The 144179-nt window shown below is 47.8% G+C and overlaps 1 pseudogene; it reads right to left on the bottom strand.

Annotated features, from left to right (window-relative positions):
- Positions 1-4648: 4648 nt before the first annotated feature.
- Positions 4649-66102, bottom strand: LOC138514705 (zinc finger and BTB domain-containing protein 26-like; annotated as a pseudogene).
- Between the last annotated feature and the right edge of the window lie 78077 nt (positions 66103-144179).

Raw genomic sequence — 144179 nt, forward strand, 5'->3', positions numbered from 1 at the left:
TTATTTGTTTTTTGTAAACCCAAAATGAATGTTACCTTCTTGTTGCCCTGCCCCACTAGGAGTTCAAATGGATTTCAGGTCTGTAGGATATTGAGTGGGTGGGATGTCGGAAGTTCTCAAACTTCTCTACGGCACACGTGACTGTTAGGAGAAGTGCTGAAGAGAGATAGGGAAAAAGAAGACCAACAGCGTTTCAGCCTGATCTTTGTTAATGCAGATGTTGACTAGAATTAGTCTGCACCCACGTGGGTGACATAGTCTGGCTCCTACGCTTGAAGAAGCATGTGAGTATCCGCCTGGTATGGGGGGAAGAGAGAGAGCATTACCTTACAAATGCATGTCTGTAACTCACTCTGCTTGTCAGCATTTCCCGAAGTGTGCATCTCTAAAGTTCCATGGTTAGAGCATGCGTCCGAGAATAGTGTAACCTGAACAGCCCATGCGCAAGTGTTTTATTAAGACTTATTGATACTCGTTTTCATGCCAACCTGTTCTGCATTATATGGTTGGGTAGGGGAATAACTTCTTTGAATAACTTCAGACATCCAGGAAAGATGAGATGTTGTAAACACAAAGTGGCAGGACACCTCCCTGTTTCATATATTTAGAGCCCTTAGTCCTCCCACTAGTGTGGTAGTCCCTCCTGTTACATGTTTGTCTAGTTACAGCTAGTGCTGTATTAGGGACTCACAGATTGGCCAGCACTGTGTTTACCACTAAGGGCACTCCTTAGCTAATCATTCCATCTGTTTCTTATAGCACTTTCTGACCTTTGTGTTCAGGAACAGGTGCCAGCCAATCTGGATCTGATTCACCAGCCCTACATCAATTAGAAACATATGCCTTTTTTAAGAATTCGAACACTGAACCTATTCCCTTACATTGATTCCCTTTCTCCATCGTTCCACCATTCAGGAAGGAACAAACACTAAGTTTCACAAAATTAATAAAATCATCCAAGGCCCCACTCTCTTTAACATGCAGGGGGGCAACCAACATATATAGCTTCCACAACATCTGGAGATGAACTCCTGATATTAAAGAAGAAATGCTTCAAGTCCATGGACACTTCTTACATGAGTACCTGAGAGTAAGTCTAGGCCTCACAGTTCCTAATGAACCTGCTCTATTCCTCGAAGATCAGGAGTACATAACGGGCTTCAGCCAAATCACTAATAAATTAAGTAGAGACCTGATGGTCCTCACCAAAACAACAGCAGAACGGATTCACACCAGAATCAAAGAACTTGCGTGAGAAGAGAAGTTTTTGACCAACACCAGTCTAGAGAATGCACAGGAAAAACTGAAGGAAATCAATTCAGCAATGGACCAATTTAAATCTGACACTCTAGAAAAAAAGCATAAAAAACTTGCACAGGACATAAAGAATTTTAAATTGGAAAATATTTACCCTTACCTATAACCGGAATATAAAGAGAACAAGGAGAAGTAGATGACACATAACACTGTGGGAACACCAAGGCAAAGAAGAAAATGGGTGACCTTCTCAGACACATCCAGTTCTGAATGCAGTCCTGATGACCAATACAGCAACTACAGTGGACACCCTTACCGAAGACCATATCCCACTCACTGCTGCCTCCTTTTTTAAGAAGAGGGGCCCCAGAGGCAATTTCTGGTGTCTCCCTCCAATTCAGCAATTCCACTACCCCAGCTGGAGATAGCCACGAGGGAGGAGACACAATCAGTGGAGATAAAATACTACAGAGACTTCCCTATTTTTAATCTTTTGGGTCTCAATCATACTGAAGAAGAATGATCAGTCCTTTCCAAAGGTCTGTCCTATGTGCCAATGAACCTGACAAACTGGTTTAACTTAGACAAGGAGCTACATGGTTTCTTTAGAACAATACGCCTAAAAGCACATTTCAGAGACACGCAATACACCGAATCCTATGAAGACACAGGTCTATGGACAAAATCATCTTCTTGTCCGAATGAGAACGAAACCCCTGCGGCAATAATAAGCTTTGAGAAGTGTATCAAACAAGAAATAATTAAATTACAGAATGGGTCCAACACCCTTCGGCACAATCTCACTAACAAGGACCGTCAAGCTATTAAACATCTAGCAGACCTAGGGATAAAAAATGTCAGACAAGGGAGGGGGACTGTGATTCAAAACACAATCCAATATAAGAAGATGGTAGAGGATCTCTTGGAAGATGAGATGAACTGCAAAAACGCAAAAAGGACCCCACTCCCGAGATCAAGACCAAGATACAGAAAATCACCAGGTGCACCTAGGAACACGATGGATCACAGAAAAGGAGGAAGCATTCCTGAAAACATCTCAGGGCACGATCCCAGCATTTTATGCACTCCTGAAGATCCACAAATATATGGAAAAAAACCCTGGGAGACCAATAGTCTCTGGCTGTGGCTCAATTTTGGAGCCCCTCTGTAAGTTCATTGAATTCTTCTTGAAACCACTGAGCCATCAAACACCGATTTATCGCAAGGACACCATGTCGACCATTTCCACTTATGAGAATACACGCTTCGAAAAGTTCAAACAAATTCTGGTGACAATGGACATAAAAGCCCTGTATACCATTATCCCAAAGGAAGCAGCATTTGAGTGCATGAAGGGCCACCTCATCCATCGCCTGACTCAGAGGAGAGTCCCAGTGAACTTTATAATAAAACTTCTAGAAAAGACCCTCACAAAGAATGATTTCACATTTGATGAAACATTCTTCCTCTAGACCTGCGGCACAGCCATGGGGGTGACCTTCGCTTCCAGCTTGGCAGTAATTTTATGGCGGAGTACGAAAGCACCTATGTTCTCTCGGCCAGTAATTCCTTTGCCAACAACCTTGTCAATTGGCATCATTACATTGAGGACAGTATCTTCATTTGGCAGGGCAACACCTTGTCACTAACTGAATACTACATCTGGATCAATGCTCAAACACCAGAGATTAAATGTACTATTAATAGTAGTTCAGATTCCATCAATTTCTTAGATCTGACAATAAAGGCCCAAGATGAAAAACTGGTATGCACTCTGTACAAAAAGGAGACAGATCGCAAAACCCTGCTGCACTACAGAAGCAGCCATCCCAAAAACCTCAGAGAAAATCTGCCATTTGGAGAATTCTTGAGAATGAGGAGGAACTGCACAGAAGTACATCAGTATAGACAACATGCAGCTGAGTTGGATGCAAGACTAAAAGCACAAGGGTATCCAAACAAACTGGTGAAAAACACCTGGAAAACAGCATTATGCACCCCAAGGGAAGCACTTCTGACACCAAAAATGAGGCCTACAGAACAGGACAGGATTACCTGTATAACCACATTCAGTCCAGAAACTACTAAGATCCAACATCTGACCAAACAATATTGACCCCTTATGATATGACATGGCATTTATAATGATATGATATGGCATTTATAATGCGCCTATGCACAAGTGCTTGAAGGCGTGACGAGGCAAGGGAGGGGAACAAAGGGAGGACAGACAATGATCCTACTAGGCCAGGTGTCATTCAGATCACGCAAGTGCATCAGAAGGGGGGGGTGAACAGTGCAATAAAAGAAGATAACAATAATAAGTAGCAGCAAGCAAGTGGCAAGTGCAAGGGTAAGTGCGGACATCAGGTGTCAGGGGCTGGTAGGGGGACTGTAGGGATACAGAAACAGTCACCAAGTGCAGGGGTTGCCAGGGGGGGCAGTGCAGGTAGGAGACACTGGCAGGGGAGTGACCTGGGCCCAAGATCAGAGGGTGTCCAGGTAGCCAGTGTAGTTCAGGTTTCAGCCAGAAGGTCAGCCGAGGAGAGGAGGAGAAAAGGCAGAAGCAAAGAGAAAGGTTTTGAGGTGCTTCCGGAACCGGAGATGGTACTCCTCAGTTTAAGGGTGGAGGGAGGCTGTTCCAGAGGGAGGAACCAGCCGAAGAAAGAGATCTACAGATTGTACAGATGAGCCTCCCAGATGAACCCAGCCCCAGGATGGCTCTTAAGCACTCAAAGAATCTGAAAGACTATCTGACACATGCCAGACTCAAGGAAGCTCCCAGAACAGGCTTGTGGAATCAAAGGGAACTTACGCGACACTACCCATGTGGAAGGTGCACAGTCTGCAAATTTAGCAGAAAAAACAAGACCTTCAAGGCGGATGGCAGAGACTGTACCCTGAGACACTTTACAAGCTGTAAAACCACCAATGTGATCTACATGTTGGAATGCCCATGCAGTCTAAGATATGTGGGCTAGACACAAAGATCAGTCAACAAATGAATTGGAGAACACCAATGCCGAATTCACTGCAAAACACAGAATGCTCCCCCTGGTTTTGCACTTTCTGGAATATCAACACAGCCCAGATGATATTTTTTTATATTTTAATGTTAAATTATTGGGGGTTTCTGAAAGATTACTACTGGGCAACGTGCATTAGAAACTTGTTTTCATTACTTTTTTTTTTAAGCCCATAATATACAATATTATAGCACATTTTTGAAGGTCTTCAAAACTACACACCATACTATAGTTTCAATAGGTGCATTACACATTTTGGTGTACATCCGGTGAAAACATCCATAAAAAAAAAAGAATAACTGCATTCAAAGAAACAAATGTCTCCAACAGCAGGCATTATTCCTAGCCGTAGGGCACATGCAGGACTAAGAGTCCAGATCCACATTAATATCTTGAACACCTCTTTCATTTGCATTTTCAAAGCTGTTTTTACCATGTAGCTGCTTGAGGTGTTTCCTCAAGACCGGTTTGGGTGCAAACACCATATCAAAGTAATTACATTTATGGGGTTTATCGCGACTATGAAAATTTAGATGATCTTGCAGTGAACTTTTTTGAGAAAATGTTTTCCTGCAGATCTTGCACTGAAAAAGCTTTGTTCCAGCATGCACTCCCATGTGCCTGTGCAGATTGCCTTTAGAGTTAATGTTTTCCCACAGAGAAACACATGAACAGTTTGTGCAGTTTTAAATGATTGTCATAGCTTTCTAAATGACGCAATACTCTTGTGCACTTTGGAAACTGGTGATGCCACTGAAGGCCTTTCTGCATCATCCTGTTCATGGGTCCAAATGTTTCTTTAGATGAAAACCCAATGTCTCTACCAGCATCCGAGAGATCATAGTTAAGAAGGTTGTTGTCTTCTATTTCATCGACTTTATTTTCTACAGTTAAATTTATTAGGGAGTGTTGGGGATCTGATACATGCAAAGAGGACTATTCCGCAGAAATAATCTGTTTCCGATTTTTCTTAACAGCTGCATCTCCAATTGATTCCATTTTAACAATCTGAATATCACTATCATCAATCTCACCACTATCCTCAGAGTGTGGACTACAAGGAGAACTTGGCAGCATTGGGTCCTCTGCCTCAGCATTCTCATCATCCTCATCTCTCTTTAACTCAGAGAAATTACTTTCCTCTTCACATTTTTCCACACTATCCAAAGTGTCTTTTGGCTTTATGAACTTCCAGAGTGCCTGTATACACTGTTACACAACATGGCTCATTTGGAGAAAGCTGGCAGCAGTAAGGTAATTTACAAGCTCAATTTACGGGAATTGCAGCATACCACTATAGCAGGTGGTAGTTGCCTTCCCGCTTCAGAACTTTGCAAGATTGAGATTTCCACCTCTTGTTCATGTAAGGGAGAAAGGGTCATTTTGACCCTCCCTACTTCCCGTATGAAGTGGAAGTTATGCTCATTCAATTGCTGGAGACATCCCTGGGTCTGAACTACTGGCGACAGAGCTTGGAAGCCATTGCATGACACATAACAAACTCAATTTTATGCGTCCCCAAACTCCATTTTGTATTATTCCCGACACCATCTTGTACTAGGCTGCACTGGGATTTCTAATAAGCTCTCTCTCTGCCTTCTCCCAGCACCGCGCACAGCTCACCCCCACCTCCTCCCATGTCTGTGCCGGGGCTGTCCTGTTCTCACAGAAGCTTGGGCGCGAATTGTTGCAAACTGACAATGTATTTCTTCTCTTCCTCTGAGATCATTGCCCTGTGTGTGACCGGGCTGAAGCCCGGCTTGTGAAAACCATCCGTCTCCACAAACCTCCCCCAGCTCCTCCAAACCCCCCACCTTTAGGAATTATTGCCTGTATAACCCTTGCTTCCCAGTGTTTCTTTCATGTAGCAGATGGCGAGACCCATCCCCGTGGGCCACCCATATAACCAATCCAGTGTGATCATCTATTCTCCCTGTACTAACACCTATCAATCCATTCATTTGAACAATGAGGCACCATGCCGATGAATCTCAGGAGGGCACCCTCAGATAAGGCACCTGGACCATTGCACCCCTGTCCCTACTGAGGCCCAGGTCAAGAATGTGTGCCTTTTACTACAATTTATAGACGACCCTGCATATTTATATGAAGCTTTATGTCTTATATTAATCACTACATGCCAATAAGTACTGTATAGCTTAGATTAGTTAGAGGACTGATGGTGTGGACTCAGCCTTACCTTCACCCCTCCTAGATGAGCCCAGCCGACCCACATACCACACGATGCAACAAGTTCAGCACCAGCCAATCGAGTAGCACCATCACCTTATAGGGTATAATGTATTAGACTAAACAAGCCAATGAAGTGGCACCATGTAACACTTATAGAAATCGTCATCAATGACGAGGAGTGTGGTTAAAATGTCATGTTTCTGTATTGTTGGGCGAGTCCTCTCAGAGTAGCAGAGTCCTCTGCATGCCTCATTTCATTATTATATAAAGCATGTTTGACTCGCAATTTGTTTCCTGGTCTCATTCCCTACTGGGGTGCATCCATTTATTCTGGGTTCTGGTTTTGTATTTTGGAGAATGACCACTTTCATTTGGTGACCCCAACATGATGATATGGGAAAGCCCCCGAGCATGGCAGCGAGATCCGGGACACCCCCAACAAGACTGCCTCCCCCTACGGCTGACTGTTACCTTAAATCATGTACGCTCCTGAACAGATTTCGCGTGTCCCGAATTTGCAAATGCCCAACCTACTGCTCGCTGGAGCCGGGTTCGGCTCTTGATTGGGGGCGGCACCCGGATTGTGGATAGACCACGCACGGAGGCTCTCAGATCAACACAGACACGTGAGTATTGATTGCAAGAAAAACTAAAGGAGGGATTAGGGTAGTGGTAATAGAGACAGATTAAGTAATTGGGGAACAACTAGTGGGTTTAGAGCAATTTGTTCCTTTCTTTCTGCATATGGCCATTGGGACTTTGTATAAGGTGAAAAAATAAGAGGAGATACGGGAACCTAGCTCTGAAAGGTGGTGGAAGGTGGCGCCGCGTAGAACTGTCTTAACCAGTACAGGATTATAGAGGATGAAAAATAAATAAGTGGGAGTCTTGTATATGGAGAAGACTCAGAAAATATTAGTTACTTTCCTTCTTTACTCTTGGTAAAGTTGATTAGAGGTCGGCCCAAAAGGGGCCAGGAGGGGTGACCGTGAAGAGTGAATGACGGGGAAAAGACTCTGGGTCCATAGCAGGGGGTAATAATTAATAAGGGAAGCACGGGTACATGTTTCATGTTCTTTGTCATGAGTCGGGTTCGTCAGTGTGTCACGTCAATGTGTTAAGTCTTTGATGTTCTTTGATTATTTGTCATCATTATGAAATGTTCAAAATTTGACTGAAAGAGTAATCACAATGTTTTAGTGTATAGAATAAGGGTTGTTTTGAAAAAGAAATGTATCCAGATAAAGAATTGATAGTTGATAGTAGCGATTGAGGCATCTATACATATATACGTACTTAACCAGTAAATACAAACAACAGGTGCAGACACGCCCCTCTTGCACATATGTCAACACCTCCCATTATACAGTGAGAAGATAAAAAAGTATCATGAGCAATAGTTAACGGAAATCAAGGGGGATGGGTCATCCATGATATGGCCAAAAGGAGGGTCTTTTGATAAGACAGTACTGGACCTTGCGGCAACATACCTATCGATTAAATACAAGGGAAAGCAGTTCCAAAAGAGAAGAGAAGTTTTAGACCTTTGGCACATGTTTGAGTAGGTTCCACATGCTAAAAACAAAGATAGAGAGTCACAGCCTGCAGTGGCAGCAACTCAGGAAGAGGGAGGGGAAGGAAAAGGTAAGAGGGAAGAACCTAAAAAGCTTTACCCATTGATGACCAAACCCACTGAAGTATAGTGTATCCTACTAGTCCATATGGTCCAAAAAGCACACCCCCAAATGACATAGGACAAATAACCTGAAATATAGAAGACCACAGGAAGTTGATCAGGTATGTGCAGGGCAAGGGAGTGTGATATCCAAGAGGGAAGAGGAATGTTGGAGCGCTATTGAGGAGTACGAGGAAGGAGCAATAGCAGGAGGCCTGAAGGTACAGTACATGACACCACAGGTGGCTGGGGAAGAAGAGAGGTGGGAGGGAAGGTTGAGAAACAGGATGTGAAGGATGGTATTAGCAAAATTGAAAGGGACAAAGGCAGGTAAAGGAAAAGAAAGGACACATTTACAGATGCCTCTCATTCACAAGGGGGTTGGGAGGCCTCACTATGTGCCTTCAGCACTAATGGATAAAGCCAATTTGTTCAAGACGCTGTCCCCGATTTCTGGGGGTGCATGTAAGTGGATATATGCTTTTGAGAAAAACACTACCGGGGTTGCACAAGCAATAGGAGATGTCAAGAGTTTATTAGTGTCCGCAGTGGGTTATCAAGCAAACAGAGTGTGGGTGAATGAAGGGTTCCCGGGAGTAATAATAGATTGTAACCGCCACAATGGAGCTTCATTTAATAATGTGAGGGAACAGGTATGGGATGCATTACGAAAGAACCTTCCCCGATACTCCACATTTGAACTCAGTGATGCAGTGTACAATCGGGAGGATGAAGACTCTGCAACTTACATACTTCGGGTGCAGGATATGTGGAGGGCGGAGACGGGCACCGTTTGGGACCAGTCTACCTCCCTCTTTTATTTCATTATCATACAAGGCCACTCGAAGGAAGTGCCGAAGGCCTTGGTCAAAATTGCGGGGATAGAAGCCAAGGGTTGGCCTGAAATACAAATCATTATAGCGCATCACAGTAGGAGGATCAAGGAAAGGAGAGGAAATTGCACAACATAGATTATCAGATGAAGCAACGCCTGTACAAAATAAATTGGTGAAGGTTGCAGCCGTAGCAGCCGCCCTCCCCATAGACAGACTGAGAGCTGGAGAGGAGGGGAGGGAAGCATTACAAGCGACAATTGCTGCAACTTGGACAGCAAACAGGCAGGAACAATGGTCTGGAGAGGAGCAGTACAGGGGGCCCCAATGGTAAGGAAGGCCTGGACGAGGAAGGGGTGGGTACCGAAGCCAGAGAGGAGGCCATGGGGGACAGGGACCCAAAGGAGGGACAAGGAGTATGTTGGTCATGTGGGAGGTGGGGCCACTTTGTGAGGGAATGTTTCACCCGTCCCTTGGCATACTATCCATATGCACCAGGGATGACCAATAAACAGCAGTATGGTCATTCCCACCCAGGCAGCCCCTAGGGATGACCCATGGGTGGATACAGACAAGAGGATCAGGTCGACACCCGCCATATACAATAGTGGAGAGCACCGCCCCAAGGGACACAGCAACGATTAACACGGCAGACCCAAATGGTGAACACACACAGTAACCCTTTTGTCACTACTGCTAATGGTAGGGGAACATTTTCTTTCTCAGGGACAAAAACACATCCAGAAAGCACTTGCGTGTCCAATCTTATCAACTACCGTAGGTCCAGATGAGGAACCACTGGTGGGGGCAGAGATAGGTAATAGACAGTTCATGTTCATGGTGGACTCAGGGGCAGAAAAATCGTACCTATTGGAAGGCTGTTTTTCGTTGTCAGGCCGAAAGTTGGAAACACAGGTTTTATTTCGGGCTGTGGTCACGGTTCCATACACTAAAGATTTAGACATCACAGTAGGTGAAAAGACAGTGCAAGCACCCCTATTGTACCACAAAGACTCACCGATAAATTAGCTGGGGAGGGACCTCCTCAGAAAGCTCAATATGACTATCTCCTTTACTGAAAGAGGCAGAGTGTGTTTAACCGCGAGAATATTCCCCCTCCAAGCGATACAATTGCAAATGACATAACTGTCCGGGGAGTGCCTGTTGACACAGACATGTTTGTGTAAGGAATACAGGTCTTGGCAAAAGTGGTGCCTGAGATAACACGACAAGAATGGAGAATACCTCTGACTTTGTTTTCCACCCCATAGCTGCCCCTGAGGTGGTGCCTGGGATTAAATTATCCCTAGATTTGCAGGGTGTACAAGTGTCAGCGACATGTATCGCAGTGATAGGTTTGGACACATATGGAAGCGAGTGGCAAACAGTCCTATTATAGACCGCAACATAGCACTGCGTGATCTAACAGATGAAGATCTATTCACTGACAATGACAATGATGGAGAGATCATAATGGAAATTTGCATGCCCTTTGACATAATGATTCAGCACAGACAAGTGACAAATCCCCTCATGGCCATTGTCAGTGCATCCCCAACATTTTTCAATGAAGACAGGCAACAGGTGCCCACCAAACTATGGACGACTAATCCCCCATGATGTAGGGCTCTTACAGAATGTGATACCAATTAAGATAAAACTCAAACCTGGGGTAGTACTGCCCCATGTGAAACAATACCCCCTGTCAAGGGAATCAGAAGAAGGAGTAAAAGAGACAATACATGCATTACTACAATAAGGCATTATAGTGCCATCAAATTCACCATGTAACACAGCAATGTATCCAATTAAAAAGGCAAAGGGAGCGGCTTGGAGGATGATAGAGGACTTAAGACCACTTAATTACATCATACAGAAGGAGTTTCCCTTGTCCCCAACCCCACATCAATTTTGTGCAGCATTTCAAAATCTACCACGTGTTTCACAGTGGTAGACTTGAAAAATGCTTTTTTCTCGGGTCCACTGGACCCAGATTCACAATACTTGACAGCATTCACCCTAGGGGGGAAAGGTATGAACATTGCAGGTTACCCCAAGGTTACTCTGAAAGCCTGAGCATTTTTAACAGGATACTGCATGAAGATCTAGGAAATATCGATGTCAAAAGTACAGTAATACAATACGTTGATGACCTGTTGGTATGTGGCGGAGATAATAATAATAATTTAGCAATTATATAGTGCTACGAACCCTCAGGTATCTGAGTGCTGCTTATTATTAACCACAGTGTGTGGTATTCATTTATCAACCTCGAAGGATGAAAGGCTGAGTTTGGCCCTGCCAGGATTTGAATCTGCGTCAGTATGCTCTGCATAGATGTCAAAGTGAGTGTTCTACTCGCTGTGCTATCGGACCAGACTAGAATATGAAGAACAGTGTAAGGCAGACTCCATCACATTGCTAATTTATTGGCACAGAAGGGGTACAAGGTAGACAAGCACATACTTCCCAATAGAGCAGCAGCTGTGCGCGCAACAATCCGACCCAAAACATTTAAAGACATGCAGAAATTTCTTGCCATATGTAACTACTGACAAGCATGGATTTTAGACTATGCAGCATACACAAGGCCCTTGTTACAGGCACTAAAAGAAGCACAGCGAGAAAACACAGCACTTACATGGACACAAGAAATGAACACTGACTTTAATGCATTGAAAGAGCTCACCGATTTCTTAGGTAGGGGGATTCAGCAGCAAATACAATTTTATGTCTTTTGATTTCAACATCTTCAATGTGCACAGTCACGTCACAAGATTTCTTTTCTGTCCTCAGTTTATTCATGGTCTGCAACATCGAATCACCATAATTACCAAATTTGAACTATTGGTGATCCGATCACTCACACATTGTTGCAGATCTGATACTGCCTAGAAACCAAAAAGGTTCACTTCATAAAGGGAGGCCTTGTGTTGCTTTTATTATCAATTGAAACTTTTAAGGTCCATATGAAAGCGGATTGCATTGTGTTTGTTTAAATGTTTGCCGACACTTTCTGAGATGATATTAAATGGTGGATGATCAACAAGGTGACTAATGACACAAACATCAGCAACAACTTTAATCAAAAGGAAGCGTGGTGGATATTCAAATTAATAACCATAACCACTGGGCTCAACAAGGCTACACAGTCTTTCCCAGAATTGAACTCGGTCTCCTCCCTGCACCTAGCTCTCTTCTACAGTACATCACCCCTTCAGATCTTCAGGCCCCACTACTAGGAATGAGCAATGCACTTGCTGGCCCTGGTTCATGTATTCCTCTATGCCTCTGACCTAAACTCTGCCAGCAACATAACTCTGTACAGGAGCTGGAGTACCCCTGAGAGGTGTACCATGGAAGGGGCACCTGAGTCTTTAACAACAAGTGGCACCGGCCCCTTTACCACGAGATATGAGATTGCATGGCAGTCCCCTGAAGAGGAGACAGCTCCCTCCATTAGACCACAGTGTACTCAGCACTCTCCCTTCAACAAGCCTGCGGCTTCCCACATGCTTATCTCCCCTTTGTTTTGCACTATAAAATTACAATTTACTTGTGGCTTCAGCAAAGTTAAGAAAACTATAAGCAAATGTATACCATATAATGCACAACAGATTGGCATGACAAAGAGTGTCAATAAGTCTTAATAAACACCCATGCATGGCCTGTTCAGGTTACACTATTCTCGGATGCATGCACGACAGAGCTCTAAGTAACAGCTCCAACCATGGAGCTTTAAAGATGCACACCGCGGGAGACGCTGACAAGCTGAGCGAGTTACAGACACGCATTTGCAAGTTAACGCTCTCTGACTTCCCTCCATTCCAGGCCCATCCTCACATGCTTCTTCAAGCATAGGAAATGGACTATGTAACCCACTTAGAGGGCACAGACTAATGCTAATCATTGTCCGCATTAACTTAGATCAGGCTGAAAAGCTGTTGTTCTTCTTTTTCCTTTTCTCTACAGCACACATCCTAACAGTCATGTGTGCCACAGAGAAGTTTAAGACCTTCCTACCTCACTAACACTCAATATCCTACAGACCTGGAATCCATTTGAACCACTAGTGGGGTACGGGCAACAGGAAAGTAACATTCATTTTGGGTTTACAAAAAACAAATAAGCCCGTTCACGTTAAGGGGCAGTAGTGCACAATTATGTCATCCATATCGGAACCTAACACACCCCTTAAAACACTCTATCCACAGTATGCCTGTCTAAGGCTGAGGGCCATTTGGATCCAATAAGAACAGTGACCCAAGCCACACATTACTCGCAGATACGGAGTGGCCCTTTAGAAGGCGGGCGTGGAAACCAGTCCATGCTCCATCCGCCACCCCAAGGTTTCGAGAACACACCCAAGGTCAGTGCTTTTCCTCACATGAGGACTAGAGACCACCAACATAGTCTCTCTCCTTCTTTATTGCACCCCTTTTCTAGGAATCTATTAACCTAGGTTTTTAATTTCAATAAATCTAAAACAGTACATATATATATGTGTCCCTCTCCCCCCACAGAGAGACACAATCCAAGGCCTGGAAGAAGGCACACTCACCAAGAGCCAAAACGCAACTTGGGCCAAGCACATTTGATGGTGAGTAGTCCACTAGACACAGAGGGCACACCACCCTGGTGTAGAGCTATGGATTGGTCACCTCTCTCACTCTTTTTTTAACCTATGTTAGCTTTTAAACAAAGACACATGTATAGACCCTGTGTCACAGAATCACACTATTAGAACAAGATTAATTATGTTTGGTGTATTTTGTTTGCAAATATGAATAAAGCATAAACTAGACCATCTCTGAGTAAAATTGATGGTACACACACCAACATTGGTATAGTCTGGTTTTCCCTGTACATGTGTATGTATATATGTGTCTTTTTGAAATAAGAACACATTAGTTTGTATATTCAATGTACTATGCTTTTGTGGCATTTTAAATAAAAAACGAAAAAGTAAAAAAGTAGAAAGTTAAACCAGCCAATTAAAGAAAGCTGGTCAGAAACGATCAAGGTGTTGTTGTGTTTTGCAGCGTTGCAGACTGATCCTGCAAACATAAACCAGACTTGTGACTGGATGCTAAGAGCAAAATATTTAAAGCTAATGTACTCTTTGATTGACTTCGGACATCCTTGAATGATGAGATGTTTTAAACACAAAGTGGCAGGACACCTCCCTGTTTCATATATTTAGAACCCTTAGTCCTCCCACTAGTAGCACCGTCCCTCCTGTTACATTTTTGTCTTCAGAAATGAGCCAGGAATAATACAAGAGGTTTTCAACTACATCTGTACACCCCCAGGGAAAGTTGTCCATTTAAAACCATATATAAAACATGAGATCAGAAAAGGAAGAAGTGGAGAACTGGACTATTCTAGTTCAAAGTATGACCTTTTGGACTCCACAGTGCAATGGACACATTTCAAAGGTTGATGGACCATGTTCTTCCGCCTTACTCTTCTTTCTGAAGCGCTTAAATTGATGAAAAAATTATTCATAGTAGGACATGGAAAGAACACATACACCATCTTTATGTAGTTGTTAGAGCCTTAAGGAAGACCAGCCTTGCGGCAAACCCATACAACTTCCACTTGGCCCAGTCAGCAGTTACATTTCTCAGGTGTTTTGTGGGAAATGGGCCTGTCCAACCTCAAAGTGAAAAGGTGAAATCTGTCCAAGAAATCCCAGTTCCCATAAACAAAAAAGATCTGAGGGCCTTTTCAGGGTTAGTGGGGTATTATAGATGCGTCATCCCCAATTATTCTACTATCACCTCTTGCCTCAGTGACAACCTTAGAAATGCAGAACCCCAAAATGTAAATTGGAGCACTGAAGACCAAAGTTGCTTTGATAAACGCAAATATATTTTATGCAGTGAACCAGTGTTAAAAGTTGCTGATTTTAACAAAGATATTTTTCTTGCAGACATATGCTTCACATGTCGGGTTGGGGATGTTCTTTCCCAAGATTACAATGGCTTTGAATATCTGATTCTTGATATCAGATGGAAGCTATACCCCAGGGAAAGTAACTATGCCACAGTTGAACTTGAGGCTCCAGCCATAATGTAGGCAGTCACATATCTCAAATATTACCTTACTCGCAGAAAATGTAAGCTGGTCAATGATCATTCTCCATTAACATGGATGAGTCTCTGTAAAAACACCAATGCAAGAGTCATGTGCCGGTTCCTAGATATTCAGCCCTATTGTTTCACAGTAGAACACTGCAAAGGGAGAGACCAGGTAAATGTCGACGTCCTTTCCCATTTCCCAATAGATGTTGAAAGAACCAGCAGCATTGAAGGAAGGGTATGTGATGAATCTGATGATGTCATTACCCCTTTCCCAGAGGTATCCTTCACCTCATGTGGCCAGGGGACGGCAGATGCTACCTGATCCTGACCCTAGGGTGGCTATTTGAGGGAGGATCACATGGGGGGAGGCAACCCTCTGGGAAGGGACAGTCATCATTGGGATGAGACATGGTATCCATGTTCCCTTTTAGGGATACCCCCTCAATACCTCAAGCCCTCATGGCATATTGTGACAGTGATACACAATATTCTCTAAAACATAGCCACAACATTTCTAAACATCATCTAGTTATATGGAACATGCAAGTTAGCGAGTGAGGGTCTAAACTGTCTGCTTTTGCCCACGCAAAAATCTTGAGAACGGACCAAGCTGCAATGCACAGTTCACAGAATAGGTGTACCCGTTATCACCTAATAATTAGAACAGCTGTTTGAGGTTGTGACATGCTTTGCGCTCATACCTTTGTTCCATTGTCTATTATCAATAACTAGATTTGCTAGTAACTCAATTAAGATTCTTTATTATGATGCAGCGTCAGCCGACACGTGTTTCGACTAAGCGTCGTTTTCAAGGCTGACATCATACAAATAAATATAGACGTGTCCAAGATCACAAACATAAAGTTAAAGGGGTCGATTCATGGAAATAATGTGCGCCGAAAATTCCCGCACAGAGGTGCCAAATGTGCGAAAATCGCAGTGCAAGTGCGAAAATCGCAGGGAAACCAGCGCACAGCGATTCATGGAAGTCCGTGCGCGAGAAAAACATTGGATGTGTGCTAAAAATGTGCGCCGCGCACGCCGGCACAAAGGTGATCCAACAGCGTGCGCCTCGGCCACTGCAAAATGTCACATAGCGCGGCGCACATCACAAAAGTAGGCGGAACACGGGGCGTAACACTCGGAATGGGGAACAACGCGTGAAAATATGGGCATCACGGGGGAAGTACAGGAGGCAAGTGCGCGGAACGCCCACACGCTCGCCTACAACCCGTATTCATGGAATCGAATAGGGCAAACCAGCACACGGTCAAAGACGCGCACAGGGCCAAACAAGTACGCCACAAGAAAGCAGGCGGTAGCGCCCCTGCGACTGAAAAAAATGTGCACCAAAATGTGCGCTAAAAAAAAGCACCCATATACAGCCATGATGAATGGGCCATACAGTGGCCCTCTAGGACAAATGAGGTGCAACGGGGTACCGACAAACACGGACACCCGCTGTGTGAAAAATAGCGTGTGCGTGTGTTCCTGGGTCCGCGGGAAGTTCCACACGCGATTGTCCTGAGTATGTGTACTTCGGGGTGCACGGGAAGTTCCACACGCGATTAGCCTGGGTACGTGTACTACGGGGTGCGCGGGAAGTTACTCACACGATTGTCCTGGGTACGTGTACTTCGGGGTGCGCGGGAAGTTCCACACGCGTTTAGCCTGGGTACGTGTACTACGGGGTGTGCGGGAAGTTCAACACGCGATTAGCCTGGGTAAGTGTACTACGGGGTGCGCGGGAAGTTCCACACGCGATTGGCCTGGGTACGTGTACTTCAGGGTGCGCGGGAAGTTCCACACACGATTGGCCTGGGTATGTGTACTTCGGGGTGCGTGAGAAGTTCCACACGCTATTGGCCTGGGTACGTGTATTCCGAGGTGCGCGGGAAGATTCGCACGCAATTTCAGCAGGGTACGTGCATTTCGGTGGTGCCAGGGAATGCTACATGTGATTTGGCCATGTGGGTCCTCCCAGGTGTTCCCTCTACACCCTCCACGTCCCCTGCAGGCAGCCCACATGACAGGGGACTACCCTGCACCCCTGCTCATGTCCCACAGGCAACTCATCCACCATGGCCATGCCCACCAGCCAACCCACATGTCACCTTGCACTACTGATCACCAACACATGTCTCCCATCACCCCCACCCCCCAGCAGTGCAGGGGCAGCCTCCACCAGGCCCCCACTCATGTCTCCCACCACCCCCAACCCCCCAGCAGTGCAAGGGCAGCCTCCACCAGGACCCCACTCATGTCTCCCACCTCCCCCACCCCCCAGCCACCAGGGGCAGCCTCCACCAGGCCCCCACTCATGTCCCCTATCACCCCCCCTGCCACCAGGGGCAGCCTCCACCATGCCCCCACTCATGTCCCCTATCACCCCCACCACCCAGCCACCAGGGGCAGCCTCCACCAGGCCCCCACTCATGTCCCCTATCACCCCCACCCCCCAGCAGTGCAGGGGCAGCCTCCACCAGGCCCCCACTCATGTCTCCTTGCACCCCCACCCCCCAGCCACCAGGGGCAGCCTCCACCAGGCCCCCACCCATGTCTACCACCACCCACACCCCCCAGCCACAAGGGGCAGCCTCCACCAGGCCCCCACTCATGACCCCTATCACCCCCACCCCCCAGCAGTGCAGGGGCAGCCTCCACCAGGCCCCCACTCATGTCCCCTATCACCCCCACCCCCCAGCAGTGCAGGGGTAGCCTCCACCAGGCCCCCACTCATGTCTCCCACTACCCTCACTCCCCAGCAGTGCAGGGGCACCCTCCGCCAGGCCCCCACTAATGTTTCACTGCACCCCCACCCCCCAGCCACCAGGGGCAGCCTCCACCAGGCCCCCACCCATGTCTACCACCACCCCCACCCCCCAGCAGTACAGGGGCAGCCCCCACCAGGCCCCCATTCATGTCTCCCACCACCCCACCCCCCAGCAGTGCAGGGGCAGCCTCCACCAGGCCCCCACTCATGTCTCCCTGCACCCCCACACCCCAGCCACCAGGGGCAGCCTCCACCAGGCCCCCACCCATGTCTACCACCACCCCCACCCCCCAGCCACCAGGGGCAGCCTCCACCAGGCCCCCACTCATGTCCCCTATCACCCCCACCCCCCAGCAGTGCCGGGGCAGCCTCCACCAGGCCCCCACTCATGTCTCCCACCACCCCCAGCCACCAGGGCAGCCTCCACCAGGCCCCAACTCTTGTCCCCTATCACCCCCACCCCCCAGCCACCAGGGGCAGACTCCACCAGGCCCCCACTCATGTCCCCTATCACCCCCAACCCCCAGCAGTGCAGGGGCAGCCTCCACCAGGCCCCCACTCATGTCTCCCACCACCCCCACCCCCCACCCACCAGGGCCAGTCTCCACCAGGCCCCCACTCATGTCCCCTATCACCCCCACCCCCCAGCAGTACAGGGGCAGCCTCCACCAGGCCCCCACTCATGTCTCTCACCACCCCCACCCCCCAGCAGTGCAGGGGCAGCCTCCACCAGGCCCTCACTCATGTCTCCCTGCACCCACACCCCCCAGCCACCAGAGTCAGCCTCCACTAGGCCCCCACCCATGTCTACCACCACCCCCACCCCCCAGGCACCAGGGGCAGCCTCCACCAGGCCCCACTCATGTCCCCTATAACCCCCGCCCCCCAGCAGTGCAGGGGCAGCCTCCACCAGGCCCCCACTCATGTCTCCCTGCACCCCCATCCCCAGCCACCAGGGGCAGCCTCCACCAGGCCCCCACTCATGTCCCCTATCACCCCCACCCCCCAGCCACCAGGGGCAGCGTCCACCAGGCCCCCACTCATGTCCCCTATCACCCCCACCCCCCAGCAGTGCAGGGGCAGCCTCCACCAGGCCCCCACTCATGACTCCCACCACCCCCACCCCCACCCACCAGGGGCAGCCTCCACCAGGCCCCCACTCATGTCCCCTATCACCCCCACCCCCCAGCAGTGCAGGGGCAGCCTCCAAAAGGCCCCCACTCATGTCTCCCACCACCCCCACCCCCCAGCAGTGCAGGGGCAGCCTCCACCAGGCCCCCACTCATGTCTCCCTGCACCCTCACCCCCCAGCCACCAGGGGCAGCCTCCATCAGGCCCCCACCCATGTCTACCACCACCGCCACCCCCCAGCAGTGCAGGGGCAGCCCCCACCAGGCCCCCACTCATGTATACCCCCCCCACCCCGAGGAATGCAGGGGCAGCCTCCACCAGGCCCCCACTCATGTCTCCCTGCACCCCCACCCCCCAGCCACCAGGGGCAGCCTCCACCAGGCCCCCACCCATGTCTACCACCACCCCTACGCCCCAGCCACCAGGGGCAGCCTCCACCAGGCCCCCACTCATGTCCCCTATCACCCCCACCCCCAGCAGTGCAGGGGCAGCCTCCACCAGGCCCTCACTCATGTCTCCCACCATCCCCACGCCCCAGCCACCAGGGGCAGCCTCCAACAGGCCCCCACTCATGTCCCCTATCACCCCCCACCCCCCAGCAGTGCAGGGGCAGCCTCCACCAGGCCCCCAATCATGTCTCCCACCACCCCCACCCCCCACCCACCCGGGCCAGCCTCCACCAGGCCCTCACTCATGTCCCCTATCACCCCCACACCTCAGCAGTGCAGGGGCAGCCTCCACCAGGCCCCCACCCATGTCTACCACCACCCCCACCCCCCAGCCACCAGGGGCAGCCTCCACCAGGCCCCCACTCATGTCCCCTATCACCTCCATCCCCCAGCAGTGCAGGGGCAGCCTCCACCAGGCCTCCACTCATGTCTCCCACCACCCCCACCCCCCAGCAGTGCAGGGGCAGCCTCCACCAGGCCCCCACTCATGTCTCCCTGCACCCCCACCCCCCAGCCACCAGGGGCAGCCTCCACCAGGCCCCCACCCATGTCTACCACCACCCCCACCCGCCAGCAGTGCAGGGGCAGCCTCCACCAGGCCCCCACTCATGCCCCCTATCACCCCCACCCCCCAGCAGTGCAGGGGCAGCCTCCACCAGGCCCCCACTCATGTCTCCCTGCATCCCCACCCTCCAGCCACCAGGGGCAGCCTCCACCAGGCCCCCACCCATGTCTACCACCACCCCCAACCCCCAGCCACCAGGTGCAGCCTCCACCAGGCCCCCACTCATGTCCTCTATCAATCCCACCCCCCAGCAGTGCAGGGGCAGCCTCCACCAGGCCCCCACTCATGTCTCCCACCGCCCCCCAGCCACCAGGGGCAGCCTCCACCAGGCCCCCACTCATGTCTCCCACCACCCCCACCCCCCAGCAGTGCAGGGGCAGCCTCCACCAAGCCCCCACTCATGTCTCCCACCACCCCCACCCACCAGGGGCAGCCTCCACCAGGCCCCCACTCATGTCCCCTATCACCCCCACCCCCAGCAGTGCAGGGGCAGCCTCCACCAGGCCCCCACTCATGTCTTCCACCACCCCCACCTCCCAGCAGTGCAGGGGCAGCCTCCACCAGGCCCCCACTCATGTCTCCCTGCACCCCCACCCCCCAGCCACCTGGGGCAGCCTCCACCAGGCCCCCACCCATGTCTACCACCACCCCCACCCCCCAGCAGTGCAGGGGCAGCCCCCACCAGGCCGCCACTCATGTCTCCCACCACCCCCACCCCCCATCAGTGCAGGGGCAGCCTCCACCAAGCCCCCACTCATGTCTCCCTGCACCCCCACCCCCCAACCACCAGGGGCAGCCTCCACCAGGCCCCCACCCATGTCTACCACCACCACCACCTCCCAGCCACCAGGGGCAGCCTCCACGAGGCCCTCACTCATGTCCCCTATCACCCCCACCCCCCAGCAGTGCAGGGGCAGCCTCCACCAGGCCCCCACTCTTGTCTACCACCACCCCCACCCCCCAGCCACCAGGGGCAGCCTCCACCAGGCCCCCACTCATGTCCCCTATCACCCCCACCCCCAGCCACCAGGGGCAGCCTCCACCAGGCCCCCACTCATGACCCCTATCACCCCCACCCCCCAGCAGTGCAGGGGCAGCCTCCACCAGGCCCCCACTCATGCCTCCCTGCACCCCCACCCCCCAGCCAGCAGGGGCAGCCTCCACCAGGCCCCCACCCATGTCTACCACCACCCCCACCCCCCAGCCACCAGGGGCAGCCTCCACCAGGCCCCCACTCATGTCCCCTATCGCCCCCACCCCCCAGCAGTGCAGGGGCAGCCTCCACCAGGCCCCCACTCATGTCTCCCACCACCCCCACCCCCCAGCCACCAGGGGCAGCCTCCACCAGGCCCCCACTCATGTCCCCTATCACCCCACCCCCCAGCCACCAGGGGCAGCCTCCACCAGGCCCCCACTCATGTCCCCTATCACCCCCACCCCCCCAGCAGTGCAGGGGTAGCCTCCAGCAGGCCCCCACTCATGTCTCCCACCACCCCCACCCCCCAGCCACCAGGGGCAGCCTCCACCAGGCCCCCACTCATGTCCCCTATCACCCCCACCCCCCAGCCACCAGGGGCAGCCTCCACCAGGCCCCCACTCATGTCCCCTATCACCCCCACCCCCAGCAGTGCAGGGGCAGCCTCCACCAGGCCCCCACCCATGTCTACCACCACCCCCACCCCCCAGCCACCAGGGGCAGCCTCCACCAGGCCCCCACTCATGTCCCCTATCTCCCCCACCCCCAGCAGTGCAGGGGCAGCCTCCACCAGGCCCCCACTCATGTCCCATATCACCCCCACCCCCCAGCAGTGCAGGGGCAGCCTCCACCAGGCCCCCACTCATGTCTCCCACCACTCCCACCCGCCACCCACCAGGGGAAGCCTCCACCAGGCCCCCACTCATGTCCCCTATGACCCCCACCCCCCAGCCACCAGGGGCAGTCTCCACCAGGCCCCCACTCATGTCCCCTATCACCCCAACCCCCCAGCCGTGCGATTGGCCTGGGTACGTGTACTACGGGGTGCGCGGGAAGTTCCACACGCGATTGGCCTGGGTACGTGTACTTCGGTGTGCGCGGGAAGTTCCACACAAGATTGGCCTGGGTACGTGTACTACGGGGTGCGTGGGAAGTTCCACACGCGATTGGCCTGGGTATGTGTACTACGGGGTGCGCGGGAAGTTCCACACGCGATTGGCCTGGGTACGTGTACTTCGGGGTGCGTGGGAAGTTCCACACGCGACTGGGCCTGTGAGAGTGGGGTACGTGTATTCCAGGGGTGGGCGGGAATATTTACTCGCGACTGGGCCTGGGAGAGCATGCTACGTGTATTCCTGGGGTGGCCGGGAAGATTCACACATTCAACTACAATGCGCTGAAAAATAAATGGTCCAATCCTGAAACACGTACGCCAGCATGAAGCAGGCGTACGTCGACCCGAGCAACATAAAAGTGCACGCAAACAACAAACAAGCTCAGATGCCAGGATGAATATACCGTTCCTAGCAGCAGTGGCCGTGGGTTACCATAGGAGGAGGAGGAGGATAGTGAGGGCCAGAATTTTCACTCCCATTACCAGCCTTTTTGGGATGCCTGATGACCAGGTGTATGGGAGGTATAGGTTTCCACCACACATAATACTGGACCTGGTCAGTGAGTGGGAGTATGACCTCACCTCACCCACCCTGTGCTTCCAAGCACTCAGCCCCCTGGAGAAGGTCCTCAATGTTCTGCACTTCTTTGCCACAGGATCATTTCAGCGGACAAGTGCCATAGTGGGTGGGGTGTCACAGGCCAGGCAGTCACACTACCTACACCAGGTCTTGAACATCATCACTGCACGCCCATCAGTCCGTAGGCACATATACCTGCCCAGGACACCTGCAGAAATGCAGGCTGCCACCCTCGATTTCTACGGTGTGGCACAATTCCCAAAAGTGCTAGGTGCCATTGACTGCACCCATGTGGCACTACTTCCCCCCAGGGCATCTGAGCACATTTATAGGAACCGCAAGCACTGGCATTCCATCAACGTGCAGGTAGTATGTAATGCCAAGGGAATCATCACCTCAGTATATGCCAACTATCCAGGGTCCACCCACGACAGCTTCATTTACAAAATGTCTACCCTAAGCCGGGACCTAGAAGCTGGACGGCATGGCGATACATGGCTGCTTGGTGAGTATGAATGCCACTGCACATGCATGCATGTCAGATGCAGAGTTATGTCACTACCCCACTAATGATACCCATCACCTCCTCACCAGGGGACAGTGCCCACCCTCTGAGCACCCACATGATGACGCCAATTCGGAACCCCATCACGCCTCCAGAGGTAAGATACAACACAGCCCATATTGCAACCCGGGGCATAGTGGAGCGCATATTCGGAGTGCTCAAGTCACGCTTTCGCTCCGTTGACCGTTCTGGCGGGCAGCTGTTATATGCGCCCCCAGTAGTGTGCAGGATCATAGTGGCAGCATGTGTCCTACACAATGTTGCAACACGCCGGGGCCTGGCTGTGGACATGGTGGTGCCCCCACATCCCCAACCACATGCACGCCCGCTGCGCATGGGAGGGGAGAGGGCATGGGGTGAGGCAGCCCATACGCAGTCGGTGGCTAATTACTTCACATAGAAATCACACCCCAGTGGAGTGCACACAGCCCTGGCACATACCATCTGATAAGCAATGATGACTCGACCTGACAATTAAGATGAACAAAGGGACAGTCAACTGTCAGAACCATAGCAGCCTGAGATTGTTCATGTGGAAGTGTCACAATGTGTGCATCCCTACCTACACAAACACCACCAATGCAGTGTCATCAAAAGACACTTCCATGCTGCAGAAATGAATACCCACTCGCAAAATACTACATGAAAACAGTGCCATGTCACCCAACCCCTCCCCGGCACGGCCACACAACACACCATGGCTTGTCATGCAATGTGAGAGGAAACAAATTAATCCCCACAACATGCCCCAAGTGTCACCAGCTACAGTGTCCCTAATGGAAACATGTCCACACATGCAATGCTCACAGTAATGCAGGACCTACAACACACATTACCAAATACTTACCAAGAATACCAATCACCTACACAACCTCCAACCTACCTTAAACGTGACATTACAGACTTAAAAATTTGCTAGCCTCACTACCTGAAGATGCCAGCCCTCCGAACACTTCCAAGTATACAGTGTTAGCACCATGCAAGAGTGTAGGTGCACTGCTTACAACATGGACTCCAGTTCCAAGGTAGCCCGCATTGTGAAGACATGAGGAATGGACCTGCAAATTAGGAGGATGAGATGGATGCAGCACATATCAATACACCATGCAGTGTACAATACAACAACAATATGCACTATGAATGTATACACAGTATTGACTACAGACTGCCCACACAGCTCATGGGAGTCCAATGTCACCATGTACGTCAATGTCACTTGGGCACACCCTTTGCAAGCCCATGGAAACAGGAAGCTGGAGGGGTGTGTGTCACAAAAACCCAAGCATCTGAACCAAATTCATGACAAGCCTGCATGTGCCCAGCCACAATGCAGCGTATGCCCACGGGAGCCACACAAGGCAACACACTGTCCCAAAAAAAAAAAAAAATCAATAATGCCCATTAATGGGCCCGGGGGTGGGGGAGGCCACCCAGGAGGTCCGAGGACAGGGTGCACACCAAAACCCACCTGTGTGGATCTTGCGAAAAAAAAAACACCTCCATGGGCTCATGGCCTACACGGCTACCCTATTGTGGGAGTATCACTGCTGTCGCTCTCCTCACCCTCTGCAGCTGCATCAGGAGGTGGTGGCACTATGGGAGGCAGCCCACGCAAAGCCCTAGTCTCTTCCTCCATGGCTGCAAGCATGCGGGTGTGGTAGGTCTCGTTCTGGAGGATAAGTGTGCGGAGGTCCCCATGCAACAACTCACGGGATGCCCGGCCTCCGCCCTAGTTGCCTGCATCTCAGCTGAGAGCGTACGTGTGAGACTCTCCAGCTGCTGTTCTGTCCTTCTGTTTGTTGAAGCCTCAAGCTCAACAAGAGTCGTCCTGAGGTGAAGGAGTTCCACCCTCAGGGCTTCCCTGTGGCCCTGGGACTCTATGGAAATGGCTTCCTGCAGAGTCGCCAGTGCCGCACGCCTGTCCCTGTCGGACCCCAACTTGTCCTCCCTGTGTGACTGGCAGATGGAGTCGGTTGCCTGCTGTAGTCGCTCCATCAGCCTTTCGGGGGGGACAATGGATGTGGCCACCCTATCCATGGCCTGAGCCATCATCTCTGATGATGCTGCCTGTTGGGTTGCCATACCGTATATGGATTGCTCCCATGCGGTATTGCCAGGTGGCTGACGGCCACCACGTCGGCGGGCACCACACCTGTCTGGGGCAAGGCGAACTGCGCCTTGCTGTGCCGGCACTGCCTGAGGCTGCAGGACTGCATTCCCCCTCTGATCCGCTGGCCCAGGAACAGGATCAGATGTCGTGGAGTGTGACCCTGCATCCGTAACCACCAAAGGTGTACCTGCCAACACTGACATCCCCATTGAGGGTTCTAACCCTGGTGCAGGTGGGTCGGACAGAACACTCACCTGCGACGGCACATAGGTCTCATCATCCGAATTGACACCGGAATACAGCTCGGGGGAGGTGCAGCCTCAACATCCCTTGAGAGCAGGACCTGCAGCAGTTGTGGGTTCTCACCCACCACCACACCACGTCCCTCACTGGTGGTCGGTCGGCCCTCAGACCCCTCCTGGGTCTGCACCATCTCCACAACCCCAGCAGTATCAAGTGCGTCATCCCCTGCAAAGACATAAAAGAAAACAAATGGAAACAGGCATTAGCACTATGGCACACAATTAGGGCTGAGAGGCTACAGAAACAGTACTTGATTGACACATGTCCCACATGACTAAAGCCCTCCCATGCATGCACCGTCACTGCGTGTGAAGGGGAGGCAGATGGCACACATTGATGACACCAAGATGGAAGATGAACACATTTGCTGCATGCTGCCTAGCAGTGGCATCACACATTGGCCAGTGATTGGAAGGTCAAATACACATGCCATCACACAGATGGCATGTACCCTAGCCATGAAGTGAAGAGGGAGAGGAGGACACCAATTGTTCATTCAGTCCAGTTTGCTAATGTAATTGATTTCTTCATTGAAATGGTTCAAATGTTTAACCTGCAGCTGCCAGTCCAAAATGGTCCTATAGCACAGGGACATGTCTAAACAAATCATGTCCAGGAAACGAAGCCAGTCCACTGTACCATAGCCACGTCAGACATGTGACAATAGGACTGAGAAATCCAGAGTAAAAGTCGTGGTATGCAAACAATCTGCCTGAATAAACAGAGGTAAATAAGCAACAATGTTGTGGCAAGATGACACTCCAAGGGCAACTGGCGTGGTGTTGGGCTGGATGTCTAATGTTGGCAGAGGGATGCTGCTATACCCAAATGCTGGTGCGCAGAATGTATAGGAAGAGGCACATGGGTGACCCAAACCACTCAGGCACACACACCCTCACCTGGCACCCAAACAGTAGCCCTCCCACCCCCACCATGCACATGGATGACACACACATGCATGTGCACTCACCGGACAATGCCTCGTAATCTGCCAGTTCTCCCACGCCTTGGATCTGTTCCTCCGTGACGTAGGTCCCAGCAACCTGCTCATGTGGAGTGAGTTCTATGTCGTCTGCTGGAGACCCACCTCTAGTCACTAGAGTTGCGGCATGACTTGAGGCCAGTTTATTCTTTGCCCTGCGCTTCAGGTTGTTAGGGAGAATTCTCTGTTTAGGCTGAATTTCCTAACCTAGTGAGTCCCCCAGCAGATTTGCTGGATTTCTGGAGTTTGTTTTTTTCCATCCTGCCAAGAGTGAGACTCTTTTCTCCCACTCTTGGACATGTATGTGTGTAATTCCTTTGAAATGTCAATATGTTCGATGGGCTATGGGGTCTTTTACTCCATAGGGTCTCATGTGTTTTTCTATGTGTGTTACAACGCACCCTACGTGCCGTAACACGGGGGCGCCCTTGCGGATCCCCCACCATAGACTCCATACCCGGGGACTGACTACTGTCTCCCCTGGCATGTAAAGTCACCATTGGCTTTACTAGACCTAAATTTACTAACAGAACTAGTACAAACCATCTTATTGTGGATGTACTAGTAGGGGTAATTCGATTACTCCTGGATCTGTTACTCGAGGGGGCACTGTCCCGTCCCCCCTCGGCGAGTTTTGGCTGGTGGCAGTGGAAACTACTTGTTATGTTCGACCCCGAGCATAACCCTATGGGATTCGTCCCATTGTTGGAGATTGATACTTTTTCTCATTAATCTCTAACGTACCACCGATCTACTTATCTTAAATAGGTTTATCGAGTGGTATTTTCTGCCAGAACTCGGTTTGTAAAATGGCGTCTGTGTTCGTCTCTGTGACTCCTAAACCAAAGGTCGAGCCCTTTGTTCCACTTTTGGCGGGCTCTGTACAGAGACCCTCCAAAGTGGTGCCATTCTGTCTGGGTTACCACAGGGGTGTGAGGGGGTTTTGGCACCCTGGACCGAGTTGCCTTGACAACTCCGGTCGCACTCTGGAGTGATTGGCCCAGGTGGTGAGCCTTCCCGCTCACCACTTAGCATGTGTTGATTGACAGCTAGGCTGAATGAATGGAGGTTTTCTGCATAAAAGCAGGGGTTTTGGGACTGGATCTTCAGAAGTCGCCACAGGACCTAAAAATCCGACGAGGGTAACGCTGAGCCGACCTGCACGACGACACCTCCGGTGGAGCCCTGCGGAACCGACTCACCACTTCCCGACAACAGAGGAGATCTCCCTGCCGGAGAGTCTCCTCCCCTGACTGGTGGGAAAAACCAGTCCCCTTTGCTTTTTATTCACCTCAGGACGCGGTGGTCGAATTGCCCGTGCAACCTCGGCAAACGGATAGCCACTACCCCTGAACCGCGACCAAAAGGTGGTGCCTTGTGACGGAGCACTCTGCGGCTGGTCTCTTCCCTGGTGGTGCACCGGACTTCATTTTCTTCGACGACGAGATCATCTCTACTCTTGGCAAAGAACCAACGTGCATCCACCACCAGGAACAACTGCCCCCGCCAGAGCTGCCCTCCACAACAAGGTACTGTGTCCGCCTGGCTTCCCTTTTGATCGGTTCAAGTGAGGTGTCTTAATCCTCTCCGTTCCGTTGGGTCGCCTCCAAGCTTTTCTCATTCATTGTTCTGAACTGGTTCTATCCACTGATAACAATTTGCAATACAGGCTTGAATGCATCTCCACTAGAGACTTTTTTGGGACATCGCGCCTTGCCTCTCTCCGAGTGGGCCTGGCCTCTGAACTTTAACGATCTATTGTGATTCTTGCCTTCATGCCTTGCATTTTATCCGCTTGGATCGAACTGTGTTGATTTCGTAACCTGCCTATCTTTTTCTCTCCCGTCCTAACTAATATTCGAGTGTCATCTGGGTTGAGGTATACACCTCTGTCTGAAAATAAGTGGTACCAGTAGAACCTTGAGTTGTCGATATTGCTAGGGGGATTGATCGTCTACTTCGTAGAGTAATTGTGTTTGATTTGTTTGCCGTGATTTGCCTTAGTGTTTTTCATAAACATTTTGTTATAAATAAATACCTTAATATCTTTACACTAAGCCTCGTTGCGTGTTTGCTTGTCTTGCTGTGAAGAATTGTCCTATTTTGTATACTCCACATACTGCTCAACTTTTCTTGAGAGAAGTCTGACTGCTCAGCCACAGCTACCACGTGAATCTGTGTGGTGCAGACTGCTACCAAGTGGGTTCACCGCCAACACCTGTGGTCCTAAATCTTTTGCAGTGGTCCCAGAGGGAACTGCAAAGGTTTCCGCCTAACACAGGTCATTCCAGTGCTTGTAGCATTCAGTAGCTGTGCGCCTCACGATTCCAAGGGCACTTATGATGTCCACAATGGTCTGCCAGTGTGCCTGACGTTGTGCAGGTGTGGTCTTGGATCCTGCAACAATCACCATTTCGCGGCCATGTGCGTACACATACTCTACAAGTGCATTCAGTTCGGCCTCATTGAAGCTGGGCTTCCTTGACGGGCCGGACTGTGTAGCCGTGTCTGGGGCATCAGCCTCTACTGGACGAGCACTCTTCCTCTTCCGCTTGGAAGGTGGTGGGGATCTGGAGTGTCCTACGCCACTCTGGACACTAAGGGCAGGAGCCCCGGTGTACTCTGTACTAGGAGTATGGGATTGCACACTCAGCATGGGAGTTGCAGGCATTAGCTCAAGTGTGATGGTGTCAGGGGGAATGTCAGCATGATGGACTTGGACCGACACTGTCCTGGCTGGGTGTGTGAGAGGTGGGGTGGATGGAGCCGCAGCTGCCCCAGCAGCCTCCCCAGCCTGCCTACGCGGGGCAGCACATGACCTAGCAGCCCCTGATCCACGTGGCCTGATGACACCAACGTTCACCGGCGCATGTGGCCTAGACCTGCTGACCTGGAAGTCAGCCATGGAGTCACCCTGTGCCAGGTCGGGTTCCACAGTGGGCTGGTCCAACAAGGGCTGAGCATGGATGGTGTCAGCCTGTTAACCTCAACCAGGGGGGGGGGCATGGGTGTCCCTGAGTGCTCCTCCACACATGGGGGGCTAGGGGCATCCTGCAAGTCACGGCCACGTCCCCTACCGGATCCACCATGGCCACCACTTGGGGCTCGGCCACCTTTGTCACCCTTACGGCTTGTTCGCCTCCCAGCCATGGCACTGATGTTATTGTGCGTATGGGAGTCGATGTGAACTATTGTCCTCGGCAATTGGGGGTCAAAGGGGTTGGGTACCAGATGGTAATTGTACCCTAGTGCTCTAGCAAGGCTGTATGTCACCCCTGGGGAAAGATGACGGGTCACGCAAGGCACAGTCACCCCAAAAAAGGGAAGTAAGGTGCACGCAACCCCTCCTAGACCACGTGCGTGGAAAAATAAACCTGCACTACGCTGTGGCACCCAGAGACACAAGAATGAACGTATGCGTGTCACACGCAGCCTAGAATGACCTCTGAAAGGGTACGCGACACACGGGGCAAGCACAGATGTTAAATACGTGCGCGACTCACCGTCTGCCAGGAACAAAAGCGTGAAAAATATGTGCGTGTGCGCGTTGGCAACACCTCCACCAAATGAAGAATTGTACGCTGTCTGAGGAGACAGGACAACAGTAGAAGGGAACGCTGTTTGAGGAAACAGGCCCAGGAAAAAGAGGAAAAGAGAAAATGCTGTCAGAGGTAACAGGGAGTACGAACTGGAAACGCAGTGAAGTAAATCGCGTGTGAACCGACATGAAGTACAGATTTCACCCACTCGCTCTCCACGAAAAGCATGTACAAGGAAATGGCGTTCTACACGTACCTTTTATACACACGTCACAGATGCGCATACGCGATGAGGCAATTTCCACCAATTACGCGCTTTGACACTCGGACGTGTATCTCTTTTTTTTTACACGCGCCATTCTATATGGCCATGCGCGTGACGTCACAGCTGCGCATGGTGGGCTTTGGGCCAAGGAAATCGCATATGCGAGCACACGTGGTAAAACTGCACGTCTGAGTGTCATCGCGTGTAATCGGAGGGAAGTGAGCGTACACGCGATTGGCCTGGGTACATGTATTTCTGGGGTGCGCAGGAAGTTTCACACGCGATTGGTGGAAATCCACGTGTGCTCTGTCATCACTTGTAATGAGGGTAACACCCACGCGTGTCACGTCACAGATGCGCTTACGCGCTAAGGGCCTTTGGTCCAATGAAATCGCACATGCATGCTGACGTGCATACGCGCTAAGGGCCTTTCCTCGATTTACACGCAGACGTGCAGGATTTTCACGTGCAAAATCACTCTGTATCAAGCTGGCTTCGCGTAAGCACACGGAAGACCACGCTCCTGCCCACAAGGCTGAATTACTGCCCCCCAGAACCCTGAGCACGCTCCCACCTGCCATCTGCTGCTGCCTGACTGCCTGCTGCGCACGTGCCCTGCCATTTGCTGCCTGCACATCAGCCAGGGGTGCTGTTGCTGTGACCACCCCTGCTGGAACCGAAGACTCCCTACTGGGATTCCATCGCTCCACAGCCCAGCCCCAGGACCAAGTTGCCCACCCACTCCTGCCTCTGGGGTTGTCATGTCGGGCACTGCAACATCTGGCACCACTGACAATCCCCGGCCAGAGAGGCAGAGGGGCACCAGCTTCAGTGCCAGGGAAGTTGGTGTCCTGGTGGAGCAAGTCCTGGGGCAGTATGATGCCCTCTACGGAAGTGTGCGCGCCGACAAGGAAGGACGGACTCGGATCTGGACGGACATCGTGACTGCCATCAACGTGGAGGGGGTGGCAGTCCGCGACTTCCAACATGTCAAGAAGCGCTGGGAGGACATTAGGTCCAGGACCCTGAACAAGGCCCAGCGCCTCTTGAAGGCAGCGGATGCTAAGGGGCGCCGGGGCCACTTGTCGGAAGATCAGATGAGGGTCCTGGAACGCATATCCCCAGTGCTCCACGTCCAGGTCCTTGAGAGGCAGACCCGTCTGGAGTTGAGTGGTAAGTGTACATGCATCATGATTGTAAGCTGTGCGTGTGGTGTTGTGCCAGTAGTGTGCCGGTTGCACATATGTTTGTATGGGGCCGAGTATGGGTGGGGGTGTACAGGGCCGTGCGGCTAACACATGCGAGGGCTGTCATGTGTGAGACATGGATGGTGCTTGTGTGTGTAGGCTTGCATGCCAAATGCAGTTGTGTGGGCACACATGTTTGGATGAATGTGTATGTAAGTGGGCATGGTCGTGATGTCACGCATGTATGTTGTTTTCAGCAGCATGTATCAGCACTGTGTACATGTGCATGTGTGTGTATTTGACAAGGGTGCAACAGTGATGCAACATGGATGCATGTGACAGCGGGATGTGGAAGCCAGATTGGCAGATGTGACATGGATAACCATCGGAACACTGCGACAGTTGGTTGAGGTGTACACAGGCATGCAAATGTGGTGGTGTGCGTGCATGTGTAGTGCACTCCCTGTGTTGCATGTGATGTCTGGCTCACCTTTGCCTGCTCATGCTGTTGTATGTGTATGGATGGTGCTGGCAGTTGCGATGTGGCTGTGGTATGGCTCATGTGTGCAAGTTGCAATGACATGTGTGTTGCCAATTGTGATGCATTGTATGAGGTTTGCCAATGCCACTCATGTGCAACTGTCATGTGTGTATGTGTCCATTGTACAGTGCCCTGATGCCTGTGTTTCATTTCTCCCTGTCTGCAGCGTCAAATGATGAAGAGGGCGGAGAAGGTGCTGTGGAGCACAGCGGCGGGGATCGCACCGCCAGCCGGAGACGCAAGGCCCGGTTCCCCTTCCAGGTTGTGATCTCGTCGGGGAGTGAGGAGTCCGGTGCCGCGTCCCAGCCCGCTGCTGCCGGGGGGAGGTCCAAGAGGCGGAGGTCGTAGTTGGACTCCTCGGCAGCAGAAGGGGCAGCTGGGACCCCACAGGGCCCAAAGGGGGAAGATGGCACAGAGTCATCCAGGTTGGTGGGGGGTTTGGTTGAGGAGGAGGCCGTGCAAGCAACAGAGACTGGGTCTGGAGGTGGGGATTCCACTGGTGCTAGTGGTGCAGTGCAGGACCATGGACAGGAGGCAGCACAGGTCACCGCGGAGGTGCCTGTGTGCAATCCTGTCCCTGATCCTGTCACTGCATCATCTTGCACCAGCAGAGATGCCTACGTCCAGACCCGTTTTCCGGCAGGGGATGAGCTCACGACAACTGGCCTTCCTCTGCCTGCGGACATGGCTATCCGGGACCGGGTTGAGCCTGTCCTGACTGGTCTGGTGTTGCGTCAACGGGCCATGCAAGGTGACCTGCAGTCTTTTCATGAGGAGACTGCACGTCATCTCGAATGGCTCGTTGAGCGCGTCAGCCTACTGGGACAGGTCACCCAGGCAGGATTCCTCCGTATGATGGGGCTTGCTCAGACCCCCTCCTCAACTGAACCCCCTATGCGCCAGTTGTCCTCCGTGCCATCTTCCTACCCATCAGTCACCTGGGTGCCCTGTGGAGCTGCCTCTGACGGTGCGGCCAGGCTGGTGGAGGAGGCATCCCTGCCACAGTCGGGAGTCGGACGTCCAGCAGGGGTGGACACATCAATGACTGCACCCCAGCCAGCGGAGGATGTGCAGGCAGCAGGAGGCAGTGCACGGGCACAGGCGCAGCAGCAGCAGCAACGTGGTGGGAGCCATGATGGCTCGGGGCCTTCGACATCAGAGGGGCATGCATTGGCCGGAGAGCAGGAGGACCCAGGACGAGAAGTGTCTTCCGTGTGGCAGTGGTTGGGCCACGCCATAGATGCGGAGCGGCAGCGGGCGGAAGAGGCACGGCTCACGGTGGTCAGGGCAGAGAACTCCATGCGGAGGGCCCTGAGGCGTGCCGAGTGCCTCGAGGCAATCCGCAGGGAGTTTGGGGGGAACATGTGGACGGCCCTGCGGACCCTCTGGGCCATGGAGGAGGAGCGCCTCCGGGACATTGAGCCGGAGTTCGATGATGCCCTGGCCCGGAACATCCCGAAGTGAGCCGTCGGACTAGCCCGCTGCCCTTGTAAATAGTTCTGTAGTTAGTGTTAGGCTTCCTTTGGTTTAGCATTTTTTTTGACCTTTTGGACAATGGCCCACATTTTTGTATATAGTTTATTTTTTTAGGTAGTGTTATTAGATAGGTTTCATTTCTTCGTTTGGGATAATGGACCCTGGATTGTTTATCTGTATATAGTTGACTTTTGGATTTTCATTTTGTTTATGATTTACCCATGGAGCAATGGTTTTCGATTTTAATTTTCCATTGGATTAACTTTTGTGGACTGTGACTTTGAACACCTTTCGTTTGCATTATGATTTGTGGTTTTGCATTATTTCACGTACCTGCTGGTTTATTTTTAAAAAAATCAATTATTGTTTCTTTATTTTTGATTCAATTTATGTTGCGTTTAATACATATTTTTCTTCAAACTTCAATGTGTAGTATCATCTCATTGGTTTCATTCATATCATGATATGGGTTTTGACATTCACTGACACCCATTGGGTGTATATGAGGGTCATGTGTTCATTTGCAAACTTGCCCCTTGTGGTTCTATCATGTTTTTGCCATTTCTAAGTGGGTGGATGCAATACTTGGGTGGGTGTTTGGCATTTGGAGGTTGACCATAAGGGCCAGGGATCTAGATTGTGGTGGCCTGGTGGAGGCTGCCCCTGCACTGCTGGGGGGTGGGGGTGATAGGAGACATGAGTGGGGGCCTGGTGGAGGCTGCCCCTCCACTGCTGGGGGGTAGGGGTGGTGGGAGACATGAGTGGGGGCCTGGTGGAGGCTACCCCTGCACTGCTGGGGGGTGGGGGTGATAGGGGACATGAGTGGGGGCCTGGTGGAGGCTACCCCTGGTGGCTGGGGGGGTGGGGGTGGTGGGAGACATGATTGGGGGCCTGATGGAGGCTGCCCTTGCACTGCTGGGGGTGGGGGTGATAGGGGACATGAGTGGGGGCCTGGTGGAGGCTGCCCCTGCACTGCTGGGGGGTGGGGGTGGTGGGAGACATGAGTGGGGGCCTGGTGGAGGCTGCCCCTGGTGGCTTGGAGGGTGGGGGTGGTGGGAGACATGAGTGGGGGCCTGATGGAGGCTGCCCCTGCACTGCTGGGGGTTGGGGGTGGTGGGAGACATGAGTGGGGGCCTGATGGAGGCTGCCCCTGCACTGCTGGGGGCTGGGGGTGATAGGGGACATGAGTGGGGGCCTGGTGGAGGCTGCCCCTGGTGGCTGGGGGGTGGGGGTGATAGGGGACATGAGTGGGGGCCTGGTGGAGGCTGCCCCTGCACTGCTGGGGGGTGGGGGCGGTGGGAGACATGAGTGGGGGCCTGGTGGAGGCTGCCCCTGCACTGCTGGGGGGTGGGGGTGGTGGGAGACATGAGTGGGGGCCTGGTGGAGGCTGCCCCTGCACTGCTGGGGGGTGGGGGTGATAGGGGACATGCGTGGGGGCCTGGTGGAGGCTGCCCCTGGTGGGTGGGGGGTGGGGGTGGTGGGAGACATGAGTGGGGGCCTGATGGAGGCTGCCCCTGCACTGCGGGGGGGGGGTGGGGGTGATAAGGGACATGAGTGGGGGCCTGGTGGAGGCTGCCCCTGCACTGCTGGGGGGTGGGGGTGGTGGGAGACATGAGTGGGGGCCTGGTGGAGGCTGCCCCTGCACTGCTGGGGGGTGGGGGTGGTAGGGGACATGAGTGGGGGCCTGGTGGAGGCTGCCTCCGGTGGCTGGGGGTGGTGGGAGACATGAGTGGGGGCCTGGTGGAGGCTGCCCCTGGTGGCTGGGGGGTGGGGGTGGTAGGGGACATGAGTGGGGGCCTGGTGGAGGCTGCCCCTGGTGGTTGGGGGGTGGGGGTGATAGGGGACATGAGTGGGGGCATGGTGGAGGCTGCCCTTGCACTGCTGGGGGTGTGGATGGTGGGAGACATGAGTGGGGGCCTGGTGGAGGCTGCCCCTGCACTGCTGGGGGTGGGGGTGATAGGGGACATGAGTGGGGGCCTGGTGGAGGCTGCCCCTGGTGAGTGGGGGGTGGGGGTGGTGGGAGACATGAGTGAGGGCCTGGTGAAGGCTGCCCCTGCACTGCTGGGGGTTGGGGTGATACGGGACATGAGTGGGAGCCTGGTGGAGGCTGCCCCTGCACTGCTGGGGGGTGGGGGTGATTGGGGACATGAGTGGAGGCCTGGTGGAGGCTGCCCCTGGTGGCTGGGGGGTGGGGGTGATGGGAGACATGAGTGGGGGCCTGGTGGAGGCTGCCCCTGCACTGCCGGGGGGTGGGGGTGGTGGGAGACATGAGTGGGGACCTGGTGGAGGCTGCCCTGCACTGCTGGGACGTGGGGGTGATAGGGGACATGAGTGGGGTCCTGGTGGAGGCTGCCCCTGGTGGCTGGGGGTGGGGGTAGTGGGAGACATGAGTGGGGGCCTGGTGGAGTCTGCCCCTGCACTGCTGTGGGGGGTGATAGGGGACATGAGTGGGGGCCTGGTGGAGGCTTCCCCTGGTGGGTGGGGGGTGGGGGTGGTGGGAGACATGAGTGGGGGCCTGATGGAGGCTACCCCTGCACTGCTGGAGGGTGGGGTTGATAGGGAACACGAGTGGGGGCCTGGTGGAGGCTGCCCCTGCACTGCTGGGGGGTGGGGGTGGTGGGAGACATGAGTGGGGGCCTGATGGAGGCTACCCCTGCACTGCTGGGGGGTGGGGGTGGTGGGAGACATGAGTGGGGGCCTGGTGGAGGCTGCCCCTTCACTGCTGGGGGGTGGGGGCGATAGGGGACATGAGTGGTGGCCTGGTGGAGGCTGCCCCTGTACTGCTGGGGGTGGGGGTGGTGGGAGACATGAGTGGGGGGCTGGTGGAGGCTGCCCCTGCACTGCTGGGGGGTGGGGGTGATAGGGGACATGAGTGGGGGCCTGGTGGAGGCTGCCCCTGGTGGCTGGGGGGTGGGGGTGGTGGGAGGCATGAGTGGGGGCCTGGTGGAGGCTGGGGGGTGGGGGTAATAGGGGACATGAGTGGGGTCCTGGTGGAGGCTGCCCCTGCACTGCTGGGGGGTGGGGGTGGTGGGAGACATGAGTGGGGGCCTGATGGAGGCTGGGGAGTGGGGGTGATAGGGGACATGAGTGGGGGCCTGGTGGAGGCTGCCCCTGCACTGCTGGGGGGTGGGGGTGGTGGGAGACATGAGTGGGGGCCTGATGGAGGCTGTCCCTGGTGGCTGGGGGGTGGGGGTGAGGGGAGACATGGGTGGGGGCCTGGTGGAGGCTGCCCCTGCACTGCTGGGGGGTGGGGGTGGTGGGAGACATGAGTGGGGGCCTGATGGAGGCTGCCCCTGCACTGCTGGGGGGTAGGGGTGATAGGGGACATGAGTGGGGGCCTGGTGGAGGCTGCCCCTGGTGGCTGGGGGGTGGGGGTGGTGGGAGACATGAGTGGGGGCCTGGTGGAGGCTGCCCCTGCACTGCTGGGGCGTGGGGGTGATAGGGGACATGAGTGGGGGCCTGGTGGAGGCTGCCCCTGGTGGCTGGGGGGTGGGGGCGATAGGGGACATGAGTGGGGGCCTGGTGGAGGCTGCCCCTGCACTGCTGGGGGGTGGGGGTGGTGGGAGACATGAGTGGGGGCCTGGTGGGGGCTGCCCCTGCACTGCTGGGGGGTGGGGGTGATAGGGGACATGAGTGGGGGCCTGGTGGAGGCTGCCCCTGGTGGCTGGGGGTGGTGGGAGACATGAGTGGGGGCCTGGTGGAGGCTGCCCCTGGTGGGTGGGGGGTGGGGGTGGTGGGAGACATGAGTGGGGGCCTGGTGGAGGCTGCCCCTGCACTGCTGGGGGGTGGGGGTGATAGGGGACATGAGTGGGGGCCTGGTGGAGGCTACCTCTGCACTGCTGACGGGTGGGGGTGATGGGAGACATGAGTGGGGGCCTGGTGGAGGCTGCCCCTGGTGGTGGGGGGTGGGGGTGATGGGAGACATGGGTGGGGGCCTGGTGGAGGCTGCCCCTGCACTGCTGGGGGGTGGGGGTGATAGAGGACATGAATGGGGGCCTGGTGGAGGCTGCCCCTGGTGGCTGGGGGGTGGGGGTGATAGGGGACATGAGTGGGGGCCTGGTGGAGGCTGCTCCTGGTGGCTGGGGGGTGGGGGTGATGGGAGACATGAGTGGGGGCCTGGTGGAGGCTGCCCCTGGTGGCTGGGGGGTGCGGGTGAGGGAAGCATGGGTGGGGGCCTGGTGGAGGCTGCCCCTGGTTGCTGGGGGTGCAGGGGGACATGCGTTGGTGGGCAGTAGTGCAAGGTGACATGTGGGTTGGCTGGGGGGCATGGCCATGGTGGATGGGGTGCCTGCAGGACATGTGCAGGGTAGGCCCCTGTGGTGTGGGCCATCTGCAGGGGCCGTGGAGGGTGTAGAGGGAACACCTGGGAGCACCCACACGTGCAATTCACGTGTGTTGCTCCCCGCGCACCCCTGTAATACACGTACCCTGATAGAATCGCGTGTGATACTTCCCGCGCACCCCTGAAATACACGTACCCTGCTGATTTTGCGTGTGATACTTCCCGTGCACCCCTGAAATACACGTACCCTGCTGCTTTTGCGTGTGATACTTCCCGTGCACCCCTGGAATACACGCACCCTGCTGTTTTTGCGTGTGATACTTCCCGCGCACCCCTGGAATACACGTACCCTGATGGAATCGCGTGTGATACTTCCTGCGCACCCCTGAGATACACGTACCCTGCTGCTTTTGTGTGTGATTCTTCCCGCGCACCCCTGAAATACACGTACCCTGCTGCTTTTGCATGTGTTACTTCCCACGCACCCCTGATGCACACGTACACAGGACAATCGCGTGTGGAACTTCCCGTGAACCACTGGAATACACGTTCCCCGCTTGGCGTTTGCTGTTTGCCAGCCCTGTGAACTGGTCCAGGGTTAGGGCAGCCCTTTGCGATTATTTGGGGATTTTGAAGGCTTTTCCTTGGGCAAGGGCGTTCTTGGGGGCGTAACTGGCACTGCTGCAGGGTCGCTGCACCACGCTGCGCCACGGCTGGTTTTGGATGCGAAAATTCATGAATACGCTGTGCGCGGAAATCGATTTTCACGCACGCGGCTGGCACAGACATTCGCACGGGCATGCTGTGCGCCAGCCGCGTGCGCCACTTTTGTGCGATTTTCTATGAATTACCCTGAAAGTATAACAATATGCACATACCCCATTGTCAGTCGTCTTCACAGGGTAAAAGTCGAGGGAGAACAAAGCAGTAAAAAGGTAAAGGTAAGACTTTTGCAATGAAGAAATAAATGTCATTTAGAAACACAATTAAACATATGTTGGCACTGTTGGTTATTTAATACTATCTACATTGGTGTGCTCGAGCCACGTGCCAAAGTGAGAATCAAGAATTAGTATCTGAATACTTGTGATAACGGAGGGTGTCTGGTCAAATGTTTGAATCAAAATGGTGCCGCTCCGAGCCTGCCCGCGGCTGAGAGGCTGCCTTCGCCCCTCGCGGGGGACTCGGGTAAGTCTTTATTTTTATTTTTGTTATTCCCTTTCCTCCGCCCCACCCGACCCCCCAACATACCTTCTTGTTCCTGCATCCCCAGCGTGGGATGAGGGAAGCCTCTAGCCGTGTGGAGACTCGGAGCGCTCCACACGGCTGGAGGCTTCCCTCGTCCCCCGCCGGGGACGCAGGCATGTTTTTTTTTCTTCTTCCACCATCCCACTCCCGCCCTCCCAACGCCACTTACCTTCTTTTTGATCTTTTTTCGGGAGGGGACGCGCTGGGAACAAGCGTTCCCAGTGCGTCCGCTCCCGATGGCTGCCATGGAAAGGGAAAACAGACTCCGTTTTCCCTTTCCATGGTGGCGGGCATTTTCTTGGTCGTTTCTTTTTTTTCTGTCCCGAAACGCTGCAGCGTTTCGGTACAGAAAAAAATGCTTTTAGTGCCCCGGTCACGCACAAAATACAGGCCGCGGTACTTATAGCAATATGACCCTAGCGGCAGGGGCATTACCGACTCAGGTAATGCCCCAGGGCCTTCGTTAACTATGGCCTAGCTATAACTATGGGCCCCGGGGCATTACCTGATTCGGTAATGCCCCCGCCGCTCAGGTCATATTGCTTAAGTATTGTTGTAATTATTAATACGGAGATATGGTGAAAAAAGGAGATGACTCACCCAATCTTATGTCAAATGACCAAACAATTGTGTGCGTAGATTGGGGCAATATCTATGAAACGGCGACTTGAATTGTTGCTGTTTTGCCGGTAGGCTTGTTCGTTAACTTGATCTATTAGAAACAATATAAGAGAATAATAAAATTTAAAAAAGGATCACCGAACTTGTGAATTTGAGTTCTACTGCACAGTGTATAATAAAAATGATATACACATGCCAACATGGCTTAGCGAGCTTACCTATTAATGTGGGCTCGATCCATTTGAAGTAGAATATTTAGAGGACGCGAGCGTTCATTCCGGTCGTTTTTATCTAAGGTGTCCATGATGAGAAGTTTTGTTGATTTGTGTTTGCATGCATGAGAGCAACCTGGCAAGGGACTATACCAGGTATTCTGTGAGTCTGGGACCCACACCCTAAATTGCATCATGAAAGTGTATGAAATATAATCCTAAAAAAACCCATGCCCTTGGGATTGTGAACTAAGTAAATTGTATCTTAAAGTCCTTTCAGGAGAGTATACTGGGTAGATCCCAGTGTATTGGAAGATTTCTAAGGAATCCTCATACCATTGGATTTGCGAACACAGTGGGCCTCATTAAACGGTAGGCGGTAGGGTATTACCGGCACCGGTAAGGGCACCGGTGCTGGTAAACCCCTACCACCCTACTTCGAGGTCCCTCAGCGGGTCCTGTCCTTAACGTGTGGTCTGCCCAGGCGTTATGGACGGTTCCCGCTGAGGGACCTCAGAGCTAATAACGGTACCGCAAATTGCGGTACCGTTATTACCTCCTTCCCCATTCCCATTGAGCCCTATCCCTATACGGGCTCAAATGGGAATGGGGAATGGTTCCCGGAATGGGGATTTACCGGTCCCCCAAAGGTCAGAATAGACCGGTAAGTCCCTATTCCGGGAACCCGGACTCCGACGGCGGTAGGGGGTAGCCATGGCACTAATGGCGCCATGGCTACCGCCTACCGTGTAATGAGGCCCAGTGAATTGGCTAAGAGAATCCTGGCAGGAGAGCACACCACGTCAAGCCAAGTTGGTGAAGTGAATAGTAACTACCACAAGGAGGAAGTTAGCCCCTTAGGCTGTACAAAACATGGATGCTAATTTTGTGAACTGTTTGTTTTGTGGAGAGAAACCTGGGGAAAGGAATCCTCCCTTGGAATTGTGAACATTGTCCAGTTGGAACCTTTACTTTGGCTTTCCCTCTTTTGGTTGAACCTGACCATTTGTGCACTTCTGAAAGCCAAAGGCATTATCCTTCACACATTAGAGTTAATTTTAGAGGGGAGGGCTATGAAAGGATTTCTGACACAGGACATTTTTGCTTTGGAAACCTTGACACAGGACAGACCCTTAGTTTTGGTTGACATAGGGAAATACCTACTAGATTACAGACAGTGAGGCATTTTCCAACCCCTTTATTATTTAATAAAGGTTTGTAAAAATGAACAGGCATCAGTGTACGTGTCTCATTCCTGGTTCCTCGCCCTTCCCTTGACCTCTCTGCTGTAAAGTACTAAGACCGTTATTAAGGTTTTAAGACACGAAGGGCATCCATTTTGTCCGTCTAATATATTGAAAATGACTTGATGGATTTACGTCAAATCAGTTAAGTCAAAGAAATGCATCCAAATTGTTCCTTATTTGGTCCAAATTTGCCAAGGATTTTTGACACTAAGGCTGTTCAAAAACTGCACTTTTTCTCTAAGGGAAAATGAATGTGAGGAGTCTGAAAACATAGTTGTTATGTTTTCTTAATAACTTTTTTTATTTTCTGACAAATCACTCCCAACATTTCCAGTTACATGTGGCTCTTGACAAACCTTTTCTTTGGGAAATTTCATCCAAATCCATCAAGCAAGTCAAAAGTTTTTAGCCTCGCTCAACCTCTTTGCTGTAAAAAATACCAAGGCCGATATAAAGTTTTAAGGAGCAAGGGGTACCTCCTACTTTATCGAATAGTTTAAACACAACGCAATGGAGTTATCTGAAACCGGTCAAGAACTTTAAGTCCACACTTTTTTAAAATTTCCAATGGTACTCAACATTCACCTTAACTATAGTGTGACGATCACCTTACTATAATGTAATACCGTGCAACCTACAGGAATGGACCCCAAAAAGAGTTTTCTGGATCTTAAACATGTTGATGGGCATAGTGTACATAGAACGAGCCAGGCTGAGAGTGCTTGAAACTAAATCCTCAATAAACCAAGAGTCCTGGTACATTGAGAACAATGGCAACCAAAACCCTAAACGTACCCACAGATCAAGTTCATTGAGAGCACTGGAAACAGAAGCCCTCAACATAACATACTCAAAGCTAATTGAGAACACTGGAAACTGACACCTTTATTGCATCCAAAATCTGGACACATTGAGAGTCCGAGAACTGAAGCAGTCGATATACCCTCTAGGTCTGGATAAACTTTCCCTCAAAATCTTCAAATCACCCACATTTCAGGCCATTCAACCTCAATTCATAAAGAGGTGCTCTTGACTGGCACTCCTTTTTATTCAAAGGCCCCTTTCACAGAAACGGGAGGAGTTTATGGAGGTAGGCTTTGGAAAATTAGGGAGGGATTGATAAGTTGAAATTGAGTTATAATAATTGAGTGGGAGGAAAGGCAGTTAAAGGTAATATCTGGCTGGGAACCAGTCAGAGTTTGATTTTGGGTTGTTTGACCTTACACAGCACTGTGTGATGCATTCAGTGATTTGAAGTGGGGCAACAACTTCAGTGCTATCTGTTGAGAGCTTAGGGAGAGGGGATTCCTGAGAGGGAGAGCAACCTCAGTGACTGTAAGAGACACATTCATATGACTATTGATTTCCCTGATAGCAGCTTGTATGAGTGTCATGGTAACCTGATTTTGGTGCAAAGGAGCACCAGAGATTTATCAATGTCGGTGACACACTAGTCAGTATTCATCTCATGAAGTGAGTGGCTGAGAGAGATCTATTCCATCAGTGGACACATGAGATGAGGAGCAGTAGGAGCAGGGAATTCCTGAAGGCAGATTGTAGGAGACTCACATTAGCCTAACTGTAGTAGCAGTTAGCAACAGAGACTTTTGGAGGTGGATTACACAGCAGTCCGACTTAATCTCTTGAAGTGATTGGACAAGGCACGCACCATTGAGTGACACCTTGGAGAAGGAGCGGGAGGAGCGGGGAATGCCTGAGGGCAGCTTGCATGTGATTCATGATCATCTTATTTTTGTGGGAGAGAGCATAAGAGATTCATGGAGGTACGTCAAATTGCAGTCAGTGAGGGACAACACATTTGGATCATCATTGTAGCACCTAACCTTGCCAGTGGATTGGGAAAAACATGCTGGTTGCGGTATTTTCATATCTTCAGAAGGACTTACTGTATGCATTGCAGATGCCAAAGTTACATGTGGTCAGTTGAAGCAATAATCCAACTCATGATTCACAAGTCTGCACAAGTTGCTTATTGCACCACATTGATGAACATCTACTGAGACCAACAGAGGAGGTTGAACTTTCAAGCCTGTCCACTATCTAAGGTAAACAGTGGAGAGGTGTATAGCTCTTATTTAGCAAAGATCATGGAAGAAGAACACATGGTGTAGTTGAACAGAATCAGATTAAAAAATCTCAGGTCTCTCTCGCCCCTGCCACATCCATTGGTAAATCAGACTCAAATATATGTTGACTACATGGATAATGATCAAAACAAAACTTATGGTCCATCAAAGTCAAGATGGGAGCCTTAATTACTGCTGAACAACAGTGATACTTAGTAAGAGTGTGACAATGCCACCACCAATGCTGAGGCTGTAGTTTTAATAGAAGCTCTCCTCCACCCACGTACAATCTCTTTGAGAAACAGCCTTCATGTCACAGGTCAGAAAGCTAATCACTCTGTTGCATGCCATTAAGAACACCACCATCATGCCCAGATAAACCCACTTTAATATCCACCAAATATGTACATTGAGAGCCCTTGAAGTTGAAACTTTCAATGTATCCAGAGTGTAAGCACATTGAGAGATCTGGAAATGTGAGCAATTGGTGTATCCAAAGATCGGGCAATGAGGGTGTGCTGCAAACTGTATTCCTCTAAGAATACAAATGCCAGGCAAAAAGAGAGGATTTGAAACCTAAGTCACCATGAATATCAAGTTCAGGCACAATGAAAGCATTGGAAAATGTATCTAACTTTTCAATTTATCAGCAGTTTAGACAGATAAAGAATGCTGTTACTGAACCCACTGGTGAACCCACAGACCATGCACACCGAAAGATATAGAAGTTGAAGCCTTTCAAATATACAGAGTCCAGGTACATTGGCAGACCTTGAAACATGAGCCCTCAACATACCCCCCTGAGATTGGTCGTCCTGAAAATAGAAGCCCTCAAAGGGTGCATGCTCAGTACATTGGGAGCATTGAAAACTGAACTCTTCAATGAAGATTTCAATCTTTGCTTCTTTCCTGCATCCTGTTATCAACAACAATGTGCAAGGCTCTCCCATCTGCCTCACCTCGCTGACTGCACCATCTACAGATTACTGGGATAAGCCTGGTGTTATTTGTGTAGCACTCGTCGGCACAGCATCATTTTCCCCCCAAAAGAAAACACATTTTATATTTTACTTTACACACCCAGGATTCCACAGGACTAGCAGTGTTTTCTTCAAGTGTGCATATTCATTGCCTTTGCCATTGATCTCGGCAACCTGCAGCCCTGCCTCATTGTTGCTTGACCTTCCAACATGACCACACATTTCTCCACCTGACCTGCTGCCTTGGCCTGGCCCTGTTCCCCCTCCCATTGGTTGCACTCTGCTTTTAAGCCAATCACAGCAACCGGGAGGTGGGCGGTGGCCCTAATACCTAAGGCCCAAAATGAAGGCCCCCGTCTGCTCCCTGTCTGCTACCATGACACTGCCCAGGTTCTCTTTTACCCCTGGACTTCAACTTCATGATGCTGCTACTCACACCTCAAGGAAATCTGGACTACCATGACATTCACATCTCCTTAACTATGGGTTAGCCCCCTCCTTCTGAACACATTCCTGCCCCCTCGTGACTTATCTTCCTTCTCTGCTTGTCTCCCATGTTTACATTCCTAATTACAGTGCATTTCACACCCACTGCTAGCATCTCAACCTAACTGTAATTTCAAGTCTTGCTGCATTTTTCATTTTGATTAGAAGTCAAATCTAGCTGTGTTTTTGCATTTTGGTTAAGAGTCAAATCTAGCTGTGGTTTGCGTTTCGGTTAAGAGTAAAATCTAGCTGTGCTTTGCATTTTAGTTAAAAGTCAAATCTATCTGTGTTTTGCATTTTGGTTAAGTGTCAAGTCTAGCTGTGTTTTGCATTTTGATTAAGAAGCAAATATAGCTGTATTTTGCATTTTAGTTAAAAGTTAAATCTAGCTGTTTTTTTTGCATTTTAGTTTAGAATCAAATCTAGCTGTGTTTTGCAAACTTACTTTTCCCTTTACCTGTACTGCATGCTTTTCTTGTAACCTGCTGGCCCAGTGACTTCACCGTTCCACTTGTTCCTTCTTAGCCCCCCATGCGTCTCCCCTCCTCTCTCGCTACCACGCCCATGGCACTTTCTGTTTCTCCTATCTTCTCCAACTGCTTCTCCATCGACTATCCCTCCCTTCTCACTAAGTCTGGTAGGAAGAAGTTCAAAAAGGATATATTGGCCTCCAACCCTGGTCTCCCTATTGCTGACACCTATTCCAGTGCTTCCTCGAGACAGACCCTCACTGACATCCTCTTTGTTGTTCCTTCGCCAGATCTATTGACTCTTCATATGATCTCTGTGCTCTGTCTTTTTTCCTCCTCTCCCAATAATGGTGGCACCCGCTCGGAAGCCCTCATGGGTCCTTTCGACTCCTCTAAGGTCATCATTATTGTCTACCTAAATGGCACGATCATGGTCCAATGCCGTAAGGCCAATCTCCTCCTCTTTGATAGGCGCATCCCTCGCCTCATCAATTTTCCTTCATCTCCTGCTGTCCCCTCAACGCCCCCGGCCCCTTTGGCTACCTTGCCCTCTCTTCCCTCCTCTTCTGCTCCCTCTCAGGCTCCTTCATCACCTCCACAAGGCATACCTCTGATTTGTACACCTCCCCGGAAGGCCTTTAAGGCTGGCAACCTCCTTCATCTTGCCACTCTGGCTCTGCTGCCAAACACTCCTCTGACATCTGCCACCTCTTTTAAGAACTTGACCTCGATGTCCTTGGTCTCACCGAGACATGGTTCATGGCCAGCTCTGTCACAAGCTTTGACACTCACCTCCCTGACGGCTACATGATCCTCTCCGCACCCAGATCCACCCGGTCTGGAGGGTGTGTAGCCCTAATCTTACCTGAGAGGATTCCTGCCTCTATCATTCCCACACAGACATACTCCTCTTTCAAATGTCTTGTCTGCACCACTCAACTCCTCCTTCTTGGTGACCTCAATATGCATCTAGACTCTCCTTGTTGCTCTTCTGTATTCATCCATGACCTCTGCGATGCCCTCTCCCTTTCTCTCCTCCCCTCTGGCCTGACTCACTCTGCAGGGCACACGCTTGATGTCTTGATCCCCTCTGACCTCCCTCTCTCCATCCCTCTGACCACTCCTCCCCCCTGGAGTGACCCCTTCCTCCTCTCCTCTCATCTCTCCCTCTCTTCCCCCAGGCCAAACTAATCACAACATTACCACCTACTTTCTCAGACATCCGGTCCAGGAAGCATGTGTCATTTGAGGCTTTCTCTGCCACCTTCTCCCGACCTCCGCCTCTGGCTGACTCATATCCTGACACAGTCCTTTTCATGCTCTACTCTTCTATCTCTGATACTCTTGATGCTCTTGCATCTGTCATGAAGATCCGTTTGAAGCCCAAAACCAAGTGCAATTCTTGGTACGACTCTTACCTAGCTACCCTTAAACATAAGTGCAAGGTGGCTGAGAGGAAATGGAGAGCTTCTTGTTCATCCTCTGACAAACTGGCTTCCTGCCTGCTCCAAAGGCAATACCGACTCTCTATCCATACTAAGAAGAGAGCCCACATCCAAGCCTGTGCCTGTGCAGCATTTAACAACTCGGCCAAACTCTTCAAAATCTAGAAAGAGCTGGCCAATCCTGCTGCAGTGTCTACCTTTCCTGTCACCTCCCAGGCCCTTTGCACGGCCCTTGCCTCTCACTTCATCTCAAAAACCAAGGACATCCTGTCCACCCTCTCATCCCCTCCCCCTTTTCTCCCCTCTCCTGTGAACTCTTGCCGTCCTGCAGCCACTCCCACCCTCTTTCTCGTCCTTTCCTATATTCTCCTCTGACAACCTCTCTAGAGAAGTCTGATCTATGAAAGCCTCGCCAAAACAGGTTATTCCCTGTTCCTTCAAAACCATCAAAGACAACATTGACACCCTTTCTCCTGCCTTGGCCGATTTATACAACCTATCATTTGCCTCCAGAGCCTTCCCCTCCCTCTGAAGCACTCTCTTGTGCACCCTCTCCTCAAGAAACCCACAGCTGACCTGTCTTGCCCGGCAAACTATTGCCCGATCTCCATCACTACTTTCCTCGGCAAACTCCTGGAAATGCTGCCCATCTTGCAGCTTAAACTTCACTCTGACTCTGTTGGTTGACTGCTCTCCTGAACATCCGTGAAGATCTGCTCTCCAACCTTGACGCTAACATCCCCTCTGTCCTCATCCTACTCTATTTCTCTTCTGCTTTCAACATGGTCAACCATACCATCCTGATCAACCATCTCCATGACAACCTGCGTATCACTGATCATGCTCTGGTCTGGCTGATTTCTTTCCTCTATGATCGACCCTCCCAAGTCCAACTTGGGTCCTTCCTTTCCTCTATCTCCCTTTCTAAATGCGGTGTTCCCCAGCGGTCTAACCTCCAACCCTGGCTTTTCAAGCAATACCTGGCAACTCTTCCCCATCGCATTGCCGTTTTCTGCTTCAATTTTCAGTGCTTTGCTGATGACACTCAACTCATTGTCATGCTTCCCTTGGCCACCTCTTCTTCTCTCATCTCTGATTGTCTGTCTGCTATTCAGGATTGGTGTGCTGCCAACAATCTCTGCATGAATGCCAGTAAGAAGAAGATCCTCCTCATCGGCACACCTTCCCCTTCCTTTCCTGTCACTCTGTGGCCGGCCTCCCTTGGCCCTCCGCCTACTCCCACCTGTGAGGCTAAGAACCTTTGGGTCATCTTCGACTCCACCCTTTGCTTTTCTGCCCACATCTCTGATGTACCTAAAAAGTCAAACTTCCTACTGCACCTCCTCAGAGGTATTCTGCCTTTCCTCTCCTTCCCCCAGAAGCTCACTGTCTCTCAAGCTCTGGTTCTCTTTAGGTTGGAGTATTGTAACAGCCTCTTTCTAAATCTACCTGCCTCTACTCTCCCCCCTCTGCAACTAATCCAGAACAGGACTGCAAGACTTTTCCTTGGCCTCAAGCCCTGCGATCATATCTCCCAGTGGATGCAATGATTAAATTCAAAACCTTCTGCATTGTCCACAAGGCTTTCTGGGACCTGGGTCCAAAATACCTTGAGCTATCCCTCTGCATATACCTCCCCTCTCGAGCTCTTCGCTCCTCTACCTCTAGCTCTCTCAGGGTCAGTCGTTTTTCAAAGAAAGGAGCTAGGGGTAGACCTTTGTCTTTGGCTGGGGTCACCCTCTGGAGCAGCCTCCCTGCCACTCTAATACTTGAGGAGAACCATCTCTGGTTCCGGAAGCACCTCAAGACCTTCCTCTTTTCTTCTGCATTCGCTCACCCTCTACCCTGCTGATCTGTTCTCTCTTGGTACCGTGCACCTAGCCACCCTCTGTCCTCCGGGCCTAGGTACCTGCTCACCCCGCCACCCTCCCGCACTGTCTCCGGACCACCCCTTGCACTGGGGGCTGTATCTGCACCCATACAGCACCCCCTTTTTCTTCCTGCACTTATCAGACCTACCCTGTCTGCTGCCTTAAACCTAGCACTTGCAAATTGCTGGCTGCACTACCACTTTTTGTTGTCTTTATTATTTATTTATTGCTATTTATCTGTTTCTCCTGTGCTTCGCACTTTCCACTTCTCCCCCCTTCCATGCACTTTCCCCCTCCCCCATGCACTTGCGCGTTCTCAATGTCGCTGGGCCTAGTAAGAGCGCTGTTTTGTTCTCCCCTGTTCCCCTCCCTTGCCTTGTCGCGCTCTGAAACACTTGTGTACGAGCGCGAAAGAAATAAAATACTAAATCAATATACCATCCTATCACTAATTAAGTGCCGGAGAAAGAGAATGCCGAGAAACTTCTCATAAATTGAATTTTAGCGGCACGGAAAAGCGGCATATCCTTTTGGCAGCAGTCTGCCGGTTCAGGAGCGGTACTGCAGCTGAAATGCGCAGTGGCTTAAATGCACCTCCTCGGCTCTACAAAAGCTAGCTAAAGAACAGCAGAAGAACAAATAAATAAACACATTTGTGTCAGTGAGCTAGCCGTTGAGGGCGCAAGAGCTTTTACTGTGCATATTGCACTCGCTTACCTCACAAGAGCTGCTTCTTGCGTGTTCGCCCGTCTGTCTCATTTCGTAAAGTGACTGAGTTGAGTGGAAACGCTTCCATTTTCGGTTAACTTCTAACCTTTCCACTTCCGTCACCATTGTGCACCTGCGCCATAAATGTTATGTTATGTTATGTTGACTTATACCGTGCACTGCTACCACCCAGAGGTAGTCTCCAGGTGCTCCAATAGAGTTTATACCACTACGGCAATATCTGGCAAGTGCCTTTCCCATGCCTACACAAAAGCCCAAAGCCCAAACTGTTGGCATCAGCAATGCATGTTTGTATGGTAGTTGGGCTGCATGTATATTGCATGTTCCCAATCTCACATAAAAACATAGATGCCACAGCCATAGGAAATAGAAAAAGGAACGTAATACTCTTTCTATTTCTATGATAGCAGCATGGACGAAGAGGGACTATAGCAACCAGGGGGAGGTAAGTTGAGTAGGGGCATGCGGTTGGGTAAAAGGGGTATGAGATATGGAGGAGGTAGCAGAAGTGGGGGAGATGCAGTGGATGAGGGGGAAAAAGGTGACATCTGGTGGAGGCGCCCAGGTGGTAGGGAGAATGCAGCTGCTCACAGGCTGAATCTGCACATGTTTACAGCCAACTGATTGGCTGAGCGCCCTTCTCCAGAGGCAAATCCTTGTGAGAGACTTTCTTTTTGACAATGTAAAGGTAATTTTGAAAAGGGTACTGCTAGTCCATTAGAAACACCATATCTACATAGCACCAAATCATAATTCTCCATAGCAGAACTTTATGTATATATGTATATGCTAGATTGTACATAATGCAGACCTATCAGCAAAGCAATGGAGCATGTGTGGGGGTTACAACATTTGACTCTCCAGATGTTCTGTGCTACAACTCCCACCATATTTATCTAGCAAAGTAAATGGTTAGGGGACATTGAAGTTGTTGTCTAAAATATCTGTAGGGCCACTGTTTGCAGATATATGTAAATATTATGGGATAAAATAATAGGATACAATAGTATGGATACATTAAGATGGAAAGACTTCTATTGGATATACATAGAAGAACATAGAGAGAGTGGATATATGGGTACAGGCAGGAAATAATGGTTATGAATGTAAGGCAGACCCAAATACATAATACCCACACACAAAAACACGGTTCACAATGCGCAATGCTTCAGTGTGATATGTTACGCTATGTTATGTTGTGCTATGTTGCGCTGTGATGTTTTGTGCTAGGTTGTGCTATGTTTTGTTGTTTTGCTGTGTTTTCCTATCGCGTGTTTTTCTGTGCTAAATTGTTATGTTGTGTTATAGTATGTTATGTTGGAGATTTGGGTAAGCACACTGATACCTAAGAGCTTGTCCTTCAGTGATGCCTGTCACTGAAGGATACGCTCTCGCAATTACACATCTTCCAATTCACAGGGGAAAGACAGCTAGGTACTCATGTAGATGTGTCTAAAGGGCTTTCTTGAACTGTTAGTTGCCCTGCATGACCATCAATGTGACAGTGAGAGTTTTCCAGAGCATGGAAGCATTCAGGGGAATGAATCAGCCTCCTGTTTTGGTAACATTTGCCGGTATCCTGGCAGCTCTACCACCTGGATACCCGCAATGTTAAAATGAGGCCCAAAGTCCCTAAGTCACGCTACGCTCTGATGGCCATGCACAATAGCTTGACTAATTTCTTGAAATTCATTCCACTCTACAAAGGCAACCAGGGAAAGGCCCACATGGCTGGGGAAAGGTATTCATGCAGCCTTACTTTCATTAGTAAGCAGGCTGCTGCCTTCTGCACCCTCTGCAGAGAGTTGACAAAGCATTTTTGTAGTTACAGGATTACCACTGTTGGAGTGGTTCAAACGAGACAGGACCAAATATTTGATGACTTGTACTTTATTAGGGACGTTAAGGTTGAGGAAGATTTAAATGTACTCTTCACTGAATTTTCCAGGAGCAACAAAAACAAAATACAATTTGGTATTGACTTGGTTTCACGAGGCCTTTATGCAATAAGCATTTGACATCTTTAACAAAGTCAAAGCGATCATCTTGCGATCATCTTCAGTTGACTAGTTTAATAGGCTCCATTTTTCGCCATTCCCCTCTCCCCATTCCTTCCCTCCACCCATGTTCCCCTGTACTGGGGGGCAACATGTATCCAGGTCAACTAACACCATTTCTCCAAGTAAGAATGCCCATATTTACCTGAGGACTTTGCATGCATATGGTGAAATTAAGTCTCCATCAACTGCTACAGTAATCCTTAATTCTGCTACCCATCTATCTGTCCTGATGGACAGTCAAGTTGCGATCTTCTTATCTCGTGCTGTAACTTTTCTGTGATATGAAGCCATTCCCAGTCTTAATGATTGTGTCTTTTGGATAGTATTGCCATCATACTCTCCATCTCATATATTCCGAAGTCCTTAGTTATCCATTCCTTCGATGTTTCCTTCCTATTTGGGTCAATCCGACATGCCTACCCCCTACTACCTCTAGGCCAAATACTAATAACATTGTGGGTACAGGCCTATCTATTCCATCTATTTCTTATACCCAGGCTAGGGCCTCTTTCCAAAACATTCTTGCCTGCAAACATTCCCAGCAGATGTGCCAATAGTTACCTGTGCCTCTGCACCCTCTCCAACATAACAAACTCACTGCCATATATATCTTGGCCAACCAATATGGGGTAAATTGCCATCATTGCTGTAATCTGTAATTGTTCATTTTATATTGAGTTGCAATCAACGACGACCATACCTTCCTATAAATGGCTGGCCAGGGGTCTTCATCTGCTTGTATACCCATGTCTCTAGCCTTAGCAACTTAATACGTCTGGTACACGTATGCCCTGTCATTAACAATGAATTGCATACATCACCCACATACCTGGGGTTCCTTTGACGGCTGAGAAGATTTATGAACAATGCACAGGTAAAGTAGGCCTAACTAGGTTTCAGGACCTATTGCCAAATGGTCAGTTCCTATCCCTTGACAGGTTTAATGAGCTGGGGAATGCTATGGTGCTGGATATATCTCTTTACTTCCTGGACCCGAAACATGCTGAGGGGACTCTTTGCTGGAATCATGGCACTGCACCACTCCATAGAAGCGGAGGGGGGAGAGTAAACTGACGTTGGATCTGTAGCTAAAATACTTGAGAAATCAGTGAGGTGGTCAGTCGATGCATGCTTCAAGTGGGAAAAGTGCTTGGGGCAGGTAATCAAGGATGATGTGTGGAAGTATTGTTGCTCGCAGACCAGCCAAGTGTTCCATGATAGATGGTTTAAATTGCTACACTTTAAATATCTGCACCAAACATACTATGCACCAGCATCGCTCCATAAATTCTACAGGGGCGTACCGGACCCATGCTTGCATGTCCGCGCAGGTAACAGCCACCTTCCTTCTCCTGGGTTGGAAATGTGCCCCAGTGGCGACAGAGTGGGAGAACCTGTTGAGATGTCCCCCATGGTTCAACACCTGGGCAATAATACAAGAAATGTCCTGGGGTCCCTGAGACGGTTTATAGGGATGTTATTTGTTTTGGCCATGCGCTGATTTGCGATGGCATGGGGGAGGGGTCCCACACCAGAGCTGAGCAGTTGGTAGCGGGATATAGCATACTGTTATGATTTTTAACTCTGCAAGCAGCTGCTAAGCGAAGGGCCATGTGAGGGGTCTACCAGAATGACTTGCTATCGAGGTCAGTAGATACTCTTGAAGACCCACCATGAGTGGGGAGCTGCCTGGGGTGACAGTGCAGGCCAAGGACTAGGGGGATGCAGGATGGGGTTGGGAGATGCTGGCGGGGCTGCTGTTTGGATTGACAGTATTTTGACATTGGATTCCTGTGATGTTACTAAGCTGTCAATGTTTTGCTTTTAAATGCAATAAAAAGAAGTTTAAACATAATAATTGTATAGTTTCGAGATAAGGACCCCTCTCCCAACATCGGTCTGTTAAGACACCTTTTAATTGTAAAAACATAAATGTTGGCATAGGTTTTCCATGCCACACCTCGTCTAATTCTGTCTTTGTCAGAAATGTCCCTTCCCACCATACCCGTCCTGCTCTCACCAGTCAATGCTCATAGTCGGGCTGATATCTGAGTGGCTTGTGAATTGTATCTCTGATCGGGGGCCCACAGACAACAAAGAGGCGAAGGCCAGGACGTCACCCCTTCCATATCCTTTGGCTTTTTCCACAAATGCACAATGTGGCTAGAATAGGGTGTGCTCATATTCAAGCTGGTAGTCATCTATGGGGCAACCACAGCCATTCACCTAGTGTGGCAGGAGACATCATGTAATATTTTCCAGATCCACCAATTGTTTATCTTTACTTTCCCTTAAATGGTCTGCGAGTATCCGGAAATATGCGGCTCTATAGTACTCCTTTAAATCTGGGAGACCTATCCCGCCTTCCTCTTTGGGCACTATCAGTGTTGAATAGGCTATGCATGATTTCTTCCCTCCCCATAGGAAGTGTATAAAATGTTTCCTTGCTTCATTGAAAAAGCAATCGGTAATACTTGGAATACCAATAATAGTATGGGCAAGACATTAATGTTCAGTGTAGTAAGACGACATGCCCATGACAACATTGTCCCAGCCTATCGTGGTAAGTCCTTCTTAATCTTATCCAATAAGGTGTGGTAGTTTGCATTATACAGGCTTATTTCCCCCGTGATGTTGATGCCCAAATATTTTAGGTCTTTCATCTCTATCTGCAGCTTGTTGATAGCTATGTGTTGGTCGATCTCAGATGTGTACTCCACTATAGGTAGCACTGCTGACTTATTAAAATGTATTTTAAAGCATGACAGGGTTCAGTATTTTTTTAATGATCTCTATCAGTTTGGGGAGAGAGGCGGGGAGAGAGGTGCTTGGACTCGATATGTAAGCCAGAATAACATCAACAAAAAGTCTCCATACCTCACCAGGCCTCAAATGTGTTCCTCCCTTGCAATTGCCAGTGGTTCTAAAGTTAAGGTGAATGTCAGTGGGAAGAGGGGACATTCCTGCCTCATTCTCCATCCCAGGTGAAATCCCTCTGATAATATACCATTGACCACCACCTTGGCGGGCAGTTTACTTTTCTTTTGCCTGACTCCAGTGAACCATTGTGACACTATACATGCTTTTTGCAACACTGTGTCCAGAAAATGCTATTTGACCCGGTCAAAAGCCCCATCAGCATCCAGGGACACCAAGAGAGGTTACCCATCTTCAGAACCCTGGCTGGCCATGCGATCTAGGGCTTTCTAAATATTATCAGAAACGTGTCTGCCTCTGATAAAACCAACCTGATCAGTGTGCATCAGTTTGGGTAAAATAACTCCAAGTCTCTCTGCTAGTACACTGGTGTAGATGTTTGCATTCACATTCAATAAGAATATCGCAATAAAACTCACATTCCAGTCTATCCTTTCCCCCTTTAGGGATGATCACTATTCTTTCCCACATTAAAGATTGTGGAAAACCCTCACCCTCTAGGATGTTGTGGATTAATTTACACAGCTATTGCACTAGATCTACTCCATGCCTTTTATAGAATGTTGTTGTAAGCCCATTTGGGTCTGGTGCTGATCCTACTTTTAACTTAGTGATTGCTAAAGGTATTTCGACTGCCTTGATTGGAGCATCCATCTACATAAGTTCTTCTACAGATAGCTTGTGTAATGCGATTCCATCCAGATAAGAAGTCAACTCCAGTTTGCTGGGTCATCCTTCCCTAGTTTATAATCTGGCATACAAATGACAGAATCTTTGGACTAGATGTCCATCAGACAATACTACACTGGATTGGTCACTTATTTTATGTTCTGCCATGTCTGCCCTCTGTCCTCTAATATGTGCCGCTAATAACATATGGATGTTGCCCCCTTTTTCATAAAACCCTTGCTTTAGGTATCTAAGCTGAGAAAGAGCTTGCCCCTCCAGAGGTACCTGAGCTCATGTCTCATATCCATCACTTCCTCTAGCTTTTCCTCTGAATAAGCCTGATCTCTTCTCAGTGCCTCTTTCATTTCCCTTATTGTCTGTTTGAGTTTGGTTTTACACAAGAGCCTAACCCTTTTTTTGTTGCCCCTTCAGAAATCAAGAGGCCTGGGAAGGTGACATTTGGTGCCTCCCAAACTATCTGCTTTGGCATTTCTCCTGTGTCATTTATCTTTAGAAATGTCCTAGTTTCCACCTTAAAGGATTACTGGAAAGGTGAATCCCTGAATAGTGTGGTGTTACAGATCCATTGCTTGTTCAACATCAGACGTAAACCCAGATCTATTGAAATTATACACATATCATTATTTGACCAAATCACTACCTGTTTATCTGTCCCCACAATATGTATCCTATTTAAACAATTCAATACATTAGGGAATCCTCTACAGGTTACACCGACAATTCCCTTTCAAGTCCTGATTTATTTAACATGACACAGCTTATGGATGAATGTCCTTCCATGCCACTTGCATCAACAAACCAGTGTCCATCATTCTCAATTGAGAGAAACTAAACCCCTACTGGCGGTTCAGTTTGCCATATTTCCTGGATCGTTCTGTTGACCGCCCTTTTGTTGGAACTTTAAGCCTCTGCCGATAGGTCACAGGGTGATGTTCACCTCACTTGACCTTGGCTCCCGGCTGTCCTCTCTTAGATGTGTTAGAGCACCCTCTGCCTCTTCTGCAGATGTTATTTATACTTCTCCTGTTCAGATTCAAACTTAGAATGGATAACACCATCTATATCATGTGTCATGGTCACCAAGCCATTGCATCAGAGATCAGCATTCTTTGACGTTTTGTTAAATAGAGTCAGTGCAGACACGTCTTGATGCATTCAGACCAAGACCCTTCACATTCTATGGCTCCTTTTTCTCTCGCCTTTGTCAGAATGTCCACTTTCAACATAAAATCATTACATTTATCTAAGACTGACTTTGGACCTGTTAAACTGTATTCATATAATACCGCCTTGATATGAATATTGGCCTAAGCCCATCCGCATTGCACAGAAACCCATGTTTGAAATGGTCCTATTTCTGATCAACGTTGCCGCCATTTCAAGAATCATCCGCCATTTTGATTTTAACTCTTGCTTTGTGTCCTAAAATGGTGGGCTGTGTTTTCAACTACAGCCGAGCCAAACGACCTTTGAGTTGTGTCAACATTTAGGATGACTGAGAGCAGACTGTTTGTTCTGTGCAAAGCAACCTTGTGACTTGTATGAACTGCAATCTAAGTGTTGTCTGCGCTCACAAGTCTCATCCTCATCTCAACAATGGAACAATGTAGAGCAAACTCAAATCGTGTGCTTTGGTTGTAATATAGTATGTTCTTTCTTGAAACTATGCTTACTATCAGCCAGAGACCCAATACTGCCATTGTATCTTCATGGACAAGCAAACTTGTTAAATCTGTTAAAAAGTATTGTCATATTTGTCATGTGAACTGGGCACGAACCCTAGCATGTAAAATATTAGTTTGGAGAGGGGCTGGACAATGAATGGGAAAATATATAAAAGAGCCCACATTAAGATGTCCAGCACTCTCACCCCTCACTGTGTCTGCTGGTACACACTGTGAGGTGTTGGAAGCCAGATAGCTATCTCTTTTGCTTTGAATTCTGCACAGAAATAAAGATACTTGTATCTTTCGACCCGTGATTGGTGAATTTCATTTTGTGGTACTAAGCCTCAATATTTCTTTGGTCTTTCAGACCGTTTGAGTGGCCACCGCCACTATGTATTCTCTAAAAGGCTACTTTGGGAACGCCAGAACTTTCCAGGAGGGCCATTACAATGCCTTTTACTGACCATCCATGGGAGGCCACAGATTCACCCTGCCCTGCGTTTCCTGTATATCCATTAACCTAATATTGAATCTCCTCTCTCTATTCTCTAAGTCGTCAACCTTCAGGGCTACATCTGCATCTTTGTTTTCCAGATCTTGCATTCTAGCATCAAATTTCATCTAATTTAATTCCACTGAGAGCTGTTTTTTTCCACTGTCTTAATTTTGTCCTACATCTTATCCATTCTCCTGCTCTGCTCTGCCATTTAGGTGCTGATATAACTCCTCATTAGTTTGATTTCCTCTAGTAGTAAGTGAATGGTGGCAGCTTCCAACATCTCTCCGACCACCAGTTGAGGGGTCTCCTGTTGATTCATTTCATTTTCATTTCTTGTACATCGAAGAATGTGTAAGGAGGCCAATGTGTTTGGGTGCGGCATATGGTGTGCCAGTATCACTTCATTTTGGGTTTCGATTATATCTGGGGCACATCAGCTGGATACCTCTATCCCAGACACGCAGGTGGGGCAACTACTTCACAATGCTTTCCTGCTCGGAGTGTTCATATAGGATGTCCCATATGTTGTTGTATATTCTTCAATCTGATGTGGTTTCCTGTTCATGTCCCACTCCCCTATAGACAGGTATAAAAAGTCATGTTAACAGGAACAATGCACATGGGGCAGTTAGCTCTTAAATTGCTCCCTGTCTGTGATTCACTGGCCTGGGCTAAACTACATGAAGGAAGCCCTCCAGAGCCATGCCAGTATCCAAGCTCAAACATCCCTCCAGCACTACTGTGTGGACCACAGCCGTGTGTCTGATCAGCGTTTATGCCATGACCCTACAGCATTCCTTCTGACATAACAGCATGCGTGCCTGCCCGTCGGTTCATGCCGCGCTGGTTAATGATTGTGGCCTGGCTCTATGGTTCAGGAGGGAACCAGCTCACTTGCTTGGATGTTGCTGGACTGGGCCCTAAGTAAATGCAGAGGGGAGGTTCATTGATCCCTGTGTGTTCCGTCAGGGCAATGCTTTCCCAGCCCCGGACTTTCTCGCTGCCACTACCTTCAGGGCATCTGTTCTCTGTAGGTCACTTCACTACTATTTCCATCCTTGTATAGAGGATCTGCCCGCTTCAGGACGCTGTTTCCTTAGTATACTCACCTTAGGATACTTGTGGGTTGCACTTCAAAAAGGTCTTACATTAATTAGTTGCATCTGACCTTTTTCATTTTTATGAATTGTCCACTAAGAACTTAATAGCAGGTACCATGGAACAAATAGAAGGCACTTCTCAATACGATTCTCCTCCCATATATACCAGGCAATATGTTACAATGCAGAAAAGCAGCCTTACTGATGAATAGATGGTAAAGCAAGGCAGCACCTCCACACGAGTCATAGGGCCTCATTACGAGTTTGGAGGCAGCCATGCCATTAATAAGATGTTCAAGATGTTCTTAATAAGGGCATGGCTGCCTCCAAACTCGGTTCTGGGTCCGTGGTCCGTGATTGTGGAAATACTGGGCCATTCCGACTTTGGAGGGTCCGGTATTTCCCCATTCAGGGAACCCGGACCCAGACCTTCCTCATTCGCATTCGAGCCCCCCATAGGGCTCAATGGGAATGGGAAGGGAGCTAACAACGGGCCCGTTGTTAGCTCCCTGGTCCCCTCGCGGGACCCGCAAGGGATGTCTGGTCTAACCAGACATCCAGAGTGGGTCCCGCAAGGGAACCTCGTAATAGGGCGGAATTGGTTTAACGGTGCCGGCAGCTTTACCGGCCCCATTAAACCCATTCCGTCCGCCTCGTAATGAGGCCCATAGACACTAATCTCTGGGACTCCAGGCGGCCCAGGTAACTTGGCACAGAGGAGTACCACTAAATCTTCTGGAAACTCTTAAAATATGCAATTCCTGTAGGCGCAAAAAGGGGGCACCATTACTAAAAAGAGCATCTTGTGAGAAACAGGCAGTAACTTAAAGACATAGGGAACACGCAAGCCACAATGGGGGTCATTCCGAGGTTGGAGTTAAGGTAAAAACGATGCCGGTAATCCCTTACCGCTCCGGGCTATTCCGACCTGAGACCCCGCTATTAGCGGCACCGTTAATAACGGTGCCTCTAATAGCGGCATGGGCACGGGCACACAGCCCATCATATCAGCAATACCGGAATGCCGCTAATGGGAGGAAATCACAAGTCAGGCGGACAAGCAAATACCGGCATCATGAAGGCGCTAATAGAGCATATCGGCATGCCGGTAATACCGGTATCTCAAGCCAACCGTAAAATGCTATATGCAGCTTTCCCAACTGCCACAGATGCACACAATCAGCACAGGCGGAGGCAATGGAGTCTGGGCCAGTACAAAAAGAGCACACCCACACACCACACCCCTTCCCACACCAAGATGATTCCAATAGTAGTAGCAATACTGGAGCTGGAGGACATGCTTGCATTGCAACACCAGCAACAACAACAAGAGCAACAGCAGGCACCACAGAGGAGACGCAGGAGGAGAAGGAGGGTGAGACAGGCCCAGCATGCCCCACCAGTGCAGCCAGCGGTACCACGCAGGCAGCCCACAATCCCTCGCATCAGAGCCAATCCTTTCAACCTAACCCCAGAGCAGATCCACACCCTGTACCGCCTGGACATGGACACCATCACAACCATCGTGGACATGATACATGACGACGATGTCAGCCTCATTGAAATATGCACCGCCATCCCCCCTCTACTCAAGGTAGTGTCGGTGCTCCACTTCCTTGCCACAGGCACCTACCAGCACACAGTGGGGCACATGCATGGTGTCAGGTTTCTTGACCCACATTTGAGTTATTATGCTGCAACATTTGTTGCTGCGGGCTTAGAAAATCCAAGATGGCTGAAAATCCAGAATCCAGGAAAACCGCACAGTTTTGCGCACACCAAAATGGTCGCCTGACCTGCCACCCACCCACCGGCGAGCGTGATGGGCCAGAAGCACCATGAGTGAAACGTGGTGCCAAAGGAAAAACAACAGTGCCTGTTAGCTCAAAAAGCGCTTTGAAATCACATTTGTTTCTCTGAAATGCAAGCTCAAAATGCCTATTTCAAACATTGCAAGATATTCAAAAATCTCACTGAACACCAGCAGACATCTGGCAGAATGAAGTCTTGTGTGCATTCAAAATCTGGAAAGATGAAGAGCCTAAAATAATGTTGATAACAAAACTGGCTGAGCTGTGGATGTCAGCAGCTCAAGTGAAATTGGACTTAAAGCCACTAAAATCGAAATGTTTAAAATAAATGAGTGATTTACTTTGGAGTGTCACATAGGTTGCAACTGTTTAAATGTCATAGTTTTGAACTTAGAATCAGCGTTCTAGCTGCATGTGTCAAAATTGTAAGTTTGATTTTAATGAAGAAAACTGGACAAAAGTGACATTTAGCTGAAGCCTGGCTTAAAGAGATTGAATTCTGCCTGACAACTACCCCCGACAGGAGTGGAAACTTGCCCAGCAACTGCATTCCCAGGCCTGGCCTCCCTTCTGCTGCACCACCAAAAGGAGACCACACCTCTCTGATTGTATTAGGGGTGGGGTACCTGGGGCTGCAGGAAACAGAACAGTGAGCTTTCCTTGGCTCAGGCAAATGTTAAATTAGGGGGGGGGGCGTAAATGGCTTCCTCTTGGAAGAAACTGGGAGGAGCAATGCTTCTGGGAGCCACCTGAGCTGGAGGCGGGGACAGACAGAAATCCCCCCATGTGCTTTGGAACCTAAACCACACCCATCTGGGCCAGAGCATAATTTTAAAAAGATGGATAATTCATAGTACGAAAGTGTCAAAAATATATAATTAATATCATGATTCCTGTGATTTTCTGTGCACATTTCAAGAGGTGTTAGGACTTCGTACGATGTTCTGAGGCTGAACCCCGCTATTTATTAATATTGCAGACACTGTGCTTACACTGGAGAATTGAAAACTTATTGTAATGTGCTGAGAGAAGGGGTGTACCTCTGTGTAAATTTTGAGAAAAAAACAATGTTGCAAAAGCTACTAAAAAGCGCAAAATGTTGTCATTTCTGAACCCAAGCTCGCAGGAACATCGGGCTTGATCAGAGACCTGTCCTTATTCATCCATCATGTGTACATGTATTTTCAACAACTTGTGCATCTGGGAAATATGTATTTGGATCAAAAATAGATTTGTGTGCAAATTGACAAGGTGAGGATCATCTGACCAATAAACTGACCTCATCATGATGACACTCAATTTCCTTCCCCCAATCAAGGGAGAGAGGAGAACTTGGCCAATGATAAGTTGTGAGGGGCAGGCTTAGTTATGCCCACGTACCCACCCACTTTCTAAAGACAATTAAAGGACCCACTGAAATCCAGGCAGGACACACTCATTTTTCCACTTCACCTGAATTCTTGCGAATCACTGTGCCGGACCACACAATATCAAGAAGGACCATCCAGAACTTAGAATCCAGACTCCAGAACTTGTAGTAGAGGGGCCTGAACCACCAGCTGAATCCTTTTTTCAGCAGGCCTCAAAATCTTTTGCAACCTTACTCTTCAACAGCCGGGCTGTACTGTTTGATTCTGGCTAGAACCCTATGCCAGAACCCAGAAAGCAGTGCTGTATCCAGACCAGACCGCTGTGCAGTGCCAAGAACTTTTGCCAGAACCAGAGATCCAGACCAGCAGAGCAGAGCTGACCCAGATGGCTGTGAGTAGAACCGGTACCAGAGACCGTCTGTGGCGAGAGAACCGCAGCTAAACCTGTTGACCAGATCTGTGACTGAGGCCCATTCCTTCCAAGACTAGGAGGGAGTATCCTGAAAACTGTGCCAGAACCAATCTCTTAGTGTAAAATAATCTCATTCAAACCATTTTAACCTGTCCAGAACTGCATCATAGAAATCGCTTGTCTATTCTCTGATTAAACCTGTAAAAGTGTAATTTTGTAATTCTGAAGTTTACTTTAATTTCGAGAAACTACCTTCACAAAATCCTCCGTATCTCTTGAACCGTATGTGCTAGAAGCGAGATTTAACTTTCCTTTTAACACTAAGAACCAAGGCTTTCCAACGAACCCACTTTCTATTCCTTATACCTTTTCCGTAATCACGCTCGACGCATTGGGAAAAAGTGCTGCGAATTGCAAAACTAGCTGAAACTTCTTCACCTGTTAAAAATAGCTGTCTTTTGCTTTGCATTGCTGAAATTCGTTTTCAACCTGATAATCCCTCATGAATCATTGCTAGTGTTGACCTGAACTAATTCAAAGTAGCTGTCACCTACTCTGAATCTCCTATAGGGAAATCATTTTTAGCATATTTTCACTTCTTTGCAAATCACATTTAAAGTATTTCTGCCTGTGTTTTAAAATCATCCCTGTTGCTCTAAGCTTGCTGGGGGGAATTGAATATTGAATTGCATTTTGATTGTATTCCTGAAACTGTGTGCTCTCCTTCCACCTCTTTATACTGCATAGGGGGGGGGAGTGAATTGCCAAAAGGGGAAAAGTGATTACATTGTCTTTTGTTGAAATCATATCAAGGTTATTCCTGTGTTGCATTCTTTTCCATCACTGCATTTCCTTGAAACCATAAAAGTATTCTCAGCTACCTTATCCTTTCTAAACCGACTCCTAAGTGATTACAAAAGCGTGCTAGTGTAATATTATCCATTGTCGATCACTGTCATATTCATAAGTGTGCTATCAAATATGAATCTATTTATAAAAGTGTGATATATATATATATATATATATATATATATTGTTTAATTTTCAAATAAATCTGTTAATTTGCAAAACAAACCTACTTCTTGGCTCAGTGAGGTCAGGGGGATTCAAACAGAGGGGCTTTATACAAGGGTTTATCATCCAGATCCATGAACTTGTCATAAAAATATATAAATAAGGGCTTCCCTTGGGCATCCCAGACCAGGCATTGACTTAGTTGGAGTGCTGAATTGAAGTCCCTTAACAATGGCATATCATAACCCTTATTTTCTAGCATTCTTAACTAAGTGCTGGATGCCCTCCTCAAGCATACAAGGGACTACATATCCCTACCACGGACTACCCAGGAGATACTTGATACCAAAGTTGGATTCCATGCACTGACAGGCATGGCAAATTGCATAGGTGCCCTCGACTGCACTCACATGGAGTTGGTGGTCCCGCATGCCATGGAGGTGGTGTACCGCAACTGCAAGCAATACCACTCCATCAATGTGCAGATGGTATGTGACGCCAGCAAGATCATAACACATTGTTGTGCCCGATATCCCGGATCAACTCATGACTCTATGGTCCTGCGAAACTCCACGCTACCACGCTACATGGAGCGACATGCTGGACGACGTGCCTGGCTACTTGGTCAGTTACATGACAGGAATATGGGGGAAGAGATGCACACACCACCATGGTGTCAATGTTGATGTGACAGCATGATGTGCACATCACTAAACACTGTGCCCCAAAGCATCCCAAACAGAACATGACATCCAAATCCCATAGGACAGATGTAAGGTCGACACCTATCACAACATGACAAACAGCAAACCCCCCTACATCCCAATAAACGTGCACCACTCATCAGCGGACCTCACCTTCCGCAACACTATCCAGCAACATGCAGTGAATATGCACTATGTTGCTGTCTCCATCAAATCACCACACAGGAAAAGCATTCATGGGAGTGCATTGAACCAAAACACCAAGGGAATCCACTGTATGTCACAGGGCCGCCACAACCACAGTAATGCAGCATGTCACCATGGCAGAAATCAGCACTGAATGCCTAACATTGCAGAGCCTACTGCCAAAGCTCCAAGCCAGCTATTCCTACAGAAGACAACACATCACAAATTAGACACAAACACAGCTGTATGCATACACAATGCATGTACAACAAGACGGCGGTGCACACCGTGTATCATCTTGAAGATGCAGCCCACACCATTAGCCAATGGCACAGGACACAATGAGGGCTTGAAAATATCATGCATACAACCAGGGACATGTGCATGTGACCAACGATAATCTGCAGGCATGTGTGACTAGTAGAGCTGTCCATCATGATTCAAATGACATGTCCCTTTTTTTGCCTCCCATGCAGGTGACAGTGGCTATCACTTGAAGCCGTGGCTCCTCACCCCTTTCCGCAACCCACAGAACAGGCACGAGGAGGACTACAATCGTTCCCACACCCTTACCCATGTGGTCATTGAGCAGACCTCTGGCATGTTGAAGGCACGATTAAGCTGCCTTAGCCGGTCGGGTGGGCCACTCCTCTACAGGCCTGAGAAGGTGGCCAAGATCATCATGGCATGTGCAATGCTGCACAATGTGTGTATCTGACAAAACGTGCCCCTGCCCCCTGACATTGAACTGCTACCACCTGGTGATGATGAAGTGGATGAAGAAAATGTGGCTGCGCATCATCGCAGTGCCGATGCACAGGAGGGTCGTGATGTGCATCATTCAGTAGTAGCACAGTATTTCTGACACAAATGGCTGCAGAGGGTGACATGATATTTTGACAGAGGGCACTGGGTGTGGGAGTACATGTACACTATGCACTGTATATGAATAAATGACACATGCACAATGACGAATGTCCACTCAAGATGTTTTTTTTACACAATGGGTGTATTGAAATTTACAATGAAGAAGAATGTGCACCAACCCCCCACCACCCTCACCCCCTCCACCTCCCCCCAAAACTCCCCAACACACCCTCCCCCCTTCCCCCCATAACTCCCCAACATACCCTTACACCCCTCCCATTCCCCCCAAAACTCCCCCACACATGTCCAAACAAGTATCCATTACCTTCATCAGGCTTCACAGTCTTCTTCCTGCCACTCCCTGCACCTGGTGGCGGCATGTCCGGGTGGCGCAGGGTGCGCGCCAACCTGCGCAGTGGGCTGGTCTGTGTTGAGCTGGAGGAGGATGGTGTGGCTGCCTGCTCCATCTGGGGTGCTGTATGTTCAGCCTCCATAGCATCAGTGATCCGGCTGAGGACCTCCCGCAGGGCGGATACCTCGTCACACAGTCTACTTGTATTATCTGCAAAGATCTTGCCAAGGGAGACGGTGTTATCAGCAATTATCTTGCCCAGAGAGGCAGTGTTTCCATGCCACTCCCGCCTTGATTGGGCTTTGTCATTCACAGATTGACGCACAAGGGCAGTCAGCTCCTCATGCCGCTGTGACCCTGCCAGTACACCTGTGAAGGTGTAGGGTGATTGGGCGTCATGTTCGACTTCAATGGGCTCCACTATGGGACTCGTGGCCCCTTTGTTATACTCCCCCCCCAGACTGTTGCGGGGTGGTGGCGTGGTCAGACTCTGAAGATGTGATCTGGGGGGATGGTGCTGGGCTTGGTGTGTGGGGCAGTTCGGAGGATTCATCCTCCACTGGCACCCACACCTCTTCCTGCGCCTCCTCCCCAGCCAGGGGTGCTGTGGCTGCTGCCTCCCCGACTGAACTGGACTCTGCTGAGTTTGGAGCTTCAGCTGTGTCCTGTGGCAGTGTGACAGCGGTTGCGGCTTCCGTCTCGACGGCCCTTGGTGGCACCAGTGCCGTGTCATCTTGAGGTGGTTTCCTTAGTGGTGTATGGCAGGCCTTGTGTTAAGGCCTGTTGGCCTCATCCCAGGCCCTCTTCCGGGGTGTGGTTGGCTGTGGGGGTGAGTCTTGCCCCTCGCTGTCATGGTCTGAGTCTGTGGGGGTCGAAGAGAGGGACGGCATGAGTAATGGTTTGATAGGCATCATGCATACATTTGTATAATTGGGTGATGCAGGCATAAGTCGGGGCCACACTTTGCTGGGAATGTGTGTGTATTGGGCCATGGCTTGCCTCTTTGGACAGACATATTGGTTGACTTTCATCAGACTCTGCATTACAGTGTTTTCTTAGGACACTCACCTGCATCCGCCAACGTCGTGGCACCACAATCCATGTCTCCAACCACTTCTATGGCCTCCATGCCGATCAGGCTTGCACATATGTCCTCCCACCGCGGCATCTTCAGGGGGAGCTTGCTCCTCCACCAGTTGACATGGCCTGGCTCCTGTTGGCCAGCAGGATATTGCGGACTCGCAGGCGCAAGTCATCCCACCTCTTCCTGCAGTCCTTTATTGTGCAGGGGTTGTTACCGACCGCGCTTACTTTTTGCGCCACTAGTGCCCAGATCTCCTTCTTACGGATTATGGCCTCCCTCTTGAGATTCTGGGCAAAACGGCATCTGCATTTTCTTCCACGATCTCCGCTAGCATGGTCAATTCATCTTCATTAAAGCTCCTTGCGCTGGGGGGAGGCGCCTTTCTTCACAGCCTTGGGCATTGTGGTGTTGTAGTGTTTAGGATTTCACACACAGCAGTATCCTACAGGTCCTGGCTGCTGAGAATGGCAATAGATTGTGTTTTTAAAGATGGCCGCCGTGCTCCTTCGCGTTCCTGTGCGATGACGCTATTTTCAGGTTCCGCTTATTTACGGTGACCGTTATTAGCGGTCACCGCTAATGCCGCATTGATTAATGCCGGTAGTGCAATCTGCGCTTTACATGATGCCGCTAAGGGCCTTTTTTGGGCCTTTTACGGCATGGCGGTAATGCCCTTACCGGCATGGCGCAAAGCTCGTGCCTGCGATGTCGTAATAGCCCTCTATTAGCGAGCTGTTGCCTACACGGACACGGTATTTGCTCCATGATGGTAAGGGCAGTTACTTACCTCCAAACTTGGAATGACCCCCAATGATAGTTCTAGCAGTGGCAATGGGGGTCATTCCGAGGTTGGAGGTAAGTACCCGGCTTTACCGGCATGGAGCAAACAACGTGTCCGATCTGGTAACAGACAGCTAATTGCGGCCTATTACAACTTTGTGGGCACAAGCTTTGCGCCATGCCGGTAAAGTACCTAGCGCCATGCCGCAAAAGGGCCCGAAAAAGCACTTACCGGCATGAAGTGCACCGTACTTAACAATACCGTCATAGAACAAAGTGGAAACAGCAATGTCCGTAAATAACGGTGGCCGTAAATTACGGCCACCGTTAAACAACGGAACCGGAAATATCATCAACGCACAGGAACGGGAAGGAGCGCCGTGGCCATCTTTAAAAACACAATCCATTGCCATCCTCAACAGGCAGCACCCCTGGGAGCATTTTGGACCCTGGAAAAGGCCATCAGAATCAGCAGGAATGCCAAAAGTACCCAAGAAGACAGCAGACCAGCTCCGCAAACAGCGATTCAGCCCAGACAAATTGCAGATCATGGATGACACCCTTGAGGAGCACGCTGACATCGTGTTCAGCGGGGACATGCGCAGAGAGCCGGTGCTCCGGAAGAAGAACATCTGGGCACTAGTGGTCCAGAGGGTGAGTGCAGTCGGCACCACACCCCGCACCCTCAAGGACTGCCGCAAGCGGTGGGACGACCTGCGGCTGAGGGTGCAGAGCATCCTCTCTGCAAACCGCAGCCAGGCACAGGAGACCGGAAGGGGCCCAAGTTCCCCCATGAAACTGATGCCATGGGAGGAGACGTGTGCCGGCCCGATCGGACAGGAATCAATAGAAGGCGTCGGCAGCATGGAGTGTGGGGCACCGTCGTCCGCTGATGGAGGTGAATGTCCAAAGTCAACACTGCCAATTCCAGTTCCATGATATACACTCCCAAGGCCCGGCCAAGGAATCACGGCATGGTGCCCTCCCCCCCATTAAAAACATGCCGAACCAACTACGACCCAAGCAAGTTCCAAGTGCAAGGGCATAATGCACATCACACATAGTGCACGAACTAGCACATCCCATGATGCACACTGTGCAGCTGGTGTGGCCAGTGTGCGAGTCAGACTGCACGGTTCCCGGCCAGGATGAGTGACACCGACACCTGCAGACATATCACACCCATAAATAGAATGTAGTGCTGTTGCATACCCAAATGCCCATAAACCCCAAATGACTGAATATGTGAATGTAGCTATGAATGTAAGTTACGTCTCAAATCATCACTCATGCCGTCCCTCTCTTCTACCCCCACAGGCAGTGAGCATGACAGCGAGGACCACGAGACCAGCGGTCCCACCACCTCCAAGGGCAAAGGCAGGGTCCGCCGCATCCCAGCCAGGAAGGACACACCTCCACAGGCTCCTGCAAGGACCATGGAGGGTGCACCACCCCCACCCCTCCCTGCATTGGCGGCAGGTACATTGTCAACACCAAGGTCCGAGGAGTGCAGCATCGCTGGGGAGGTGGCAGGCACGGCCCCCCTGGAAACCGTGGACTGCCCCTTGTCCACCTGTGGAGCGGCAGAGGAGGACACATACCCAGACGTCCACACCCCAGAGGCCAGCAACTGCCCACAGGTGTCATGCAGCGACTCAGGGGAGCCAGACACACCTGGCCGATGTGCCCGTGGAGAAGCACAGGAACAGGCCAATCCTGTGCCCAGACTCCCAGCCGAAGCCCTGTCAGGGCATGGAAGCCCAATCCCCTGAAGGGACGACACCCCATCAGCTGATGCACAGCATGCAGCGCAGCTCACTGCCCTCATCACTGAGGTGATGCAAGACAATCGCAAGGGCAGGGAGGAGTGGTGGGAGGAACTAAGGGCAATGCGGCAGGTGGTGACGGACAGCACAAACCGCCTATGTGAAGTCCTCGGATGCATTGCTGATGCCCTTGAGGCTGCGCGTCCTTCTCAGCCAGCTCAGCATGAGGACACCCCCTCGACCAGTCACTCAACCCGGACGAGCCCACTGCATCGTTCACTCCGTTCCCAGTGCCGCCGAGACATGGCTCCCCCAGGCCCCGGGAGCGTGGAGTAACTTGCATACCTGCCACATAAGGCGTAGATGGACACCATGGGACTACTGTTGGGGAGTTGGGGGGGAGAGGAAGGGGGTTGAGGGTGTGTTGGGGAGTTGGGGGGGAGAGGCGTGAGGGTGTGTTGGGGAGATGGGAGGGAGGGGGAGGGGGATGGTGAGGGTTTCTTACACACTAATGCACGTACAATTTCAAAACACTGTTTGTTTTGCAAAGGTAAACCTGTGTGGACATTCATCATTGAGCATGTGTATTCTGATATCTGACAGTGCATGGTGTACATGTATCCCCACACCCAGTGCCCTATGTCCCCATGTCATGACACCCTCTTCTGACTCGTGTTTCGGTTTTAATGTCCAATCAATGTTTGCCACACGGCATGTCCCTCCTGTGCATCAGCACCATGATGCTGTCCTGCCCCTTCCTCCTCCTCCTACCCTTCATCATCATCTGGTGGTAGCAGTCCCATGTCAGGGGACAGGGGCACGTTTCAAGGGATGCACATATTGTGCAGCATTACACATGACATGGGGGCCTTGGACACCTTCTCATTGCAGTAGATGGGTGCCCCACCCGACCGGCTGGGGCAACTTATTTGTGCCTTCAACAGGCCAAGAGCCTGCTTAACCACCACACGTGCACGGGTATGGGCAATATTGTAGGCCTCCTCGGGCCTGTTCTGTGGGTTTCTGACAGGGGTCCTGAGCCACGGCGTGAAGGGACAGCCACCATCACCTGCATGTGTAGGGAATGAAGGTAAGTGTTTGGACTTTCATGGTGGACAACTGAACTAGTCTTACATGGCAGCAGGTCATTTCTGCCCATACGCACATGTCCATGGATGCATTGGCCCCATTCCTGGCCCCGCTATGTGTCCTGTGCAATGGAATGATGTAGGGGGTAGCATCTTCGAGATGGTCTATGGACTATGGCATGCAAATCTTGTAGAACAAGCATCGTTTATGCATGCAGCAGTCTTGGGGTAAGATACTTGAAGTGCTGTGTACTGTGAGATTCTGTAGTTGGGTGTGTTGGCTGTAGTCAGTAGCATATTCATCATACTGCACTGATCCGTACTATGGTGACTTCCAGCACTCCTATGGGTGTACCGAACCAGTGATGCGGTGTGGTATCCCTGCTGGCCTCAGTTCAATCCACTCCCAGGGATGGGATGAATCTCGGGTGTGGTGATATGCTGGAGGCAGCCACATAGTGCATATGCAGTGTGTTTTACTACATGCCCTTATGGTGTGTGATGAGTGGTGCATGTGTTGTGGGATGTGGCCTTGTCACCTGTTGGTCATGTAGTGTTAAGTGTGGGCCGTAGTTCATCAATTTGGGATTCTGTAGTCATGCGCCGTTACACTGGCTCTGTGGCACAGTGTTTGGTGGGGTGCACATTGTGCACTGGCGTCAACATTTCCACCCGGTTTGAGTATGCAGACACCCACCTCATGACACCGATGCACTGCCATTGCACAGTCAGGCAACTCAGCAAGCAGCCAGGCATGTCGTCCTGCATGTCGCTCCATGTAGCGAGGTAGCGTGGAGTTCAGCAGGACCATTGAGTCATGAGTTGATCCTGGATGTCGGCCCCAGCCATGTGCGATGATCTTGCTTGCGTTGCATACCGTCTGCACTTTGGTGGAGTGGTATTGCTTGCGGTTGCGATACGCCACCTCCATGCCATGTGGGACCACCAACTCCATGTGGGAGCAGTCAAGGGCACCTATGCAATTTGGCATGCCTGCCAGTGCATGGGAGGCAACCTTTGTATCGTATATCTCCTTGGTAGTCCATGGTAGGGATTTGTAGTCCCTTGTGTGCTTGAGGAGGTGATCCAGCACTTGGTTCAGTGTCCGTGAACTGAACGGTTGTGATATGCCATGCATGTGCACCACTGTGTGATGGTAGGTGCCTGTGGCATGGAAGTGGAGAGCAAACACCACCTTCAGTTGAGGGGGGATGGTGGTGCGTATTTCTATGATGCTCACTATGTCGTCATGTCTCAGGTCGACTATGGTGGTGATGGTGTCACAGTCAAGCTGGTACAGGGTGTGGATCTGCTCAGGGGTTAGGTTGAGGGACTGGACCTGATGCGTGGGATTGGCAGCTGCCGGGGTGGTAACAGTGGCTGCACTGGTGGTGCATGCTGGGCCTGTCTCACCCTCCTTCTCCTCCTGTGTCTCCTCTGTGGTGGGGCCTGGTGTTGTTGGTGTTGTTATTGTAGTTGAGGCCTTGCAAGCAGGGCCTCCTGCTTCAGTAATGCTTCCACTATTGGTATCATCTTGGTGTGGGAGGGGGTGTGGTCCTTTTCTGCTGTGGCAGACTCCATTGCCTACACCTGTGCTGATTGTGTGCACCTGTGGCTTTGGGAACCAATGCTCAGGGTTCTTAACACCTTCTCTGAGAGTGTGTACTCCATGCCAGTAAGGTACTTCAGGAGGCCGTTATTTACATGTGTGTATTACTTGTGATCAGCTCCGGTTTATGCCATGCCGCTAATAACGGCATGGCGTGTCGCGCGCAAGCCAAGACCACTATTTACTGCATCGTACTTTACGGTACCGTAAATAGCGGTCTGGTTGGTCAGAATAGCCCGTAGCGGTAAACGATGCCGGTAATCCATTACCGCATCGTTTTTCCCTTACCTCCAACCTCGGAATGACCCCCAATATGTGCCTTAGTTCCTTGATAACATACCTCAATTCAGACACCTGTACACATGCCAGCTATATCACACCTATTCCATGGCTAGTGTGAGGTACCAGCCTGCCAAGCAGCCACGAACATGGACCCTCGTAGCCAAACTCCCTCTCACTATATCCACTCCTTCCATGTCTTTCCCATTTACACTACACACAGCAGTTCAGGCAAACACACTCTGCAGCAGCCCCTCACGTCTCTAAAGGAATGCACAGCAACACAACATCTCCTCCACCATTCCTCCTCACACAGTACCGTCCATATTAGCCTATCCATGCTCGCAGAGTGTAACATGATAGCGAGCCATGGAACAAAAAACAACGCCTAGGGCAATCCCCTTTGGCAACACATACTCCACGTGCCCTGACACAACTCAATTAGAATCTTAATGAGAATGCGTTCTTCTGATCTGCATTCATCAACACATCAGTTTTTCTCATCCAGTCTCTCTCCCTTTTGCCGATGAAATCTCACCCCTTCCTCTCTGTTATAGGACATAGCACCAGGTGCCCGCCCAAACAGCAGGCATGGTGCTGTGCAAGACCTGGCTATGTCACATTTCCCAAGACAGGTGTCTTGCAGCTCTACCCCAGTGCGTCCAGTGGCTGTACCACACGATTAGCAAAGGATCTGATATTGAATTGGAAGCCATCGATTGAAATTGAGCTGTGCTGTAATGCACGAGTCCTGTTGGCAGCTAGTGTTGGCGTGATTTATCACTGGCCGCAGCTAATGTTTCCTAGGTGGACATATAATGGGTGCTGCTCAAATAAAGCCAGGAGTCAAGCAATGCAAGGATGACATCCACGGATAAGTACAGTTCGAACATCTGACAACACGTTAATGAGGTAAAGTGTTACTGTTCTTCCGAGAGAGGGGCGCTTACTACCTTTGTTGAATTGCTACTTTTTTGTGTTGCTGTTTCCGTCAGAATTAACCCCAAACTTGTTTTCAATTACCACCACTTCACCACTTGGTCTTCTGAATTTACAGTGGGGAAATGAGTGGAGTGACAATGGTGTGCTTCCCCATTTTTGGAGCACGCTGAGGTAAACCCGATGGGGGGTAGAGTGGAAGATGTGCCTCTGGCGGTACCCTGGAAGTAACTCCTCCACTTCCTCCACTTCACCGCCGAAGTTGTGGTGCGAAAAAAACGAATGGGAATTTCTATTTCTGCCTAAACTACGACGGAAACAGAATTGCGCCCTGAAATGTACCACACTACTGAACTCGTAAGGACGCTATCCAATCCGTTAATCCACTCCCATCTGCAATGTGACTCTTTCACAACTAGAACAATTTCAATTTCCAAAGCCACGTTTCACAAAATCAATCAGATGTAAACAGAAGCAGCCGAGCAACAACGTGAGCTGCACTCGTGGGTCTGCGCCAAGATAGCGCGTTAGTGTATTCTGCGCCCTGGCACCTCCAAACATTTTACGTCAACCATTGTTGAACTACTTGTGGTAATGCCATTTTTCAGGAGGAAGGGGATCCCCTGCACTCGAACGTGAAAATCAAAATGTAAACCTTTTATCCACGTATCAACCAGCAATGCCTGGAAAACCTGTCCGGTGGTGCCAGGCGAACAGAGGCGCTAAACGCATTCACTTTCTCCCCTACTCCATTACGCCTTCAGTCTCATCACTGGGCACACATCCACCGGTTCCTCTCACTCACTCGTTCAATCACTAGACCCACCAATCAGTCCCACTCATATACTTTGCCATCTACTGAACTGCTCACTCACAAACCCAGCGTGCACCTGCTCATTCAATGGCTCTGGATCTGGTTTTGAGCACCAAATCAGAAAAGTGCCGCTCTGTGACTGAAGAACACTTTTCTTATTTGCTTCGTATGCTGTATATTTATAAATACAGACACAGCATAAGAAAAGTCTCCGTCCATTACACAATGAGACTTTCAAAAAATGCTATTTCACATGGAGCTCAGAATCGGGGCCCCAGCAACTCACTGACACTCACTCACAGTGCTCACTCCTCCTCCCACCAGCTCACATTCACTCACTCGGTTGCTTACTTATTCTCTCAGTTGCTCACTCACTCACTCACTCACTCACTCACTCACTCACTCACTCACTCACTCACTCACTCGCTTACTCACTCACATCAAGCCCACAGACTCACTGACACTCACAGCGCTCACTCCTTCTCCCACTAGCTCACATTCACTCACTCGGTTACTTACTTATTCTCTCAGTTGCTCACTCACTCACCTCAAGCCCACAGTCTCACTGACACTCATTCATGATACTCACTAATACCCGCTCATATTCACTCACTTTTCAAAACTACCTTTGCATGCGTTCGATTGATACTAATTAACAGAGTATGTTTTTTTTTTAAAAAAAAGATGTGCAACTTATTCCAAAGAGATACAATCACGCTGTACGACTCAGCTCTGTAACATGAATAATTAAATTTTTTTAAAAAATGCTCTTTCCTTACAAGTGCTGCCATGCACATTTGGAAAAACAAGCTTCACGCCAAAGCATTGCCTGGCTTCTACCTTAAATCACAGTTAAACACAATCTGATTTCTGTTGGCGCTGCTGCTTAAACAGTTGAAACATACGAGTTGGACTCCCTTGGTGAGATGTAATTTTGTTTTTTCTCATTGGTGCCAGCACGTGGCAAACTCCAATTAATATTTTTGCACTCATTGTTTTTCAAACTGTAAAACATGCAGAATAAGCCAAGGGGTTCACATTTCAAGTGTGAACTCCCGGAGCTGGAGTTAGTATTTTGGAAAAAATGTTAAGCATAATCATTTGCTTTCCTCCAAGCCGATTTTAGTGTCACTCTCATCGCTGCGTTCTGCTAACTGTTCTCTTGTGCAATATGCAATTAGGACTGTTTACTCTAACTTAGAACAAAGCTTTTCAGCAAACTGCAAACTCACACACCTGCATGTGCTTGTGCGATGCAAAGGCTTTTTGAGTGGGCAGGGGTCAAGAACAAAAAAAAAGAAATGGGGGGTCTCATTAACAAACGCGATAGGATGTGATGTCGCCGGAAATTAGCATAGCAAGGTGAAATATGCACTAATTTATTTAATTGGCTTTGCATAACCCCCATATTGCACAAGACGAATGGCATTTGCCTTTCATAAAACACAGACAAAACCAAGAGAGGATATTTTCTTCTAATAGTGTTTTTGAAAACGTTTAAAGGTGTGCATGCTTTAAACTCCAAAAACTAATACCAATGTTTTCCCGGGAACATGCAGTACCGAAATGGGACATATCAACTTTAGTTGTTTGTTACCCTTCATGAGGTTGTATTGTAGAAGAGGAGCTGCGTGCGTCTGCAGGAAATCCCACCCCCTGACTCCTCTATGTTTGAAGTCGGAGACTGTGCCATGTTTGACACCAGCAGTTGTGCCAATTTAGCAGCGAAAGTTTGAGAAAAGGTATCCTCTGAGAAAACCCTATCGAATGTATTCCCTAAGAGACGACAATCTGAGGGAGGAACTCCCTGAAAGAATATGAAAAAGAGTGGAAGAGAAGCCAGTGACATTACAAGAGATGAGTCTGACGCACTGAGAATACTGGCTGAAGAGAATGTATGGATCTTGTGGAAACTGATCACGAAGTTAAGAATCGAGTAAACTTTAATATGCAGAAAAGAAGATTGCACGCATGCAAAGTGCTATAGAAATTAGACTGTTCAATGATTGTACAGATGCTGAAACGCAAGTAGACTAAGTGATCATAGAAGGTGGCTTTACATTATGAATAGACTACAGAACAATCTGCCATTGAATAGAAGCTAGGCATCAGTATCATGAATTTTAATGAGCTGAAACCCATGAAGAAGATAGGCCAAGAATTGTGTTGCAGCACAAATAAACTGAAATCCTGGAAGAGCCTGGCAGGTCTGTCTGGCCTGGCATCAAAAGCCATGATTGGTAATCTATTCTCGAAAGCAATAAACGTTAGAAGCATGAATCATCCCTTATCGAGGGGCAAAGAAAGAACACCAAGAGTGCCAAGTATTATTCATTTAAAACATGTAAGTGCTGCAGAATAGACCAGAATCACGGTCTCTTGTCACACGAGCTGAGGGTGGAAATAGAGTTGAGCTTGGAGTCATAGATCAACGATAGTGAAAGCTTGTACTTCCATATATTCCAACAGAAAAGGATACTTTGCAAGGTAGAGTTCAAAGACAATCTGCATGGCAGAAGTTATGGTGATGAGAGACGTTGGGCTAATTGGGTGGGAGGTAAAGTCAAGTCCAACTCCTGACACGTGGGTATGAGTTTACGTGCTGCTAAGTGTACCAAATGTTCCAGACATCGCATGAGAATGCAAACCAATTGTAGAAGGCTGTATATCGAAGGGCCCTATATTTTGAGAGCCAATGATATACAGTGTACGTAACAGTGTTGAAGATGACATGTTTTAGAGGTGGGCAGTAGTTGTCCACCAGAAAGTAGGTAGCCAATCACAATCCCAGTCCTTATAGAAAGTATACTTGGATGTTCCCCTTTAACGTATCACAATCCCTTGTAGGTTTTTCTTATTTTCTTATTTGCCACGTAGTATGATGTCACTGCTAACATATTTTTTGCATATAAGGTTGTTTTTATGTGAAATTTGTCAAGAACTGAACAAATGTCTGTTGATGTCTGTTGTAACCTCTCTGTTTTAGATAATTGTTAATAAAACAGAAACCTTTGGCATCTTCCTGAGTTGGTTCTATTTTTACTTAGAGTTATTCTGCAAACCTCATGCAATGCATGCATAATACTAAAGAACCATAATTTCAGTATAGTGCAGTGGTGAAGTGCATGGCCAGCCAAACCTGACGGCCAGAGTTCGAGAACCGAGGTCCGTTCTAATTCATAAATTAAAAGAAGACATTCAATGCTTCTCATTTTAGCTAGAGGGGATGGAGTCCACCCTCTGAAAAAAGTGGGTAGACTCCGTCCAACCGCCTGTAATCTCAACTTGAGCCCTGGGAGTGTGTGATGTACTGTGCCTGGAGTACTCACCAGTCATCCACATTACCCCAATCCTCTTCATACTTTCTCGCTAAGTTAGTTCTGCCTCAGCCCGTCAGTCACCCAAAGCTGCCTTGTCCTATATAGACCACCCGGCTATGACCCACACTTTGCTGAATCCCTCTGTGACTCCCATGCTCATCCAGCACCCTGCACTCACCATGTTAGGAGATGTCAACATCTGGTTTGATGTCATTGCCAATCCCATGACATGTTATCTCATGACAACCTGGAGGCTCTCAGCCTGTCACAATTTTTCTCACACCCAACCCACATTACAGAACACACCCTAGATGCACTTTTCTGCACATCGGGCCAAGTCTCCACCCTCATGCCTCGCCCACTCATCTGAACTGATCACCACGCTATCCCTTTCTCACTTCTATACCTTCCCCCTCCCCACCACTTTCATCAATCAATCCATCAACTACCCCAGCCACCCTCCCTCTTTGGAATAAAATAATTGTCTATCCAAACCTGACCTATTCCCTACTTCATACACTTCCAAACCTCCCTCTCAAGTAAGGACACCTCTCCATCGATCTCTTTAACCAATAGCTCAACCAAGCTATGACCTCGCACACCGTCCCGTCGTCACTCCCAACAATCAACCCCACACCAAAAGTGCTACACCCCTTCCCTCAAAGTTCTCAAAACCCTCAAGCATCACCTACGGTGAGCATGGAGGACCAACCCCATTCCTCTTGACCAAACGGCCCTTTGCCAGACTGAACAGGGGATGCTTGTACGAAATCAAGAAAGCAAAAAAGCAAAAAAAAAACATTATGGGACCAGAATCTCCAACTTCAAAAATCCTTTCAGGGAACTCCCCGAAATCCTAGGGGAATTCAGTTCCCCCAGTTTCCGAACCCCCTCCCCAAACTCACAAGTATTCTGCGATGTACTTTCCAACCACTTTCATAATGTTGTGCTTGAAAGACACCATAGCATAACCACAAAACTATCTCTGAACCCGCTATCGACATCCAGACACTTCACAAACTCAAACCCGTACTTACTCTCCAAACTTACTTTCACTTTTTTCACCCCTCTTTCCCAGTCTGATTTCTGCAAACTACTAGCACTTAGCCAACCCACGGGCTCGTCGGGACACCCTTCCATCCAGCTGTGCTGGCAGCATAGCCACTCCATTTGAAATAACTCCCTCGCATCAAACACTTTCCGAGAGGTCTTCAAAACCTCTCATGTAAAACTGCTTCTCAAAAAACCCAGCCTCGACCTACTCTCTCGATCAAGCTACTGCCCACTCTCTAATACCTGCTTCATTGCCAAACTAATGAACCGCATGGTATATAAGCAACTTTGCCTTTTCACAGAAGCCAGTAGTCTCCCCAACTCAGCCCAATCGGGGTTCCCACCCTGCTGTTGAACAAAATCTTCTCTTTTCTCCATTTGTGATGACCTAAATAGAACTATCAACTCAGAAGGGTGTGCCACACTCATCCTCCTGGATCTGCCCACTGCCTATGACACAATCAACCACATAATACTGAGAAAAAGCCTCCTCACACTAGGCACCAAAGACTCCACCCTTAATTGGATCACCTCCTTTATTTTTAATCGCTCACAAATTGTGCTCCTTCACTCTTCATCCTCTGCCCGTGCTCAGTCACCAAAGGGGTGCCGCAAGGAACCTCCCCTCACCACTCCTTTTCAACCTCTAACTAAGCCCACTGCCAGCTCGCACCCTCTCACACAACTATGCAGACAATATGCAGATCGTTTTCAAAATCCCCAAGGTCCAACCCTCCACAACCCTCTCCACCTCCCGACCTCACCTCTTGTCTCTCGGACATCAACCATTGGATGACTAACAATCACCTAATCCTCAACCTGGGCAAATCGAAGATCCTAATATGCAGAAAAACTGCTCTCACCCCCCAACCTTTACCGTGGTTGGCTTCCCTTAGAGCTCCAGCTGCCACCTCCACCTGTGTCAAAAATCTTGGATGTACCATAGATGCAGACTTATCCCTCTCCAAGCACATCAACTCTGTATCCAGAACCTGTCACTTCCACTTACTCATCCTAAAACAAATCTTCCCTTACATCTCTTACCCTCAGAGTCTCCACAATACTTGCCATCATCATCGGCCACCTGGATTATGCCAACTCCCTCTATCTCAGTGTCCTTGCACGCCAGCCCAGAAAACTTCAACATATCCAAAATGCAGCAGCCAGACTGCTCCTGGCCCTCTTGTCCAAAGAACACATCTCCACTGCATTCAGAATTATGCACTGGATCCCAGTTAGCATAAGAAAAAACTTAAAGCCATGTGCATCACACACCAAGCCCTCCATAATATGGGACCTGAGTTCCTTCAGAACAAAATCATCCACTACGAGCGCCCCAGAAACCTCTGATTAGGCTCAGCTTTCATCCTGGCGATACCATTGCACCACCCCATGAGTGTTGGCGGCTTTGCTTTCTCTATCCTAGCACCCACCATCTGGAGCACTCCTCCTCTGCACATTTGCCTCACCGAAAACTACCTCTCCTTCAATAAAACACCCTAAACACCTGGCTATATACCGCATTATCCTGAAAACCACCTAAAAACCTCATGAACAGTCTCCTGAGGCAGTGCCACATGTGCTTGTGGTCATATAAATATAATTGGACACTGTTTACCCATCCCTATCTATCACATATCATGAATAGTGGTACCATCCAAAGCTACATTTACATTAAGCTGTGAGTCAAAAACAGAAGAGATTCTTCTATAAAAAAAAATATATATATTCTAAAATACAACAAATGAAGGGGCATCAACCTCCAGTGCAGCCCCACCGGACCATGAACTCCAGTTTTTTTCAGGGAGAGAGCGATTGGTGAGGGAAAAACCGCACGGGCCCCCAGAATGCGCACCCGACAATAGAACAGCAGACAACAACCGGAATGGTGATGCCCATTTTTAATGTGAGTGAAAATGTATTAATCATGTATGAAATAAATGTTTTAAGTAAAGGGTTATGCTTTGTGCCAACAACAATATGGTTGAAATGTTTTTGGAGGTAAGCAGGTTTGGCAGACACGAGGAAAAAGAGTGTGACAGGTTTGAAACCTTCCTCCACTTTTGTCACGTCTATAAATATGGCAAGTCCACAAATACTGGCCTTTGCAATAAAGTAATGACAGAAACAAAGACTGTTGAAATTAAAGAACAGTCATCAGGCCAATTTGTTTAAAGACGAAAGAATTGCACTCAAGAATCTACAAAACAACCTCACTTTTGTTGTGAAACCTGCGGATAAAGGTGAAGGTATTATGTGGTCTTGTGGTGCTTACAGAGAAGAGGCATTGAAACGGTTGAATAATTGCCTTTTCTATAGAAGACATGCAAGTGACCCAACACAGTGGTTAAATGAAGAGATCAGCAGCCTAACCCCCCAGCTTTGATATACGGTGGATTAACACAGAGGGACAGATAATCCAAATTAGAGCAAATCCAGCAATACAGGCATTTTACATCTTGCCTAAGGTTCATAAAAATAGTGTGAGCCCCCCAGAACGACGATAGTCTCTGCCATTAGGTCAGTCCTTGAACCACTCTCAGTCTATTCAGACTTCTTTCTAAGACCATTTGTGAGAGAAATGCAATCCTTTGTAAAGGATACTACAGACATGATCCACATAATAGCCGAGATGAACATTGATCCACATGAACTATTAGTGTCTCTTGATGTGGAAGCTTTATATACCAGCATCCTGCAAGATGTCAAGCATGTTGGTAATAAAAGAATATTTAGAGAAACCAGTAGAAAGTTTGACTAAGGTACCATCAAAATGTTTTCTCTAGTGCTTTAGGATCGCACTGACAGAGAATTACTTCCTGCTCGAGGGACTTTTTTAAAAATAAAATAAAACATGGGACTAGTATGGGGGCACCTTTTGGCCCCCGAGATAGCTAACCTACATATGGACTATCTGCATGAAAATGGACTGTGTATAGCAATGCCAACACGTTCAGTGCTAAAATTGATGGGTGGCAGCGCTATATTGATGATGTGTTCTTTGCATGGAAGAGTAATGAGATGGAATTACAGGCTTTCCTAGACTGGCTTAATATGCAAAACCAATTCATCCAATTTACGATCGTCTATGATCTGAATTATATGGTGTTCCTTGACTTGATGATTCAAAAAACTGACCTGAGGACTCTCAATACATTCGTTTTTAGAAAAGCTACAGATAAGAACACATCATTAAAATATGACAGTTTTCATCCTTTGAGTCTAAAAGAAAATAAGCCTGTAGGTTAGTTTCTTAGAGTACAGAGGAACTGTACACAACCGTTGGAGTTTGAGAGACACAGCAAGAATTTAACCAAATGCCTAAAAAAGATGGGTTATCCCACGAAAATAATTCACTCTGAGTAGCATGTCATCAGCGTAGAAGTTAAGTAATTTTCAACTTTTTGAGGGACTTTGCAAATGGGTGAGCACATGCACTGAAAAGCCAGGGTAAGAGTGAAGGTCCCTAAGGTACTCTGAGAGTAAAATAGGCTTATATGTTTTAGCATTTAATGCTTGAAGAACGTTCTTTGGATAAGGATGCTGTCTAATTCAGAGCAAAATCTCGGATGTGCATATAAGATGACAGCCTTGAAGGATTACATGTCACAGTGCCATATGCAGTGACGAGATCAAGGAGTAAGACTGCTGATAAATGACAGAAGTGCATATTTTCTCAGTTGTCCAACAGCAATGTTTGAGAGTTTCTAAGTGACAGGAAGCTGGGCTGTTAACCATGCAAGAGGGATTGGTAGATCTGAAGCTGTTTAGTGAATGTTCTCTTGATCAGTTTAGATTCAAAATGAAGAATAGAGATAGGAACAATACTTGGCAAAGATGGTTGTGTCCTTACCCTTTTTTAGAATAGTGTGGGAGTATAGTATTTTTTAATGGAGCTGGCGGTTGACCAATGTATTTTAGATATATATCAGTAGAACGGAGTGTTAAAAATATGGATGGTCCATGGAATTGATTATGTTTTAGATGGTTTCATTTTTTATGAGGTTTACGGGGTGACACATCTTTACCAGACACGTTCCACAATGCATTCCTTGGAAAACCATGAGTTGGTAGAGGATGGGTGGATTGTAGTGGGAAACAGCCTTCCTATGGTTACCACTTTGAAAATGTAGAAAGGGGGTATGTTGATAACCAGAGCATGACATGGTTCCATCGAAGGGGCTGTTTGGACCAGGTCTGAGAGTTTTTTGAAGATTGTGAAAAGTTCCTTGGATGTTTTGGAAGCAGATTTGATTTGTTAGCGAATGAAGGATGCTTTTTCTGGATGATAGTACATGAATTGTTCCTAGCTTTTTGGTTTCATTTACTTTTCTCTGCAAGGCATTCTGAAAACTTGGCATTGTACTTGTACTTGTGTACTTGGCATTCTACACATAGAACTTTTAACTTTTCAACAATCTCATTTCAGGAGAGCAAGCTGGCTGCCAAGCCATTTGTTCGTGGATCTCTATGCATGTTTGGCTGTTTAGGTAGGTGGAGTGCCTAAGTATCCAGGGAGTTGGTGGTTGTTGAATGCTGATTGCTTTGCATAGCTTCCAACCATTGTAATTGTTTGGAAACATCTGAATTAGTGAAGAACAGATTGCCAATGACCACAATGAGATTGGGTTGTGGTCCTAGATATTGTTGAGTACAGATACGCGTACATTGGATAACGTTCTGGCCAAAACAAAAGGCAAAGATCTTGGTGTAAAAAAAAACACACTTAAGAAAAGAAAGAACATAACACCCAGAGTAGTCATAAGAATGGGTGGTGCCATTCTAATTGCATATGTTGAGGAAGCCTAGACCATCCATAGTGTTCAGGAGATCATGTGTTGGCTTCTTTCCTTGGGCATCTACACAAATGGTCAGAATGCACATTGTAAGAGCCTGTTATGGGATGTTTGTCATTGCAGCTGTTAGTTCTCTCCATTCAGGAAAAAGTTAGTGGTCTGGTACAGGGGAACATATAATTGATGATGGGAACACTGGTATTAGTATTAGCGAAGGCTTTCAGAGCCATGTATTCAATGGATTTGCAAGTACCACAGTTAATATTATGTGAGTGTTATGGTTGATCCAAGGGGACCCACCGCCTGAATTTAATGCAATAATATATGTATTTATTTATTATTTCACTAAGGATTTATAGGTGTTAGGAACAAGAGTAGAGGTGGCTGATTAATAGTTATCTGAGAACCAAGCTATACAAGTTATATTTTTTGATTCCATATTTAAAAAAATATTTGTACATACTTTTAGCTGAGCATTGATAAAACTGAAAGGAAGGATGAGGGAGGGAAACACCGGAGTGGAGTCATTTAGGATGGAGTCCTGGAGGGGTGTGTCACAGTTACTTGGGGCGGGAGGGCTTTGCAGAGGTGTACAGGAAGGGGCACATGACTAGGGTAGGTGCATATTCTGAATCATCAAGAATTGCAGTGTCTGGGATGATATGAGGGAGATGGGTAACATGGGATAAAGTTCCTGCCAAATGGCTTTTGATGTCAGAGGAATAACTCTCGCTCCCATGTGAAACTAAATCCCTAGTAGAACTGGAGCTAAAGGTTAGTAAAGGAGGGTGGGTTCATTACAGTAGAACAGTAGTCTGGCAATGAAGTTGGTTCAGATCTCTGGTAGAGGAACACTGTGAACATGAGCGCAGGATGTTGCCATCACTCTGTTTGAACTGCACTCTCTGAAAAAAGGGATGCAAAAACAATGTTGGCTCTTAATCGCCAATATATGCAAACCACAGGGATTTTCCAAACGTTGCCAGAGGACCAAATGGGGATGAAGAAATATTCCCATTTTTTTAAAAAAAAGACTGCCTCTCCTTGTACCATGAGACACCCCTTCTAACTAGATCACAATGGAGAATGGTGGCTCCTGGCACAATCACCAAAAAGGGGCCTTTGACAGAAATGCCCACATTTCCCCCTCATCTTCTAGCTGAAAACACTACCACTAGGATGATTACATTTACTGAGGCCTTTTATATCACTAGACTCCAGGAAGAAGAAAGGGTGGAAATATAACACCTGCAGAAGCAAAACTATGCCCTACAAAGGGATGTGACTCCAGTTAGATGAACAGAACATCGAGAAACCCTCGAGAATCCAGGCAGTTCTCTGTCTGGCACTCCATCCAAGAACCTCTAAATGCCTTAACCACAGCTAACTCAGTTGAAATGGAGAACGAGGATACACCAGAGACAAACTCACCTTGCATAAACTGAAAGATAGAGAGCATCCCACAAAAGGCTATCTGTTGCCTTACACCATACTGGAATCTCTCCCAATGCAAATAGATGAGTTTACAGTAGTGCTGCCTAGATTGTTCGACTACTACAGCTAGCTACTGAGAGAAATGTTTCCTTCTGAGGCCCTTTCTCTCAATGTTTACTCCAACTAGTTACATTTGCTGCCATTGTATGAGAATTGGTGATCCAGAAGTGGGAATGATGCAGGGATTTGACCCATGCAGTATTTATGGGCATCCGAATAAGAAAGAGAAAAACACATTCATCTTGGCCAATACGGCCCAACCAAGATCATATTATAACAGTTACCACTGATCTTGAGAAGAACAGGAAAGGGGGGGGGGCTATATATGAGATAATGTAGCCATTTAACAACCAATGAATCACAATCTAATAATAAAACAACATTTTTAACAGATTTCTCAATTTCTCAATGGACAGTTGGTTCCTGTGCAGCTCGGAATGCTCTGGTTAACATAGTCTAATAAGTGTCGACTTCACCAATGTGGAGAGTAGAGTGGGGGTATGTATCTTTCTTCCCAAAGTCCCAGGGCACAGAACTGTGGAGTTTTAGAATTAGCCATTCAGGTTTGAACACTCTTTGGATCAGTGGAGAGAAGATATTGGTGTCTAGGGTCACTGCTTCTAGTTCCTGTCAACTGGATGAAACTTTTTGAAAGAATAATTACCATAATTTGAAGTTGTTCTCAATGTGGCTCTGCAGAAAATACAGCTCAAATCTATTGCAATTCCATGCGGGATATAGAAGAATGAGGGAGAATCCTTTCTTTTGCTACTTGGGCTCTAACCACTGCTGCTACTTGACTGACTGTAAAACCTGGATGAAGCCTTGCAAGTCCTCTGGTTTTTGACTCCAGTACGTTGCAAGTAGGAAAGCAAAGGCCTAATGAATAACCGCAACAAAGGAGTAACAAAGAAACAGGAACCTAGACGTCCATGTGTGTGCATGGATTAATGAACTGCTTCAGCAGCCCCCAAAGCATTTGCCTTAGTCTGGCAGTTCATATCTCCGGGGGATGACCAGAAGTTCCTTGGCCAAGAAATGTCCTTAAGTGAATATCCGGTCTTGAAATTGGCAAAAGGGACTTGTTTTGGTATATTAGAAAGCCATGTTGTAGTAAAATTGTGAAATCTTTATGACATCTTTTCAATGATCATTTCAAGGAGCAGCTGTGAATAAACCAGTCTTCATAGTACACTCTGTGCGAATTAAAGCAACTAGAGGAGCTAGAACCTTCTTAACCTTCTTAGAACCTTTACAAAACAAAGGAACTAGTGAACTGACCTTATTATTAGGATGTTGATGAAAGCATCCATAAGATCGATTGATTCTTGGGTTGGGGAGGATTGACCCTTTTAAGAATCTCCATTTTGAAATGGAATGATCTGATGAAGGTGTTGACTCTTGACTCTTTTTAAGTAAAAGAAAATACACTTTATCCACCCGTTGTTTTTGAATCCAGATAGATAATTGTATTGCAAGGCGCCTCTTTGCTTTTGATCTGCCTGGACTGACATAATTACTCTCTCCTCTTCCAGAACTCTGATTCCCTGCTGAAGGACTACTCTTTTTGAAGGGTTTTTGGGATAAGGAGTGAAAGATATGAAATATCTGGAGAAATAGAAAATAATTCCAGTTTGTATCCATGCTGCCTTATTCAGAGCATCGATTGGTCTGAACTCTCCAAACACAGAAGAAATATCTGGGGATTGAGGTGATGAGTTGTTAATGGGGCTGCACCTTGATGGTGTAAAAGAAAAGGAGCCTTGCATGTTCTGCAGTACTGATATATGCATTGTTAGTGTTTGGTTTGTTATAGTATCTGTTATGTTATGTTATTTGACATTTTATAGCGCTCTTTGGGCCTCATTACAACCCTGGCGGTAAGGGGTTAACGCCAGCGTTAGCTGCGCCGACCCCTTACCGCCAACTACGAGGTCCCTTAGCGCCATGGCGCTTTTAACACCTGCTTTTAGCAGGTGTTAAAATCCATGGCGCTAAGGGACCATGGAGTTAATTACGCCACCGTAATTTACGGTGGCGTAATTAACGCCTTCCCCACTCCCATTATGCCCTATGGGGCAAAAATGGGAATGGGGAAGGGTAAATGGGGATTGGGGACTTACCGCCCCGCCGACCTCGGAATGGGGCGGTAAGTCCGCCAACCACCATGGCGTAAACGTAGTTTACGCCATGGTGGTAAAGTCACGGCCCAGGCGGTAACTTACCGCCTGGGTCGTAATGAGGCCCTATATATCATTGGTATGACCTCAAAGCGCTGGTAGGTTGAACGACCCTCGGGACCTTAGTCCAGGTCAGTTGAGATAGTAAGGTGTCATAGGGGTCTTGGGTGCACCGATTATGTGTGCAGCTAAGGCGATTATCTGATGGTAGCTGCTTCCTAGCATTACATGTGGTGGTATTTGATATTAGTTGAATGTGTGCAGTCTGGAGAATGATCTATGATCTCTGATATGTAAACAGTGGCTTGAAATAAGTGAGGTCTTTGAAGACATGTTGTTCATGGACAGTAGATCTATTAAGCTTGAGTGGTTCATCGGGATGGCATTTTGGAACAGAAGGCACCTGCTTATTAAATAACTGGCAAAGGATCCATGGAAACTGCATGTCTGGGGGAGATCTCCAAGAATGACCTGTGCTGCATCAACATCTTTGTAGGCATCATGCAAATAGCCATCTTTAAAAATCACACTATCCCTGGGGATCTGGTCCAAAGTGTGCAAATGTTCTATCGCCAGGACTTGTGAAATCTAATGAAAAGATTCTTCAGCTGCAGCAAGTATTGAGAGCCAGGTTCTCCTTTAAGGAGTCTGGTTCTCCATGCTAGAAGTAGTCAGATCCACCCCAAGTGCTGTTTGAATCTCATATACCATTGAACCAGGCTGCATTAATGGGTGGCCTCAGCAAGCCTGATGTTCAAGTACTTATGCAAGAAATGTGTTGCTTTCCATTTCCCATGACAAAGAGGTCCTACAAGTGGTAGTTGAAAGGCATGGGGAAGTAATACATGTGTGAAGTTGTTTTTTTAAAATCTGTATTATATGTGTCCTATGACTTTCATTATGTTTATTTTATTTTGTGGTGTGGCCTCCAACTTTATGAAATAACACTAACATGTGAGTGCGTATGAGTACACTTCAGAGTTTTTATTTATTTATTTATTTTTTTTATTTAAATGTATATAGCGCCCAAGAAGCCCATGGGAATTGAGGCGCTGTTACTTACAAGAGTTTAGTTACAGAAATAGTGTCATCCAGTGGTACATTATGAATTCTGCAAGGCATAAAACTGATATTTTGGTTGGTACAGTTAGTCATTACAATACAGTTTATGCAGTAGGAACATATGCATATGATATGGATACCACTGGTGCAGCGCAATTTATGTGAATAAGATGGTTTTCATGGTTTTGCGGAAGGCACTGACGGAGGCCTCACCTCACATTGTGGGAGGTAGGGCGTTCCAGTGGGTGGGTGCGAGATATGGGAAGCTGGATCCGCCCGCTCTAGCTTTTTTAACTAATGGCACAGACAGCATGTTTGTATATGGTGATCTGGTTGGCCTAGTAGAGGAGACGTTGTGGATCCTTTGAGAGACGTAGTCAGGGGCAGTAAGGTGAATGCACTTGTGGGTCAGTGTCAGAGTCATGAAGGTGATTCTTTGTTTTATTGGGAGCCAGTGGGCTAGTTTTCTGGCCTCTGATGTGTTCTCTTTTGGCAATGCCTTGGGCTGCCCGGAGAGCACTGTTCTGTATGATTTGTAACCTATCTAGGTTTTTGTTGGAGGTGCCTAGGAAGAGTACATTACAGTAGTCAAGCCTAGATCCAGTGATTGTTCTGGCTATGTTTGTGCAGTTTTCTTTGGAGAGAAAGGGCCTGACTGCGTTGGTTAGTTTGGCATGATATGCAGCCGCAGAGGCTATAGCGTTGTCTATCCATGGATAGGTTGGAATCCAAGTAGACTCCAAGGGTTTTGACTGATTCTGAGACAGGTATTTTGATGGAGTCTATGGTGAAATGGCTGAATTGGGAGTCTAGGTTTTTCATTGTGTCGAGTGAGCCTTCCAGGAGGAGTTCAGTCTTGTCGGAGTTGAGGCATAGTCCATTGTCTGCCATCCAGGCTTGGATTAGTGTGGAGTCCTGCCAGATTTTCCTCTACAATCATAGGGTCAAGGGATTAGGTGGGGGTGTGACATGAGAGGGGCTGGTATATAATTGCAGGAGTTGAGTGCACCTTAATATAAGTCTATTGAAGGATATAGAGATTAAGGCAGTCTTCCTCAAAAGACAGGGATTGTTTTTGGAAGGCCCAGGTGATGCTTCAGCTGCACAGTCCAATCATGATTTTCCTGATGCACGTGGGTGGTGACAGTTTGCACTTCCTGATTCCTGATGCACTTTGGTGGTCAGTGATAAATGATTAGTCCTTGAATCACAAGAACACTACACACAGAATTGTATCCCCATACCAAGCAAACAAAATGTACAGTGTGTTAATGGTATGGACCAAAGCAAATTGAATTTATCAAGAACACAACACACAGAAGTGTTTCCCCATACCAAGCAAACAAAATGGGCAGTGTGTTAATGTTATCGACCAAGGCAAATTGAACCTATCAAGAACACAACACACATTGTTGTAGCCCAATGTCAAACTCTTGCAGAGCCCATATTGAATGAAGTCCATGGCAAATGTACTACTTAATACTTTGCTATGATTGGGAGAGAGTGAGAGAAACCACGCAGCAGAGCTGTTCACAGAAGAGGAATCACAAGCATACTTTTCAACAGCTGACGCATTGATAACAAAAAGGGGGATTTGAGCTTGGGCCAGGGGAAGGTTTCCCCACAAATACATCTATGAGGTAATAAAATACAGGGAGGAGGCCTCAGTACACATAGTTTCTCTGCAAGTGCAAATTCGGATGCAGAGTGTTAGGGAGAATTCTCCAGAATGGCTAATTTCCCTTACCTACTGAGTCCCTCAGCTGCTTTGCTGATTTCTAGGATTTATTTGTTTCACATAGTAATAGTCTGAGCCTTTTTCCCACTCTTACATGTGTTTTGCTGTGTGTTTAACATTTTTGTGTTCATAGACTGTGGAGCCTCAACTGCTCCATAGGCATCATCTTTTTACTGTATGTCACACAGCATCTTTAGTGGAGTGACACAGCGTTGTCTTTTTCAGACTACCCACTTTAATCTCCATTTTCTGGGACTGACTACTGTCTCCCAGAACATATAAAGTTACCATTCACTTTATTAGTCTTTTTAAATTCACAGACCCAGTACAACCTATCTTACATAGAGTACTGGAAAGGGTTAACAGTTATCCCTTTTTGTCTGTTTCTCATGGAACATTATTTCGTTCCCCTTTCTTTAAGATGTGGCTGGTGATAGTGGTATCTACCATATTTTTCCTACCGAGGTCTATGAAAATAGCCTTGGTACTGTTTTAAACTATGTTAGTAGCCTCAAATTTAAATCAGACAGACCCCATTTACTTTTATTTGGTTCTGGCTGCGTTTATTCGCCATTTCTTTTTGAAAAGGTCTTTCTCGTGTTCTACTCTGAGCACTAAACCAGGTTTGGTTCCTTTGTTCGCCGTCCTTTGGCAGGCATCTGCACAGAAGCCCTCCTTAGGCGCCTGGGAGTCTGGGTAGACAGGATGTGAGGGAGGGGTTTTAGGACCTCTGCACAGGGTTCCCTTGGAAACCGAAGTTGCACTCTTGTTTGACTGGCTATGTGACTGTCCTGCCAGGACAGCCACCCTGCTGTGTGATTAACAGCCAGGCTGTGTGAATGGGGGAAAACTGCATGCAAAGCAGGTCTCTGGGATTTGGAAGGCAGAGTCGCCACTGGATCGAGAGAACCGAAGAGAAGCTGAAAGAAGAGGACCACTATCACGACTGAACCTCCCCGTGAAGCACTGCTGCGGGTACGAATCTCCAAACTTCGATGACAGAGAAGATCTGTAAGGAATCTTCTTCCCTTGAGCTGGTGGGACTAACCAGTTCGCCAAACACCAAGCAAGGCCTCCCTCCCCTGGTCGAATTTGCTGTGCACAGCTGCAGTGAACTGGATAGCCAGGAGGACTGGGCCCTGTTTGGGTTTTTAGGAGCACACCTTTTATTTGTTGCTTTGTTCTGCTGCTGGTTTCTTCCCTGGGCAGTGCAGGACCCTCCAGTCTTCCTTCTTCATGTCAGTCCGACAGTCGCGTCAGGAATCGTGAGCCCGTAGGATCTGCCAGGATCTTTTGCCTCAGCTGCAAAATTCTTCTTCTTCTAAGGTACTGTTCAAACCCAGTTGTTCCCTCTGTCGGACCGCGGTGAAAGTGTTTTAAATCATTCGCCAATCCGAAGGCTTGTCCTTCTCTACTCTGTTAAGTAACTTTTCTTCCGACCAACTTCGTTTCGAACTCTTGCTAAAGACTTAACCGCAAACTACTCTGAACTGTGTGATCCTCTGCAAAGACTCTGAACTATTAACATTGGCCCAGGCCTATTGATTTGAATCCTCAGTGTAGCAAGCTTTTTCTAGATTGCCCTGCCTACTTACTTGTTGGTGCTGCTTAATTTTGTATAACCTTGTCTTTCCCTCACTTTTTAAATTGTTGGAGTACCATTTTTCTCACACTTCATTTTGAGCTTAACTTGTCCAGAATTGATTGGGTGTGGTGTGGTGTAGTATATTAAGAGTGTTATTTTTTCTGCTGCTTTACTTAGTGAACTGTTTTACAAATTAATGTGTAAATAAATGTATATTCTTTTACTCAGAAACCTTGAGTCAGTGTTTGTTTGAACCATAGTAATTACTGTCCTTTGTGTAACTGTTGATACAGCTCACTTTACTCTTGAGATAAGTCTGGCTTCTCATCCATTGCTACCACTTTACTGTGTAGTACGGGCTTTTAACAAAGGTGAATTTGTACTTACACCGGCAGCCTTAATCATGTGTGGTTTCCCCAAAGGGTACTGCATATGATCCTGCCTAACACTGGTGGCAGTGGTGGGATAAAGTACAGTAATTACACGTAGAGTGCTGATATTACCTTGGATCAACCAACAAGAAGGCTAAACATCAATAAAAAGCACATTTTAATCATGTCAGGAGGCCCTCATTATTTACACTAAGGATTATCTGGAAGATCTGTGTAGAGAAACAAATCTCTCTGTTAAAGGCAAAACTTCAGAATTAATTGAATGGTTGTTAGAGAAACAAAGTCTGGAGAGTGGGTCTGAAATTCCTGACCTCCAGCAAATGTGGAACATGATGAGGATGATAATCTGTCAGTTATTATAGATGAGTTAGATGAAGCAGACATGTCTCACAATGTAGGCCTTACTGCTCCTCTACCTGCTCAACAACCTCAACCTTTGTCCATCGGAACCCCATCAGGTCCTACTCTTCATTGCTCTAGAAAAGATGAGCCTTGAATTGGAATTCAAACGTATTAATGCTCAAACTGAACAAAAGCATCAAGAACTTAAGCTCAGAGAAATGGAGTTGAATCATGCTCTAGAAATGAAGAAATTGTCTATTCAAAATGCTTCTCTCCCAGAGCCTTCTAGATCTTCCAGTCCTAAGAGACCCCGTATGCCTAAAGAAATTGTTGGTATGTATGAGACTAAGCTTGATATTTTGGATTGGTTAGCAATGTTTGAGTATAACCATGGGATTCAAGACATTACACAGAATCAGTTGCTTCCTTGGCTCTTCTCTAGGTTACCCACTGTTGCATCTGATGTTGTGATGGAGTCGGGGGAGGTGGATAGGACGGATTATGAGTGTGTAAAGCTAGCTTTAATTGCTAGATTTGGGAAGACCCCTTCCTAGTACCTTAAGAGGTTTAGGACTCTCAAAAAGCATGATGGTACCCCTTGGGATACCTGGGTATGTGAATGTTTGAAAAACTTAGATGGTTGGGTTAAGGTTTACAGAGTAAACACTTATGAAGGTATGAGAAATCTTGTTATATTGGAGTTTATTTATGATGCCTGCTCTCCTGAGCTCAGACAGCACTTGGCTGATTCTAAGGAGATAGATCCAAAGAAGTTAGCTAAGGCTGCTGACTTGTGGGTTGCCAACAGGGCTACTCACAAGGATTTGGGGGCAACTCAGAAGAATGATGAGGGAAAGCAGCCAAAGAAAGATAACAAGGAAAATTCTAATACCTCCAATCCAAAAGAGGGCCCCAAACAGCAACATGAGGGGAAACCACAAGGCAAACCAAATCAGGCTAGTGTACCATCTGGACCCAAACCAGATGGAGGTCAGAACAAGCCCCCAGTCATCAAAACATTTGGGAATTGTTGTTTGTGGGTCAACTGGCCATGTGAAAGGGGATCCCAGATGTAATGGTAAACCTTCAGGGCTTCACACTGTATCCTTAGCCTTCTTCCCAGATGAAGAAGTACGCATGGCAAGTGGAAACTTTCACCTACTGGCTGATGAACCCATGGGAGCCTCAGCTAGTGTTTCTTTAGTGTCCCCGGGTTTGTGGGAACAACAGAATTTAGATATCTACAATTCCATCCCAGATAATACTAAAGAGTATTATAAAGATAGTGTTCTTGTGAATGGCCAGGAGACCCCTGCCATCAGAGACACTGGAGCAAGCATAACTGTGGTTGATGAATCATTTTGTAAGGTGGGGGATGTTGCAAAGGCACCCAAACTCCTAACCAAGTTAGCTGGAGGCCCTGTGCAAATGCTTCCCCAGTTACAAGCTCTCATCCAGTGCAATGATATGATTGTCAAGATACCTGTCAGTGTGCAGAATGAAGTACCTGGGAGAGTCCTGTTGGGTAATGTAAAGACTGGAGGGGGTGTCTGTACTTCTGCTCTCTATATGGTTGAGGAGAGGTACAGAGGACCGCAGGCAAGATTATCTATTATTGGTATTGTGGTCGAGCAATCTCAGGAGGGGATGCAGGCTGGTTCTTAAGTACAGGGTAGTCCCCAAGCCCCCACAAAGGAATGTCCACACACTGTATTGGTTAAAACACAGTCTTTATATAATTAATATTCAAGGTTATGTACACTATCACAATAACTCACTTTGTGCTCAGAAAATCAACAATGGTAAATATATACAGTTCTACAGTGGTACCACAAATATCAGATCTCATTAAAGTGCATCAACTATACTGTCAAGATGTCACACAGATCAATAAAGAGGAAACAAGCAGTAGAGAGAGGAAGGAAAGCAAGATGGTTGAACAATTGGGAGAATGCTGGCCCCATACCACTAGACACAGTTCTGTGTGGAGATCCCCCCACGTGGGCAACTTGTAAGATAAAGATATAGCACAAGCCCAGTCCATATATTGTTCTATGAGTCTTATTTCCTGCTACAATAGTTCTACAGCCCCAATGTACCTGGAATTGAAGCGTTCGTCGACGAGAAATCGACGGCCCTTCTTGAGTGCCCTCCCTTTAAGGCAGGAGTCACGGGTCATCGAATGTCCGACGGAGAACAGGACGAGCTACGACGGTGAAGTGGCAGCTTGGTTCCTAGCGATGCTTGTTGACGGGGAAGCGTAAACGTCCTGCAAGGAAGAGGAGTGGGGGGCACCTCGGTGTCGATATTTCTGGACCGCAAAGAGTTTGAAGAACTGTGGCCCAGCAAGGGCGTCAAGTCGTTGACGTCTCTGTGGTCTTTGGGTGGCGGGAAACCCACCAGTGGATGCTCCTCGGTGTGTCGACGGTCAGGCCTTCTCCAGCAGGATACAGCGGCGACAATGCGGATGAGAGCATCTTTGGATCAAATGAAGTTCTTATGCAAACGGGAGCACCGTGGTTCCGGTGGGCGACGGCGGTCGTCGACGGTGGCGGACAACAGTCCGGGCGCTTATCCTTGGAATTCTGCAGCAGTCCCCGTCTCGGGTCGGGAGCCTGTCGAAGGTCTGTCTACCAGGGAGCTTTGGCAAAGATCAGCTGGTGCACGATGGTCCCTCGCTGCTCGGAAAGAGGGCGCCTTACCAGGTCCTCTCTGGGTCAGTCCTTGGAGACACAGCAACTTTCAGATTGTGAAGGAGAGCAACAGCAATTCCTCTAGTCCAGCACGGCTTCAAGATCAAGCTTCAGTTACTCCAGTTACTCGTTGTAGTGGACTTCAGCTTCTGAACACGATTCCTAGCAGTGAGAGGTCCCTGATATACTGTTGATCTCCCATTCATTACGCTGGGTCATACTCAAGAATCCAATCACGACTAAGGGCATTCAGGCAGGTAGGCAGCCAATCAAGCACACAGTGCATTCAGGCCATTCACTTCTCTCCAGACTCTCACAACAAGTTATGTGTATTGGGACAAGTACCCAGCCATTCAACACTCCACACTGCATTCATATCGGTTTCGGGCAGGGCTGTCTCAGTCATTGTGTCAACCACCAGATACTAGACACCCACAACACAGAATGCGTATTCGTCAGACACTCCATTCACCCAGGTCCCACCCACAGGCATACCCACAACATACGGTTGTTGGGACTGCTCCAGCCAGCCTGGTCAGCACTTCCCCACACTACCATATATGGAACTTCCACCCAACAGCCAGTCAGGGTGAAGGGACAGAGTCAGGGCTTCCCGGGACTTTGGGACAACAGGCTGTTAGGACACATAGTGAATTGTCGTAGTATAACTTTTTAAAGGCCATAGTCCTATCTAACATATGGAAACAAGTACCGTGTTAACTTTAAATGCTTCTAAATCCGAAACATTGAAAAAGATGTGTGCTGAGGGAGGTGTCTCCTCTCAAGGCACCAAAATGGAAATGATCCAAAGAATCATGGCCTGGCAAGAAGCTCAGCTTAGCGCTATAGCTTCAGAGGACAGTGCAGTAGGAGGTGGGGCTGCTCTCACTGGTAGAACTGACAATTCTGCCACTGCACTGGTCCCCAGCGACCAGGAGGACAGGGAGGATGAAATGTCCAATGTTTCCTCTGCCAGTGCTGATGGGGAGGCCATACTTGAATTCAAGAAGCAAGAACTGCTGTTTAGGCAGAAGGAGCTTGAGTTCAATATGGCCTAACTAAAAATCGAACAGGCAGAAAAACAGAAAGACAGGGATCACCAGTTGGAACTGGCCAAGCTTCAAGTTGCCAATGGATCCAAGGGTCCTGGAATGGGTCTGGGTCCTCCTCTCATCCAAGGTTTCCAAAAGATCTGCTCAGTGTGTATGAGGAAAAGAATGACATTATGGACTGGCTGAATACATTTGAGTATGCATGTGAAGTTCAACAAGTTGACAATGCTGATAAAATTGCCTGGTTACTTAGCAGACTGCCCCATTCTGGCTGCAGTGCCATTATGGAAATGTCGAAAGCTGAGAGAGCAGATTTTGCAATGTTGAAGCAGACTCTCCTTTTAAAGTTTGGAAAGACTCCTGTCCAATACTTAAAAAGATTCAGAGAGTATAAGGAAAAAGAAAGTGGTCCTTGGGTATCTTATGTAACTGAATCCTTTAAAAACCTGACTGGCTCGGTCGAGGTTATAAGGGCTCTACCTTTGAAGGTATGATAAATCGTGTCATGCTGGAACACATTTTTGCATCTTCTTCCCCTGAGCTTAAGCAGCATTTGGCAGATTCAAAGGAGATAGATCCTAAGAAGCTTGCCATTGCAGCAGATGTATCGGTGTCACATTGAGTGTCCCATAAGGACAAGACTCATTCTGGTAAGCAGGAGGAAGGGAAAAAGTCCAACGATAAGGAGGGTGGGGAAATTGATAAATCCTCTACCCAAAAGCGCCACAAAAAGAAAAATAAGGGATAGGACACAAGAGAACTCACAGGGTAGTGGAGGTCAGCCTCCGAAACAGAACTCTGGCTATAGTAAGCCTCCCTATGTAAACAGACCCAATGGATCTTGTTTTGCTTGTGGAACAACGGACTACGTGAAGCGGAATCCCAGATGTAAGGTCAAAACCTTGGGGGTCCACTCTGCTAATTTGGCCTTCTCCTCCTCCTCCTTACCAGAGCATCCTTCTCCTCAGACTCCTTCCCCAGTGGAATAGAAGCTGAGGTAGTTTTAGTTTCCCTGGGTTCATGGGAGCCAAAAGTCGCAGAGGCTTATGCTAGGATTCCAAATAACACCAAGCACTACTTTAAAGACAGTGTGCTGGTCAATGGAGTAGATACTCCAGCTCTTAGGGATGGTGGGTGCAGTCGGACTGCAGCGGATTCTACCTTGGTAGACCCAGCGGAAGTTGCCAGAGCTACTGTGATGCCCACTAACTTGGCTGACGGCCCACCTCTCATGTTCCCAGTAATACCTGTAAATCTTACTATCAATGTTACAGCAGTCAGGATTCCAGTGAGCATTCAGAGGAGTGTCCCAGGAAAGGTATTGTTGGGCAATGATCTCAGATCTTTAGGGCTTGTGGGAGATACTGCTGACAGACCATGCACAAGGTCTCAAACGAGGGCAGCATTGGCCAAGACCAATGCCCTGCCCAGCCAAAGGGTAAACCCAAGGCTAAAGGAGTCAGAACACCAAAAAGAGGGAAGGAAAATATTCACCCTAACTCGCCTACCGCTGCGGTGGAGGTAGTTGGTCAATCGCCCGGACCTGATGAGGAGGTGGTGATGCCTGAAGTATTTGACCCCAATGACCATCCTGAACTAAACAATTTGTTAGTAGAAGGTGGTCCTGACAGGGAACAATTCATTAAAGGCCAACGCGAGTGCCCATCTCTGGAAAGCCTAAGGAGACAGGCCTGCTCCCAGCTTGAGGGTGAAACTCCTGGGAAGCATCGGATTTATTGGGAAGGTGGACTCCTGTATAGTGAGCCCACAGAGTCTACAGACGGAGACCATAGGAGGTTGGTGGTTCCCCTTGCTGTAAAACCCTTCCTCCTGCAGCTGGCGCTTGAAGTGCCCCTTGCTGGTCACCTTGGTATTAAGAGGACCAAGCAAAGGTTATCCATGCACTTCTACTGGCCCAAGATGGGGGTGCAAGTAGAAAGTCACTGCAGGAGTTGTGCCTCCTGCCAGTTATCTGGTAAGAGTGGTTCAACAATCCAAGCTCCATTGGTACCACTCCCAGTTGTGGGAGTACCATTCGAGAGGGAAGGGATCGACATAGTTGGTCCCCTTCACCCCCAAACATCCTCAGGCAATAGGTTTATCCTGGTGCTGGTCGACCATGCCACCAGATATTCTGAGGCCATCCCATTGAAAACTGTGACTGCTAAGTCAGTTGCAAAAGCTTTACTTGGCATCTTTACTAGGGTTGGCTTCCCTAAAGAAGTTGTGTCTGACAGAGGCAGCACCTTTTTGTTGAAGTATATGCAGGCTATGTGGAAAAAATGTGGGGTCACCTATAAGTTTTCTTCCGCTGGTGGAACGGTTTAACAGGACCTTAAAAAGTATGATTGGGGCTCTGGAAGAGCCTCAGAGAAGAAAATGGGATCTTCTTTTACCATGCTTACTGTTTGCCTACTGAGAGGTACCACAGGAGGGTGTTGGCTTCAGCCCTTCGAACTTCTGTTTGGTCACCCTGTACGGGGACCCTTAGCCATAGTCAAGGAGTGATGGGAGATGCCCACTCCCCCTATCACTACCAACGTAGTAGACTACGGCCCTCATTACGACCCAGGCGTTGGACCATGGTGCTAATAGCACCATGGTCCATGCCGGCAACTTACCGACTCCGCCATGGCGGAATGGGGAATTACCACCCCATTCCAAGGTTGGCGGGGCGGTAATTCCCCATGCCGCCATGGCCCTTCCCCATTCCCATTTTTGCCCCATAGGGCTCAATGGGACTGGGGAAGGCGCTAATTACGGAACCGTAATTTACGGTGCCGTAATTAGCTCCTAGGTCCCTTTGCGGGTTGGTTTTTTAATGCCTGCTAAAAGCAGACGTTAAAGTGCCATCTGCAAAGGGACCTCGTAATCAAGCGTTAAGGATTTAACGGCGCCGCCACCTTTTACGGCGCCGTTAACCCCTTAACGCCTGGGTTGTAATGAGGGCCTAGGTGTTAGGGCTCAGAAAAAGGATGGTACTCCTGATGGGTCTGGCTAGTGATAAATTGAAGGCAGGACAAGCCCTGGTGAAACATTGGTATGACCAGAAAGCTTCCCTCATCAACTTCACACCTGGTCAGCAAGTCCTGATCATGAATCCCATAAGGCCTAGAGCTTTACAGGATAAGTGGTCAGGCCTTACACAGTGGTGGAGCCCCTGGGTGAGGTCATCTATTTAGTGGACCTTGGAAGGCCTGGACAGGCTCCAAAAGTGTTCCATTTAAATAGGCTGAAGTCTTTCATCCCAAGAGTTGAAGTCGCAACACTGTTATTGGCTTCAGATGTTGAGGAAGAGGAGTCTGAACCTCTCCCTGACCTGTTTCAAAGCAGTCCTTCAGATAGCTCCTTTGAGGGTGTCCGAGTGGCACCTCACCTAACCTCTGATCCGCAGGCTGAGGTGAAAAGTTTGCTTAGGCAATTTTCCCCCCTGTTTTCACAGTCCCCTGGTTTGACACCTTGGTGCAAACATAACATAGACACAGGAGACAGTGTACCTACTAAAAGTAGGGGATACAGGATGTCAGACAAAGTGTGGTCTTACATTAAGATGGAGGTCAACAAAATGTTGGATCTTGGGGTGATTGAACCATCTAGTAGTCATTGGTCCAGCCCTGTGGTTTTGGTTCCAAAAGCAGGTACTTCTGAATTGAGGTTCTGCGTGGATTGCAAGGCTCTGAATGCTGTCACCAAGACAGATGCACGCCCCTTGCCTTGAACAGATGAGCTGGTGGATACCTTGGGTGCCTCCAAGTAACTCGGCACGTTTGACCTCACTGCAGGCTATTGGCAAATAGCCCTTGCAGAACATGCCAAGGAGAAGACAGCATTCTCAACTCCGGAAGGTCTTAACCAGTTCAGGGTAATGCCTTTTGGGTTGAAGAATGCACCTGCCACTTTCCAGAGGATTGTGAATCATGTGTTGAATGGGTTGGATGAATTCTGTCTTGCATATCTGGATGATATAGCAGTTTTCAGTGTGACTTGAGAAGACCATGTGAAACACCTTGGGATTGTGTTACAGGCTCTTCAGAAAGCCCACGTGACCATAAAGGCTAGTAAATGCCAGATTGGACAAGGCTCAGTGGTCTACCTTGGACATGAAGTAGGGGGAGGGAGGATACAGCCTCTACCCAGTAAAGTACAAGCAGTGCAAGACTGGCCTACCCCCACTACACAGACCCAAGTGAGAGCCTTCTTAGGACTCACTGGGTATTAGAGAAATTTCATGGCAGACTATGGCACCATAGCTGCCCCTCTGACTGCTTTCACCACTCCGAAGAAACCCAAGAAGGTGACTTGGACTGAAGAGTGTGAGAAGGCCTGCAATGGCTTAAAAGACTCCTTGTGCCAGGCCCCTGTTCTCAGGACCCCTGATTATCAAAGACCTTTTATTGTCCAGACAGATGCCTCTGACACTGGGATAGGAGCTGTACTATCACAAGTAGATGAGAAGGGTAAGGAACACCCTATTGGTTTCATTAGTCGCCAGCTTAAGGATAGATAGCTCAGACGGTCCACAGTAGAGAAAGAATGTTTCTCTGTTGTGTGGGCCCTACGGAAGCTGAGGCCCTACCTCTATGGGACCCACTTCACTGTGCAAACCATAAGCCCTGTGACCATAAGCCCTTAAAGTAGCTAATGAACATGAAGGGAGAGAATCCAAAGTTGCTTAGGTGGTCCATAAGTCTGCAAGGTTTTGACCTCACTATTGAGCATAGGCCAGATGTCCAGCATAGCAGTGCTGATGGGTTGTCCAGAATGTTTAACCGACCTGAACAAGAAACTCATCCAGGGGTGGATTAGTACCCCCTGTCCTTAGTCTGGGAGGGGCGAGTGTTAGGAAAGATTTCATAAGTGTATGTAATTTTCCCTCCATGTGGCAACCCCCAACCGTTTTGCTGTTGTTTTACACCCGGATCTAGACTTTGCCAGAGAAGCGCAGCCTTCTGCCGCACTCCTCTGGGCTTTCGCTCAATTCTTATGGGGAAACTGACATGCCCTTAAAACAGTCAGTACTGGGAGACTTTGTTTCCCTTAGTTCTTTCCTCATGTTGCAGCTTTTGTGCAACATGAAATAAGAGTGCACTGTAACTTACTTTACTGCGCTCTTGGGTCTCTAGTCATTTCAAAGGCCCTAGAAACTCTCGCTGTACTTATTATGAACTGTGCAAGTGTGTCACAGACAGGACTGGTGACAGCTATCGTTTCTCTTGTGTTTTGAACCCTTTTTCGCAATGTTATCTGCGCTTACCGCGTTTGGCACAAATGAGTGGCCTGGCTCCAAAATGGCCATGCCACGAGGTTCTTTGTCCTGTCCTCTGACCGTCTTGCCCCTTCAATTTCCCCAGGTCGAGCCGACCCAGGTCAGTCCTTATTTGGACATGCACTTTCCCGTGAAACCCAACGCTTTCGCAGGCTTCTGCATGCCTTGTGTGTATGCCTCCAGGATGTGGGCTGGGATGTCTGTTCCCAATACACATCCTGGGTGTCAGTCAGAGAGTCTGGAGTGCCCTGAATGCATGGGACCACCGTGGTCCGTGATAGGTCCACATATGGTGTGAGTGTTTGTGAGCAGATCTCCCATTGGGTCCTCTCCGTTTTGGCGCGAATGGAACTTTGGATAAGAGGAGGCTGAAAACACTACTACCATGTAAATCTCCTGAGTTCACACCGAACAAGGGATAAGGAGCCAAGTATTCTGCAACAAGAAGCTGAGTCGAGGAACCGCTGGTGAAGCGCTGAAGGTTTGGCACCCTGAGCTGATGTCGTCCTGCGAGACCCCTCTGCATCTGATCGTCCTAGAAGGTCTGTGAAGGCGCTTCGACCCATTGGAATAGTGGGATCAACTATTCCCGGCACCTTCATCAAACCCTGCAAGTAAGCCTCTTCGGAAGTGTCCCTGGGCCAACCAGTGGGCTGACCAGCTTACACAGGACGCTTTGCTCTGTCACCGCTGCCGTTTCGGGGAAGACCTCGAAACTTGGTCTACTGCTTGCTCTGTGTCAACGGCACCCTCACAATGAATTTCGTACACTTGGCATTCCCAGATCTGAAGTGAGACGAGTGCGCCCGGACCAGAGTAAACGCGGTTGCCGTGTTGCCCTGCTGCGGTAACAACCTGTCCACGTCCGCTGCATTTGGGACACCCTCGACCCTGCATCCTGCTACACAGAATCTACACGGTGTCGAGACATCCTAATCCTCACAGATGAACCTGCCAGCTACCTGAACTGAACTGGAGAAGTCTGGGTCTGCCTGCGTTGGGGACCGGTGAGTAGTCCATACCCAAACAGGTGGCCCCTCGCACAGGAGCCCATTTCTTTTCTACCACTGCGGCAAAATAGCGACTCTATCCCGCACTCTCACCCTGCCTCTGCCCACAAGTGGAAGCCTTGTAGGAGTAGAGGGGACTCGTTGTTCATCGCTTCATTCCCCTTCCTGAACTGCCTGAGATCCTTGAAAAGACCCTATTTTGTCTATTGGCACAAGCGCATGCAGGTACTTTTGAGCATAAGGCTCCTCTCTTCGTAGGGCTCGGACTTCCTTCTAGTTAGGTGTATTTCTGATGTCGAACTGGGTCTAATGATTACTTGCACTGCCTGTTTTCCTCCCCATCTAGGTGGTCTACATATTACGTGCTCCTAACTCCTTAGACCCCTCGGTCTTGTAAATATATTGTATTGAGTGTGATGTGTTGGTTTACTTTAGTATTATTGTGATTCTTTGCTATGGTCAATGTTACAAAGGCCTTGTAATAAATGTGTCTATATTTTGAATATAACACCTGTCTGGAGTAATATATAAGTGTCCTTGCTTTGTGTGTTCATTGAGGTCTTTCAGTCACCCTCACCCCTCTTGAGACTTTGACTGCTGCCATCGCTACCCTGATGGGTCTGGCTTGTCCAGAGGTTACCCTGTTCCAAGAAACTAGGCTGGCCTTCTGAACCTCTGCCCCTCCAGGTCGGAGTTCAGAAATCCATTTTAACACAGGCGATGGAAGACAAGAGGCCACGGGGGCCATCTTGTCTCCATCCATCTACCGATTCCAATGACAGGGCCTGCGCATCCCAAAATGGAGGACGCTCAGGGCACCAGTCAATTCAGCACGGAGCTGCCACCAGCCCATACCCTGCTCTCTGGGTCACCACAGGTGCCCAACTATCCTACCCCATCCTACCCCAGTACCCTCGGTCGATTCCTGGATTAAACGTCTGGTGAATGTACATAAGGATGCCAAGGATAACTTGGAAAAGGCCAGATCGGATATCAAAAGATATGCTGATGCCAAGAGAAGACCCAGCCCTTTATATGGAATTGGGGACAAGGTCTGGTTATCCTCAAGCCTCTTACCTCGACACCTGCGGCCAAATAAACTGGCTCCCAAGTATTACAGGCCTTTCACCGTTAAGGAAGTCATCAACCCAGTGGCCTTTCGACAACAGCTACCGGAATCTTGGAAGAAGATACATCCTGTTTTCCAAACTTCTCTACTGAAACCGTATGCACCCTCCACCAGATCCACTCTTCGACCTAACCCTGTGCTCATCAATGATCAGATTGAATACAAAGTCTCCAGGATATGCGATTCTAGATACAGATGGGGCCGACTCCAATCCTTAGTGGAATGGAAAGTATACCCCCCACCCCCCCAGCGAACGAACCCGGGAAGCAACCTCCAACATGAACACTCCCCGTTTGGTACGAAGATTCCATCTAACCCATCCAGGTAAACCAGGTGGATCGAGGTTTAGGAGGGGGCATGCTGTCATGAATCACCACTTTCGCCCCCTATGGACTTTATGGTCCATAATGCACCGCAACATTGGGTCAGTAATCCTTCCAACATGGCCGCCTGCACAGGAACGCCGCTCTCTAGCGTTTACGCCGGACACGCTGCTTTCTAGAAAATAGGCACGCCTCCGCGGCTCTCCGCGTCTCAACGCTACTGTTTCGTGTTGCTAACGATTGCTATCGTTATTGCTCCCTTTTCGTCAGTGCCCTCTCCAGTTTCTTCTGTCCTTCCCTTCCAGGCTGCCCCCTTTGAACTGCTCCCGCAATTCTTGGCCCCTTTATCCTTCCATCCCGGACCGTGCCTGTGGTCCTGTGCTAGCAGTTTTCCGCTTGCTCTGAACTCTGAGTTTACGCTTCTATCCATTCCTGGATTCTGCCGCAGTGCTTCCTTCCTTGATCCTGAATGCTATTCTCCTTCCTGAGGAAGACGGAAAACCTCACACTTGACCCACACCCAGAGGATACACGCCCTTACCTGTACAAGTCCAGAACAACCAGGAAGAAGGAAAGATCTCCCAAGAAGACTTAACCCAGAGAAAAACAGGTGAGAAAAAGGGCTGGATGGAACCCCTGGCTGCAAAAGAAAGGGCTGGTCTTGAGGGTGGAGTGATCAGAGTTATTGTAAGCAAATTCGGCTATCAGAACCAAAACAGACCAATCATCTTGGACCTTGGCTGCAAAACATTGTAGGTATTGGTCTAGGGTCTGATTTACCCGTTCGGTTATACCATTGGTCTGAGGATGGTACCCTGAAGACAAGGCATGTTGAATGCCCAACATTTGACACAGATGTTTCCAAAATTTGGAGATGTACTGAGGCCCATGGTCGGAGATGATCTTAGAAGGAAGTCCATGAAGTCTGAATATATGCTTTAAAAAATTCCAGCCAATTCAAGCGCCGATGGTAACTTGTGTAATGGGGTGAAGTTTGCCATGTGGGTGAATAGATCAATGGTAACCATTATGGTAGTATACCCTCTGGATGGAGGTAGATCCACGATGAAGTCAGTGGCAATTATTTCCCAAGGACGTACCGGCAAGGTGGGTTGGAGGAGAAGCCTTGCAGGCTTTCTATTATCACACTTCTTTTGTCTGCAAACAGTGCAGGCTTGAATGTATGCCTTTACACCATCGATCATCTTCGGCCAACAGAATTGTCTCTGAATGGAGCGGAGAGTGGCGGTAATGCCTCTATGCCCGGAATGAAAGGTATCTTGACAGAGTGTTATGATCTTGGTTCTCAGTCTTTGTGTGGGTATTACTAGTCTCTTATCCTGGAAGAGGTAACCATTCTTTGAGACCAGGTTCCATTGGTTGGTGTTGATATAGTCCTGCCAAAGATCAGAAGATGGTGTTTCGATACGGATATCCTCCAACACAGAATTGGACTGGGCTATGACAACGTATTGGGAAACATTTTCGGACACAAACTTCAACAGGCTCATAATCAGGAGGTCTGGACAAGGCGTCTGCGATTACGTTATTGGTTCCAGGGAAGTGCTGTATGTGGAACTGGTACTGGGCAAAGAAAAAGGCCCAGCGAGCCTGACGACTGTTTCTGCATTCCAAGGACTGCAGAACTTGTAGGTTTCTATGATCGGTTCGTACCTGGACCGGATGTTTGGCACCTAGGAGTAAATGTCGCAAGTCAGTGAAGGCCTGTCGGATGGCTAGTAATTCCTTCTCCAGGACTGAGTAATGGGTCTCACTGGGAGCCAAGGTTCGGATAGATAGGCGATGGGGTGCTCCATCTTGTCTTCAAATTCTTGTTTTAGAACTGCACCAATAGCATGGTCTGAGGTGTCCGTTTCCACCAGAAAGGGTTTATTTATGTCTGGTTGAGCCAGGATGGGGGTTTGGGTAAATCTTTGTTTTAATTCCTGGAAGGCTGTTTCTTGAGCAACAGACCAAATGAATGGTGTGTCTTTCTTCAGCAGAGCGACAATGGGATGTACAATGTCAGAAAATGTGGGAATACATTTCCTGTAAAAGTTTGCAAGTCCCAGGAAGGATTGGATCTGTTTTACTGTGGTAGGTGCTGGCCAGGAAAGAATTGAGGCCAGGATTCATTCCAATTCCTTTGGAGCTTAGTACAAAGCCAAGATAATGAATGGTCCGGACATGAAAGAGGCATTCTTCAGGTTTGGCCAGGCGCTTGTTCTCTCTTAGCCACCTAAGTACAGCGTTTACATGTTCTTGATGGACATGGGGTTTGTTGGACTAGATCAGTATGTCGTACAGATACAATATGATGAAAAGAAACAGCATATACAAGAAGACTCTGTCCATGAAGCGCTGGAAAAGCGCAGTGGCGTTGGCTAGGCTGAAGGGCATGACCAGGTACTCAAAATGACCAAAATGTGTTCTGAAGGTGGTCTTCCACTCATCCCCTTCCTTAATTCGAATAAGATAGTAGGCACCTCGTAGATCGAGCTTGGTAAAGATTACAGCACCTCGAACAGCCTCCAATATGTCAGAAATAAGGGGTAGAGGATACCGATCGTTAATGGTACACTGGTTAAGACCTCGGTAGTCCAAGCAAGGTCGGAGTTCCTTAGTGTCTTTCTTAGGGACGAAGAACAATGAAGCACCGTGGGGGATTTTGAAGGACGAATGGTTCCATTAGCGAGATTAGTGTCCAGATATTCTCTTAGGGCTCGTTTTTCCAGTTCAGATAGTATAAACATTCTGCCGAATGGAATCACTACCGAGTCTTCAGTGTCAATAGCACAGTCCTCAGGTCGATGGGGTGGTAATGCTTGGACAATGGCAGTTGAAAACACATCAGAATGATCAAGCCTTGAGACAAACAATGGGTCAAGTAGATTTCTGAACCTAGAAATAGGGATCCAGCTTTCCAATTGATATACGGGTTGTGCTTCTGGAGCCAGGGCATGCCTAGAACCATGGGGTAATGTGCTGCTTTAATGATATCAAAACAGAGTGTTTCTTGATGGTTATTTATTGAGAGAAATAGTTTCTTGGTTTAGTGGGTAATGGGTCCGGAGGAAAATGGTTTCCCATCGATTCCTTCGACAGCTTGAATCACTCTTTTGTTTTCTCGGGGTATGTTGTGCGTTAAGGCCCATTCATGATCTATAAATACTCCCATGGCACTGCAATCCACTAGAGCCAGGATGGGGAAATTGTCCTTTTTGGTGGATGACAAGAACGTTTGCAGAACCACCATAGTATTCTGACAAGGACAAGTCAAGGAAGGAACAGAAGTGGAGCAGACATCTTTTTCCCGAAGCTGTGCTCCGCTCAAGATCAGGAGCTGGCGTTTCCCGAATGCCGGGGTGGTGCTATTGGGCAGTTCCTTACAGGATGTTTATTGGAAGCACAATACATGCAGTGTCTGGCATTGATTCTACGGGTCCTTTCTTGTGGGGAGATCAGACCCCGAAAGGAGCCCAGCTGCCTAGGTCCTGGATCCAGAGGGTTGAGTGGATGTTTCCTTAGGGCTAGGGTACCACATGATTGGCTTTGGGCTTGTGGTTTTTGTTTTTCTTTTCACAGCCTTTCTTTCCTGGATTCGGAAATCGATCTGTAGTGACAAATCCATCAAGGCCTGAAAGGAACTTGGACGGGCCAACCTGGCTAGCTCGTCCTTGACTTCATCATTCAGACCTCTTCGAAACAGGGTGAAACTAGCCTCCTGGGACCAATCAGACTCTTTAGCCAGTTGCTTGAAACGAGTCACATAGGTAAGCATATCTTGAATTCCAGTAGTCTCTCCTGGGCACTATAAACAAGTTCTGGCCGATCAAACATGGCTTTGAAGGCTTCTATGAATCCATCGTAGTTGTCCAGGAGTGGGTCTCCTGCGTTCACCAAGGGGGTTGCCCAGGCTAAGGCAATGCCAGAAAGGTGTGATACCATAAACCCCACTTTAGCCCTGGGTGTTGAAAAATAGTAGGGTTTAAACGTGAAATGTACCAGGCAGGAATCGAGGAAGGAACACAGGGATTTGGAAGAGCCATCATACTTATCCACTCTACCCCCTACCAGGGCACTTTCCTTGAATGCCGAATCCCGGGACAATACGAGTTGTTTTAGGGCTGTGTTTTCTGCCTTGAGGTTTTGAACCTCAGTAGTTAATTCTTGCATTCCTCTCATGAGGTCCTGGACTGCAGCCTCCATGTTAGGCTCAATATCAGGTTCTGGGCGTCTCAAACTGTCACACTCAGCCCTTTGTCTCACCTGTTTTTCTCTGGGTTGAGTCTTCTTGGGAGATCTTTCCTTCTTCCTGGTTGTTCTGGACTTGTACAGGTAAGGGCGTGTATCCTCTGGGTCTGGGTCCAGTGTGAGGTTCGCCGTCTGCTTCAGGAAGCAGAATAGCGTTCAGGATCCAGGAAGGAAGCACTGCAGCAGAATCCAGGAATTAATAGGAACGTAAACTCAGAGTTCGGAGCAAGCGGGGAACCCGCTAGCATGGGACCACTGGCGCGGCCCGGGATGTAAGGAGAAGGGGGCCAAGAATTGCGAGAGCAGTTCAAAGGGGGCAGCCTGGAAGGGAAGGACAGAAGAAACTGGAGAGGGCACTGACGAAAAGGGTGCAGTAATGATAGCAATCGCTAGCAACACAAAACAGTAGCGTTGAAATGCGCAGAGCTGCGGCGGCGTGTCTATTTTCTAGAAGCCAGCGCGTCTGGCATAAACAATAGAGAGCGGCGTTCCTGTGCTGGTGGCCATGTTGGAAGGATTACTGACCCAATGTTGTGGTGCATTATGGACCATGAAGTTCATAGGGGGCAAAAGTGGTGATTCATGACAACCCATGGTGCCTCTCCCAGTGGTGGGAGTTCGTTTTGAGAGGGTGGGCATCAACATTTCTGGTCCCCTTGACCCTCCCACGTCTTCAGGAAACAGGTTTATCCTGGTTGTTGTACATCATGCTACTAGGTACCCTGAAGCAATACCTATGAGGACTGTTACGGCTCAGGCTGTGGCTAAGGCTCAACTTGATATTTTTACCAGAGTAGGGTTTCCTAAGGAAGTGATATCTGACAGGGGATCCAATTGTATGTCCCACTACATTCAAGCCATGTGGAAAAACTGTGGTGCCACTTACAAGTTCTGTACAGCCTACCATCCACAGACAAATGGACTGGTAGAGTGGGTGCTTTAGAGGAACCCCTTAAAAGAAAGTGGGACCTTCTACTGCCATGCCTTATCTTTTCTTATAGAGAAGTCCCTCAGGATGGAGTTGGTTACAGTCCCTTTGAACTTCTCTATGGCCATCCAGTCAGCGGTCCGTTGGCCCTGATTAAAGAGGGGTTGAAGAGCGCTCCTTCCCCCAAGGCAGTCAGAGTGACCGACTATGTGAAAGGTCTCCGGAGCAGAATGTCACAAATGATGGCAGAAGCCAGTGATAACTTGATAACTTGAAAGCAGGTCAGGCTCTGGTCAAACATTGGCATGACCAGAAGGCCAACATGGTTGAGTTTACTCAAGAACCGCTTGTACTAGTTTGGTGCCAACAAGGCAGAGGGCCTTGCAGGACAAATGGATAGGACTCTTCAAGGTTGTGGGCAAACATGGAGAGGTGAACTATCTGGTGGACTTAGGCGGACCTAAGGAGGCTCTCAGAGTCTTTCACACCAACTGTTTGAAGGCATATGTCTCGAGACCAGAAGTTGGAGCTTTGCTTCTAACTTCAGCTCAAGACGAGGAGGAGAGTGAACCTCTACTTGACCTACTCAGAGGCCAACCTTTGGATGAGAACATAGAAGGAGTCAATCTCTCTTCTAATCTGACATCTGTACAACAGGAGGAGTGGCAGGTTCTGTTAACTCAGTTTGTCTCCCTGTTTTCACTTTCACCAGGCTTGACCCCTTGGGGCCAGCATGAAATTCTAACTGGTGACTGTTTGTCTGTGAAAAGCAGAGGTTACAAAATGTCAGAACATGTAAGATCCCACATAAAGGAAGAGGTCAACAAGATGCTTGATCTCGGTGTTATAGAGTCATCTACAAGTCCATGGTCTAGTCCAGTTGTTCTAGTACCAAAGGCAGGATACAAGGAGTTGAGATTCTGTGTGGACGATAGAGCTCTAAATGCAGCCACTAAGACTGATGCCCATCCTTTATCAAGGACAGATGAACTGGTGGATAAACTTGGTGCAGCCAAGTACCTCGGTACATTTGACCTGACATCAGGCCATGCCAAGAAAAAAACTGCATTTTCAACCCCAGCATGCCTCTACCAGTTTAAGGTTATGCCTTTTGCACTAAAGAATGCACCTGCTACATTCCAAAGGATGGTCAATCAAGTTCTGAATGGAGGACTTCTGCATGGCATACTTGGATGACATTGCAGTGTTCAGCCCTACTTGGAAAGAACATGTTGATCACTTAGGATATGTTTTGCAGGCTCTTGAGCAGGCCCATCTGACCATAAAGGCAAGCAAATGTCAAATTGGTCAGAGCAAAGTGGTCTGCCATTGACATGAGGTAGGAGGAGGTGAAATAAGACCATTGCTTAGCAAAGTACAAGCTATACAAAACTGGGCCACCTCTACTACTCAAACCCAAGTGAGAGCCTTCCTAGGTCTCACTGGGTACTGCAAAAATGTAATTGAGAACTATGGGTCCATAGCTTCTCTTTGCATGTAGTCTCCTCTCCAAAATTCTCTAAAAAGGTTAGATGGAATGGGGAGTGCACTCAAGCCTTTGAAAACCTAAAGAAAGCCTTTTGTCAAGCTCCAGTCCTAAGAGCTCCTGAATATCACCAACCATTCATTGTGCAGACAGTTTCATCCAATAGAGGTATAGGTGCAGTCCTTAGTCAACTGGATGAGAACGGTAGTGAGCACCCCATTTGCTTCATCAGTAGGAAACTGAAGGAACCAGAAACAATGTGGGCAACCATAGAGCATGAGTGTTTTGCCATTGTGTGGTCTCTGAAGACATTTAGACCATGCCTGTATGGATCTAATTTTGTGATTCTGACAGACCAACAACCCTTGAGATGGCTAATGCAAATGAAAGGGGAAAACCCAAAACTTCCCAGATGGTCAATCGTCCTGCAAGGGTTTGATTTCACAATTGAGCACAGGTCAGGATGTCACCACCAACCTGCTGATCATCTCTCTAGGATGTTTATAATCGACTAGAGTGAAGAGATTCATCCAAGAGTGCATTAAATCCTCTTGTCCCTTATTCTGTGGGGTGTGGGGGGTGGAGGGGTGAGTGTTAGGGAGAATTCTCCAGAATGGCTAATTTCCCTTACCTACTTAGTCCCTCAGCAGCTTTGCTGGATTTCTAGGATTTTGTTTTCACCTGGTAAGAGTCTGAGCCTTTTTCCCACTCTTACATGTGTTTTGCTCTGTGTTTAACATGTTTGTGTTCATAGACTGTGGAGCCTCACCTACTGCATAGGCATCATCTTTTTACTGTGCGTCACACAGCACCTTTAGTGCAGTGACACAGGGTTGTCTTTTTCAGACTTCCCACTTTAAACTCAATTTTCTGGGACTAACTACTGTCTCCCAGAACATATAAAGTTACCATTGACTTTATTAGTCTTTTTAAATTCACAGACCCAGTACAACCTATCTTACATAGAGTACTGGAAAGGGTTAATAGTTATCCATTTTTGTCTGTTTCTCATGGAACATTATTTTGTTCCCCTTTCTTTAAGATTTGGCTGGTGGCAATGGTATCTACCATATTTTTCCTACCGCAGTCTATCAAAATAGCCTTGGTATTGTTTTAGGCTATGTTAGCAGCCTCGAACTTGAATCTGCTGGACCCCATTTACTTTTATTTGGTTCCAGTTGCGTTTATTCACCATTTCTTTTTGTAAAGGACTTTCTTGTGTTTTACTCTGCGTGCCAAACCAGGTTTGGTTCCTTTGTTCGCCGTCCTTTGGCGGGCTTCTGCACAGAAGCCCTCCTTAGGTGCCTGAGAGTCTGGGTAGACAGGATGTGAAGGAGGGGTTTTAGGACCCCTGCACAGGGTTGCCTTGTAAACGCAAGTCACACTGTAGTTTGATTGGCTAGGTGACTGTCCTGCCAGGACAGCCACCCTGCTGTGTGATTGACAGCCAGGCTGTGTGAATGGGGGAGAACTGCATAAAAAGCAGGTATCTGGGACTTGGAAGGCAGAGTCACCACTGGATCAAGAGAACCGAAGAAGAGGACCACTACCACGAATGAACCTCCCGGTGAAGCCCTGCTGCGGGTCAGAATCTCCACAAGTGACTTCAGTTACAAGGGTGCTGGGGACATTAATCAGACCTTCCAGGATTTTGCGGCATGAAATGGCAAATTTTGCGGCATGAAATGGCAAACTTTGCGGCACAAACCTTTATTTATTGCAGCATTTCTGCGGGACATTTTGTATTAACTAGAGGGTGTAAGATTGCCACATTGCAGGAAATAGGCAGAGTGCAAGGCTACAAGAGAGCCAGGGTATCATTATGTATCTTTCGTATTAATTTAATAGGAAGAGTCTCAGATGTCTGTGGCTTGGCAGAACAGTGTTTGATATGGCTACATTTCTGGTTTAATGTTCATGCGTATTTAATAGTATTTAAAAAAAGGTAGCAGGCGCTCCTCTCCGGAAAGAACATGGCATGATAACCTGTTCTGAGATGAGAGTTTGCAGCACATGCTTTTTGCTCACTGTACCTTTCACAGATAGGAAATGTCCATTTGCATATCAGTCTTTGTCCCTCCCACATGGGCAGTCTAGCACCGAAACGCTATGGCAATTCCTCTCTGAACAAGAGTATCAAAAGCAACCCCATACACGTGTTATCATGCCATGTTCTTTCTGGAGAGGAGCGCCTGCTACCTTCTTTGAACTATTTAATAATATTAAATAAATTGATCATTATCAATTATAATGCTGAAAATATTCCCCTTCTATGTCCTCCAATCCCCCAAACACCCACACACCTCTCTCACCAACACACATCTCACCAACTCTCCATCACAACTTACATTCCTTAACCTCTCACTCTGTCATACAAATACTCACGTGCTATGTCACACTGTCGTCACAATTTGCACTGCCCAGCCCCTGCCACACTCCAAATCATACCCCCAGCTCACACCTTACACTCTACAATTCCTCCCGCAATATACAGTCTTTCATTCTTTTGTGCTGCTTCTGCATCTTGCATCCTTTCTCCCATTCTATCACACTCTTCCCTCATCTTTTTTCCCAATCTGCAGCTCACTGCCTCTTTCTGGCCAACTGCTTCCCCTCTGCTTTCTGGCTCACTGACCACACGCTCCCTCTACTTTCTGTACCTCTGCTCGCTCTCAGATGTCTGGCCCACCACATCACTGCTTCCTCTGCTCTCTTGTGCAGCGCTTCCTCCGCTGACCCACTGCTCTCCCTTTGCTTTCTTGCCTATCACTTCACATCTCACCCATCACTCTCCCTCTTTCATAGTGTAACCATTTTTTTATTTTTTTTAAATGTAGATTTTGACCCAGTTCCTCAAATAATGTGGCATTTAAAAAAAGAACGGAGGATATGCTATTTTTAGACAACCCATTTTTGGAAATGAGCAGGTCACCTTATTCTCAAAGGTGACCGGCGCATTTCCACAGGCTTGAGCTGTAGCGCATATTGTGCGCTGGCCAGCTGCCTTGAATGGTGTTCTGGGTTGTTTGACCGAAGTGTACTTATTTGCGGCAGAATTGACCGTAGTCAATTTTGCTGCAAATTGATTTGCACTTCAGCCAAACAACCCAAAATGTACCTTTCACCATCACCCCACCACCTCCCCTACTTAACTGCTTGGTCGCTGCCACTTCCCCTGCAACCCTACGGTGCCAGGTCCGTCCCTCTAACGCGGGTCGGATCCGACTCCGCAGGGTTCCTTTTTCGTTATTTTCTTTTTTTTTTGTCCCCGGCTCCAATTTTGAGGAAAAATGGGAAAACACTTCTGCAACCACCCTAGACCAAAAATACTGAACATGGGAAGCGGGTGACACCCCCGCAACACATGTTCAGTATTTATAAAAATTGATCGAATAGTACTGGACGAAATAGGTCAGATTGTAACATTCGACAGATTTCTATCATCAAAATGGGCAGTACTTTGAATAGAATCGCTCTCCCAACAGTGTTCTGCAAGCTCCTAGCGCCTTTCACAGGGACAGGCCCTCCAGGTGCCTGCCGCTGTAAAATGCGACCCAAAAAATGCATTTTTATCCTGTTTGAGGAACAGAAATGCAAGCGGCACAGCAGCGGTTCATACCTTAAAAGAAATGCATGACAGGGTCAGGAAAGACCCTGTCATGCAGTGGCAGCCCCACATCCAGTGCACATAGGGTAGCCTACAATTTCTGCACATTTAAAAGTGCATCTTGCTTGGAAATGAGGGATGCGCTTTTAAATTGACAGAAACGCCACTATATTTGATCAAAGAGGTGAAAAAGGCCATCTGAATGGGCGTGCATATAAAATGTGCCCATTCATGTGTGCCTTGTGGATTGGGCTGCACTTTTTCAGTGCACAAGTGATGAGATGTGTTAGCGCATTTCATTACTTGTGTAAAAAAAAAGTTGAGAACCTGTCACCCTGAGTATTATTTTTTTTAAAACAGTCATTTTTGCAGATTACTTTTAAAAAAAATGTAAAAAAAAAAAGTTTTTTTTTCAAAGATGCAATTTTTGCACAAAATGGCCGTTTTTGCGACATTTTGCGCAAAACGGCTGTTTTCGCAGCATTTTGCGGGATCGCAAAATCGCTGTAAACTGGAGGGTCTGATTAATATATTACTGTTGGAATTCAGAACACTCTTTAAAAGTTGGTAAAAGGCAAAGGTTATTAGAACACTAGAAATTACAAATATTCATAAGCAGGGCAAATACTTTCAGATAACAATAAGAAGAGTCATTCAATTCAATAGGCTAAGCCAAAGTCAACAGGCAAACGTCTTTGTATAGGATGTAGCACTTCAGGTAAGTAAATGGAAACATCTTTGCACAAGTACTTAGGAGTCTTTGATAAAAAGAAGAATCAAATGTAGATCCACAAGCTTATTAGACTGAGTTGCAGAAGTTACAAGCACTTCTACAGTAAGAGCTAAGTTTTCTTAGAGTTGTTTTACAGAACCTTGGTAAAGAAGAAAAGATGCAGCTGATGACTTCTGTTCCTGTGCATCTCTGCAGATCTCACTGTTCCTGGGCCTCAGTCGTGGGGACAAGAGGGAGGACGTTGGGGGACTCCTGCACTGGACTGTCAAAACTGGCACCCAGCAAACTTTACTTTCAGTGGCTGTTTTGCGTTTTAGCTCCTTGCAGTACTGTAAATAGCAATGAGCGCGGTTCCTGGTTGTCAAGGTGGACTTTCCTCATATCTGAGGTCCCACACTCGACTGAGGAGGGTCAGGCCTGGTCAGTCCTGCTTCGTAGGAGTCAGGAGGATCTTCCAAAAGCTTTAGGCTAGAGTAAAAGTAACGCACACAATCTGGTGTCCCTCTCCCTGGCTATAGAGTTCCTGCAGCAACTCTGAGGAAATTCAATCAGCTCCGAGATGGGTGTCCAGGTGGCTTACTTTGGAGTTGATTGGTCCCACCAACTCAAAGGGAGAAGTCGTCCTTGCAGGGGCTTCTCTGTCAATGCGAACTTGGCGAATCCGAACTGCAGTAGGGCTTCACCGGGAAAACCAATGGTCCAGGAGTTGCAGCAGCCATCCTCTTCAAGCTCTTCTTCTGTTCCTTCGTCCAGTGGTCGACTCTGCCTTCCAAGCCAAAAGACTCACCTTTTATTCAGTTCACTCCCATTCATTCCAGCCTAGCTGTCACTCACCCAGCAGGGTGGCAGTCCTTGTAAGTCAGGCAGCCAATCACCACAGAATGCATTTGGGTCTCCTAGGAGACTAAGCACAGGGAGTTTGGTGCACCACCTGCTCACTTCCTGCCTACCCCAGACATTCTGGAGCTAGAGGAGGGTTTCACTACTGAAGCATGCCAAAGGTGAATGAACAAAAAGACCAAACCTGGTTTGGCACGCAGAGAAACTCTCTAGAAGGACCTTCCCACAAAGACCTGGTGAAAAAAGAAGACCGAGCACCATTTTAGCAAAGATGGCTGGATGTTATTTTGAAAAGGACGGCTCACACGGTTAACGGTACTGAGTCCGCGAACGGTTGAGGTAAGTGCAAACCATGGTAGTTCAAAACAAAACCACTGCCACCAGCCAATCAATTGAGGAAAGTGTAACATAAAAAATGTTACATGAGCATTTAGACACAGGGGGCCTCATTATAAGGGTGGCGCTCCCGGAATGAAGGGGGCCGGTACAGCACCAGCCCCCTTCATTCTGGGAGTGCCAATTACAAGCTTCCCATCGCGGGACCTGGATCACACACCTGGTAAAAAGAGGCGTGCTTTCTGGTTCCCGTGAGGGGAAGAAGGCGGAAATAACGGGCAAGTTGTACTTTGCCCGTTATTACCTCCCTCTCCATTCCCATTCAGCCCTATTGGGGCTCAAATGAGAATGGGGATGGGTTCCTGCATGGAGGACTTACCGGGTCCTCCTATCTCGGAGTAACCTGGTAAGTCCCCATTGCAGGAACCTGGTAATGGAGCCCGGAAAGGAGGCAGCCATGGAGCTAATAGCTCCATGGTCACCTCCATTCTCGTAATGATGCCAAGGGGATTCTAAGTAACCCCTCCAGCACTCTATTGTAAGATAGGGTGTGCTGGGTCTAGCAATTACAATGCTAAGTAAAGTCAATTTCACTTTACTGCTCTGGGAAACAGTAGTTGATCCCAGAGAAGTTATTTAAACCTTGGGAAATCTGGAAGACTTCACTGAAGGAGCTTGGTGACACAATTGTAAAAGATGATGCCTATGGAGTTGGTTAGACTCCATAACCAAAAAGAAACACAGTGTATGAAATCACATTAAAATACATGAGAGAGTGGGAAAAAAGGGTCTCACTCTCTCCAGGTAAAAAAAAAATCAAGTCCTCAAAATCTAGCAAAGTTGCTGGGGGTCTCTAAGGTGGAGGGAATCAACACATTTTTAAGAATTCTCCCTTACAGATAGCAACTTCGAACACCTCCTACAATGACTTATACCGTTTATCTTAGCATACTCTGCGATGCAGGTTCTATAGAAATTTGCTGAAACTCTCAATAGTCACACAGACAAAATGCAGCGGTCCCTTATATAGACATTCGCAGGAACTGAATGCCATGTTTATATCTGTCTGGAAAATAAATGTAAAAGCTGTTTGCCAAAACATTGTGCGCAACCCCAAGATACAAATATAGAACACATCATTGGGAGTCGAACGCCAAGGGCCAGAAACCAGAAGCTCGAGGATATTGCTGATATGTGTCCTGTCTGTGGGTCTACAAGCATGACTGGAATGAGGGTAGACTCACATATGTGATCCAAAGTTCTGCGACTTCACAGGCTTCGACAGTACATGTGTTGAATGTCCTCTATGCTGAACGCATTCATTGCTGTTGCATGCTGACTGTACACCTCATCAGGTTGCAAGTATGAAATATCATTTGTCACGCCTTCATATGTTCAGGGTTGGAAGACTGACCCAAATTCGCAGGGAATGAATATGAATAAACACAATAATAGGTAAATATCAATGAAAACTGAATGCATTCACTGGAGTCCATTGCTGTTAGGTGGCTTGAGTTTGGGACACAACAAAAAGAAAAGAGATTTGGTCAAAAGCACACATGGTGGCATACTGTGTGGCATAACTTTGTAAATGTTGGACTGGCAGGCTGACCTGAAAAAAAGCAGGGAATAAAGAAAAGCATTACTAAATAAATAAATAAATAAAAATTACAGTACGCTCTTAGTGTCTAATATATATGGCATAATAACATTGGTAGGGTGCATCAAAACCTGGCTCCCAATTGATTGAGAGATTCGCCCAGCTGATGAGGCTCCACCCCTACGCCCTTTTCTATTAAGGGCACAATAGGAAGATTTTACAAAGAGCGGTGCCGCTTGAAAACCTAAGTGCTTGAACACATCTCTATGTCACACATCTCGTCTTTGTGGCCAGGGACAGGAGATGCCAGTGCAGGAGATGTGACCCCCATTGCATGACATGAAGCAACTTAGCGCAGCAAAGTTAAACATTGAGTTGTGAGGCTGGGTCCAGCATGCATCTGGGAAAATTGGGCCTAGAATGTTGCTGAACCCTGTGAGCAAAATGGCTGAATCACCTGCTACAAAAGAGCTAATTGTAAAAAGGGCACACCGTAGAATAGAAAGACCTCCTGATGTGAAATGCCTTCAGTATCAGTAATTCCACAGGCGAGAGAAAAGGCACACAGGTTAAAATAATAGGATGATAGAACTGAACATGGCTCTCACTGGGGGCCGCTTAAGGCTGTTACGAGTAAGAAGATCTTATGAGATTACCTGAATCTTCCATCAATAACTTTAGATCTTAGTGCCTTAGATGCTTGTTACAATTGTTAGGTGCCACAACTGTGAAGGATCTTCTAGCATGGTGCACCTTTTGGACCTTGCTGGTGAGGAGAGATACTTCTCTGATGATCTTAGTTCCTGCTCGGGTGGTATAGTTTGATGAATGAAGGAAGTTACTGCCATGATTTAATAATGTGCTGTTGCTGCTTTCTCAGGTGTGTCTTGGTTGACCTTTGGCTTTTCCTACATAAGTGTTATCTGTGATAAGGCCTTCTGGTACATACTCAGAATCCAATAGTGTTGTCTTTTTTTGTTACCAAGCAGTGATGACATGTAATACAAAAGTACCAAATCTTATTGATCAGAGTCTTAAGCTTTATTTAGTCATGCATGTATATATTTATTGAGCATTTGTTAGGCGCCTATATAACAAAATAGTGTTTCCAGGCGCCACTAGGCAAGTGGGGAGGGAAGAAGGCAGCACATAAAAATGTAAAGCTAGCAAATATGCAATTGTGGTCCTACTAGGCCTTATGACATTCAGATGTGCAAGATCAGTGAAGAGAAGTGCAGGAGGTAGGGGAGGGGGAGGTGAGCAAGGTATGGGCAAGTGCTGGTAGAGCCCAGAGGGAAGTGCTGAGGGGTGCCAGGGGAGGATGCTGCAGGCTAAGTGCAAGTGTGGAGGCATCCCAAGAGAGGGGTGCACAGCCGCCAGAGAGACCTAGTCCCAAGGCCGAACTGAGAGTTGTGGGCCCTAAAGAGTGAGTAAAGCACCCAATCACAGCAACAGCGTTTAACAAGATTTATGGGCTCATAAATCTGGATACGGCCCAAGGGCGAGGTCTATAAAATGAAAAGGTGATGGGGGTTTTAAAATAAAAGCCAATCCCCCTGGAGTGGTTGCTGGGAACTAGTCAGTTCCCGGCAACTACGTAGCAACATGTTGAGGCAGGGGCGTCCTTAGAAATCACACAGCTCTAATGTGCCATGTGTGGCCCAGCAAAGTAATGGAGGCAGTCAATGGGCAAGACGGAGGGGGCCAGGCCCTCGTCTGCAAGGTGCTGTCCGGTCAAAATGTTGTTGGCAGGGGCCAGAGCCATCTGCCCCCACCACACTCAGGTAAGAAGCTGGGGTGTGAAAAGATCTGTTAGAGGGCAGGGGAATGCTTAGGTTGCTTGGGTGCAGGTGCGGCCCGTCCGAGATTCAATGGTGCAGGTGAGCAGTGGGACTCTCAGTGCAGCACTCCCGTGATGAGAAGGAGTGCCATGCTGAGAGGCCTGTCATCGGCGGCGACCGGGGAGTCACGTGGCCTCCCCGCTCATTGGCCAATTTCCGGACTATATGAACATTGCAAGCCATACCTGCTCGTATGTCCCTGAAATTGGCCAATGGGGGAGCGCCACATCGCTCCCCTTGGACATGATACTTATTTATGCTCATTCCTTATCACTAACCAGTCTGTTATTCTTTGTGCACGGACCCCTTTCCTTTTCTTCTGCAGTTTCTTTATTCACTTGTTGTTGCTTGCTTGCTCATGCACTATGGACCCGCCTACTATTCACCGTGTTGCCGTCTCTTCTATAGTAAGCCTTTGACTTTCCAGCGCCAGCACAGTACAGTTTCCATTGTTCACCCCTTGGTTTAGTACTACCGACTCTGTCTCGTTGCTCCTACCTGACCATATTATAATTTGACCCTGAAAACATTCAGACTAATGGCTGGCCATTTATCAAATCACATTCTGGATAAAGACTTTAAGAAAAAATATCCATTTCGTGCAGCATTTGATCTCCCTTGCGTATTACCAGGCTTTCATTCCCTCGTATCATACAATTGTCAGTTCGTCTGGTTCAGCCTTTTACTAAAAAAAGTAGGGTCGCATGGAAACAGGCCTTACAGAATTCGCATTGCTTCCCAGTTGCAGGGAGGGAGTTCTGTCCCCCGGAACGCAGGAAACTCGGCTCGTTCGATTCAGCAGAGAAATGACCCTGCATTAACCCCAGAGCTGGTCCTGTTACATTTTAAGTGTTACCTTTTAAAGGGTGTTGAATGTCCCCAGCTTGAATGGTCCGGGTTCAGAATGTAATAAAGGCTGGCCGGCTCCGGTGAATGGGCAGGAAATGAAAAAAGCAACAGGCTGTGCACGCTCTGCTGCAGAAGTGTATAAGAAAGCGTGTTGTGTGGGTGGAGAAAGGGGTGGGGGAGGGGCTGATTGAAGGAGCTGCAGAGGGGATGGGTCAAAAGGCAGTTATCTACTGAGAAACCGAGGTAAGGATTATCAAGCAGCGAAAAGGCTTGAATTGAGTCTCTTGACATTTGGGAGCTGGACGGATTCTTTATTGAAAGATTTACATGGGGCCCGAAGCAGTGGGCTGGTGTTAAAGTGGGAGTGGGTGATGAAAGTGATGGTGTGTGACCCCGATCATTGAGAGGCCAGCTTTCTTCCTCTGTTAGCCACAGGATCCTGACTGCACACCTGCTGGCATATCTCTGGACGCAGGCTCAAAATCTGAAGTGTGGCTGATGGCTGCAGATAGGTGAGCACACCGGTTGGTTACTGTTGTGTGGCCCTCCTAAGTGTATTGCCCTTTTAAGAGGAGTCATGACTATGGTATGACACCATGCTAATAAAAGGAGCTCCTAAACTCACGTGCCTCAGAACGGCTGCAGACTCCAACAATGGAACTCGTGTTTCTGTCTCTCATTCATGGACCACGGTTCTGTGGCCCTGGCCGGCAGGTCCACACCATGTGATCACGGTTTTACAGATCCTGCTGACCTGGGACACTCAGGCCATCATGGTGCCCTGGGCCTGCCCAGGCCACTTCACAAGCTAGATGCTCCCGGCATCCCCGGTGCCCTAGCACCCCAGGCCCCTGTCTACACAGGCAGATCTGCAACACTGTAAATCAGTGTAATCCCAGAAACCAAAAAATATGCTGGCCCCAGCACTGTCTGGGCCGGCTCCACCAGCTGTGCCATGCCCCATAACAGTTACCAGCAGAGACTGAAACAGCAGATTCTCTGTGGGATGCAGTGCAAAAACCAACCCATTGCCCTGAAAAGGTTTTACAAGTCACCAGCCTGCTGTTAAATCCACAATAAAGGAGGAACTCAGTGCTTGATACTTACTAGTCGCAGGAACTGCCTCGATTGGAGGGCATTACTGTTGACTGGGTTTGTTCTTAAACCACAAGCATCACCTCTTCAAAGCAGCTCGCTAATCGGTCAAAGTTTGAATATGTTATATTGCGTTATGTGTCTTTTACGCTGCACACATCACTGCTGGAGTGGTCTTGAAGCGGTGATCCATGTACATCTAGAGGCAAATTGTGACCCGGCTCCAGTGTGGCAGCCAGACTGTGCGTCTGTGGGGAGAAAAGGAGACAGGGTCAAGGACAGTGAGGAAGGGAAGAGAGGGAAAAGTCAGGGCGACCAACATGTAAAGATTTAACTCACATCATGTAGAGACATGAACAGCTAAGACAAATAATGGAGCCTTTGTTAGTCTACTGTCAGCCTTTTGGGGTTAACTATTTCTCACAATGTTTAATAGGTAATTCTAATTTACCCGAAACATAACACTAGATTATCTTGAAAACTAACTCAGTTTATATTGCATTGCCAATATATTTTTTCCACATACACAATAACCTACATTAAAATTGATCAACTCTGATGTTGTTGAAATCCAGATGCCTAAACATGTTCAAAGGCATGGGAGTTCTCTATGTAGGCATAACCAATATACAACTAGGCCCAGAACCCTTAATATCATCCATTCCTGGGATGGCCCAATTAATCTTGTGTACAGTAGCCCTATACTGATCTGCCCTCACATGCCCCACTCTTTGCATGCAAAGGTCCTGGAGCCACGCAACCAAGCTGCCATGCTGGATGTTTAATTATTTAATTATGGATGAGTAGCAGGCGCCGTCTTCTCTGTGTTGTCAACACTGCACAAATTAAAGATACATGTTTACACATGTACCCATCACACCTGTTTGTAAAAGGATATTCCTTGAAAACATAAAAGGCCTACAATTACCACACCGGTCATTTCTCAAATGCATAGAAACCTCTTGTTCATGCCAATGTCTTGTCTCATGAATGAAACTTATATGGAATGCGGTGGTTATAGTATGTCAGAGAACTCATTGTCTTAACTGGGAAAGATGCAACATTACCTGCAACAATCTTTGTTGCATGAAGTCAGGTGATGTTCGTTTTATAGTTAAATATTAGACATATATTTGAAATATGGAATGTTTGTTTGATTTTTTTAGAGAACGCTTGAAGTAACGTGTATGTGCAAATCTATCAAATGGGGATGACATCACTATTTCACACTCTGTAAACCAATAAGTCAACATTGAATGTTGCATATAAGACCCACTATTGTTTCAGCTTCTTGAACAGAGACAGACATTCAAAAAAATGTCTTGAGTTTATTATAATGTAAGCACCTCCACTGATATCAATCCTACTTACTTCGTAAACAAGACATTAGGTTAAATAGCTAAAATTCATGATACCATGGTTCCCCGTGTAGGGAAGAAGTGATACCCTGATTACCAGCAAGAAGGTACTTAGATCCCAACAAGATCCCTGCTACAAGAACGGAAGACTCATCCATAGGGCAAAGTTAACTGTCTTTATTATCAAACAAAATGAGAGGGATCACACTAGAACAGCATGCCGTTTCCGGAACTGTCATCCTCCAAACGACCCTGCAACGTAGTGTTATTTTCCAATTTTATTGTAGTTTCACATTTTAATGTAGATTACCCCTGCTAGCTGCGCAGGGAGTATTAATTCTATTAAAGACTAGGAGGCGAGCATTATGCTTCATCTTCACTTTATTCTACTCTTCACAGCAGTTCAACAAACACAATAAAACTCTTGAAAAGTGTCCAACAACAAAACATTTCTCTTAACACACGACAAAGTCCATGAGCCTCTGCAGTCCAAGCTCCTTCAGTCAGCCACAACCCACTTCCTGTGCATGGGCTCCTCCTCTGCTTTTACTTGCTCTGAATGTCCATATAACTTCCATAACTGTTCCTCGCTAACGACGCGAAGCCTTCAATAACTTGATAACTCAACTGCCGAGAAATTCGGCCTTCTAGATTCCTTTGTCTTCAGTTACTCTTCTGGTCTTCCCCTAATAATCAAAACAAATAGAAAGTCTTTAGGGTGGTGTCTACGTGTTGTATTTACTATCATAAGAGCAATACAAATGTAAATCGACAGAACAATACTCGGGTGGGAATTTAATGCTCGCCTCCTAGTCTTTGATAGAATTAATACTCCCTGCGCAGCTAGCAGGGGTAATCTACATTCTATGACAAGACTGGAGGCGAGCATTATGCTTGTTCAAAGCTCCCCAACACCGTAACTGCTACATTCTCTGTTGGTTTAAAATAAAACTCTTTAAACGTGCGTTCACACGACCAGTCTGCTGCTAACATTATTTCCCTTAAAGATACACCGGCCCTTATGGCTCTCGAGGCCATTGCCCCTCTCACAGAATGAGCTCCATACATGCTCACATTCACTCCTGCAGCCTGCATAATCTCTTTGACCCATCTCGCGATAGTTGCAGTAGTTACTGCGTGAAAAGGCTTCCTACGAGCTATCAGAAGCTGCGTGGTACCTACTGCTCTATATTCCGCCGTCCTGCTCTCGTATTCCTTAATGCAACGTGCAACGCACCATTTCACCTTACTCGGAAAATAGGGATAATGTACCGAGGTGGTCCCTGTCTTAGTTCTCTTCACTATCGAGAAAGTCACTCCCTCCGGCCCGAACGACCTCCTGGACACCTCCAACGCTCTCACGTCCGACACTCGTTTGCAGGAAACCAAGCACAATAGCATAGCTAGCTTGCCTGATAGCTGCTTGAGTGAGAGATACCTATCTGATGGCCAATCCGCTAGTAATCGTAGCACTACCGCTACGTCCCACGTTGAGCTATATCTGGGCTCCGGTGGCACTTTAAACTTTGCTCCTCTAATGAGCCTTACTACTGCCGGGTGTTCTCCTGCCGGCGCTCCTTCAATCGGCAAATGGCCTGCTGAAATGGCCGATCTGTATACCCCTATAGTACGGAAGGCTCTTCCGTCCTGCAACAAATGCGCTAAGAAGTTCAAAATTTCCACTACAGGCGCTGAAATGGGATGAACACCTCTGTTCTTACACCAGCTCGACCACCTAGCCCAAGCTGCGTCATAGCTCCTCCTAGTGGATGGCGCCCAGGATTCAGCGATAAGCTCCGCAGCTTGCTTCGAAATTCCTGGCAGCGCCCAGCGTCTCCTGATATTCTGCACGCGACTAACGGGAGTGTCCCTCTCACTCTCAGAGGATGAGATGACCCAACTGGGTCCGTGAGTAGTCGCTCTCCTTCTGGTAGTACCCTGGGTATGTCCGTCACTAACTCCATGAGCGTCGGGAACCATACCTGGGACTTCCACCCGGGCACAACTATCACAAGCTCCGCCTTCTCCCTCCGACATTTCGCTAGAACTCTGTTCAGCATTACAAAGGGAGGGAAAGCGTAGTGTGTGCCTCCGGACCACTCCTGCAGGAAGGCATCTGTTCCTTGTGCTCCTGGGTCTAACCTCCAGCTGAAGTAATTCCTTGTCTGAGCGTTGAGCCGGGAGGCAAATAGGTCTATGTGCACCGGGCCCCATCTCGCGTTCAATTCTCGAAAGACTACTGGATCTAGTCTCCAGTCGCTGGAGTCCGTCAGATACCGCGAGTTCCAGTCCGCCACCGAATTCAGGGCACCTGGTAGATATTCTGCTGTCACTGACATCTACGATTCTAGGCAGAAGTGCCACAAATCCTTTGCTAGCTCCGCTAACATCTTGGACCTTGTCCCCCCTAGGTGGTTGATATATCGTACAGCCGATATGTTGTCCATCTTCAACAGGACACAAGATTTTACTCTGTCTCTCGTGAATGCCTTGATCGCAAACGAACTCGCTAGGAGCTCCAGACAATTTATATGAAGGTGAAGTTCCTCTTCGCTCCACTTGCCTCCGGTCTGTAAAGACCCACATCTGGCTCCCCAGCCCTTCCGGCTGGCATCTGATTCTACGATCAGATCCGGACTGTCTCCGAACATGGCTCGCCCATTCCAGGCGTCCATATTCCTCAATCACCATTCTAGTTCCGTAATGGATTCCGAATCTAGGGGTACCGACTGATGATACTTCAACCCCTGCTGGAGGTGTCTGATCTTCAACCTCTGCAGCGCTCTGTAATGCAACGGGCCCGGAAATATGGCCTGGATAGATGCTACCAGCAACCCCACTATCCGCGCCAAAGTCCTGAGTGATACCTGCTGCTTCTCTAAGCATGCCCTGATCTCCCTCTTGATATCTTTTATCTTTCGAGGTGGGAGTTCTAGCGTCGCTTTCCTGGTATCTAGCACAAACCCCAGGAAATCTAACCTTTGTGCTGGCGTGGTGTCAGACTTCTCTGTATTCACCAGAAACCCTAGTGATCCCAGAAGGTCCTGCACCCACTGTGTCTGATAAACCAGCACCGCCCGATCCTCTGCTAAGAGTAAGAGATCGTCCAGATAAATGATCATCCTCACTCCCTTCTCTCTGATTGCCGCCGCTACCGGCTTCATCAGCTTCGTGAAAGCCCAAGGAGCTGATGCAAGACCGAATGGCATCGTCTTGAATTGCCAGAACTGCCCCTGCCAGTGAAAAGCTAGGAATGATCTGTACTCCTTGAGAACTGGGATTGTCAGGTATGCGTCCTTCAAGTCGAGACGCGTCAACCAGTCTCCCTCTCTCAGGGAGTCCCTTAGCTGATGGATACCCTCCATCTTGAAATGTCGGTATACAATCCATCCGTTGAGCTCTTTGAGATTTATAACTGGTCGCACTTTCTCCTTCCTGCGGACCAGGAACATGTTGCTCACAAACCTTGGCGCTGACTCGCACTTCTCTATCGCTCGCTTGCGCACTAATTGCGCTAACTCGCTGTCTAAGCATGCTTGCTCTGCTTGCGCCAGCTTCTGCCTCTGGGGTCTGCTGAACTGTACTGGGTTTTCTACAAAATCTAGGAGCAAACCTCTGACGGTCTGCAATACCCAGGAATCGCTTGAAAGCGCGCGCCAATTTTCCAAAAACATGCGCGTCCTCCCCCTACGGGGGGATACTCCTTCGCTCTCACCTGGTGTAAAACCTTGGCCTCGCCCTGATCCTCTGGATCTGCGTCCTCTCGGGAACCTCCCTCTGGATGGGAAAAAGGTGTCTTGGCCCTTGTTCTCCCAGTACTGGGCTCTGGATGTTTGGGATCTTCTTCCCCCTTGGCCACGGCCGGCTGCTCGACCCCTGAAACGGCCGGTCCCACCAAAAACTCTACTCGGGAAGATCCTGCGGATCGATGCCTGGGCCTTCTCTAAGGACGCACACGTTCCGACAAAGCGTCCCATCTCCTTCTCAAATGTCTCACCAAACAGGAGACCATGAGCTCCTTCTCCCGCTTCATAAGAAGCCAAATCACTAAGCTTAGAGTCTATCTTCAGAAGGAGACCTCTCCACCGCTCTGACGCAATGGCGCAGTTAGCGTTCCCAAGAAGGCAGACTGCCCTCTGGGCCCAGCCGGCGAGAGCCTCGGGGTCCACCTCCTCCCCGGTATCCTTTGCCCTCTCTGCGAGGTCCATAATCTTCGCCAGCGGGCCGGCCAGGTCCAAAACTTTTTCCTGGCAGCTTCTCCAGGATCTATCGATGCCCTTGCGCGGGTCCTTGACTGATTTCGAAACAAAGGTCACCATCTTTGGGTCGAGTTCGGGGGCCTCAGCTACCTTTCCTGGAAGGTCCGGACGTGGACACTCAGCCCGAAGGCGCTGTATTACTTCTTTATCTAGCGCCTTGCGCAATCTCGCTGCCATATATTGCGTCACCCGGGGACATGGCTGCCATTCGGAGGACCTTGGGTTGCGGATACTGTCTGGGTCGAACATATCGTCCTGGGGCTCCAGGAGATGTTTCTCTTTTCGTACCTTCTTTCCCCCGCTCGGGATGGCCCAGTCGTCTTCTGCGACTTCCTCGTCTCCCTGCGAGGTCTGATCCTCTACCAGCTCTTCTTCCCAGCTAGGGTCTTCTCCAGCGTTTTCTTCCCCTGGAGATGGGGTCAAGAGGTGTGGCACTGTTGACGCTGCATATAAGCCTCCTTCAACTTCGCAAACGCGTCAACCACCTCTGGGGCCTTGTCTTCTGCCCCTTCCAAAGAGCCCCGGGGGTCGTCAGAGAATTTTCTCTTAAGGGCTGTCTTACTCCCCTTACTCCCCTCTTTTGAGGGTTCAGCGGGCGTGCTTTTTCAGGTCTTGGTGCTTGTACTGGGTTGGGATAGCCACGCTTCCAACGACTCCAGTCTCTTCTGCAGGGGCCTGACCCCTCCGCCACTGCATCTACTAGGGAGGTACCCAGCACTTTCTCAAAGCTGGCAGCGAGGTCCTCATTCTGTTCCTCCTCACTCCACTCGAACTCCGACATTATGCTGTTGTGCTCTGTGCCCAAAATACCTGCCACAGGTGTTTTAGCATGCCCCTGCTCCCTTAGATGCACTGCTATAGAATATTTTTTTTTTTTTGTTTTTTTTTGTTTTTGTTTTTTTTTCTTTTCTTTTCTTTTTTGTGGCTGCACCGACCTCCTTTGCCTTCTGGCCAGCTGCGAGACCTCGCTTCAATGCGCTGTCTTTCCTGTGTACAGGGCTTCTCACTGCCCCTCTCCTCCAGCTGATCTCACTCAGCTGTTGTTCTGAAGCGCTGCGACCGAGGGATCGCTTAATGTGTTACAGCTTAAAGCTGTGATCTCTCCCTCTCGAAGCCTTTCCCTCAATACTGTCGCTTCGAAACGACGATCGGCTTCCGCGCGAGGCAGGACTCGCGATTGGCTCCTCCCACCCGCGGGTGGGGGCTCGCTCGCGGGAGCGCTATTCGCTCGTCCTCCCGAGCGTAGCTCCGCCCAGCCGCGGGTGGGGCTCTCGCTGCGATCGGCGTGTCCCGCGCTCGCGTGTGCTGGCTCCTCCCCTCCGAAGGAGGGGGCCGTTGCGCGAGCAGCAATGAGCTCGCTGCGACGCTCGCGAGGCCGGCCGCACCCCCGAAGTGCCGGTAATGCGACACGGGGACGCCGCCTCGCGAGCCTACTCAACTGCGTCCCCTCGGGAACGCTACTCACCTGTGGGACCCTGCGACGAGGTCGCCGTACCCTAACACCAAACACCTACCGTGCCTGACGTGCCACCCGCGCGAACTCTCTGAACACTGCCTATATAGGCAGAAACAACCTCTGCTCGCCTATTAGCGCACAACCCTGTACTGGTAAAGCTATTAGCTGTCCCAATAACCACTCTCTCCAGTCAATCCCCACAGACACACGGAGAGGAAAAATATGGTACTTATCTGCTTGAAGAGCAGTAAAAGAAGAGGAGGAGCCCATGCACAGGAAGTGGGTTGTGGCTGACTGAAGGAGCTTGGACTGCAGAGGCTCATGGACTTTGTAGTGTGTTAAGAGAAAAGTTTTGTTGTTGGACACTTTTCAAGAGTTTTATTGTGTTTGTTGAACTGCTGTGAAGAGTAGAATAAAGTGAAGATGAAGCATAATGCTCGCCTCCAGTCTTGTCATAGAATGTGACATTGGCCAGATTATGTCTTTTTGCACCGAATGTACATAGTAAGAATATGAGGCAATTTCGCACAGAAGTACTTGCACTTTAATTGCTGTTTTGGAATATATGTATTGTTGTGATTTGTGTAATATTGTTATTCATAAGATGGATGCCCTTGCACTTTATTGAATCATGAATGCATTTTTCATCAATCTCGATTTTTTATATACCCAATAGGTTTTATAACTCGCCTTTTTGCAAATTCTTGGAATAAGTTTTCTTCCATACCGTCTGTCATTAATAGACATCGCAATTGACACAGTGTTAATAATATAGGGCTTACTTGCACTTTATAACTGTTGCTAATGAGTTAGGTCATTTAATTAACATGGCGGTTGAAATGAAATTACACAAGGCAAGATGCACTACAATTGTAAACAAATTAGAATCCCTGTAGAAATGTGCTCCGATATATTGCATTGGGAGTTAACATTAGCTGCAATCACTCATATGCACTCACCCGCCGTGTGGGATTTGCCACACTGAACGGGAATTCTATTTCCACAGCAGTGCGGTGACCATTATTTTATTAGCGCACTGGCGCCACGAGATCATGTTTATTCATATATGTATTTGAATTGGTGAGGCAACGTGGTGGGCAAGAGCCTTGGCTAAAGCATGCACACATTTTATTATCTTTGTAATTCGAAGCTAATTTGATATATTCTTTGAATGAACACAGAATTGTAATTATACATTTCAGCATGGCGGCTCTGTTATTTTCTTGGGCCATAGAGTAGAAAGATAGTCTTCATATCATGTTACGCACGTGATGCGCATTGCTTAGCAGGGTGGAGCCTACCAGCAGCCTCACGAATTTATAAACAGGTGACTATACTAACGCATTGAATACTAACAAGCCTAAAGAAGCTCGCAAGACGAGCGGAACGCGTGGTGGTTTCCACCCGCTGTGGGTGAGAGCTGCAGCACCCCTGGCCGGCCTACTTTTTGCTAATGTATGCCATTTTAGAACTATTCACGTTTTTGACTAAATAAAAAAGAATTTTAGAAAACAGCTTGATTTAGAGTGCTTGGGGAATGTTTCGGTTTTCTGTTCACAGTTAGCTTTACATCCCTGACTGTGCTTTAACCTTCTTTCTTTTGCAATATAGTCAGCATAGGCTGCTCTAGCCCATTCGCACCAGCTCTGTTAGTAGGAAGTGCGCATTCACATGGCTAAAACTCATTTTTTTCTGACATTAGCCAAAATGCTGCCGCCTCCCGTGAAACACATCGAGTGAAGGACAGTTTAAACTATGCATTCATATTATTCACAGTTGAGCGCTCCATTTGTCTGGATTAAATGGTCAAGGTTATTGGCAACTCATTTTTGATACTTCCGGGAAGATCACCTGGACTCACTACCACAAAAATCTGTGAGTAGAGTACTTGTAAGACAAACATACCATCTAAATCTGTCTTACGACCCAGTGTAAAGCTGTATTTCTAGTGCAACAGTTCTAAAGACATCTTGAGCCAAGTAGTCATTATCTTATGGCTCAAGATAATGGCAGACCAGGTGGAAGCAAAAAGAATGGCAGCAGAGCTGATCCTTTTTGGACCGCCATGCTCGCTACCAGCACCACCTCCCACGATTGGGCAATAACCGGTCCATTACGAGATGAAGGGGCTGGTAATTGCCCATTCGCGGGAGGAGGTAATGCCGGGCTCCCGATCCCCATTCTGCCCTGTAGGGCACAACGGGGTTGGGGAGCATGGTTGCACCCACACCGTTGATAATGGTGGCGGTGCAATCAGGAGTTCTGCTTGGCAGACCTGGCGGGCTGACAGGAACCCGCAAGCAGAACTCGTAATGTAGCGGCCCGGTATGAACGGTGCCGGTGCCTTACCGGCATCGGTCATATCGTGGCCGCCACTATTGTAATGAGGCCCATTGACTGGCACCACGGGAGACAATTGTTTACCTGCCAATCTTACGCTGCAGCAGAAAGTTGACATACTAGAAAGAGTGCAAAAGAAGGAAATATCTAAATGGTGGGAAGCCATGACATTGCAAATGTATTTGGAAGCACAACACATCCCGAAGGGACTAAGAATTTTGACGATACTAACATTTGAAGATATGGATCCAGTGCTAGTAGAAGAATGGACATCTCATACCAACACCTGCTCATTTCGAATGATTGAAAGCCTAATTAAATATGCAAAACTGGATAGGATCAAACTCATTATGGAAATAGAAAATATGGAAGATCAACTGTTTTCTTCAGACGACGGAGATGAATGCAAAAAGTGCATGACAAGATTGGAAGAAAATCTCGAGAGATTTGAAGAGAGATAAGAACAAGGGAACAGTTGAAGTTCAAAAGAGATGGGCTGGACTATGAGCAGGGAAGAATATATACCTTTGCGAAAATGTCCTATCAAAACAAGAATGGATCAGATGGCCTCTAAAAAATCACAGGTCGAAATGCAAGCACAAGATCCTAGTAGCTCTGAAGCAAACTTGTCGGAAACTGAAGTCACACATTCAAAAAAATTGAATTTTTTAGACGATTTCCAATTGTTTCATATGGACAGCAGTATGGACAAAAGAGGATGAGGCCAATCAGCCAGTCGAGGAAGAGGATCAAGAGGAAGAGCAGAAAGGTCACAATCAGGCAGGGAAGCCGTGCCAGGCGGGAGCGAGCAAAGCGGAAGCACAACAAGATCTGGGGACAATCAGAAGGGGAATCCGAGAGGCAAGAAAATTAACAATTAAAAATCTTTAACATTTCAAAAAGAAGCCTCACCCCCATGCAAACATTAGTCTTATGCCATGGCTTATCCTATAGCCCTACCCCTACCCATGCCTATGGCTACACGTCAGAGAGAATAAATTTATTCAAATTCACACGGAAGTTGAAATGAACTAAATTTTATGCAACACAAGTTAAGGACACTAGATATTGAAAGATCAAGAAATAGAAAATGAATCTCTTTTGTCAGAAGTGGACTCGGTCACCCTATCGTGTCTTAATGAACTGCAAGAGAATACCAATCCTGAAACTGAAAGTACACAAACTATGGATTGTGGAATGCTAGCTGAACACTATGGAATTCATACAAACATGAGCTCCACTAGCAACTTCAAGCCCAAGTCTATCATCTGTCCTAACATTGAATGCAGGCCGATTTAAATCTTTTATAAATTAGTGGTCAAAGATTTAAAAGGTTTGTCAACAAACTTAACGATGAAATCTAGAAATTTAAACTCACAACAATGTGGTGCCTTAGCCACATTGAAAAATTATTATACTATTGTTATTCGTCCATCTGATAAAGGTGGAAGCATAGTTATTATGGACAGTAGTAGCTATGCTAAGGAAGCAACACGACAATTGGGTAACACATCATGTCATGAAAAGGTTGACAAATCTATCCTTGATATCACTAACCAAGAATTATTTACAATGTTGCATAACTGGTGTGAATTAGAACTCATAAATGAGGGTGAATATTTCTTCCTGAAAAATGCACATCCCACTACTTCTCTTATATATTTTAACCCTAAAATACATAAGAGTCTTGTAGACCCCCTGAATGTCCCATTGTATCCTCTATTGAGAGTCTATTAGAGAATACCACGACATGTTTAGACTATTTCCTACAACAATGTGTGCTTAGTCTGAGCTCTTACATACAAGATACTTCAGATCTCCTTATGAAATTAAATAATTTAAATTGGGAATCACATTTCTTTCTGGTCTCTCTAGACGTAGTTTCACTTTACAGGTCTATACATCACCAATATGGGCTGGATGCTTGTAAACATTTCCTTTAGAGCAGATCTGTCAGCTATCCTCAACACAATCACATGCATCTGGAGATGTCCAAATGTTGCCTGGAGCATAACTACTTTCTGTATGAAAACAACATTTACAGACAAACCCAAGGCACTGCCATGGGGTCATGCATGCCACCCACATATGCTAATTTGTATATTGGATGGTGGGAGACAACAGTGGCCTGGAGTGAAGATTTGGAAGAGTTTACCAAACACATTGTTATGTGGCATCGATTTATCGATGATCTCTTCCTAATATGGGATGGTACAGAAGAAGAATTGGAAATGTACATTGCAATTCTTAATTCTAATACATTCAATTTAGAACTGACTAGCATTATCAGTAAAAGAGAATTAGTGTTCCTGGATGTTCAATTTAGAATCTATAATAATAGACTAACATCTAGCCTATACAGAAAAGAAACAAGTTCCAATTCCACCTCCATGCTTTTAGTCACCACCCTGTAGCACTTAAGAAATCAATACTGTATGGTGAATTCTTAAGAGCTAAATGTGTCTGTAGCTCAGAAGAGGACTTTCAAATAGAAGCCAAAAATATTGGCAAGAGGTTTGTTACCAGAAGCTACACTAAAAGTACAGTGACTGAATGTTTTGATAAAGCTGACCAACTACTGAAAAGCAATTTGTTCAAACCTAAAATTGTGATTAGAAAATCAAAGAAATAATGCACAAACATTGGAAAATTTTAACCACAAGCAGAGATCTGTGCAAGGTGCTGGAAGCTAGGCCTAGTGTAACTTTTCAAAAGGCACCCACATTGAAAAACATTCTTGCACCTAGCATGGTTCTAACTAATATTGAACAACACAGTTGGCTTTCAGGCAACAACAAGAATGTTGGTTTTAAAAAATGTGGCAACTGCAAAATGTGTAATTTTGTCTCAAAAAATTCATTCAAGAGTACTGAAGGAGAACAGTGGAAATACAAACATAGAATAGCATGTATCACCAAATTTGTGGTTTATGTGATAACATGTAGTTGTGGATTGCATTACATAAGATTAACAATAGGTCCTTTAAAATTATGTATCCTGCAACATTTCAGGGTCATAAAAATGGTGATCAGACATATCCACTGACATTACACTTTGCTGAGAGACATGGTAACTTTGTTAAATACATAACCTTTCAGGGATTGGCACATATACCACTACACAAAAAGCTTGGCAACATAGAATTGAAATTACGCCAGCTAGAAGCCAAACTGATTTGTAAATATGATACTTTGAAACCAAGGGGCCTCAACATTGATTCAGAATTATATGTCTTTTTATATGAATTAAATTTATAGATATGGGACCTGGACATCTCTATATGAGATGCAATTATGTTCATGGTGAACACATTGTTGATTGTAACAACATTATGAATTTTACAATTAATCTGTGAACACGTTATTCCCCTTTTTCTTTTAAAAGGGATTATACTGATGATTTTATATTCTACTCTCTGATACCTGTGTGTATGTACATATATTTTCCCTCAATCTTTCTGGTATAACACACAAGCAAACTGATTCTTTTGGCCATATTGGACCATTATGGACTATTGCCACTCAGGAATATATAGTCAATTAATTTTTATTGCTTTTTGCACTTTGCACTTTGTTTGAAATAAGAGTCTTATTAATGTACCTGGTCGTTTTGGATCGTGCTGTTACTTCCAATGATATACCTCCATTTTATGGTAGGAGCAAGAGGATTAGTTATATGGATGCACTTGCACTTTACTTCTTAGAGTCACAACTTGCACTTTATATGATTGTGCAATGTAAGGAACTAATGGGCCGATGCAAGAGCATATTGCACATTAGTGAATTTCAATTGTCATCTTGTGTCTGCGTCTTGCCAATTTCATTCCAAGAGCATATTGCACATTAGTGAATGTTAATTGTCATGCTGTGTCTGCTATTTTCCAGTTTTATTGTAGTTTCACCTTTTAATGTGACATTGGCCAAATTATGTATTTTTGCACAGAATGTACATAGTAAGAATATGAGGCAATTTTGCACAGAAGCATTTGCACTTTAATTGCTGTATTGGCAAGATGCACTACAATTGTAAACAAATTAGAATCCCTGTAAGAAATGTGCTCCGATATATTGCATTGGGAGTTAACATTAGCTGCAATCATTCATATGCACTCACCCGCCGTGTGGGATTTGCCGCACTGAACGAGAATTCTATTTCCACAACAGTGCGGGGGCCATTATTTTATTAGCGCACTGGCGCCACAAGATCGTGTTTATTCATATATGTATTTGAATTGGTGAGGCAAAGTGGTGGGCAAGAGCCTTGGCTAAAGCATGCACTCATTTTATTATCTTTGTAATTCGAAGCCAATTTGATCTATTTTTTGAATGAACACAGAATTGTAATTATACATTTCAGCATGGTGGATCTGTTATTTTCAGGGGCCATAGAGTAGAAATTAGGCTTCATATCACGTTATGCACGTGATGCGCATTGCTTAGCAGGGTGGAGCCTACCAGCAGCCTCACGAAGTTATAAACACAAAACTATATTAACGGATGGAATACTAACAAGCCTGAAGAAGCTCGCAAGTCGAGCAGAACGCACCCACTGTGGGTGAGAGCTGCAGTACCCCTGGTCTGCCTACTTTTTGACTAAATAAAAAGAATTTGTGAAAACAGATTGATCTAGAGAGCTTGCGCAATGTTTTTGTTTTTTTGTTCACAGTTAGTTTTAGATCTCTGACTGCGCTTTAACCTACTTTCTTTTGATATATATATATATATATATATATATATATATATATATAAAACATATATATATGTTAGTCCTCTATCTGCATGATGCATAAGCATTTGTTCTGTTTCTAGCAGACATAAACTAATGAGTGTTCACATAGCTTTGTGCACATGGATGCCTATATGCTTTATGTCTACGTGCACGTATACCATGATGTCAGAGATGTCATCATGAACTTTTTGAGGTTATAGCCAGTCAACTTGTTTGATCAATGACAACTCTATCTCTTCCATGTTGTCAGTCAGGTATGGTTTGAATGGCTGTATGAGCGAGTAATGTTTCTCACATTGACTATGGTGATGAAGGGCCCAGGAGTGATGTACATGTATGATTTCGCTGCCTTCGGGCTGTGAGTCGGGTGGGTGTCATGATGGCCACACTTGGACCTCCTTCAATCCCCCTTCTGGTAAATTAGTTGACCACACTCCCCAGACAACAATCTCTATTCAAGAACAGTTTTTGGAGCCAGACCTTTGTTATTCCTCCGAGGTGTCTGTGGGACTTTCATGGTCATCTGAACTCCAGGTCAAATAACTGCAGTCTCCACTAGGGTTGCACCATACCCATTTTCCCCAATAGTCATGTGCGTTGAAGGGACACCCGACTACTGTTCCTGATGGGAACAGAGCAGATTGCATCAGTTTTGATGTCAGCGTATTATGTTTCTTTGTTTCTTCGTCCTCTTCTGTCTCCTAATCTCTTAGGACTTTCATCCCTAAAGTCTTTTCAGTAGTCTTCCTGCATTGCAATATTGCTACTAAGATGACACAGAAGGTGAATAACACTAGTATCAATGCTGCTATAAGCACCTTCATCCATTGGCCATCCATGATGGTATCTAGGGAAAGATGTATGACAACCAGTCGTCGTCCTTTCCTGTAGCATTTGTCTCTGCCTCCATTCTAGCATGCAGGTCTGATAGTTGAGTGATAGCCTCTGTCAGTGTCCCATTCTCTTCATCGTGGGTGGGTGTGAATGTACAGCAAGAAGGCCCAATCTTGGTGCAAATGCGTCTTTACATAGCTGTGAGAAGGTCTAGAATATATTGATTCTGTAAGGCCATTAATCTGACAGCTCTCAATTCTTCTTTGATGGTTAACGTTTACATTTATTGTTTGCATCAGGCCCCATCGCATGAGACATTTGGCATTCACATTCGCTTGGTCTGCCGGAACAATGGTGATATTGAGTTCTGTGCATCTTACATTTTTGATGATGCATAATTGCCTCTCTTCACTCTTGACAGCTCTACAGATCTCTTCTTCCTTTGATGAGCATTCATTTTAGGGAATCTGTCTACTTGTATGTCTTTCCAGGGTACTAGTAGTACTGGTGTGTTTAGCTGTACGAGAGAACATATCCCTCCCGAGTTTGGTGGCAATTACATGTATGCCTTTGGCCTGCAGGCCCAGTAGTGGTCCATTAACACTGCAGTGCCAAACTTCATGTCTGGTATCTTCAAAATGTGCTTGCATCCTTACTCTCCCCAACCTTCACTGGACCATAATCATTCTGGAAACACAATGAAGCACTCTTGAGTGGAAGAATTGGCATAGGACATGCTTCATTCTCTATCCATGTGAGCAACTTTGCACTTGCTTCCCATTCCGTGAAGCAGTTGTCGTTTTCTTTTTGTAGTATTTCTGATGGAACTGTTAGGAGTGTGTGTGCTTTGCTCCCAATCATTCCCCCTTTCCACCGATCTGCTGGGTAGATTTGTCCATATACAAATATCAGTGGTCTTTCCCAGCATCCTGATATTCCTCCAATTTCTTTTTGTCTTGTCTTGGGGCATTGTTGTTTGTTTTGTGCCACTGTATTTGCTTCTCCTTTGTGTGGGCCATCTGAGATGTACTCTATTGTCTTGTCAGTGCTCCAGTAACCATCTATCATGGCTTGAGTCTTGACATAACTGTCTTCATACGGGAATGTCTTCCGCAACATCCATCTTAATGTACCCCATCTTTGTTGAAATCGGCCTCTAGTGGTGCAGAGCGACAAATGCATGAGACTTTGTATGATAAAATATTTTATTTATATCACGCTCGTACAAAGGTGTTTCAGAGTGCGACCAGGTGAAGGGAGGGGAACAGGGGAGAAGCAAAAACAGCGATCTTACTAGGCCCAGTGACATTGAGAACGCAAAAGTGCATGTGGAAGGGAAAAGGGGGAAAGTGCATGGGCAAGGGAAAAAGGGGGAAAGTGCAGAGCTGTAACGCTCACCTGATTCCCACAGAGGCGCCGACCTGTTCTGGACTGCTATGACCTCTTCTAAGGTGATGCACAGGACTCGGAAGACGGACTGGACCGGACCCCCAAACCTCGCCTGTCTGGCCCGTAGAAGAATCCTTCTGTAGATGGGGATTAACTGTCTGCTGGATAATGTGTCGGATTCCCCCCCTTACCCCTCTCACACTCCTCGAACCCCCTGCGCGATTCCCCGTAGAGTCTCACCTTAGAGTCTGAAAGGACGAGCTCTCCATCCTGCTTCCGATGCAGGGGCGCGTTTATTTCCAGTTACTTCACTGGATCTCGGGTTTGGTGAGTATTCAACTCCGCTTGACTTTTCCGATATGAGGCCGTAAGTATTCAGTTGCAAAAGTTCAAGCCTTAATTGTCCGTTGTCCTTTTCTCTATTTCAGATGCAGGATGAAGAATCCGCGTAGAGGAATGGATTCGCCGAAGGTAAACTCTGGTGAGTCTTTTTGATGGATGGTTCCCTTAGTGATCTTGCTTTCACCCACTAATGCGTGTGTCTTTTTCCCTTTAGGGGCCGGGGTACAGAAGTGCCAAACAAGCGGCGCCGACCGAGGTGAGGAAAGATTGTCCCAACAATAATCAGTTAAGTCTTTAGGTGGAAGAATCAGGCCTTCCTCAATCTGTTCCTTAGCTCACCTTTGTTTTGTCTCCTTTTCTCCTTAGGCGCTGAAAGGCGACGGATGGTGCCAATGGTCGCTGAAGAGCCCGAGGGTGCCTCGTGAAGGTGAGTGGAACGCGGCGCTGCAGCGAGCGATGCGATGCGCTTCTAAAAATAATGTCTTTTCTCAGGATCGTCGGAGTGATGGTTCCCGACTCCGGATGGAGGTAGGTAAAGTTCAATTATTCACCTTTCTCTCCTTTCCTTCCTTTTCAGGTGTTCCAGGTTGCAGGCAGGCGTGGCTGGAGCCAGGATGCAGGAGCAGACACGGTGAGCGTCCAGCTGCTAGATGCAGAACAACGCGAAGCGTGAGCTGCTGTCTGGGCGTGGTTTAAATAGCTCCCAAAGTAGTTCGAGGTAAGTATTCTTCCTCAGCCACGCCCGAGTGGTAAAATAGTCCCATGGGTAAAATAGTCCCTTTCAGACCTCAAGGAGGTCTGGATCCGGCAGCATGGTCTGCATCAGGTAAGTCCATCCAAACACTCCCATAATGAGCCTGGCACCTATGGTGCCAGGACTGATGCCTTCTATGAACCTGGCGCCAAAGGCGCCAGGACAATGTCCAAAGAGCCCCTACAAGGGGTTGCTGGGTCCCTCCCTGGGGACATGATGTCTGCTTTCGGGGACGCTGGGCCTGAACTGGCTTCCCGGGAGTAGGCATCATGACAAGAGCATAGGAGAGAACAAAATTAATAGAAGTAAATATATAATTAAATAGTGTGTTAGTGCAGCCTGTGAGAGGCAAATGTGCTAGGTTAGCCATGTAGAGTGTATCAGATAAGTGCAGAAGAAAAGTTTGTCGGGGAACTGTATGGGCACAGATTCAGGCCCCATTGCAAGGGGTGGGCCGGAGGCAGTGCAGGAGGATGGCAGGGTGAGCAGGTACCTGGGCACGAAGGACAGAGGGTGGCCAGGTGCACAGTTCTGGGGGAGAGGGCAGATCAGCAGGGGAAAAGTAGGGCAAAGGCAGAAGCTAAAAGGAAGGTCTTGAGGAGCTCCCGGAACCGTAGATGGTTCTCCTCAAGTTTCAAGGTGGCAGGGAGGCAGTTCCAAATGGAGGCCCCAGCCGAAGACAGCGATCTACCTCCAGCTTGTTTCTTTGACAAACTACTGACCCTGAGGGAGTTAGAGGTAGAGGAGCAAAGGGCTCAAGAGGGGAGGTATTTACGGAGGGATAGTAGAAAGTATTTTGGACCCAGGCCCCAGAAAGCCTTGTGGACAATGCAAAGGGTTTTAAATTTAATCCTTGCATCCACTGCGAATCAACAACGGGATTTGAGAGCTGGAGAGATACAATCCCAGGGCTTGAGGCCATAGACAAGTCTTGCAGTCCTGTTCTGGATTAGTTGTAAAGGGTGGAGAGTGGAGGCAGGAAAGAGGCTGTTACAGTAGTCCAACCTAGAGAGAATCAGAGCTTGGGAGACAGTGAGCTTCTAAGGGAAGGTGAGGAAAGGAGGAAAGGAAGAGTACCTCTAAGGAGATGCATAAGAAGTTTGATTTTTTAGAGACATCAGAGATGTGTGGGGAGAAGGAAAGTGTGGAGTCAAAGATGACCCCGAGGTTCTTAGCTTTGCAGGTAGGGGCAGGAGGAGGGCCAAGGGAGGCCAGCCAGAGAGTGAGGGGAAGGGATGGAGAGGGTGTACCAATGAGGAGGATCTCAGTCCTGTTGGCATTTAAAAAGAGATTGTTGGTGGCACACCAATTTTGAATGGCGATGAGACAGTCAGAGATGAGGGAAGGAGAGGAGGTGGCTGAAGGAAGCCTGAAAATGAGTTGGTGTAATCAGCATAGCACTGGAAAGTTGAGCAGAAAATGGAAATGCAGTATCCAAGAGTTGCCAGGTATTTGTTGAAAAGCCAGAGCGAGAGGTTAGACCCCTGGGGAACACCACAGGTAGAGAGGGAGATAGAAGATAGGAAGGACCCAAGTCATACCTGGGAGGGTCGATTAGAGAGAAAAGAGGTCAGCCAGGCCAGAGCCTGATCAGTGATACCCAGGTTGTCACAGAGACGATTGAGCCGGATGGTATGGTTGACTGTGTCGAAAGAAGAGGAGAGATCAAGTAGGATGAGGACAGAAGGAATGTTAGAGTCAAGGTTGGAAAGCAGGTCTTCACAGATGTTCAGGAGAGCAGTTTCCGTGCTTCTGGTAGATCTGAAGCCAGATTGGTGGTCGTGGAGAGAGCCAACAGAGTCAGAATGAAGGTTAAACTGAGAGATGGCAAGCTTTTCCAGGAGCTTACCCAAAAAGGGAGTTATGGAAATTGGGCGATAGCCAGCCGGGCAAGAAGGATCAGCTGTCCTTCTTTCCAGTCCTCCTCTGTCATATTGTGTTGGCAGTAGACGCAGGCAGACAGCGTGTCCATCATCATCGCCATTTCAGGGGGTACGTTTCTGAATCCCATGGCAGGCCTGGTCGCTCTCTGGGTTGAGAGTGGCGAGGGGGCCGCCGGGCATCAATATATCTAACTATGCATAGGAGTAAGTATTGGCAGGGCGGTCGGCACACAGACGGGGTTGGGTGTGCTATGGGGATTCATTTTGTTCAAAAGTTGCATAGGTGACCCATGCTGCAAGGGCACGGGAAGGTTTTAGTACCAGTTGCAGCATGTCAGTTGGTATTTCAGTAGCTACAAATGTTTTGGATGTACTCATGGCATAGTGGATGGGAAAGCATACATAACAGCTCTCGTTTGTGGTTTCTTTCCCCACCTTGGTCATGTGTTTGTACCACATGTTGGCGGTATGGACCAATTTAGTTGGATACAAATTTACCTGGTCAAAGTCTACATCTACACTGCATTTAAGTCTTTTTACTTCTTTGGCAGCATTTCTCATCTGCCCAGATATGGCCTCTGTAAAAGCTTGGATGGGGGTTGCGTTAGTAGGGGTCAAAGCATGGGTATTCGAAAATAAAATCCTTTGTAATGCAAAGATGGTAAACAAGAAGAAACAACGATAAGGCACGAAACATCAATACAGCAGTTTGAATTAGAGTTCCCATTTTTGTGGTACCGAATGTCCTCTCTGATGATCCGAAAATCTATAAGAATCACCTGAAAAGTCTACAAATGCATAATATTGTTTTACTGTGTTATGTTTAAGCTCTTTGTCTAAAATAAAGGGAGAGTGCTGCATAGAACAACCACTCCCACACCAAATGGACCCTAATACTACTTAGTAACGTTATTTTATTTTTAATTTTTATTAGTTTCAAACAGAACTTTTAGCAAAGAAAAAGAAATTCTTTCAGCTTATCACCAAGAGGACACAAGGAGGAAACATTTTAAGAAGATTTTGTTTTAGTTGACACTCGCCATCCAACGTCACTAGAGCTAGAAACGAGGGAAGACACAGTCAAGGCGATGTATCTTGACAAGTCCATTAGTATTCACATCGTGGAGCCCAAAAAGTCACAGAGTAAATAAACCGAAATCAGACTTAACTAGGCGATCAGTAAGTTATCAGTAATTTGTCAAGATAAGCAACAGTTGCACAAGTCAGCATGCAATTGTGCACAGATGTTAAGTTGTTACACCAATCGTTCATGTTTCCATTATTAGGAGCACATTTTCCTAAGGCCACTTTCCATTCAGCACTTAATGCCGAACATTCTGCCACTAGATGCTGCAGTAAATCGACATTGTTCTCACAGAGTTGACATACGTTGTTTTTGTCATGTTTTAGGAAGAGCATCTCTTTAGTTGGTAGCAAATTTAGTTGTAGCCGTATAAACTGATCTCAATGGTATCATGAAGGGAATTGTCGCAAATATCTTGGAACATGATTTACTGGGCGGACATCACTGGGTGTTGGTAAACAGGATTTTTAATTTGATCGATATTCCTGGGTAGCGATACAGTCACACTGCTTTGCCTTTTTTTTAACTGCATCTGGATTGTTATAGAGGAGATCAACAGATGCTCCCACCTAGATCAGATTTTTCAGGATTTTTGTCTTCCAGACTTTTAGTAATCCGGTATACAGTCTTTCTGGACGTTCTTTCAAACTTGCGTATTGGATGACATTGTCAGATATTGACATTTTACGGTAACGGGCAAAGGATTTCTATAGCACTCTGGTCAGCAGTGATTGCAGCCCTAGTTTCTATCGAATTGCTGCTATTGCAACGTTAGACGGGAGATAGGAAACTTTTCGCCAAAATGTACCTTCTAGCGAATTCCAAAAGTTGGGGTCAATGTTCAGTCCAGCTTCACTGCCAAATGTTATTGCTGGAACCACTTTTTGACAGTAAATTTGCCGTATTTGTGGTGTAACTGCACCTTGGAGGGAAAGATTTCTCATTTTTGCTTGTAAGTCTTTAATCCATTCCCACTCTCGTATCAATTTTTTTTAAATTATCCCAAGATATCGAATGGCTTCTGTTTTTTTCAAGTATTTCTCCTGAAGCAGACCAAGTGAATTTTTTTCCTCGGTTCCCCAACCGGGTCCCAAAGGCGTTGATCTTTGATTTCTTGGCATTGATCTCCATACTGTTCGTTTTGAGGTAAAGGTCCAAATTTGTTATCACCTCTGAAGACCAATTTGGGTGACATCCATTAATACCACGTTGTTGGCATATGTTGCCCAACTCAGATGGTAACCATTGATTTTCAGTGGAAATGTATTACAGTCTAACAGGGCTTCAGGCATGTCAGTGATGTGTAGAGCTTAAACAATAGAGCTGCCAATGGGCACCCCTGCTTTACACCTCGTTCTGCCTTGATATCTTGCAATAGATCACCCTTAGCACACAGACAAGTTTTCACTGAGGTGTTCGAGTGGAGTGGCACTATCATCTGCAACAAATCGGCAGGGTACTCCAATTTTTCCAATTTGATCCACAGTAACTCTCATTTTACTCGATTAAAGGCCTTACATAGGTCTACAAATGCCAGGAATAAACGTTTGTTATGTTTCATGGCTTCTAGTTTTAAGACATTTAGTAAAGTGAGATTCAGTTCAACTCCAACACTGTGAGTGAATCCTGTCTGACGTTCGTCGATGATCCCCATATTACTAGCCCATTTAGATAAACATTTCTGTAGCAGTAACATTATAACACAGGGGTCTTGTTGGGTCAGAAGTGGGTAGGTTTGTGCCACATAAAGCAGCAAAGCATGTAAATTCAATCTAGGCGGGATCATCCGTTCAATCTCAGATTCAATTACAAGTCTAACAAAGTACCCCTCAAACGTTGTGTGCACGTACAGAATCATGTATTTTAAGCAGTCATTTTACTTTCACAATGCATACCTAGTGTGAGGAAAGATATTGTGCCTTATCTAATTCTGTGTTTTGTCCTTCCCTAACTCTAGTCATCGACCGAGTCTATTTCTGCTGCAATGCTTTTTCTTTGTCTTGTTCTTCTTCTTGCATCAAATCATCTTTGTTCTGACAGGAGAAGGTCTTACCTCAGCAGGAATTGATGTCTCCAATGTAATTCCAAGCTTTTTTGCCGCTCAACTTAACATCATGATCAGTGGCCTGCTCTACAAGGTAGGGTACCTCGAACCTTGGCTTGACCCAAGGCCTAACTACATTTTGCAAGAAAACAGAGTGCCCCGGATAAAGAAGTGATTGTTTCAACAGTTCACAGTTCGTTTCTGGTATGTTGTCTTCCTCAATCTTCTTCAACCTCTCCCACCGGGACTGAAGATGTCGAGAGATAAAAGAGGCACTAGCCATCATCGAAGGAAGGTAACCATGCAGTTCATCTCCTAAGACAACAGCAGAACTATTGATATACTGGGGAACGTAGACCGTGGTAATGTCACTCTGCTTATTATGCTGGACTTGCCTGAGGCATTTGACACTGTTGATCCAAAAATTCTGATCATGAGACTGAGTGAATTAGCACACATCTCAGAAGAAGCGCTGAAATGGTTTGACCCCTTAAGCGATCATAAACAGTAGGTCACGATGGGCTCCTTTTTGTCAGATATGTTTACTACTATCTGCTGAGTCTCTCAGGGCTCCTCGTTGTCCCCAATCCTTTTCAATCTTTATATTAGTCCCCTTCTTCTATTTTTAATACAGGTAAATCTGCAATATCATTCCTATGTGGATGATACACAGATCTGCTTGAGCCTGAAACAACCCATGGAAGCAGTGAATAACATCTTAAAGTGTGCAAAGATGGATGATAGACAATAAGCTTCAGTTAGGGGGGGGGGGCAGAAGGTTCTCAGTAGCTGGTGCTCTTGTGTGGAATGGTCTCCCACATCAACTAAGGAAGCTAGAATTGTTGACAGCCTTTAGAAAGCAGCTAAAGACATATTTGTTTGAAAAATGTTATGTCAATGAAGATGGTCCTTCTAATTCAAATAAGATCTGCGCCTAGATGCGGCTTGCCACTTGTTTCCCCAGGGATATGCACAATATAAATGATAAATCAAATCAAACTGTGGGTGTCTGTCAGTGGCCTAGTGATAGGAGCAAGGGGGAGTTGCATGCGCCATCCTGTCACCACCTCATGGCGAGTTAAGTGGTGCTCAGATCCAGGCTGGTTGGGCAATGCGAACAAAGCTAGGGGCAGGCAATAAAGCCATCTCTTTTTCAATGTGGCTTTAATTTTGGCTATTTTCAGTTTCAGTAGGCCATTGAGGTGCTTCTATATTCCATGTTCTTGCAGGTGATAAACACATGAGAACTTTTGTTTGATCCCCTGTGGATGTTATGTGCTCAAACAAAGGTCTAATTTACGTAATTAGGTCCATTGTCAGATTGCAGGACCTTGCAAACCCCCATTCTAGGAATACCACACTAATGAGGAAT

This window comes from Ambystoma mexicanum, chromosome 12 (assembly GCF_040938575.1).
Source record: "Ambystoma mexicanum isolate Mex_15411 chromosome 12, UKY_AmexF1_1, whole genome shotgun sequence".
Lineage (NCBI taxonomy): Eukaryota > Metazoa > Chordata > Amphibia > Caudata > Ambystomatidae > Ambystoma > Ambystoma mexicanum.